General features: G+C 45.8%; 1 protein-coding gene across 1 annotated transcript; it reads right to left on the reverse strand.

The window, feature by feature from the left end:
- Window positions 1–50083: 50083 nt before the first annotated feature.
- SLC25A44 (solute carrier family 25 member 44) lies at window positions 50084–112145 on the reverse strand. Its single transcript, XM_069607116.1, has 5 exons — window positions 112022–112145; window positions 99521–99774; window positions 98036–98670; window positions 84304–84431; window positions 50084–55351 (listed from the first exon to the last, which is right to left on the reverse strand). Exons 3-5 carry the CDS (start codon window positions 98655–98657, stop codon window positions 55160–55162), a joined length of 942 nt encoding a protein of 313 aa, XP_069463217.1. The 5' UTR covers window positions 98658–98670; window positions 99521–99774; window positions 112022–112145; the 3' UTR covers window positions 50084–55159.
- Window positions 112146–144179: the final 32034 nt, after the last annotated feature.

Raw genomic sequence — 144179 nt, forward strand, 5'->3', positions numbered from 1 at the left:
TAAGATATAGGACTGCCGCAGATCAGTGCCGAAGAGCAGGAGGAGCTGGATGCCCCGATTATCTTAGAGGAGTTGGAAGAAGTAGTGAGACAGTTGCCTACTAGCAAGACTCCGGGGACTGACGGACTCCCAAGTGAATTTTATAAAACATATAAGGATGAAGTGCTTCCTCCGCTTTTAGAAATGCTGAACGAAGCGTATGAAGTGGGTAGGCTGCCAGAGTCCCTTAGAGAAGCGACAATTATACCGTTGCCCAAACCCAATAAGCCCGGCCATAACTGTGGATCATACAGACCACTGTCAATGCTCAATCAAGACAGTAAAAATGTGACCGCTGTTTTGGCAAATAGAATGAGGAGAGCTATTGCTAAACTAATACATCTCGACCAGACTGGCTATGTTCCAAACAGGAACATATCCAACAATCTCAGGCGACTCCATCGAGTTGTTGAGCACGCAAATGAGGACGAAGGCGAATTAGCAATTGTATCACTAGACGCAATAAAGGCCATTGATTCGGTCAAATGGCCGTGGCTGATGGCAGTCCTGGCTGGCTATGGAATAGGGCCTGGGTACTTACAGTGGGCCAAAATGCTATATAGCATGCCGCTGGCTAGAGTTAAAACGGGGGCGGTGATATCAGAGAGATGGCAACTTCGTAGAGGTACTAGGCAAAGATGCCCGTGGTCTCCTATGTTGTATATTCTTGCCCTGGAACCCTTGACCATATGCCTGAGGGAACAGTATGACCCGATAGGCACGCTGTAGGAGGGGAACCGCACCTAATCTCTTTGTATGCGGATGACATGTTGTTGTACTTAAGGCACCCAGAAGAAAATCTCTAGTACATTCTGGAAGTGATGGAGAGATATGCAAGGCTGTCTGGCAGAGCTGTAAACCCCCAGAAATCTAGTATATTTCCACTGGGCAGATACAAAGGGATCCCGTCACAACAGCTACCGGTGCTACAGATACCATGGGAGGTGCGCACGTTCCGATATCTTGGAATAGATATATACCACACGGTAGAAGAGGAACACCAGTATAACACAGAGGAGGCGATTAGGAAAATTGGAAATAGCATGAAGTTTTGGGTGAAGCTACCCCTAGCGATGATGGGGCGAGGTGCAATGTTGAAGATGGTGGTCCTACCGAGACTCTTGCATTATTTTGGAAATATCCCACACCTCATAACAAGGCGGACCTTTGCTAAGATAGAAAGCATGTGCAGGGATTTCCTCTGGCATGGGACGAGGAATAGAGTAGTCCTTTGGAAGCTACAAAACTCATATGAAAAAGGGGGCATAAAACTGCCAAACTACGAAATTTACTACATAGCAAGCCAGCTGCAATATGTAGCCAAATGGCTCTCTGAAGAGTCAACCTCGGAGTCCAGGCTGTTCCGACAGGACTGTGCCCCATACTTCCTAAAGGAAATGATGTGGCTGCCCAAGGCAGATATGGAAGGGCGCCCAAGGATGATGATACTAGGGTGGAAGATATGGCGCAGGGCCTGCCAGCTGATGGTGAATTCATACCCGTGCTCCCCGCAGGTACCACTAGTGGCGCTGGCGGGCGAAGACAAGCAGTTAAGGATGATGATTAGGAAACACTGGGAACCGGTGGGGATACCAACCATGGGTGACATATGGCAGGAGGGGAACATAAGGGACTTTGTTGTGTTAGAGGAAGAAACTGGATTACATACGGGTCAGTATATTACATACCACAGGGTGGTGTGGAAAATCAAGGCGACATGGTCCGACCTAGTACTAGAAGAAGAACCGGACACTACAGTAGACACAATATGACATTGCAGAGGGGGGGCACGAGATATCCAGAATATATGAGCTGCTGATGTCCAAGGTGGGGAAGGAGGTGGCACAACTGAGACAGGACTGAGAAGAGGAAGTGGGAGCCCCAATGAGTGATGGGATGTGGGAACGAGCCCAAGGGTACCACAAAAAAGTGTTGAGGAATGCAAGACTGCAACAGATACAACTGTATGTAACCCACAGGGCATATATGACGCCCCAGAAAATAGCCAATTTAAAAATGTAGGACGATAAGCATGCCCCAAATGTGATGAGGCAAATGCTGGAATGGTGCATATGTTCTGGTCATGCCCAGTCATTGAGCGTTTTTGGGGTGAGGTGGCACACAGGTTGGCCGAAAAAGGAATCAAGCTTGTGGTAGATACGGTTTGGGCCTGTTTGATGGGAGGGTTTCTGAGACCACATAAACTCAAGCATGTTAGTAAATTAAAGGATTTAGCGTATGCACTTACAAAGCGGAGAATTGCTATGGGGTGGAAGGCATGCCATAGACCACGAATTGGAAAGATCTACAGAGATGGGCCGAAGTGGAAACTGCTCTATTGCAACATGCAAGTAATGTCGGGGGGGGGAAGGCTGAGACCCTGATAGCCTGGAAACAATTAATAGCAGAGTTATTTGGGTTAGCACGAGACCCAACTGAAAACATGGAGGATGAATCCTTATCACGAGATGCAGAAACAGAATATGGAAAGGAATAGGCTCGTAAGGGGCGGGGGGAAGGGGAGAAGCAGTGGACATGTTGAAGTGATGTGTGTTTATAATATTATTATATGCACTGCAAGTTTGGTTTGTATTGTTTGTTGGAATAAAATTAATTAAATTATTTTAAATTTTTTTTTAAAAAAAACAGCTTCAGTATCTTGACTTTCCTCGATTTACTCCAAGTAGGAATGATTTGGTCTTGCCGCATGTGTCGGACCACACGGTGCACCCATCACAGGCCACGTAACCGATACACCTTGGCACTTCGTAATCTTCAGTGACTTTCCTTGGACTGCTTTGTCAACACAGGTTTCCCTTCTACAACTGTGTCATTAGTCCATGTACACTTTTGTATTACGTCGTTGGCAGTCTTTTGACTCTGCCAACATGTGACTTTTACACACTTTGTGGTATTTCTCCTTGTCACTGTCAGGGTTCCATTAGATTTCTCTTCGTCTGGTCATAGATCGGTCTCGCACAGGAGCAAACATTCCAGAATCCCCAGTAGAGTGAACAGTTTTCATTCCAAGGCGGGATTCTCTTTAGCACCTCGGAACCATGGTTCGTCTTTGTCCACACTCCCTGTCAGAGAATGCTATGGGTTGCCTGACAGGGCGCCCTTTGCATTCACATAGGTGCTCAGGCCTATGGCGCCGTGTTATGCGTGCGGTCAGCTGACCGGTATTTAAGTCCCGCCCCCGCGCACAGCGGTGATTCTGAATTAGAAAATGTTCAAAGCTACGCATCTTGTTACCTTGTCTTCTGGCTCCTTGAATCCCTGGTCTGCCTTGTGACTTTCCTGCCTTGTTCTTGCCATTGCCTTAGTCTTAGTCTTAGTCTTACCTGCTCGTTGCCAGACCCGGAACGGCCACAGACTGTATTTGTCTCATCCCTGCACGTCTTACCTGCTCATTGCTAAACCCGGAATGGCCACGGACTGCATTCACCTCATCCCTGCACGCCTTACCTGCTCAGTGCTAAACCTGGAACGGCCACGGACTGCATTCGCCTCATCCCTTAAGTCTTACCTGATTATTGCCAACCTCAGAACGTCCATGGACTGCCTTCGTCTCATTCCTCACGTCTTAACTGTTTTACCAAGACCGAAGTCTCTTGGATTACTCCAACTACAACCAGTGCTATGTCTTCACTCTCTTACCGCTCAAAGACTCTAAGGAACAGAAAGGGCTTTTGCGCATCGGCGCAAGGATCAAAGGACATTAGCGCAACGGCGCAAGGATCAATAGACTCCTTAGGCGTCCTCGTGCCGGCGGGAATAGAAAACAGAACATTGTGTTTCCAGGACTACCACTTCATTTCCCAAATTTCATCTGCTGTATCTACCCAGACCACTCATTTGGTAAGCACAAACAGTTTGGTTCTTCCTTTCTCTTACTCTTCTGTACTCCTGGTAATAGTTACCCTTCTTGTTTCAGGATACTCACCAATCAGGTTTGGAACTATTCAGTCCCATTCTGATTTTCTTGCTTGCAAGTATCAGTTCATCACCTTGTTTTGAGATTACATTGCCTTTAGCCATATGTTAATACTTGGTTAATTTTTCTTGCAGCCAGCTGTCTGAGTACCAGGGTGTACCATTATTTTCAGGCAATACTCACCTCAATCTGTCCTTTTGTACACTTGAGGGGTATATTGTCAGAAAGACTTAATTGCATCACGACGTGTCAAGCCACCACTACTGGATTTAGCCCTTGGGCCCTAACATATTCAGAAGCCTTTAAAAATGGAAGAAGCCGCTGATCATTTAGCGGCTTTATCCAAAGTGGTGGCTGACCTCAGGGCCGATATGACAGCAGCATATGATGCTACTCCACGTCGTATCAATGAGTTACATGCTGGCTTGCAGTCAGGAGCTGGAGCACCTAGTCCTGGAGCGGATTCAGCTTCAGGAAGGGCTCAATCGAGAACTGAGTCAGGTCCTGTCTCCATGGCAGCACAGTTTCCGTTGGCTCCTCCGGAAAGGTGCTCCTAAGACCTTTCAAACGTTCATTAATCAGTGCCATTTACATTTCTTGTGTAGGCCTGCCTCCTTTCCGGATGCTACTACAAAGGCAGCTTTTGTTTTGTCTAACCTTGGGGGTACTGCTGCAGTATGGGCCAATCCCCTGCTGGAACAGAGTAGTCCGCTACTGTATGATTGTTAGGCACTGATTACGGCTACGACCCGTGTTTTTGATACCAGATATAAATCACAGGCAACAGACCTGGAATTGCTTTCTTTACAACAGAAAGACACTTCTTTTTTGGAATACTTGGCAAAATTTAACCAGCTAGTTGCAAAAACAGATAGGCCAGGTGAAAAGAAAGCTGCTTTGTTCTATAAAGGTTTTTCAGAAAGTTTGAAGGATGTTTCAGCAATGGTACCGGTTGCGCCTAGTGGTTTCCCAGAACTGGTTGACCTTGTGTTGCAAATTGACGCCCGCAAGGCAGAACGAAAGGGTGAACATAGAACCACCCTAGCCGTTCCGCCTGTGTGAACTCCTATTTCAACCTCTGAGCCAATGCAGATTGGTGCCATTCGAGGTCCACTTACTCCCTCAGAAAGGGAGCTTCGAAGGACCAATCATTTATGCTTCTACTGTGGTTCGTCGGGTAATTTCTTGAAACTTTGTCCCAAGAAACCTAAGAAGGCGGGAAAACACCAAAGCTCGACAAAAGACTGGGTCCCTTTATCGAGTCAAGTTGTCATGGACCCTAGATCCTTAGTCCCTTTCTTGGCTATCTTGTCTTCTACATCTGAGACAACCTGGTCTGTTGAACCCATGCTTGATTCAGGTGCAACTGGAAATTATGTGGATGCACAATTTGTACGTGATCATTCCATTCCATTGATTTCCAAGAAAATACCAGAGTTAGTTAATGCAGTGGACGGTACATCTCTGATTTCTGGTTTGTTGACGGAACAAACCATTGACCTTGTGTTATCAATTGGTGACAATCATTCAGAGATCATCCCTTTTGATGTTATTTCAGCTCCCCAACTCAAGCTGATTCTGGGTCTGCCCTGGTTAACTAAACACAATCCTACCATCGATTGGATATCACATTGTTGAATTTACCTCAGACCACTGTCAGACGTTTTGTCATGTATCCACGGTTGAATCCGGAAATCCTAGTTCCTTGCTCCTGGATACTACATTTACGATTGGGGCATCAGTACAGCGCTCCTTCCTAAAGGATATGATTCTTTTAGGGACTTTTTGATAAAAAAAGCGGCAGAAAAACTACCTCTGCATCATCCTTATGATTGCCCGATTGAACTACTGGCAGAGGCCTGTATTCCTTCTAGTTTAATCTATTCACTTACGCAAAAGGAGGATGTAGTGCCAAAAGAGTATTTAGATCAAGCACTCAGGATGAGATTCATCCATCCCTCTAGGTCTCCAGCAGCATCACCTCCTTTCTTCATTCCCAAGAAAGAGGGAGACCTACGTCCCTGTATCGATTACAGAGAACTGAACGCAATCACAGTCCAGAATCAGGATCCAATTCCGTTGATATCAGTCCTGTTGGATCAACTAGGTTCTTCCAAGTTTTTTACCAAATTTGATTTAAGAGGAGCCTATAATCTGGTGAGAATCAGAGGAGACGAATGGAAAACAGCCTTTAAGACAAAGTACGGTCTTTTTGAATACTTGGTTATGCCATTCGGTCTATGTAATGCCCCAGCTACGTTCCAGTATTTCATCAATGATGTGTTCAAGGATTTACTGGCCAGTTCATGGTTGTCTATCTTGATGATATTCTCATTTATTCCTCTACCTACAAAGAACATGTTCAACACGTCTCCACTGTGTTGCAGAGGCTGCGTGAAAACAGTCTCTATGCCAAACTGGAGAAGTGTGTCTTTCATGCTGATCAGGCAGAATTGTTAGGATATGATATTACCAGTGAGGGTGTTAAGATGAGCAATAATAAGGTTAAAGCGATCCTGGACTGGCCTGTCCCAAAACATGCAAAGTCCCTTCAGTCCTTTTTAGGGTTTGCAAACTTTTACAGGCCGTTCATACACTTCTTTTCTGCTATCGCGGCTCCCTTGACTGCGCTAACCAGCTCCAAGTCTCGCTTTGTATGGTCTGATCAAGCCCAAGAAGCTTTTAACACGCTTAAGTCCACGTTTACTTCAGCCCCGGTGCTACAGCATCCGGATCAAAAACATCCATTTGTTGTTGAAAATGATGCCTCTGATCTAACTTTCTACTTATCTACAGACCACCCACACTTGACTCTGGGTTCAGTGATGGACTCATACACCACGCCAACTCACTAATAGGACAGAACAAATCCACAATTATCCTTGGAGATTTGAATCGATGGCGCGGTGATTCAAAAGACAAAGAAGCAATCCATCTTGAAAAAAATCTTCAAAAAATCTAGTTTAATGTTAAAGGACATTTGTACCGCGCACTATCACCACAGGAGTGGTCCCCTGGCGCACTGCCGGCTCTGAAAGAGGAAGGGAGGATGAGTTAGTGGGAGGAAGCAGGAAAAGTGCAAGTAAGCAGTGATGTGCTGTTGGCGACCTCAGCCCGGTGTGTTTGTTGGCTGGGCATGGGAGTTTGCGGCCGGTAGTTGTTGTGTAATATTGTGCAAGTCTGTGCGTTTTTTGTTTTGTTGTTGCAATGTAGTGAAGTTTGTGCGGTTTGTTGTGCTGTAGGTTTGGGGTTGTGTCTGGTCAGCAGTTTGAGAGGTGTATGCAGAGGGCAAAATTGTTAGTGGAATTGGTTAGTTGGCATATCTATCATATCTATCCTGAATTGAGGCGCCTCTGTCCTGGTCTGGGCCCGTCTGGCATTCAAGGTCCCATTCACATCTGGACCCCACCTCCATCCGCCTCCCTCACAACCACCCCACCTCCCCCCCCCTGTCCTCCCATCATACTTCTGTGGCCAGTGCACCTGCCAATGTCCACAACTCAGCTAGTGTGGTGATTTCCAATATCTCGACAATCCCACAACATTGTGGTATCTTGTAGCAACTAAGGGGCGGGTGAGGGTGTTGGGTGGGAATGGCTGGGGTAGTTAACTCTGTCTCCATGCGTGTCACCTGTGTTCGTCTATCCGGTGTCACCTGTCTAGGCGCTGTGGGTGGTTCCCTGTCTGTTCTGGGCTGTCAGTGTCCTTTCCCCGTTCAGTCATCCTTTTTCTTTTTTGTTTCGGTTTTCAGTTTGAGTCTGTGGTGTTGAAGAGCCAGGTTTTAAGTAATTTCCTGAATTTGTGGTGATCTTCAGTGTTTCTTATTTCTTTTGGGATGTTGTTCCAGGTTTTGCGGCCAAGTGGTAGAAGGAGGTGCCTCCAAGTTTTTTCTTAAGGTATGGTTTTAGTTCCAGGCGGATTTCGTTGCTTGATCGGAAGGATCTCGTTGGTTTGTAGATTGATATTTTCTTTTGTAGGAATTCTGCTCCTTGTCCACTGATTGCCCTGTGCGTTATGCACATGGTTTTGAAGGTGATGCGATGTTTAACTGGGAGCCAGTCTAGTGTTTTTAGGGCAGTAGTGATGTGGTTTCTTCTGGATAGTTGTACTAAACCACAACCCTACCATGGATAATGGTCACCAATCGGATTGAGTTATCTCCAATAACATTGATACAAACAATGTTACTACTACCCCATGTATATGGTCTGACCATTACAAAGTAGTTTTCAATCTACTGATACCTCAGTTAGCAAAAAAACCTTCTAACGATGCTAAGAAAGTGCACACGAAATTTTAAAAATATCGAAAGTGCAGATCTACAATCCTGCGTCAACAGTATTCTGGTTGACATTAAGGAAAGGGACTCTTGTGACACCATCATAAGCAAATATGACCATCAAATGCTAAGTTTGATAAACCTAAAAGCACCTAATTGCGAAAAAACAGTCAGGCCTAACTCCAACCATCAAAAATGGTACACACCAGAACTGACTAACCAAAAAAAGGAAAAAAAACTTAGAGAAGCACAATGGCAAAAAAATCCAACAGACGACAATAAGATCAGTTGGAAATCACTAGAAAAATCATATAAGAGCAGCATCAACGAAGCCAAAAGGAACTACTTCAATAGTCTAATTGAAGCATCCTTGAGTTCAGCCAGCAAACTCTTCGACATATTACAATCTATTGACAAACCTCAGGCTCTGGTTCCCAATTTCAATCCTTCCCAACTAGAATGTGAAAACACTCAGATAGCTTTCCCTAATAAAATCAAAGCCAGAGAACGAATTGCATCTGCTCTTGAGACAAAGTCCCAGCCTAACCCCTCAGTCGAACTGACGACTGACAAGGGGAAAGAGAAATTCCAATTTCAACAAATATCTATTGATACCATGAAGAAAACATTAGCATCTATGAAACCATCATCTTGCACGGAAAACAAGCTTCCCCCTAAAATAATACTTGAACACCCTGACATATTCGCTCCTTTATTTACTAAAATTGTAAATTCATCTTTCCGAGACAAAAGTGCTGGAAAATATTTAAAAAGTCACCATTACCCCACTTGTAAAAAAAAACAACTTAGACCAACGCAACCTTAACAACTTGAGGCCTATTACGAATTGCAACTTCACCCTTAAAGTCATGGACAAAATCGCTACAGCTCAACTACAGGAATACATAGATAAAAGCGAGTTACTACATCCACAACAATCTGGTTTTAGAGCCATACATAGCACAGATACAACAATGCTAGATTAACAAACGAAAATGCTGGAAATCATGGACAAGGGCAAAACCGGCTTACTAGTGCTTTTAGACCTAAGTGCCGCATTCAACCTGTTAGACCACCAGCTACTACAAGCACTAGCCAAAACTGCAAATTTCTCCAATGAAGCAATAAACTGGCTCACCTCCTTCGTTGAGAATAGAATATCATGTGTCCATTGGGGAGACAAATTTTCAACCGAACATAACATCTCATGTGGAGTTCAAGGAGCTATCCCGTCACCATTGCTCTTTAATATCTACATACGCCTCCTTAGTGAATTACTAGAACAACTCCAAGTGTTTTTCACAAACTATGCTGACGACACCCAGCTAGTCATGGAATTGAGCGGTGATCATGTTAAGGACAGTATTACACTGAACACCCTCTACAAAAATATTGAAGAGTGGATGAACAACAACTGGATGTGCCTTAACAGCAATAAGACCGAATTAATGGTATTTGGATCCACCCAGGCGCGTGCCAAATTGACATCCGACTACAAGGCATTTCAAATCAAGGAATCTTGCATTGAAGTAGTTGGTAAGGTTAAAACACTTGGCATGACTCTGGAAGCTTCTCTCAACGCAGATGCTCAAGCTATGTATGTCAGCAAAAATTGCAACTACTACATTAGACTCCTCAAAGCAATTAGACCCCTTCTCAATGAAATGAATTGTGCCACTATTGCCAGAGCCACCATTTTATCACGTTTGGACTATGGTAAAACACTCTTTGCTGGTGCCAGCAAGCAAAGCTTACGAAAGTACCAACTAATTCAAAATCAGGCGATAAGAGTTATCAAACAAAAATCAAGGAGAGATCACATTAGCGAAGCCAGACACGACCTACATTGGTTGAAAATGAAAGACTGCGTACAATTCAAGTTCATGTGCCTAACCCATAAATGTCTTTATGGAAAATCACCCGCCTACCTAAAGACCAAACCCACACCCTACAACCCAACCAGAACATTAAGATCTGAAGCCAAGGGCTTGATAACAACCTTAAAATTTAAAAAAGAACTAGGTCTAGGAAGAGCCTTCCCCACCCGTGCGGCAACCTTCTGGAACAAACTACCGACGGGCTCAGACTGAAACCTGAAACAAACCTTTACTCTTTCTGTAAAAAAAAAAACCATGCTCTTTAAACAATCCCAGATAAGATCCCTCATCCACTGCTGGCTTAATCTTTCTATGTTCTGACTTGTCCCGTCTACTGTCTTGTCTTTTTTATTATTTGTCCTTGTCCTCATGTATGCACCCCGATACTTGCGAGCAGTCGGCGCAATACAAATAAACAAATAAAAAAAAAAATCTGGCTGTGGGGGCTGTTCTGTCCCAGAGATGTGAGGATACTGGTCTTCTACATCCCGTGGCCCATCATTCTAGAAAACTTACTAAGTACGACATTAATTATACTATCACTGAACGTGAACTACTGGCAATACGCATTCCTGGTGTGGAGGCACCATCTATTGGGTACTATTACACCAGTACAGGTCTTCATCGACCACCGTAATCTTCTTGCTCTTAAATCAGTACGTTGTACCACCGCACGCCATGCACGTTAGCATGAACTCTTTTCAATGTACAACTTTCAGATCACTTACCGTCCCGGCAGTTTACATTCTAAGGCAGATGCCTTATCCAGATTGAATGAAGGTGGACAGACGCCTCTCCGGGAAGGGACGGTTTTACAGCCGTTGTTTGTCATTTGTTCTTGTACTGTTGATTCTTCTTTGAAGGGTTTGATTAAACCCTGGATGGTGACTAGTCCTTCTGAACTCCATGACCATGAGATGGAAGTCATCAATTCCATGCCATATGTACAAGGACGGCGTCACCTCCCTACACCTGAAACCCATGTGTTGGCTCTCCAGTGGTGTCATGATGCTTTAATGGCCGCACATCCCGGGAGACGCAAGACTCTTGAACTATTAAAACGATGGGCGTTCTGGCCTACGATGTCTAATGATGTGTCGGATTACATCAGGAATTGCGCTATTTGTGCTCAGTGCAAAGGTACGGTTTCCAAGCCAATGGGATTGATTCATCCTATGCCTGTCCCGAGAAAAAACCTTGGCTAATGATCTCAATGGACTTTGTGGTAGAATTACCTCTTGTCGGAGGTTGTGATACCATATGGGTGGTCAGTGACTACTTTTCTAAGATGGCCTTGTTAGTACCTTGCCAGGGCATACCTTCTGCTCGGTCCTAGTGGAATTGTTCTTGCAGAACATTTTCCGTCATTTTGGGCTTCCAGAGATCATCATTACTGATCGTGGTTCACAGTTTACCTCCCGTTTCTGGCATCATCTAGTCACTGCTTTGGGTATAGATGGACGGTATTCCACGACCTATCATCCTGAAACAGATGGGCAAACAGAAAGGGCAAATGCCACTATGGAACAATTCTTACGCTGTCTAATCGCTCAGCACCAAGAGTCATGGTTAAATGTTTTGAGAGTAGCAGAATACAGAATATGCGTACAATAATTCAGTCCATTCATCTACTGGTATCACTCTGTTCTTTGCCCTGTACGGCCTACATCCCAGGTCAATGCCTGAGGATGTGATTCCTACCACTGACAATCCGGCAGCCCAGGGTTGCATTTGTGACTTCATTTCTTTGAGGCCGCTCAACAGCAAGCTAAACTCTATGCTGATAAGCACCGGACTCCTGCTCCCGATTATCAACCCGGAATGCTGGTCTGGTTGGCTTCAAAGAACCTCCATTTGCCTGGTCGTAGATACTCAATACCTCGTTTTGTGGGTCCCTTCCCTATCAAAGAAGTGCTGAATCCATTGGTGGTCCGTTTAGAGTTGCCTTCCCAATGGAAGATACATCCAGTCTTTCACGTTTCCCTTTTGAAGCCATGCCCCACAGGTACCCGCCTACCTTCTCGTCCTGCACCAGGGATGGTCAAGGGTGTGGAGGAGTATGAAGTTAAAGCTATTCTGGATATGAAGAAGATACGTAGGGTTCGTCATTTCCTTATTGATTGGGAAGGTTACGGTCCGGAAGAGCGCACATGGGAACCTGAGTCAAACGTGCATGCTCCTCTCCTCTTGTCCAGATTCTTGGCCACTCACTCCAGGGATTCATCTTTGGGGGAGGAAACGGTCAGGGTTCCATTAGATGTCTCTTCGTCTGATCATAGATTGGTCTCGCACAGGAACAAACATTCTAGAATCCCCAGTAGAGCGAACAGTTTTCATTCCAAAGCGGGATTCTCTTTAGCACCTCAGAACCATGGTTCGTCTTTGTCCACGCTCCCTTTCAGAGAACGCTATGGGTTGCCTTGGAGACGCTGGCGCCCTTTGCATTCACGTAGGTGCTCAGGCCTACGGCGCCGTGTTAGGAGTGCGGTCAGCTGACCAGTATTTAAGTTCCGCCCCACGCACAGCGGTGCTTCTGAATTTGTACATTTTCAAAGCTATGCATCTTGTTACCTTGTCTTCGGGCTCCTTGAATCCCTGGTCTGCCTTGTGACTTTCCTGCCTTTTTCTTGTCATTGCCTTAGTCTTACCTGCTCATTGTCAGACCCGGAACGGCCACAGACTGCATTCGCCTCATCCCTCAAGTCTTACCTGCTCATTGCTAGAACTGGAACGGTCATGGACTGCATTCGTCTCATCCCTGCACGTTTTACCTGCGGATTGCTAAACCCGGAACAGCCACGGACTGCATTCGCCTCATCCCTGCACGTCTGAACTGCTGATTGCTAAACCCGGAACGGCCACGGACTGCATTCGCCTCATCCCTGCACGTCTGACCTGCTGATTGCTAAACCCGGAACGGCCACGGACTGCATTCGCTTCATCCCTGCACGTCTTACCTGATTATTGCCAATCTCGGAACGGCCACGGACTGCATTCGCCTCATCCCTCACGTCTTACCTGTTTTGCCAAGACCAAAGTCTCTTGGATTACTCCAACTACAACCAGTGCTACGTCTTCACTCTCTTACCACTCAAAGACTCTAAGGAACAGAAAGGACTTTCGTGCATCGGCGCAAGGATCAATAGACTCCTTAGGCGTCCTTGTGCTAGCGGGAATAGAAAACGGGATATTCTGTTTCCAGGACTACCACTTCATTTCCCAAATTTCATCTACCCAGACCACTCATTTGGTAAGCACAAACAGTTTGGTTCTTCCTTTCTCCTACTCTTCTGTACTCCTGGTAATAGTTACCCTTCTTATTCCAGGATACTCACCAATCTAGCTTGGAACTATTCAGTCCCATTCTGATTTTGTTGCTTGTGAGTATCAGTTCATCACCTTGTTTTGAGATTACATTGCCTTTAGCCATATGTTAATACTTGGTTAATTTTTCTTGCATCCAGCTGTCTCAGTACCAGGGTGTACCATTATTTTCAGGCAATACTCACCTCAATCCGTCCTTTTGTACTCTTGAGGGGTATATTGTCAGAAAGACTCAATTGCATCACGACGTGTCAAGCCACCACTACTAGATTTAGCCCTTGGGCCCTAACAGTCACCACCTTGCTTTCACATTATCCCATAGTGCTTTTCACTCACCTCCCAGGCTTTCATGAATAGCGTATACTTGATTTGCACTTTCACTCAGTTCAAAAAGGCTTTTCACTTGGTTTTAATGCATTCAGAAATTTACATCACTTTCCTTTCACTTGTGCGGTATTTCATAGACATTGTACATTTCCTTCAGGCATTCAGTAAATGCTTTGCAGCTTGTTCAGGTTTCAATATTTACCCTTTTGGTCTCCAGACCCATTTGTTACACATTTTTGCTTGCCAGCATCTTCCGTTACACACACCATGTCCCTGGAGCGTCACGGCCCGAGTGATCTTTCCCTTTCACTCACCGATGTGCGGCCACTCCTCCAGGTGCTTCGGCTTCTCTCTCCGGTTCTTGGTCGCTCCTTTCTCTCTCTCCAGGAGCTCCAGCATATGGGAGACTTCGTTGTCCCCCACTGCCAACGGGGAACACAGGGCTCTGCAGAGCTCTTGATCCTCTGGCCGCCCGCTCTGGCCTCAGCGTTTTTCTGGCTTCCATGCAGTAAATGGTGCCATTTTCACAGGCCATTCTTCTGCCTGCCCTGCCTCAGGTTGCCGTACACTCCTGCCTAGCTGGATCTTTTTGTGTGCGTCTCTCTCTGGGCTCTCTTTATATGGCCCTGTGTACCATTAATTGGTTGCAGGTGCAAGTCCTATGCCTGACCATAATTACTTCTGTTAATGGGACATGCCTGACCCTCATACTAGTGTCCTCCAGTCCTCTTCCTCATCGCCGTCCCAGTATCAAAGTGGTGTGCACAGAGGGTATTGTGGCTTACTCCTAGTTGTTTCTTCTTCGTCCCAGTCTTAAAGGGATATGCATATGTGACAGACAGTTGGAGTGTAGGACAATGGACAAGACTGACAATACCCTACAAAAGGTAGAGGGAGGGCAGGGTACATTCAGACGAGGGAAAGGGGCATACCATTCCTCACCTAAAGGCACCCTTCCTCCACTCCCCAAGGACCCTCCACCCAGGTGATCCTCCCTCGCATGTCCACCCCCAGGGTCGGGATCCAAGAGCGATGGCCCTTCCCTGGCCACATGAGCGGAAGACCCCGGGGGGGTAGATGGGAGGATTCCCTCAGGTTCCTCATAGTTGTTTGTAGATCATTACGTTCCCCATGTGTTTCATGTGCTCATACCTAATAGCCTTATGTATGCATATATGTTGCCCAGGCTTAATGCATGGATGTATGTTTGGTTAGGTAGGGTAGAGTCAAGTTGGTCAGGAAGCATACAGGAGGTTACGTCACAATTAAGAGTGACTTCAGTGTTACTAGTGTTTTCCCTAAACTCCCCCACCCTATCCAATCAAGTTACCCTAAACCTCCTTCCGGTTTCCCTAAACCCCCCTACCTACCACAACCTCACCTCACCTCACCTCACCTCACCTCACCTCTCCTCTCCTCTCCTCTCCTCTCCTCTCCTCTCCTCTCCTCTCCTCTCCTCTCCTCTCCTCTCCTCTCCTCTCCTCTCCTCTCCTCTCCTCTCCGCTTCCCCGCTTCCCCATTGGCTGCCTCGTGGTTCCCTGGGTGATCTAGAATCAGGATCCCGTGCCACCCAAGGTGGCAGGGTCGTTTCCCATTTGGCTTCTGTGGTTTAGGAGGGGGTGTCGATAATCCATTCTGGGTCTTAACAGTAGGCAATGCGTTGGGTGAAGTTGGAGTTGATGAGGATTCTAGTCAACATGGGGTGGCTGTCTTGGCTGTAACAGAGTTAAAATTGCCACTTTGAAAGAAAAAATTAGCTTCCAAATGATTAAATATTTTGTATTCCACAGTTCAGAACAATACCCGAAAAGGAAACAATCAACAACAAAAATGAAGCAACATCATCAACTGAAAAGGACTGCAACCAAACATTACACAAAATAGAAAATACACTGCATAAATGACATCTGGAAACAAGAGATAAAATTTAAATTGATCAAATTACAGCAGGACATGAACATCTATTTTAAAAGAAAAATGTATTATTATTATTGTGAAAGTTGCACATGGGAACAATGCTCCAAACAACCACCTCCTGTCATTTACAGGGGACATAAGTGAACACATATTTGAAAATACTTCCATCCCAGTATTCTTTTTAAATCTTCTGTTTTTTAACCCACAGTGATCACCCATCTGTGCCTTAGTCATAAATATTAGCTTTTTTAAAATATATTTTAAAATGTTCATGCATTTTGAATAAAGTAGGACTTAAATATTTCTGAATACATTTTTATTTTCATTTTGCCTTCCTTTTCACAATACTAAAAACTATGATAACAGTATGAGTAATGCAAAGTTTGTTGAAATAAGAAGTACATGGTACATTACAACTTTCGATCTACACAGCCCATTTAATAAGATGCATATAGGCATATAAACATCGTTGTGTATATATATATATATATATATATATATATATATATATATATATATATATATATATATATATATATACACACATAAATAGGTTTTGCACAATTGATTTGTTGAGATGACTGAATAAAAATACTTTGATTAGCAATCCAATGTACATGATTAGCAAATTTGTATAGACTTGCCTTCAATCGGGGCTGATTCAAGGCAAGTGCTCCCAGAGCGGCTGCAGAAGGTTTTGGGGCCCCACAGCCTTGCCTCGCTACTAGAGCTATGATGAGAGGATGCCTTTCTTGGACATTTTATCGTACATGCCTACCTGCACAAATTCAACAGGGATTCCCAGTAGGGCCTCCCAAACATTTTCCGCACTATGCTATCGGCAGAACATTGAAATGGGAAGCTTTTTACTAATGATGGTTCATTGAGTAACCATGTTTCTGAAAAGTGTTCACTTCAGTTTTGCTTCACATAAATCAGTAATAGCAACCACGATTGTGTCAAACAATGACTGCAGGAAGGTGACTTTATTATACAGTACCTTTTTGTTGTGTGTGTCTAGGTCTTTCCCAAATGGAGACTTTTTGTTTTAGCCTCATATTACTTTGCATTATAGTTTCTGTTTTCCATTCAAGAATGGGAAAAGAAAGCTACTACCATACATTTTGTACTTAACATATTGGATTTGTATAGCTTTTGTATAGTTTTCAGATTGGCTTATGATGTAATGTAAGTTTCAAGTCATTTCTACAAAACAGAGAATTATTGAAAACCAAACCCCTAGTTCCTCCAACTTGAGCTGGGGAGATATGTGGTTAAATGCAGACCAGTCTCACATTCAGGCTTCACAATCAACTAAAGTGTGCGATTCTGGGCAAATCATTTGATTTCACTGTGTTTTAGCTGCCAACATTATACGTCCCCAAAGCCATTCAGTTGACATGTGTACACTATACAATACAGCCTCACTCATTGCACTGCCTCATATGCCCATATGTAATGATAGTGCAACTAAGTACACTGCATATCAGCAATTTGTCTCTTGGCTTATGTATAGAACCTTCTTGTAATGTAACTTACCATGATCCCATGGAGTATCATAGGCTACATATGATGTCATTTTCTATGATATCACTTCCAGTGACGTCAATACATGTGCAAAATAGGCGAGCCTTCATTCCTTTTGACGTACAGTCATGCAAATAATAAACCTGGTCTCTCTCTTTCAATGGAAAGCAAAGTTCACATGTGGACTAGTGGTCGCATGTCAGCATACAAATGGTCTATTGTGTTTTTATTTATAGGTTATTTATAAAAGCGCCTATACACAAGTGTTTCAAGGCATAACAAGTCAAGAGGGTGGGGGAATAGAGAGGATAAACGGTAAATGATCTTACCAGGCCTTGTGACATTCAGACAGTGCAAGTGCAGTATCTAGGTGTGCACGGGGAGGAGAGGAGAGGGTACAAGAACAGGTTGGAGAGGCCCGAGAGAAAAAGTGCCTAGGGAGGCCAGGTGGACAAGACTGCGGCAAACAGAGTGCAGGGGAAGGGCGTCCGCAAGGTAAGTGCAAGGTAAGGGGCTGAGATGGCACTGCGGGCAGGCTCAGCCAGGGAAGTGCAGGCGGGGGGCCATAGGGGCAAGGGTAGACTTGACAAGGGAGGGGCGTGGTGCCCTGTAAGTCTCTGAAGGAACCAGGCCATCAGCCTAGGCAGACGGGTGCATACGAGGGGGATGGGGGGAAGGAAGAAGAGAAAAGGTAGGTCTTGGGGAGCTTATGGAATTTAAGGGTATTCGGCTCATGTTTGAGAGGGGCAGGGAGACCATTCCAGGGGGAGGCACCTGCAGAGGAGAGAGATCTACCCCCTACTCTCTGCTTGGAAAAACACCTGGTCTCCAGGGAGTTCGGGAAAGATTACCGAAGGGCTCTAGCAGGGAGGTATTTAGGAAGAGAGAGTTGGATGTTGCGTGGTCCCTGGCCCCAGAAATCCTTGTGGATGATGCAGAGGGTCTTGAACTTGATCCTTGCAGCAACCGGGAGCCAGTGGAGAGATTTAAGGGCTGGAGAAATGCGGTTCCTGGGTTTAGGCCAAGTATAAGTCTTGCAGTCCTATTCTGGATTAGCTGAAGGGGTGAAGGGTGGAGTTGTGACGATTGAGGAAGAGGCTGTGGCAGTAGTCCAGCCTGGAGAGAACCAGACCTCTGGAGACATTAAACTTCTGGGGGAATGTGAGGAAAGGGGGAATGCCTCTGAAGAGGTGCAGATGGAAGTGGGCCTTCTTGACAAGATCTAAGATTCGAGGGGAGAAAGAGATGGAGTCAAAGATGACACCAATGTTTTTTGCCTCACAGGAGACTGAGTAGAGGGGCCCACGGAGGGCAGCCAGAGTGTGAGAGGGGAAAGTGGGAGCAAGGTTTCCCAAGCTTCAGCTTATTCACGTTTCAAACATCACAAAAGAAATGTCTGGCAGTTCCCTTTAAAGCTTGTTGGCATTCCCTTCCCCACACGTCAATCCTTTCAAAACCAATACGTCCCCAACTTGGCCGACCCTCTCAGGATTTTCCTCCCCACGCTCAGTCCCCTTCCAGCTTTCAAACACAAAGTCAGTTCTCATTAGGATGTACTTTGATTTCTTAAATGGGCCTCTCTGGGTTCCCTTCCCCAAACACAAACCTCTTCCAACTTTCAACACAAAACAAAATATTTCACGGTTCCTTTTAAGTTTCTCAGGGTGCCCTTCCCCAAGCTTGGGCTCCACTATTTCCAAACAAAAATTCAGCTGATCAGGATATGCCTTTTCCTTATTTATAGTTTTTCTTGCAATCTTCTCATAGGGTAGAATTGGAGACTTTCGAAAAGGCCAGGCTCTTTGCATTTCCTTAGCACGACCACTCTGATCATTTGCCCTTCTCTTTATTCCTTACTTGCCCTTCTCTTTATTCCTTACTTGCACTTTCTTTGGTACCTTTTATTTGCAGGTGTTTATCGTGCACACTAGCATTGTCCTTTATGCCTTCGACTTTGTTGTGCAAACATGACTGTTCTTTTCCACTCTATACTTCTTCTGTGCTTCTTGCACCCTTCTGTTTCACTGACTTCTGTCTTTGACCATGCACGCTTGCACTTATTTTCCTTTGCTCTGCGTCCTTGCACTTTTAAACTGTTACTTTTCCCTGCTCACTCTCAACTTTTCCTTACTTCCCTTTCAGGCCGCTTGGCCTCTCTTGACTTTCAATTTTACATTTGGCCTGCTTGCTCCTTTCTTTTAAATCAATTTACTTTCTGTCCTCTTATTTCTGGGATGCTCCCGTGCACCATTTCTCTTCTGTTACTTTCTTTTGCTTGCTTTCTTTCTACTGTCTGCTTCTTGCTTTCCACTTTGTGCCATTTCAACAAACTTGCTTTTTCCTCCCTTTCCCCCTCCACCCACCCGCATGCTTCTGAGTTTCTCTATAATGCAAAACTCACAGGTAGCGTAGCGCTGGCGAGCGGTCTCTCTGGGTTGCTTTTAGTCGAGGTCAGGGTATCACCAACTGCGCCTCAGTCACCCTTGGGCCCGATACAAAGCCCAAGGGAACAAGCAATTGCATGGACTCTGCCACCAGGGTCCCCGCTGCCTCGCTCCGGCTCTTAAGAGACATGGCTCCCAAACCACGCTGCAGCCCTTCTCACACACCAGGCCAGCGTTTGAGCACACTGCTCTCCTCCGGATCCTCCTTCCTGCAGCTCCCAGCTTTGAGGCTCCCCGGGTCCAAAATGACTCTCCAGCTCGCTCATCCATTTATGTAAAACACCTTTTTATAGAGAGAAAAAAAAAATCAGTCAAGTTGTGTCAGGTGTAAATTGTCACTATTAACTGCCTTACCCTGCCTGACTCTATTGGTGGGACATCTCAAATTCTTTCTAGGGTAGGGGGCCCTTACTGTTCCCATGTTATTCCTATGGGTAATCTTTACTGATCTTAGTTGCCTCTTCCTCCTCTGTATTTGTTGGAAATGGGGAGGGGGGAAATGGGGTGCGATTGGAGATACCGCATTAAGGCTGAGGGACAGAAGGTTTGGGTATTTTTGGGACTGGTGGAATATCATGTCTCGCCCTTGGCTATCTTTCCAATCCCTCCTAACCCTCCACTCAGGTGATCCCCCCCTCGCTGGTCCAGCCCCAGTATATGGTTTCTCATGAGTTTGAGATTTCAGAATTTTTCAATACTAAAATTGCCTCACAGTTTCTGTGGTGTGATACAGTTAGTGAGATACATAGGTTTGGGTTCTGATATGTGATTATTAATGCATCCTTAGGCACTACAGTGTTTTCAAACCCTTTGTCTGCATTTGAGGTCCCATCCTAGTTGCCAAACTGCTCGGAGGGAGAAACTATAGGTTTGCATCAGCAAAGAGAAGTATTTTTGCTTAGGAGGGGAAAGAGAATTGGTTGACCGGATTTGGTATGGTGCAAATATAGTCCTTGCAGCTTAATGTGTGTACAGGGGTGGAGATTAAATGATTGATTGGGTAGATTAGAACATGCAGTAGTGGGGTACAGCTCACCAACACAGATACAAACATTGGTGAGCAACACATCATTCGAACTTTAAGTACTATCGCTAGAGATGTACTAATTCAACTGATCCAAGGAGTGGTGTTCTCAGGAAAGATGCCAGAGTGGGACATTACCTATAAGGCTTCCTGAACAATCAGCTGATAGGCATCTGAGATGATATGCTACACAACAGCTGGCCAAGGATCCTCAGCAACAACTCTGGAGTCCCGGAATACCTGAGGCCCTGGAGAGATCTGTTGAGGTACTCGATGGAAATGTGAAAATAGACCTCTACATAGCTAAAAGGTCAAGTCAGCGGAATATGGGCACTGACAAGTAAAATTATTCTAGGACCTTGGACAGTTAGAAACTGGGAAGGGGTAACCCATTGAGAAGTGCTGGAGACATGCCGCTCTTGCCTCCCCGTAGGTCCTGCTCGCTATCTGACTTCTACCCTAGGAAGAACCCCGGACCTGTGGCTAGAGATCAGTTCCTCACTGAACATTTGGCCCTTGCAGCCTCCACAGCTGAAAAGCCTTAGTAAGTTAGCCTGTGGACGGGTTGTACAAGTGGGTAACAGAATAATGTTGGCAACAGGTTTAACTTTGCAAATTAAGCTAATTCTTCAAAAGAAATACACGTATGTAGAGTTGGTGTCTTTGCTTTGTGTGAATATCCATTTGGTCTTCCAGAAAGGACCACAGCCGTTTAATGTCGTCTGGCCAGCAGAAGAGAGAAGGTTGGTAAACTTACAAATAGAGTTCGGGCAAAGGTGGCCCATATGATACCTCCCAGGCGGTTCGAGAACTTGTTAGATTTGTTAAAGAAGGGATGGATACAAAAGGGACTTTCATGTACTGGAAGTTGTATTTAATAAGAAGGCAGCATTTGAAGTTGCTCACTGTGCAGGCACTATGTGTACTATGATGTTAGTATATACACCTAAAAAAAACAAGTCTACCGAAGGACAGGCGCACAGGTGAATAGCTAACATTACATTTATTCTGCTTGGTTTTGACACGCTATTCAAAAATGCACATATTATTTGGTCATGAGTGAAATTAGTAGTAAGGTGTAGGTGTATAAAAGATTTTAGTGTGTTGCGACCAACACTAAGGTGTATCACAATTATTTTCCATATGAAAATAACATCATTACATTTTACACCATTCATAAAAAGTTAAAATTCAAAAGAGAATAGGAAAAAAGACCAAAGCAGAATTCTTGAATAACAATACATTTCAAAATTAAAAACGTATCACAATCTGCTCTCCTCTGCTCCGCACTTTCCACTCTCCCTCTTCCAAGCACTTTTTCCCTTTCCCATGCACTTGCGCATTCTCAAGGTCACTGGGCAAAGTAAGATAATTGTTGTGTTGTGTTCTCCCCTGTTCCCCTCCCTTGCCTAGTCGCACTCTGAAACACTTGTGTACGAGCACGATACAAATAAAATATCATATCATAATTCCTAATAATTAAATCGACCCAAAAAGAGATTAATAAGGTTTAAAACAATCAACATTGTAAAAATATATATATTTTTTACAAACACCTATTTCATTTAACATTTTAATGGTTTCCGTGGTTAATAATAATTCATGTCCCGCACTCACTTGTTCCCATACATTTTCTGCAAGTGAGCACTTATTGAGCATGTATTCAGACTAAAGAAGTGCCCAATATATCTAGTTCTAACCTCCCATAGCGACGGACACTCAGTTACCAGGTGTCTTAAGTTTTCAACGCATCGTGGGAGTTTACAGTAGTTACAGGGAGATTCCTCAAGGGAGGAATCCTTCATTCAAGAATACACAATTTCTTCTGTGGGCAAACGATTTAGTCTGAACCTCAGGCACTGTTCTCTCAGAAATGGACACAGGTATTGTATAAGGTATCTCTGAAGAGTTCCAATGCTTTGTCAATCTTGGAGAAAGTGGAGTGTAGTTTGTAGCTTCAAGTTTCATTGATCGTGTCAATCCAGTCCCTCTTTCTTAACAAGGTCTTCCCCTTTAACAGACTTACAAACACACCTGTCACCGTTCCATCACATTGCATTATTGTGGTGTTCACATACACATCCATTATGTTTAAAGGGTCAGATGATCTATCCCCAATCGAATTTTTCAACAATTCATAGTGTTTCTGTCAGCTGACTGTATTTTTCCCCATATGGAGATCACTCTCCATTGAAACCATGTTTGCATGGAGGTAGGTCCGAGTTCATATCGCAGGGATGCCATGGGTACAGATGAGGGCATATTCAAGACCTTTTTCAACACTCTGCCCTCCAATCTGTCCCATGGCAAGTCATAGGCCATTTGTACTACCTCTAGGCCATACAGCAACTTCGGATGATTTTCCCCACATAGAACCTCCTAAGTGGCTTTATGGAGAATTTACAGAATTTATTGCACATTGTTTTCATTTGATAGATTAGTTTGTCCAGAATGTTTTCAATTCTGCGCGCCAATAATAATTCTCTCTTGGGATAGGATGTGAAGCAGAAACCAAGGTATACTATATCGTTCCTTCTATCAATTTGTGTAAAATCCATTGACCACTTAAAATGGGATTCTCTGGTCTGGCATTTCCGAAAGGTGGTGACACTGCACTTTCTCTGTTTAATAACCAAGTCAATAGTCTTCACATAATTGCTTATCGTTGATAATAACCGCAGTAGCACAACGCCTTTTACATCCAACAGGGCGATGTCATCAGCGTATGCCAGACAAATGATACATTGCTCACCCACCTTTGGGCTAACCAGACCTACATTGTGTAGTACCCCATCAAAGTCTGCCAAATAATAGAGATTAAAAAGACAGGGGGTCAAAATGCATCCGTTTTAGTCCTCTTGTTACAGTGATGTTATCTGCGAGTTTCCCCGCTAGATCCATACGGATCTTTATCTGGTCTCATCATGTATATGCTCATGTACTAATAGTAAGGCTGCAGGAATGTATAATTTTCTTAGTTTAATCCAAAGAGTTTGGCGATTCTCAGTGACAAGCGCTTTGGAGAAGTGATCATCCCCACAAAAAGGGAGGGTAATGAGGTGTTCCCCTCTGTTCACATTTGATCTATCAACACTGATATAATCATTCCATTACAATTGGTGGCCATCCCCTTCCTTCAATACCAATGTTAGAAGTTTCGATCCCAGTACTTTATTAAGTTTTAATATCTGATTCAATAGCCCATTAGGACCAAGAGCCTTTGAGCTTGAGGCCTTTACAATCACAGCCTTGGCACTGTGCCAGTCCCGATTTTGTTGCTCTCCACCCCCACTTTTCATTTTAGTCCAATGGCCTCTCCATTTAGCATCATTAATCCCAGTGCTTTGCAATTCAACTTCTGGTTTGGTCTGATTATTTATTAAGGTACAGCTATTCCTCAAGTTATTCTGAACAAAGGATTCAAGCATGGTTTCCCCATCCCTATTGACCATTAATTGCTTATGTTGACGGACCCACTGTCTATATTTATTAGATAAGACCGTCTTTTTCTCCTTATAGGTTATGTCCAATACATGGCACAATCTTAGTTGCCTCAATTGATATTTGTACATCTTTTTTTTCTCCTCCATAATTCATTATCGAATATATGGAGGCGATTTGCAAAACTATTATGTCTGTTTTTTGGTAATTGTTTCCCACACTCCCTAACCGAACAAGAATTGTCATCTCCTCTAGTGTGGCATAATTGTGGAATTCCTCATGTTTGTTTACCAATTTTACCCCTCTCTTGGTACATTTTTTTTTTAAATTCTGTTACCACCGTGATTGACCTTCAGATTTGTATATTTATAGGACTGTACCATTAGTGCTAAATCAAAAAACGCTTCTAGAATATTATGGTCACTCAAGGTTGTATCCTTTACCTTAAAGAGGTTACATTTCTAAAAAAATGGTTCAACATACAATCACAGTCAATGTTTGATGATTGAGATCCCCTTTTCCAGGTAACTTCCTTCTGCAAATCTCCCTTCACGTTCCCATTCTCTATCTGCAAGTCTCAGGTTTTAATCAGAGCAATCCACTTTCTTCCATTGGTCATACCTTGGTTTTTAGCCTTGCCATTTTTATTTGCAAGGTTTGTATTTATGTCCCACACTAAGATAACATGTGATTCCACTTTGGCTAGCCAGTTACCTCGAATTTCTGTGATTTTATCTAAAAAAGATATCCAGTTCCACCGATACGGGATTCCAGTAGATATTTATCAAGAGTATTGTTAGGGTCATTTTTTTATAAGTCCCCATTTCAAAGGAGCATGCTACAATGCCAGGGACAGGGTCTATAAGTGTTCATGAGTAATGTATTTTTGAATTTCTTAGTGCCATTAGCACACATCTCTCCCCCTCTCCTCCCCTTCTACTCCCCCACTGCTCCCCCTCCCCGGCCGAGGGCCGTCCCCCATTCAACTCGGTGGCTGTCTGTTGTGTGACACTAAATCCATCAATGTAGATTTTCTTGAAAAGCCGTGTTTCTTGAAATCAAATGATGATGTATGTAGTAAAGATTACATTTTCCTTTTAATTCCTCAAGAAGCTATTAAAACCTCAGTCAATTATGCCAATACCCTCAACTATCAGAGATAATTCCGCCAAAGCTCTTCTTTGGCCAATTCACGTTTGAGTGCATCTAACAACTATGACCAACTCCCCTGTGCTTTCCTCACATTTAGATTTCTCAGTTCTCCTAGAAAGTTGTCCCCCTCTTCTTCATCTCAACTTGTGCCCACTTTTATTTTTGCAGGTTTTGACACATGAGGATGCCGAGTGCCCCGTGATGACACCTCATTCCACTGCAACAGAGATGGTATCTCTCATCTCTCCTGATATACAAGACATCCAAATCTGGCAATCCTCACTAGGCCCCGTCTCCTCCAAATGTTACTCTCAAAGATATTTATGAGAGTCACACCTTAATGGATTTGTTCTCCCATTTTCTAAATTTTTTTATAGCCTTTCTTGATTTTTTTACTATGTATTCCGGAGAGGACTTTTTCCGCTTTCCTCCAATGGTTTTGCATTTTCCTCAGCCATAGGTCTTCCTCTTACTCCCCTTGCTTTTTCTGGGAGCCCCTCCCGATTGTCCTTTTCTGGCTGCTTTTGTGGGCCCTCCTTATTCTGATCATCTTCAATTAAGATGGGGAGCTCACAATTCTCGGTTCCCGCTAGTTGGTGTTGTGCCATGCCTTTATTTTGCTTTTTGGTAATTATCCAATTGCTCAATATGTCAATTTTAACATTCAACTTACTCAACATCAGGGTGTGTGCTTTCGCTTCAAAGTTCTGGTGAGGCACTAAGTATGGCATTTAGAGCAGATATTGACGGTAATAACTTAATTTGCTCATCCGCCTCCCTTTATATATGATGAAGATGGGTAGGGGTTTCAGGACCTTGTGCCAAATTGCTGGCGGTTATTAGTTCCACAAACTGTGATCGAGACCCAGGTGCAAGTTCAGCGTGGATGGACGAGATCTCCCCTATTGCATTAAACGTCTTTTCCACATGGTGGCTTATCCCCTTCAAACCCTCTTTATCATACCCAGTATGGTGAACAATTGGTGGAGCCATACAGCCCATTAATCCTACTCCTTCCAGCAGGCTAATATCTGAAAAATTCCCTGTGCCATTCAAGAGGCACGTTCTAGACGGTTCTCCCAAACTTTTACTTCCGTGCTGGAGCCTGCCCGGGGAAAGAAATCAATGATTTCGTTGCTAACCACTGGCATGGCAATACCCCATGCTAGAGATTTCTCAGACCCTTTTGCCAACCGTATTGATTGATCATTGTTTAACATGTGTTCATCTGGCTTTTGTATAAAGCATTATTATCATAAGCAGTTAACTGTCCCCTTTGCAGCCCTATGTCAATGTTAATTGTCTGCACCAACTCTTCTTCTGTTAGTGCATTCATTGCACCCTGAAGTGGCACTCCATCTATAGCATCATTCGGTAAACTAGACATTAGCATTAGCGGCGGACTGTGCTTTTCTCATTTCAGTGGATACCTGCCTTTGTCTAGTTCGCGCAGGAGACATATTTTGACTAATACCCGGAGGGATGTCAAATATAATACTCTTGTTCAGATTGTCCTAGAATAAATACCTGTATAGTAGCAATTCAATTCCACGTTTTTCCAGCATTCACAATGTTCATATATTCAATGCGTTTTTAAGCAATCAATTCTGTTAAAACATGCAGACTGTATTACACACGATCAAGCTGCAGCAGAGTTGTTGTCACACTTACTCCTGAGGTACTCGATTATCACAATCAGTACAATTCTTAGCATACGTGTTCTTAATGAGAGTTACAAACTCCACAAGAAGAGCTCAAAGGCTATTGCCCACAGTCACTCTTCTGTGAATTATCAAGTAGTCAAGTGGCACAATCCAAGTCACAGACTTTCCAAGCCAATTAGAGACTCCACACAGAGTACAAAGGACGTTTCCCCGATTGTATCCTGCTAGTCAAACCGGAGAGACGGTGTATATGTTCGATCTTTCCCGAAATCTATTATTACTCGAGTCCCAACATCTCTCAGCATTTACCGCTATCACCTTGTAGGTCCTCAGTGAGTATGTTTGCACAAACTCCAGAGCCATCACCCACAGTCAGATAGAATTGTTCTCGTTATTGATCAAGTTTGAAAAGAGTTTCTGTCGTGCATATTTCTCCTCACTCAGATTAATCCTACACCATAACGATTCCAAAGGCTGTTCAATGTACAGGGTGAAGGCCCAGTCCCATGCGTAAAGGAGAGGCTGTAAACCATAATGGGGGTGGAAAGTTACACCCCTTGTTTGGGATCCGCTTCACCACAGGGCATCACCACATGCCATATCCAGTGATGGACAATAATGAAGCACTGAACTGTTTAGGAATATGAGCATTGTTTTGGCGGTAGGGGTATCTTGTTTAGTGACCTTTAGAGGTAAAAGCTCTGGAGGGTAGGTGGGGTCCCATTCTATGAACGATGCGGTTTCCCTTAACTTACAAGCCAACAAATAAGTCACCTTTATACGATCATCCGAAATGGATGTATGAGCCTTGTTTCTCCAACCTCCACCATTTGTTTCTCTGCCTGCTCCGTGGTCACAGCATTAGCCTATGCTATGTCTTTTGTTTGGCCAGCGCTTCAACTTCACTCTATTTGACTTTTCGTTGGCTTGGGCTTCAGCCTTTCCTCTCTCAACTTTCTCATTGGCCAGGGCTTCCACTTTATTTTCTTGCCGTTCTCTTTGGCCGGACCTTCAGCCTTTTCTTTCTCTGCCTACTTGTTCACCAGTCACTTTCATGGGGACAGAGCCTTGGTCTTTCTTCTCGGTGGTTGGGGGGGGAGGGGTTAGGACGGGATAAGGTGGCCAAATAATTTCTCTGCCTTCTTGCCCAGCTCAACTTAATCTTTGGTGTTTTCCTCCATCTACCTTCCTCCACTCATGGTTCTCTTCCCATCACAGAACGGGTTTTGTCTTTTGTTCTGCTTGTCTCCTCCTCGTTACTCTTGAGTTCACCTCCTCCACTCCAATCCTTGCTCTTTAACCAGCACTTCTACAGCACCCCACTATAACAACTTGACCAATCTGCACTCCAAAAAATCCCTTTCATTGCCGTCCTGAGAGCGGATTTTAATACAGGAATTGTAAGGAACAGCTTCTGCCCGAGTAGCTGGAAAGCTCAGGTGTTTGGTTTGACCATGTTCAATGGCAGGGATGTGGTCTACGCTAGAATCTGGGATAGAGGTCTTTAACTAGGTCAGCTGCAGCCTTATATCTCTTTTCTGCTGGGATGGTGCTTCTGTGTTTATGTCTCATGCTCCAGGACTTCCCCGTTCTTGGAAATCCAGTTTGGCCATCCTCTGTACTCAGTGGAGTATTGTGTATAGGATTATAATAGTTTATTTATAATGCGCTTAGTACTGAGAGGTTTCTAAGCACAGACCCAGGGATCGAACCGGTGTTGCTCTGTGTCGCCTTCCAAGGCGAGCATGTTGCCCCTGAGCTATCCTCCTGAGACAAATGCCGTCATCTCCCCCAAATGATGTCAGCAGGTGTACAGGTTGCAAGAGGCTCTTTGTATCAACGTTTGTGGTAAGCCTGAGCAATGACACGTGGCACGTTTTAGATCCGATTCAAGAAACATCTTTTAATTAACTGGCATTTCATGGATGGGTTGTGAAAAATGCCTACAGGATCTCAGGCATAAACTACAAAAGGCAAGACATCTCCAAGGTAAACATTGTCTGGGATGGGTCAACGTAAAGTGGAGACTTTGCTCCAAATGCCCAACATCTTTCAACATCTTCCGTTAAGCCATGTTATAAACTTACTCTTAGAGGTCCGTGCCCCTCCTTGGAACACCCTACTTTACAAAGTATTCTTCAAATGATGTGGCCACCAGAAGGTTCCAAACCTAATCTTAACAAGTCTTTTAGCTAAAACGTTGAAATGTTCAGCCTTCACAAGAGTACTACTCGGAAAATGCCCAGCCCTAAACTAGTAAAGCAAACAAACTATTTCACCTGGGAAAGCTCTTCTAGGGTTTAGTCACAGTCTAGACTATCATCAGTCTTCCTGCCTTCACCATCTCTCCGAAGACCTCTCCCAGGTGTACAGTTCGACAGTTCCTTGCATCAGGCTCCTTTTTGGAGGTTTTCACTCAAACTCAGGATTCTTCAATGTGCAGAGTTCTCCTCAACACCTTTTTGCATGCCTCAGATCTTTCTCCACCCCAAGGGTCATCAACGTTCACAATCGGTCTTTACCTGACTTTGGTTTTCAGTACTTTTCACCTTAGATGTCTCCCAGGCATGTGGGTTTCAGCATTATTTCTTCAAACGGTATTTCCCCCCCTTATTTAGGCAGACAATCGTGTGTCACCATGCTGCCATAGGTCTCTCTGGTGAAGGAATCTCTTCACCACTAGGGCATTTTATTCTTAGCACAGGACCATCAACTATGGCCACCTCTCCTCTAGTAGGTTGGCCAAAGCTTGGGCTAGCACTTCCTGTATAGCTTCGTCCATGTGTATCCAGGGATGGTTTAGAAGTGCATCGGCTTCCCTGCAAACGCCTCTCCCCTTTTTCTTTGCACTTCTTTATAATGCTTCCAGAGATTTGGCAATTAGTTTTGGCTCTTCAGAAGGGCCAGGGCTAACATGGTTATGTTTCAAAGTTTTGGATTCGTTTCTCACTTGATTTCTCCCCCCAACGGGTATTTCAATCTCTCCGACGGTTTTGCTTTACATTGGCTAATTAGGCGATTTCTCTCACCTGGGCCTTCATTTGTAGGAGCAGGAGTATGGAGTGTCACAGACATCTTCAACGTTCTCTAGTTGCTGCAGGGGCATCTGCTCTGTGTGAACTGGCTGGTGCGCTGTGACTCCTGGGTGCAGCTCTACCAAACCATGAGGCCCGCATTCTTCCCGAACTCTTCTATTAGGAAGGTCGGGAACTTCTATATTGCTTCCACGCAAGCTACATGCCGACATTTCCCAACGATATGCGGGTTGGCCTGGGGAACATTTTTTTCACAGTCTGCTGTGGGTCTAGCATTAGCAGTATTATGCTTGCTTTGGAAGTGTGAAGCAAGTTGTTCTAGACTAGGGTTTTACTTCTTGTGCAGAACACACTGCATTCTTTTTTGGGGTCTTTAAAAGGTAGGCATCAGCAAAAGCATTGTGGTTGCGGCACCTCATCTTTTTAGGGTGTAACTTGCAGAATCCCACCTTCCGGGAGGCAGACTGGATAGTGCTCAGACCAACCCAGTCTTCCATTGCTTGCTCTCCTCATCAAAAATAGTAGAGTTCCTCCAACTAACCACAGGTTTGAACTGTAAAGAAAACATGTGTTCACCCTTTCTCAATGCCCTAGGGTGGTAAAGAAGTGCATGTCTGGTTGTTGCAGAGGAAAGAGTTGATCTTCTTGCTACCCTGTGTTAATGTTAAAGGACATGTGTACCGTGCACTATCCCCACCGGAGTAGTCCCTTGGCTCTCTGGCGGCTCTGAAAGAAAAAGGGAGGGGTGGGAGGAGTTAGTGGGATAAGCTGGATGAAGGCAAGAGAGCAGTGATGTTCTGTTGGCGGCCTCGGCCCTGAATTCCGTTGGCTGGGTTTGGGGTATTATACTGTTGGGAGATGTCATGTTCTGGTGTGGTGGTTCATGTGTGCTTTGTATGGTTGCAATGTAGTGAAGTTAGTGTGGATTGTTGTGTTGTAGGTTTGTGGTTGTGTTTGGTTAGAGTTTGAGAGGTGTATGCAGAGGGTGAAGTTGTTAGTGGGTTGGTTAATTGGCATTGCTGTCTAGAAGTGAGGCGCTACATTTTCCCATTTCTAATTTGGTGGGGTGTGGGAGTGTCACCGTGTCTGCATCCAGAACAGGGTTGTGCGACGCTCACGGTCCCTTTTCCATATGGCACCCATTCATATGCATAACCTTGCCCAAGTTGTGTACCGGCCGTCTACGTGGCCCCTGTTTGGGTGCGTCCCCTGCAGTCTAGCCCAGAGAGTATTTCTAGTCTAGTAGGAGGGTGGTATTGGTAAGCCCCGGTTTGCTCCCATGAGTTGGGTCTCCTCTGCTTCAGCCTCTTATTCGGTTGCTCATTCATGTTACCGCTACTACCCCCTTTGGAATGTGGCAATGCTAGCGCTTGCAATTATCTCCATGCGCGGCATCTGTCTTCATTCACAACTCTATTCGTCCATGGCCCTGCCAAGATCCACAGCTTAGTTGGTGTGGCAGGTGCTAACGCTCACCAAACTTTATGAACTATCGTAGCATTTATCGCGTGGGTGATGGTTGTTCGCTGGGAGTTGTCTAGGGATGTTGGGCTCTATCCTCACGGGTGTCATTTGTGTCCTTTTAGACTTAGTGTTGTCTCTCTTTTTGTAGTAATAGTTTCTTTATTCGTTTTTTGGAAAGGTTGGTTACAGCAACATACCTTCACAAGCCACCAGGTGAGTTCTGTAATAGAGTATGCCTCACTGACAAAAGCCATACAAGTTCCTTGTGAATGCCACCTCCCTAATGACACACTGTAACCCATGTGTCAGGTCTATGGCTGCTATAAAAAAAAATAATAATAATAAAAAGAAAAAACCACAAATGTGGTCACCCTTGCAGCCGACAGATAATGCCACTGCTACTGCTACTGCGCCATGAAAACAATCAGCTAAAAACTCACTACTTAGCCTTTACATCATGCCATCCCAAGCAGTAACTGTAGTAGTAAATAACAGCAGGTATGGTTTTGTGTCCCCCACCCGGGACTTGAACCTGGCTCTTCCCGTTGCTACACATTGTGCATGGGGGTGGACGCCTTACAAACCCGCTGTGGTTCCTTTGGCATTTGAGTTATGGCAAGTGCCTTCATACACCATCCTAAGCACAAGGTCGTGCCTGCGTCGCCTCCTGCAAACCTCCTGCCGGTTACTCCCTTATCTAGAAGGTTACCCTGTCCCAAAAAACTAGACTGGCCTTCTGAACCTCTGCCCACCACGCCAAAGTTTAGTCAGAAATCCTACCTTCCCAGCATTGGCTACTGTTCTAGTTTTAATTTAATTTCTGGCGCTCTGCTGGTGCCTAGTCCTATAGCATACCTCCACAAGAGCACTAATGTTATATAAAATTAAAGGCCTAGACCCCGAGTGGTTATAGAATGGCAGCAGTACAACCAACCCCTGCCACCTGCAGCAGCCTCAATCGCACAGAGCAATCCGGCATTTGAAACCTTTAACACCACATTTATGTGCACCAACTACATTACTGGTTGAGGACAGTTGAAATGGGTACTTGCAAGTAGTTATGGAAACAGGCAGCAGCATGACCCCCCCCCCCCCCACGCCTACAATCACACCTAGCGAGCCGGCACTCCTGCATAACCTGGGTACCGAAACATTATTGCTTCAAACATGTCCTCTTCCCCTTAAGCAAGAAATGTGCTTCTTACAGAACGCTCAGGCCCGGTAAACTAGGCCCAACCGATTAGTGGGCAGCTGTGCGGGAAAGCGCTGCAATTCGAAACAGTCACAGCTAATACAACGGCTGCATCCTTCAATACTTCGCGGACACACACACACACACACACACACACACACACACACACACACACACACACACACACACACACACACACACACACACACACACACACGAACACACACACACACGAACACACACACACACACACGAACACACACACACACACACACACACACACACACACACACACACACACACACACACACACACACACACACACACGCACGAACACGAACACGAACACGAACACGAACACGAACACGAACACTGCATTGCTAGCCCCACCAAATGGCTGCACTTGGCAAAATTGTGAGATATCCCTCCAATGTTACTAATGTCTTTTTTCCCCATGACGAAATGGGTCCAGAACAATAACTTATCCCAATAAAATTGCCAGCATTGTAGCACAGTCCCTAAACAAAGCCAACTGCCAACCATGTTGTATGATCATTTCCCTCAGCAAATAAATCTGCCACCCGTGTGCATTTCCAATCAGCCACGCACATTTAACAGACATGATGCAGAAAATGTTTCCAGCCCGCTTCACAGGTCTGGGTAAGCCAAAGGACAAACAGATCAAACTACATATAAACCTGCATGTCCCTCCGACGGCTCAACACTACAGAGGCATTCCCCTCAACATCCAAAAACACGTCGAGGATGAAATTTAGTCATTACTGCGGCAGGACATCATCGAACCAGCCTCAGGTACAACACCCTGGGTATCCCCAATTGAACTCGTACCCAACAAGGACAGCATTCGCATCTGTGTTGACATGAGGGCGCCGAACGTAGCCATAGAACGTGAGCGTTACCTCGCCCCCAGGATGACTGATATGATGCACCTAATCCATGGGGCCAAAGTGTCCTCAAAACTAGACTTAAATAAGGGCTACCACCAGCTCGAATTGCACCCTGCTTCAAGAGATACATCACCACATTTGCAACACACGTTTAGGTCTATTCAGATATAAAAGACTCAGCTTTGGTGTGTCATCAGCAGCGGAAATCTTTCAAAATGAGATCCACCAGGTAATTAAGCATATTCCAAACTGCCTAAATTACAGTGATGACATCTTAATCTTCGGCACCACTCAAGATATCCACAATGACACCCTGAGAAGAGTCTGCATGGCCCTTGAAAACACTCATCTCACACTCAACCCAGACAAATGCAAAATTAGCAAATCCACCTTGAAATTCTTTGGCCACATTTTCTCGAGGGATGGTCTGCAACCTGACCCCGAAAAGGTACAAGCTCTAGTAGAGACCACCACACCCACCTCTATCAGCAATACACTCATTTCTCAGCATGGCAAGCTACTGAACGCGATGCATATAAGATTTTGCGTCAGTAAGTACGCCACTCCTGCTACTCACAGGAAAACACCCAGACTTGCAGTGGTCAAGTGCATGTGAATAAGCTTTTCAAGAAATCAAAAAGCAAATCACATCAGCATCATGCATGGCATACTAAGATCCCAACCTCAACACTGAATTTTCAAAAAAGGTAGCTGGCGCTCCTCTCCAGAAAGAACATGGAATGATAACCTGTTCCGAGGTGAGAGTTTGCAGCACGCGCTTTTGCTCACTGTGCCTTTCACAGATGGGAAATATCCATTTGCATATCAGTCTTTGTCCCGCCCACATGGGCAGTCCAGCACTGAAATGCTATGGCAATTCCTCTCTGAACAAGAGTACCAAAAGCAACCCCATACAAGTGTTTCAGCCTTATTGGGCCTCATCAGTGAGCTGAAGCTTTGCCTCTCTGAGCACAGTGAGTAGGAGTCCACGTCTGGTTGCCCCCAGGTAACTCAGGGTGACCAACCCCAAGTTCCTTGCAAATATTTCAAAAAAGGTAGCTGAATGGTCAGTGGAATGCAAGTCCAGTGGGACTGGGAGCAATACTAGCGCAATCCAAGCCAGGCAAGCCACAGCCTATACACCACAGAATGGGCCTATTTCCAACCTGAAAAGTAAAGTCTGGCAGTAGTATGGACATGCGAACATTACCACTCGTTTCTCTATGGACGACCATTCACCATAATCACTGACTACCAGGCTCTCACCACCATTTACGGGAAGCCAACAGCCAGAATGCTGCCACGCATTGCCAGGTGGGGATTAAGGCTACAAGAGTACTCATAAAAATCATTCACCTCCCGGGAACGGACAAAAACCCAGCGGATTTTGTATCCAGAAACCCACTTCCAGCCCAGGGTGAGTGACAGTCAAACAAGGCAAACCAATACCTAAACTACCTGGTAAGCTCCCCAAATCCATTACTACAGCTCAACTGCTAGAAGCTACACAAAATGAACACCTACTTCAGACAATACAGGAATGTTTGAGATCGAACCAGTGGCACAATAGACAGAAAGGAGGTCAAACTATCAACAGCAAACAAACACTTCCGCACCTTCAAACTCATTCAACACACACTGTCGATGTCACCAGAGGGTCTATTACTAAAAAACAGGATTAACATTCCATCCAGTATGCAAGACCAAGTACTAGACATCGCAAATGCAGGTCACAGGGGCATAGTGTCGACCAAGCGATAGCTTAGGACCAAGGTGTGGTTCCCATCAATGGACGAAAGAGTAGAGCAACTACTAGGAAAGTGCCTCACCTGTCAAGCAGTGGCACCACACACATTCCCCAAGCCCATCAGAACCTCCTCAATGCCTTTGCAGGTGTGGGACGAAGTAGCCATTGACATGCTTTGCACCTCTAACGAATGCCAAATACGCACTGGTGATCATTGACGAAAGGTTGCGCTTCCCTGAAGTGCACCTCATCCACTCCACCAGTGCACAGGAAGTCATACTAGCCCTGGACAAGACTTTTGCAGACTATGGCATCCCATCTGTGGTAAAGTCAGATAATGGACCACCTTTCAATGGGCATGACTTTGCCATGTTCGCAGAACACTAGGCTTCCAGCACTGCAAGATCATGCCGCTGTGGCCACAAGCAAATGGAATGGCAGAGAGAGAGAGAGAGAGAACGAGAGAGTGATGGGAAATCTAAAACGCACCCTCCAGGTAGGTCATTCATGCAAGCCATTTGTACACTACTACGCGAATATAGAAATAAACCCCTTAGCTCGACAGGAGAATGCCCATCTGCCCTGATGTTCGGGCCCATCATAAGAATCACGCTACCAAACAACCTCCAAGCCATATTGAGCCCCACCTATGTTGACCCTGCAAGAACCAAGGACAGAGAAAGCAAGACAAGAATTAAAGAATATGCAGACACCCGAAAACGAGCACGACCAAGCCCCATTCAGATAGGAGACCAAGTCTTGGTGTGACAAAATCAAAATGCCAAAAAGACCCCTGCCTTCAAACCAGAACCGATGACTGTGACACACATTCACGGATCAATGATAACAGCCGCAAGCCCTCAGGGCACAGTCACCCAAAACTCCTCCTTTTTCCGGACCTTCAGAGGTGATCGTAATCAAACAAACACCACAGGGACCAATGCAGGCGATTCATCGGATATAGACTCAGAATACCGAGAGGACAGAGATGCCAACGATGGTGACAGCGACAGCACACATAAGTGCTCTTCCACCAGCTCGCAGTCCATCCAGGAGGACCATACGGAGGCCAGCGAGCTGGATCAAAGAAATTAACTAAATAGCCCACCTTCATGTTAAGCAAAGGGGAGATGTAATGTCCTATTTCCATTATAATCCATTTCATGCGAGAGGCCAAGTCCTCTTTCTATTGTATTAGTTGTGGGCTGAGATCCACGTTATTTAGGGGTAGGGTTACTGCCGAGATGGCAGTTTGCGCTAAAATAAAGACCGAGACAGATGAACATTCCAGTCTGCGCACCTTATGGATTTATTATTGCCCATCTCATTTCACTGCCTGCATGTGCTATCCTAGTGCGCATTCAACACACCGACACCCCCACAATTGCCTCATATTGACCCGTCGCGTAAAAAACATGTTGCACATTCTAAATCAAGCACTTTCGGTTTATAAACAACCAAGAAGTCCCAACAACATGACTTTTGAGCACAAAGAAAACACGCGGTGCGGAGACCGCCTCACAGTTCAGCCAGATATAGAAAAGCAGGGTAGGAAAGGCACCGTGCATACACCAAGATTCACCCGGTACAGAGACCACCCCCAGCCTCCTGCTGCAGCGAGGCGGGATAGGAAATAAGACTCCATCCAAGGGCTCTTGATCAATAAATGAAACCCAGGGTAGGAGACTGCCACCTGCTCCCTGGTTCATACCGTGAATCAGGACAGATGCACCCACCCATAGACCTTTTCCAAAAACGTGCAGCATGTAGATCACATTACTCTGCCCCATCATCCAAAGCACACTGTGGCCCGGCAACCTAACATGCAATAATTTGGCACAGTACCCGCACCTCTGAAGCCGCATCCCCCCAAAAAGGGAACCCCATGCAAAACGGAAACACTGCCCAAACCCAAACGGAAACACTGCCCAAACCCATGGTCATAAGAAGAGAAAAACCGACGTGTCCTAGTAAATATATGTGGCGTGGTGCAGCGGCAACCTTCTCCCTTGCCCAGGGTCCCCCCCCCCCAACATATTTAAACGAGGCAAAGTAATCGCCTTTTCTTTTTTTGACCCTCCACCGTGGCTACTTTCCCCAAGAAGCTATATACGGCCCGGCGACCGTGATAACACGCAATCCCCGTTGCATGTTTAAACACGGTAACAGCAGCATGACTTTTCCCAGTGCTATATGGCAACCCTAGCCGACGTAGAGGAAATGCAGAGGGCTAAAATAAGCCAGCAAAGGTAGACGCAGGCCCCCCAACCCATCAACTCCACTCACCATACCTTTCCAAACCCCTATTTGCATGTCTGCCTCTCAACCGTAACGCTAAGTCTGACTTCGGATCCCCGTCTGCTGCTGCCTGGGCTCGAAAATAGGTTAAATGGGACATAGGTAGGGTCACTGCATAACTGTTCTCTTCAGGTTGGGGAAGGAACGTCTGTAGAGTATGCATGTGGTTCCACTATGGTCTTTCTTACTTGGGTCTGTAGAGGAATTTCCAATATCCACTCTGGAATTCTGGGAGACTCGGCTGTCTAATGTAGGTTGAAGGTGGGTCAAGAATAGCCAGAGGGGTGTGCCTTTGGAGGGGGTCGGGGGCTACGTATAGGAGGGGGTGAAGGCAGAGGGTCTGGTGTTACTGAAGGTGCAGGTATCAGGAGCAACAGCCATAAGCACTGCAGATCGAAGGGCGCTAACGCGGATAGCCTGGGTTGGAGGTGGTGTAGAGCTTGCTGAGGAACTACTCAATCTAATGGAATTTCTTCCCTGATGAAATTGATAAAGAAAGGAACCGAAACCATAATATTAACAGCTCATTTTGTCCACTGCTAGTTGCTGGGAGTGTATGATGGCGTAGGGAGGTAAAAGCCTAAGAAAGGTTGAGGCCACTGTAACCGCACTGGGTTGAACAAAGTGAACTTGATGTCCCTCACTCTGCCCTGGCCTCCAGCCCATAATCTGGGTCTTCTAATCTGGTACCAAGAAAGTATGATAGGGCCCGACACTTTAATTGGAAGGAAGCAGAGCCATCTGAGGAGCTAGTCCCCGTCTCCAGGAGAAGCCACCCTTCTCCTGATGAGAACTTTGAAGGGGCCTTAGAATTGTATCCCATGAATTTTGCGTCAAGCAGGGCCACTATTTTGTGGTAAACTTTTGACAGGCACTGGCACAGGGCAGGGCACAGTGTTACTCAATAGAGGAAGTAGACTTGAAATCATGAAGTGGCGTGTTGGCCTTAGCAAACAACAGGTATCTCTGGAAGGGGATGCGCAGGTATCTCTGCAAGGCCGCATCCATCCAGCAGAGGTGCAATTGGCAAGGAAGTGTCCCTCTGCCTCAGAGTGAAGGTCATTCTGTGGCAGATCCAGTTCAAGGCCACTGAAGTTGCACTATGGCCTATACCCAGTGAAGTACCGAGAAGTCTCCTTGGTGCAGACACCAAACAAAATTCCAGGTGGATCATCATAGGACCAAGCCCTGGAACTGTGGCAATAAAACCCAGGAAAAGGTTACAGGAACCTGTGATAAATGGCCACCTGGCAGGTGTGTGAAAATACCATTAAAAAGAGTTTGATTAAATAATAAAATGATTCAGGTAATCCCATCTCTGAAAAGAGAATCTGCTGGTCATATTCCCCTTTCATGAACTCCATGCCAAAAGCATTATATGCATCCATGTCCTGCTGCATCAGTATGCCAATTTGCAGAGCCTGCTCTACCAGTGGCAAAGAGCAGGTTCAGGGGTGACAGCTAAGTCTCTGCAGCCCCGGGGCTGCATTTAAGATATGCACCCCTGTACGTAAACTATGATTATCATATGTGACTCATGATGGTGGCAGAATAAACTCTAAAATAGCTATGCCCGAGTTGAGGCATGGTGCTAGGCATTACTTATAAGCATTGCAGTCCATTTAATATCACACGTGTCAGTCTTTGGTAACAGTTCAGCTGTGGTAGGGTTATGTGTCTTTGTTCCAGACAAGGCTTTGATTCTATTGGGAAAGGCGCAGGGTTAGTTTAGCCAGAGAGGGATCTGTACAGTTTTCGTAAAATTCTGCCATCTTGGTTCTCTCTGCCCACTTTTCTCTCTCTGGTCCCCTCCACTTCCAGTAGCACAAAGCACTTTGGGTGTGATGTCAGAAGGGCAAAGTCCACTAATTTCAAAAGCAGCGATGTGACCACTAAGGCAGGCTAGCTTTAGTTCAATCACCTGTAAACATTTAACTTTAAAAGAAGGTGTCTCATACCACTTCTTTGAATCATCCTTTGGCCTCCACCACATTCACACCCCTCGTAGGAGTATAGCCTTCCCTCAGCCCACGTTACCACACATGTTGAAAGAGGTATATCTCTTTGATTGGGCCCCGTTTACCTTTATGTGTGTTGGCTCTTGGTTTGTAAATGTGTGAGGAATGAGTGGGCATTTTACCCTCTACTCACCTTTGTACTCATACAGGGCAGAAGTCAAATCATCACAAAATCTCACCTGGATTGGTGGCACCATTATTGGGGAAGCTGGCTAGCACCCAAGGGAAATTTGGCAGGGATCCCAATGGAAGCAGCCTCGCGGTTTGGGTTAGTCCTTGGTGGAATCCTCGGGGAGGAGCCTTGAAGTTCAGGCTATTCCTTGAGGGAAGGAGGGGGCGGTGGTATACTGATGGAAGATGGCATGCGGCTCACTCAGGAGGTCACCAACAACCTTCGTGGCCTGTCAGCAACCTGGAAACATGTTCCAGAAAGGTACCAAACTGAAAAGAGGGCTTGCATTTTTGGAGGTGACAAATTCTTAGATGTGCATTGGTGAAAGACCACGGGATATCCCCGCCTACATCTTTACGAGTTTTCACTGCGTCCTGTTGGAAAAGACATCACAGCAGGAACAGAGTGCCCAAATGTGGTCCACACCCAGGCACTCAAATCCGAGCCTGTGCCGATACATGGTGGGAAAGGATCGGGAGCAAGACACAAAGCGCTTAAATCCACAGTGCGAGGCATACACACTGGAGGTGGAAACGAAAAATAATGTAAGCACAGCCACCATGCAGAGTTCCAGTCCCAACCCAAGCAAAGAAAAGTACTGGAATTTGCAGCTGGCAGCATGCATAAGGAAGGTGCCATGCAAGAGCCAAATGTTCTAGCACCCCGCTTTTATTTGTGCAAATGAATGTGTAGCAGGATCCGTTTTGTGCTCCTACAGGGACAACGCAAGTATGAAGGACATAGGAGTAATGGGCATTCCATGCTGCAAATAATTTAAGGTTGGACTATGTGCCGATACATTATTTATCAGTGGCTTGTATCATGCTTAATCAAGACAGAAAACATCATTTCAAAATGGGAGTGGTAATAAAGGAGGAGGAGGGAGGAAGGGAGGGAGGGAGGGAGGGAGGGAGGGATGGATGGAGGGAGGGATGGATGGGGGGGGAGAGAACGAGAACAAAAGAGTTGAGGGCTGTAAAGTTTAGAATTAATCTTAAACCTGTAGCAATTGCTCTGGGCAACCGCCAAACCACCATTCTTCAGCCTGCCAAGCCATTACAGAAAGGTGGCAAGACCATGTGCAAATCAGGCTTTGTCCCAACCCAAAAAGGGGCAGTCCAACCCAAATTGCTAGGTCATATTCTTCTGCACAAGACCACAAGCAATTCCAGGCACATTTCGGCCTCAAACATCATCAGTGAGGTGTAGCTTGAATCTCCATGCTCTCACTGTTTACAGGCCTCCTCCAAATCCATGATGGTTTTGAAGTAGGTGATGTAAACCGAGCAAACCGGTAACACACGCCTTATGGTTTTAGCAGGGAAAGGAAAGTACAGCTCTTCTAATACAGCTGTAGGGAGCACTGAACTATCACAGATCAGCTACAGAATAGATGTGGTTTGGGGAGCAGCCCCATTTGGGATAACATGGTGCACCAGAACAGATCATTTGCTCCTGTAAACTTTCCACCTCCCCCCTCACTTGTTAATGTTAAAGGACATTTGTACTGCGCACTATCACCACCGAAGTGGTCCCCTGGCGGCTCTGAAAAAAGGGGAACAGAGGGGGTGGGTTAGTGGGAATAAGCTGGAAAAGTGCAAGAGAGCAGTGATGTGCTGTTGTCAACCTCAGCCCGGTGGTTCCGTTGGCTGGGCTTGGGGTGTTTTACGGTCCATAGTCGTCGTGTGCTGTCGTGCAAGTCTATGTGTGGTTTGTTTTGTTGCATTGTTGTGAAGTTTGTGCGGATTGCTGCATTTAAGGCTTGTGGTTGTGTTTGGTTAGAGTTTGAGAGGTGTATGCAGAGGGATGAAATTGTTAGTTGGTTGGTTAGTTGGCATTGCTGTCCTTGCAATTATGGGATTCCATCTAGGTGCGGTACATGCTGACATTCACATTTCTATCTAGATGCGGTGCAAGCAGAAGTTCAGAATTCTAAGTTTGGTGTGTTCTAGACAGTCCTATTTCTATCTAGATGTGACGCAAGCTAAAGTTCAGAATTCTATACGAGTCTGGTACATGCTAACAATCACATTTCTATCTAGATGCGACGCGAGCTAAAGTTCAGAATTCTATACGAGTGTAAAGTTAAGAATCCTGAGTGTGGCACATGCCAACAATCACATTTCTATCTAGATGCGGCACGAGCTAGGGTTCCGAATTTTAAGTGTGGCACATGCTAACAATCACATTTCTATCTAGATGCAACGCGAGGTAAAGTTAAGAATCCTGAGTGTGGCACTTGCTAACAATCACATTTCTCTCTAGATGCGACGCAAGCTAGGGTTAATTTCCCTACATATGTGGCACTAGTATATCCATCACAAGGCAATATTTACAATTACATTTAGAGTGATCACAAGCCCTAAGTATGTGTCTAGATGTGACGCAGGCTGGGGCTAAGACTTCCATCTAAGTGCGGCACATGCTAACATTCACATTTCTGTCTAGATGTGATGCGAGCTAGGTTAAGAATTCCATCTAAGTGTGGCACATGCTAACATTCACATTTCCGTCCAGATGCGACGCAGGCTAATCTTGACCGTTCTCTATAGGGGTAGCACTAGTTAACATTGGGTAGAATGTTAGTGCATGATGCAGAGCAATATTTACAGTCCAGCCAAGGATGGATTTGGGCTAGTGGTCACTAACCTCTCTAGGTATGCATGTTGCAAAACTATGGCAGTCTACGTTATGGAGAGGTAGGTAGAGTGGCGAGGGCTTTCTGGAGTAGAGTAATTGCTCTACACCCGACCCATGCCACACTTACAGTTTTGTTGGTGTATGTTAACTACTGGCTTCCCCTGCGGACACCTGCCTACACATCTTGGAGCTTCCAATGCAGGAGCCGCCCTTTGCCTCAAGGCCCTTAGCCGAGAGGGCTGCCGGGCATTGGGCTGCCCAAGACAGGCCCAGGATGAAATTGTAGTTAGCCAATAGGGCCAGTGGGAGGGCACGGGAGGCAGGAATGAGGGGAAGCAGGTAGGAAGCATCGCGGGCCGCGGGGCCGGCTGGGGTGAAACTATTGCGCACAATGCTATGGAAATAAGGGCTAGGGCATCCGGGCAAAGTGCTTACCTGCAGGCCATGATGGTAAATGACGCAGGAAGCACGTTTGCCGGGGGTTAGGCCCTTGCCGGCAAGCACGGTGGAAATGGCCAATAGGGGCCAGTGGAAGGGCACCCCTCCTGGGGTGAAACTATCACGCACAATGCTATGGAAATAAGGGCTGGGGCATCAGGGCAAAGTGCCAAGGGAGATACCTAGCTATTACCCTAAAGGGGAAGGGCTATACAATTGCCACAATATATGCTCTCAACTCCAAACAGGATGCATTCATTCAAAAAGCTCTGAACAGACTAGATAAATTTGCATAGGCCCCCATTATCCTAACGGGAGATTTCCACATTGCGTCGGACCCCGCAAGGGACAGAAGTAAGAAGGGCTTAACCACACATGGAAAACATAAGGAGAAAATACGAAATCTAGCCCCAATTCACGTACGGAGTGAGAGAGAGGGACAAAGAAGGGTACACTTTCTATTCTCACGCCCACCGCTCACACTCCAGGATAGATTATGTGTGGGCATCTGGGGGTCTTCTGGGCCGGATACAAGGGGTAGGTGTGGGGACAATAATTCTGTCAGATCACTCCCCCATAAAACTAACATTGAAAAGAAACCAAGGTCCTCCGGGCCTATGGAAATGGTGATACCCTGCGTTCCTGTTTAAGGACGATAAGCTGACACAAAAGGTTACGGAAGTGATAGTGTATTTTTTCAAAGATAATAGACCTGCAGATACAACCCCACAGTGGGACGGATTTACAGTGACGATAAGGGGGACATTTATAGCCATTAAGGCACGAAGAGACAGGAAAATGAAATTAGAGGAGAAGTACTTGGGAGGGGAAGCTCAAAGAGATAATGACCCGGATGGGAGCGGGGAGACAAAGAGGGAATATAGGACAATAAGGGGCCAACTAGACCCAAAACAGATTAGGGCAGCGGAGCGTGCCCTACTATCCCTTAAACAGAAGTACAACATAAAAGGCAAATAAGTCAGGCAGGTTACTAGCCAGGATGCAGAGGAGAAGGCAAAAACTATATTAAAAATAAAGGTTGAAGGGAGCAACACGCGCACTAATACGGAGGACATTAAAAGAGAATTTCTCAGATATTACACCGAGCTCTTCAGCTTGGACAACCCGTCGCCACAAGCACAAGACAAATACTTAGAGGATAGTAGCCTCCCAGGTACAAACAAACAGGAGGGAATACCTAGAACACATAACCAGTGAGGAAATCCGGGTGGCAATAAAAGCACTGCCCTCCAATAAAACCCCAGTTCCAGATGGATTCACCTCAGAATTTTACAAGACCCACAGGGGAAAACCCTATCACCATATATAACCGCCCTATTCAACGAACTTGCTTCAATTTACGTAACTTTAAGGTGGAAAAAGAAACCCAGGCACCTCCAGACTTGCCACCTATTTTGCATCCTGAATTGTCAAATGCCTTTATGTTTACTATAAAACATTTACCAGTTGGGTTTCACATTATTCCTCCATGCCAAAGGGGGCAGGTTCTAAGCAAAGGTTTCTATCAGGAATGCTTTACGTCTTCAAAATACTTCCAAATGCTGAGAAAAGACTACTAGGCAAGTGCTCACGGCACCATGATCTTGTGGCGTGGCATGCCCTACCCTAGATCGGTTTGTACCATATGGTGCCCTGTGGGTGCAAGTATCGTGTTGTGCTTGACGTGAAATGAAAATACAAAAGTCATTATTTAGATAGAAAATGAAAGCATTTACTTGCTCTTCTCCCCATTCAGCACCATACTGGCACTTGCTTGGCCTTTTCAAGCTTAACCAACTCGTATGGGTTATATCAATAAACTGAATCAAAAGTGTGCACGACACTAAACAAAAAAACAGGATATGAAAACACTGGTCAAGCCATTTGAGTTTTATCTTTTTGTTAAAAAACATTTTACAAATCCAGGACAAAATAATTTTACCCTTCTCCCACCCCCTCAACATTCACATAACAATCATGATGATATCAAAGAATTTGGGATTCTGTAGCTTTAGTTCCTGGTGTTCTTGCATCAGAAATATGTGGACAGAGAAACATTCAGAAAGTAAACCAACAATAGAATCCTGAAACACATTTTCAAAAAGGGAGGGGAAGACCACCACAGGTAGAATTAAACAGAAATATTTGCAAAGACATTAAAAGTGACAGGAACTGATTCAGATTTTAAGTTCCATTGGCCAGCACACAATTTGTGAGTGTCCTGGGAGAAAACGTGTCTTGATATCAATAATAAAAAACAGACTAAAATAAATAAATTCCAGTGCCTGCCAATGTGGAGAGACCACTTGCTTACCACAGTGCCTTCAGGATTGGCACCTGATCCCAGCAGCAAAATCTAAAAGAGGAACTAGACATATGCGGTTGTCCCCATCAAAACACCATGACTTCCTACAGTGTTCCAGCACATACCACACCCCTCCTCCAGTGTTTTCAGCGACACCCACTTTGCTTACCACAGTGCCTTCAGGGACAGATGCCACATCCCTTTTGGTTCAATTGTGCTTTTGCGGTCAGCGTATTCACAGCCAGAAACCCCACATTATATTCAGAAGCAGAATCAACAACCCATTCATCAAAATTGTGGCAAGCCCGCCCACCCACCCGCATGGTGGATTTAAGGCAGGAAAGGGTACCCATTCATGCTCCAAAATGAAACTGTACTCAATGTTGTGACTACTGTAATCCTCGAGCGTCTCCTTTCCTCTACACTTATGAGATGTTGCAAGATCCATTCTATGGTGGTTGGAAATTAAGCTTTTTTTTTAAACATCACTAAAAACTCAACTACAAAGCCAAGGCACATGCTTTGGAAATAGTGTCCTGCCCAACAACACTACGTCGTCTGGCTTTCCCTAAAAGTCCTTTTCCATTCACCCAAGTCGGAAAAACTGACAGCTAAATATTAGCGGGGCACATGGAGGAAAGGGGCTATGGCTTGTACAGTAGATTACTTTTCCTATGGCCCATCCCCCTTTTGCTCCGTACTTATTAGATTCCAAAGAGAAACCACACTAGGGGGAGGTTGGACCCATTCCCTACACCTAGCGCAACACTTGACCAAATCTAGCATTGGCTCTAAAGCAATCACACATCAAGTAGCGTTTACAAAATGATGACATAGATTCCTAGGTTGCTGACTTGCAGATCTGGTATATTGAAATGTGCATTTGAAAGACCACTCAAGCTGCCCTGGCCCTCACAGCATAAAGACTTTACTGAGACCATTATTTGAGACTTGTATGCAAATACACAACACTCTCCATCAATCTGTAGAGTTTAGTAGCCTGGTCACCCATGTGTTCGCTGTTAAAGGCAAGAACGAGCCAACCCAGAAATCTAAATTTTTGTCGTGTCAAATAATACTTTGTCAAGCCTCTGATGCTGTTAGCGAGTATATCTGGCCCCCAGAATCCTCTGGACCAGGGATAGTTGCCTACTGCTCACTGCACTACCAGGATGAGATAAACTAGAGATTGCATAGAGCCCCTCCTTTTGTCTTTGTGTTTCATGTCACCCAGAGCAGATGCCATTAAAACCTCCCCAACTTGGCTGGAAGTGAGCCTTTTTACCAAAGGCCTATTCAGCTTTCTACTGCACTTCTTGGTGACATACTGGATTATCCCATGGTAGGGCATACTGGAGCCCTGCTGCTGGTGCCTGCTCTGGCGTTCTCATGCAATTTCGCTGCAGTCGGATCTCTGCTGACTTGCAGTGCCTCAGTGCTGGTGTACACAAGCACAGAACCAGCAAAGTGCTGCATCCCCGGGCACCAGAGCAACAAAATCAATGCATCACTTACACCTCATTGCAACAGTGTGGATGGGCATTTACATGCAGAGGCAGAATGACAGGTTGAGGAGGACTAACAGAACAGCGCAAACACATGAGCCTGGTTAAGGAAAAATGAGGAATAACCAATCCTGCAATAAGAGTAAAGATAGACTAAGGAATATCCAATCCAAACCAGTTATTCAAACTAGTCAATAGTACCCCCAACAAATAAAGAATCTCGGGTTGCTGCTTTAGAGATCACAGGCTACAACCAGGAGGCAGATCACAGAAAGGAAGAAGCTCGAAAGCCAGAGCAAGGTTTGTTGTTACACACGAAGGAACTTTTCTCCTAGGATACACATGCTATTCTTCTATCTGTGAATATATTTTTGGCTTTGTGATTTAAGCAGTGTTGCGTGGCGCACAAACAATAATGGCAATGTGATAGGAAGCAAGACATGTGGGCCGCAAGATAGGACACATAAGGAGGGCTCACAACACATAATTGCCTGTATTGTATACAGTACAGAGTAATAATACCATTTGCCCACAGTTTCCAGGATGGGTGCAGCAGAGAGCTAATCGGAGAAAAGTGTTTTTTAAATCAATGAGGGTACACCACGAAAGTCCCCTCTCACTTCCTAGTGGGGAGGGGAGGGGCGGTCTAGGAAAGCCAAAGGATGAACAGTGTAGAAAGGAATGGAGAGACAGCAAAAGAGGAGGCAGGTGGATGGAGGCTGGGGTGTGGCCGACAGGAACTTGAGCAGATATGTATTAAAAGGAGCCAATAGGAAAGTTGCCATATCGTCGGTCATTGCCCAGAAGGTTGCTTTCCCGATTGACCCAGAGAAATTCTAGGTTTTGCTCCAGGTATTGTTAGATGTTGGTGTACCTTTCTCTGTTATGATGTGCATACTATTTATTTTTATTTGGGAATATGCCTGATCGCTTTGTGATCTAATGTACCACCCCTCCCCTTGTATACTCACCTGCTCTTCAAAGCAGCTATTCAGCAACTTGGCAAATTACAAAATGTGTTATTTAAATACAAGTAATAAAGGATTTGCTCAATTGCAATGGACGTCTCCTGCAACAAGTATATCTTTTTTTTGTACTGCACATCAGTGTGGAACTTTATAGCTCTTATCCATGCCAGATTTTCTGTGTTTGCTCGTCTGCAACCACAACAAAGTTGCAGTGTCAGTGTGCCAGCTTCTATGATGTCAGAGGTATTTTATTTGGCTTCACAAAAGCATGACCTAACCGCATTGCTTGTCTAGGGCAATTAATGTTCAAATTCAGTGTTAGCTGCAAGAAACCCGAAGGTGCCTCACGTACAATTCCCAGAGGGTCCGTCATCCAGATAGCCAGGACACGGCTATTGGATCAAGTTCCTGGGGGGGTGGACCAGTGAGGGAGAATCACCTAGAAGGGGGGCAAGGGGGGTAATTACAGAGTGGAACTGGGACACCGACGGGTGAGACACGGTATCCCCCATCTTATAACACCTGTTTCCCCCATCCTACCCCATAGAATATTCAAACACTCTAACCCCCCCCCCCTTTCCAACTTTCACACATCATGAAAGGCGGACAAACGCCAGAGCCATTTTAACACCCCCCCCCCCCCCCCCAAGGGATAAAAGGTGGAGAACGAGAACACCATACGAGCAAGGCAGACCGCATGACAAGACAGCTATCCAGGCAGAGTAGTTCAAGAGGAGGAGAAAGACGGCGCAAACCGAGAGGATGACGAGGAGAGAAGCAACCTTGCCCTTTCCGACCAAGGCCTGTGTAACCTCTGTGGGAGGAATTGTAAGACCGCGAATAGCCCAAGTATGTTGCAGCAGATGTCAACGGTACACGGAGCGCACCTACGCTGATAAACAGGACCGAGGGAGACACCTGCTACCTTGGTACCGGCCTAGACTCCCGATATGAAGACAGCCAAGCAGTTCATCACAGCCGGTGAGTCGAGGGGAGAACGGATAAAGAAACCGAACTGTGTTGAACAAAAGTAGTAAACGGCTGATTGCAGAATGTACCAAAAAATGTTGATGTAAAAAGGGGAAATCCAGCTGCAGATTAGCCAGGCACCACGTAGGTGCTCACTCGCAAAACTGGGCGATTACCAAATTGGTGAAACTACTATTACCAGAAGGGCTTAGGTGAAAGTGGTCATACGGGGGTCTAGTAAAATCCTCTGTACAGTCGAAAGACTTTGACCGGCAGATGATCGTGAAGAAGAGAAGTGAATCCCACAAAGTAGAAGGAACTGTGAGATTGGCAAGAGTAAACCCGAAGGAGGTATGCCAATGAAAAGGAGCAAAGTCTAAAGTCCCAAAGGAACAGTGTGTTGACAAGAGTGAACCCAGCAGACAGTGGTCCACATTGAACCATTTAAAAAGACATTAAGATGTGAGAATATAAGCAGAGGAGATTGTGTTGAAAGCCATAGTGAACCCGACCGAGGGAGGCAAACAGTTGAGAAGGATCTGCGCCCGGAAGAGGAGGATCCAGGGGGTGAGAAACTCGCACCCCAACAACACGTGAATGCAACCAAGAAATAGTTTTTGAATACAAGCAACAGTGAACCCGCGTGAGGGAGGCAGATATTCGGGAGGGGTCTGAGGCTGGGGAGAGGGGGACCCAGGGTGAAGAAGAATCACCTCGAGTGCAACACAAAAGGAACATTTTGTTTGTTGATTTTGTATCCATCAGGCCATCGGAAGCAGGAAAGCTAACCTCTAAAAGGTCTTCATATCGTTTAGAACAATTGGGGAATCTGAGCACGGAAGAGGGGGAATCCCGAGGTGAATACAGCATCACCTAACGTACATAGCGATAGGAAAATTTGTTATTTTGAATACATCAGGCTCTCGAAGTCAAGAGACTTTTCAGGGCAAGAGACTTGGCCATCGACGGTCTTGATAGCTGAGAACTGTCGTCTTGTGCTGGGAAAGCTTGAGCGTGTGACACTCCCACCTTGTCCCATGCTCAAAAAGGGGGCAAAGGGAGACCACGACTACCGCATCCTGACATAGTATATGTGAACACTTCTTTATTCCTTGCGAGCCCAATCTCACACTCTTGTATTTAGTGTAAGGATTGGCAATAGGTTTTTCTTCGTATAGGCATCTTGTCAAATAAAAGATCGGTTGTAGGTCGGTTGTAGCTTGCTCCCATTAGGTTTAGTTTAGGTGTTTTCCAACCCTTTCTATACAGTTTAATAAACACTCTTGAACTGCGATCATTTGTGTCCGTCTATTCTTGATGCGATGCAGTCCTTACATAGCCCACAATAGCTTCTGGTTTTCTGCTGTCATCTATGCATTAGCGTTAGCTTGGCTCAAATGTAAGGCTAAATTCTGGTATTTTCTTTCCCCTACTAAATCCTTTTTTTTCCACCGCTTTTTTGAGAGGACCTGTAGCAATGTCGAGACTTGTCCCAAAGTACAGTCGCAGAATTCACTGGACTGTGCTCGGGATTAAACAACATTTTTGACAACCATAGCATGTACTTTTCATGTATTCTTTTGTGGATAGGCTGGACCAAATATGTTTTTTATACATGTTTCGCACATCACCTTTCAGTATGTTGAACTCATGTGAAAAATGCTTTTCGATGAAAGTAAAGAAGCCAAAAAGCCTTTCTCTGTCGCTAGGCAATCAGGAGCGGAAATGTCCCAAAATTACATCATCCCTCCAACCACTTAGGGAAAGAGTTAGCGGATGATGGGTGTGCACCCAGTTCATTTTATGGCAAGTCATTATCTAGCATAACCAGAGAAGACCTTAGAAGCTCCTGTTGAGGGGTTGGGGTGTTCAGTCTAGTGGTGGGATCTGAGGAGGGTTATTTGGCAATGGAGGCAGCAGCACACCCTGTTGAATAGACAATGGAGTTTCCTGTAGAATAGGCTCCAGCACTGGAGTGTATAGGCACAGGAGTTCTGAGCCGACACATTCACTTTATCAAATCCAAGTAATATGCACTTTATGCCAGGGATTTTCATTAATCATTGAAATTTTGCAAAAAGCGTGCCCTCACCAGAAGGTTTTCAGGGCACAGGCCCTGCCAGATTCTAAGGTTGACTATGGTGAATAGGAGGTCTTTGTTGTGTGGATTAAGGTTCCTTACATAGAGTGCATAAAAATAGATGGCACTGGAGATGCCAATCTTTTAGGTGGTAGAGGTGTTCATCCAATCACTGTTGAAAAAAAAAAAGGTTCCGAAGGAGGAATTATATAAACCACCATTCTCCAAGACATGCCATTTAATTCTGTACTCCAACCCGAATAAATGCCTGCATTTTATTGCGACTAGTAGGAGTACAATTTGTGAGAGGGCCCCTGTGTTTGTTAACTCAGTCACAAGAGCCTTCAAAATTATGTCTAGTTATGCCCCTGTTGCCTCCGCTTTGTCTGCAATCTTGCAAACTACATTTTCTGGGGTTAGTGGTCATAAACATGGACGTTCACCATTGAAGAAGTATGTTGCCACCCACAGTAAAACAAGTTTTAGTGTCCCCCATGAGCTATAAAGATGGTCCGCGGAGTTGAAAACCATTGACGAGGGACTCTGGGAGGTCTGGCGAATAAAAGCCAACTTTCTTACCTGAGAGAAAGAGACAAAACTGCAGTTGATTTGCGAATGCAGTTTGACGAATCGAGGGAAGTCATCCCTTCACCCCAAGGGGAGAGCCCCGTCCTGTGAGGCTAGGGAGGTGAACCCGCTCGCCAATACCATTGCTAGTGGTAGAGGAAAGTTGGACATCACCACTGACAAGGGATGGATGGGACGCCAAAGATACGGCAAACCAATGAGCCAAGAAACTCACTGGGCAGGAGCACAAGCACCAGAATAGGCATGGCAGGATCACAGGCATGAATCTGTGGTGAAAACACAGTCCAACGAACGTTGCCGATACCACCAAGCACAGAGAAACTGAGGGTGTCCATGAAGCCAGCCCCCACACCGGGAAGAGATGCGTGTGATGGAGATAAGAGAGAGACCCTGAGACAGTAACCTTCTGCAGAGGGAAGGTAACCCGGGACACCAAGAGGTGCAGGAACACTCAAGTGAATCGTTCTAATACTACATTAACTCATCACAGTAACAAAGCTGAAATAGAGTTAACTTTGAAGCCAAAAGGATACAAAGATTGCAAAGAAAGGAAAAATCATAGTCACATTAACCAGTTATAGTACAAAATATGAAACAGTGTTAAGTTTGAAACAAGAGGAATACAAAGATTGTGAAAAGAAAAGCCCGTCACAGTGTAAGAAGTAAAACAAGAGTTAACTTGTAGACCAAATAAATACAAAATATACAAATTCAGAGAACAGTCTGAAAAGAAGTTGTACAGAATCAGCTTAAGAAAATACCCTAGGAAAGGGGGGAAAATGAAGTTACATCCTGTACAAGAACCATATAGCATTGAAGCGAAAGAAAGGTACGAACCCGAGCTAAAATACAGAAACCAAATACAAAACCTCAAGTTGGCTAAGGGAGAGCCAAAGGGAATTCGAGAAAGCGAAAAATTCAGCATCCCACATGGAGAATTGAAAATGATACGAGAAGTCACAAGAGTCTATTTCCGGATCATATATTAAAGACTGATATTAGGAGTACCCTCAGGACAAGCGAGTCATTCCTGCCCTATGTTCGTTTCCATTAGTGGTAGGGTCAGTTGGGGCACTTTAGGACAGGACTTGTTTTTTGGGACATTCACAACTGACAAAGGGGCACCTTAGCAAGGTAGGCAGGGATCCCCCCCCCATAGTTTAGGGAAAGTTAGGCCATCTACTTTTATTTTAATAACCGTTCATGTCCTCTGTGAGTCCATGTCCTTCTTCTGACTCGCCACACAAGCCCGCAAAGTGTCAAAACAGTAGCCTGACTTTATGCATTTGTGGAATGTTACCGCTATGAGGAGAGGAAGAGTCTTTCAAGATCAGACGATTGACACTGAATGTTGGGGAACAATAACCCACGGCTACCAGCAATAAGAGGAAGACGGCCAAGTCTTGATATGATATGGCATTTATAACGCGCCTATACACAAGTGTTTCTTGGAGGCGATTGCTATTGAGCAAGAAGATGTACAGAAGTGGCTGTAAGCAGGTGATGTCAAATACACCACAAATTACTCATGTTCTTTTGACTCATGTCACTGACGAGCTGTATACCCAGCTACAGCACACGGCACACACGGAGCTCCGTAGCTAGAACAATGCAGTTGTTCTGAAAGCGTGCATTGTACTGCTGCTTTTCCCTCTGCCCTTGACAACAGAGTGTTCTCCAGCCAACATACGCCTTCTTGCTCCTCTTATCGGACGCAGGCCAGCAGGAGACCACAGCACTGCTCCTCAGTTCAGCATCCCTTGAACTTTTACAACTTAGCCTTTTTTGAGAATTACGGTCCTGAAGAAGATGGCGGCACTTACCCACGCCATTGAAACCGGTCGACCCCTTTCGATCATGAGGGCTCTCATGACCCACTTCTGATCTCTCCCACATCAACAGAGAGACTTTGTTTTCTTCAAAATTGCTTGCTCTAGCATACTCTCCACTATCGAATGTGCTGTTCTTATAAGAACTTTTTACCCCCCCAGCCCTCTGGCTGTTTTTTACTACCTAAACCCACCAGTGGGTTCTCCAGCTGTACTGTTTTGCACCCCATTCATAGTGACCTACGGGCTGTATTAAAATTGAACACTTTGGATGGAAGATAAACAGTTGACCTGCTCCTCAGGTTGTACCAGAGTCTAAAACCACAGCAGTCACAGAATCTAATCCACAGCTCTGTGGTACACTGCTATACCACTCTGGAGAGCACCATTTTTAGAATCCTTTTTGGAAAGTGTTCTGCCCAGTGGACCACTATGTCTGCCTTCAGACACTGTCACTAGTATAGAAGGTTGAGGGATAGTTCTCTCCTCTATATCTGTTAGATAGGCGATAGATCACGTGCCACCCAGGGACAGGCACCCCCGTCAGGGACAGGGTGTTCTTCTCTAGGATGAGATACGCTGAGCCGGTGGCCCCTCTTTATTTGCATTAGAATGTGAGCATAGGCTTTAACTTGTATCCAGTTTTCTCATGTTTGCCATGTCGTCTGAATGACAACCTTCCATGAAAACCGCTGTTTATTGTGCTACTACATGTTTCCTTGTTAACGGTTAACAGGAAGATCACGGCAAGACTGTTTTCAGCTTTCCCAAGCTACCCCGGTTTGTTTCTTTACGAGGTCAAATACACTTTTCTTCTTTTCCAGTTGCTGAACTGCATAGGCAAGCACTTGCCAAGCAGGTTGCAGATACTTCGAGCAGAACACTTGAGCACATAGGTGCCGATTAGGCTAGTTGAGTCCTCATTCAGGGGGATACAGACTAGCCAAGAAGAGAACTTGCCAAATTAGGTTATTAATGGGTGAAACAAGCACTTGCCACAGTGGTGCAAGTTAAGAGGAGCACTTGTAATGCAAGTTGCTGAAAAAGGCACTGGCCACAAGAGGTGTTGAACAGGTGATGAGCACTTGTTAAGAAAGGTGAAGAACATTTGCAATATAGGACATTAAAGAGCCAAGCAGACGCTTTCCCATGAGTTGCTGAGCAGGTAACAAGAGAACTTGAGTCCTCACAAAAATCTACTCAACCACTCACAGTCAAACAATAGGGATTTGTTTCGAAAAAGAAAAACACTCTGGTCTGAGGCCCTAGACTCCCACACTGATCAGTAAAAGAATGTTTTTTTCCCCAGATACACAAATATAAAACCTGCTTCCCTCCCATACCAATCACCAGCATGCCTTATCTCCCATACTGCTGTATCATTGAATCTGAACACAGACTATTTCACTTTGGATGATAGCAGAAAAAAGGATGGGGCTAGGAGAAGCCATTCCAGTTAAATCTACCTCTCAAATCATTCTCATCAGTCAGCTCCACGAATGCCTTCTTGTTTTCAATAAATGCCTCTAGGCACTAGAACTACCACATGATTCTGTTACATGATATGTGCCGGGACAAGCTATCACAACCCACTTATCTAAAGCTGGGTTTTGGCGTTATACAAGAAACTACAAATGTCACATGACACTCATGCTGCTCCAGCTGTTGTTCACTTGATTGCCTCTGCAAAGAGCAGGTCATACATTACCAGCGCAAGAAAGGTGGGCATTGCCAGACAGTCTGAACGCCATACTAGCAAAATCCAATCTTGGAAACCCACCTTAGCAGCAATACTAGTAGTCTCTCAGAAACTCTCTGGGGGGAATCAGAGGGGCAGAGAGCAAGTACATAAAATACTGTACGTCCTAAACACCATCAAATGAATTATTGCATTAAACGGACAAGGTGTTTAGCAGATGCACATTTGGCAATAGTTCCAATCATTTTATAGCAGATCTGCTGGGATGGCCTGAGACTGGTGTTCTAGGATGTGTCCATTAGCTGCCACTGAATGCACTTATAAGAGAACAGATTCCTTTGCTCAAGGTCTGCTACCAGTGTCTTGAATCCACCAGCTCAGGTCGGAGGCTGATTTTCTTCAGGGTCTCGTAGCCAACCACGATGACAATGGTGGAAGGGGTGGCAGCAATGATGCGGGCAGAAAGGCCCTTGGTCAGACCCCATGGGCCTTCTTCTGCCATCAGCTGCGAGAATGTTTTTATGATGGAGCTTTTGCCTTCAACCTGCAGGTGAAACCGAAATAAACAAGTCAGAATCAGCAACATTAATGAACTTGAAGACGGCAAAAGCTGCTAGCATGTTAACTACAACCATTTCCATCTCCATCCACTCGCCTTTATGCCCTATTAGAAACTATCTAGGATTTCCCTATACCCTTTGATATATGCTAGGAGCGGTGTGCTTCATACTTGCCATTTCCGTGAAGTCTCATTTCGTTCAAATCCACTGCTTTCACAGAAAGACTATTGGCATCAAATCTACCCTTTCTTTTAGCAAAAGAGTCTCATGTGTAAAGGCATAAGGACTAAAATAAAGGGATAGAGAAGAGCGAGGGCCATCTCTCTGGACATGAAAGGCACAGACCAACATAAAAACACGAAACATGTTACAATAAAGCAAACAGCCTAACTATTAGGCAGCTCCAAGTCAATTTGCATCATTACACTCCATGTTTTCCCCATTAGGCTCCTATGCAATCATTTTGCAATTTATTTTTTACTACAAATAACGGTCTCCCATCTTAATAATACTTGACGACACCTATAAGAAAGGGAAGTCTCAAAGGATACTCATTAGGTTTTAAATCTGAAGCACCTTTTGTATTCCTGCAATTAGATTCAATTACATTTGTGGGTGGGGGCGGGGGTGTGTGCACAATGATAAACGGCAAGTCTGAATCCTCTGCCAACCACCAACCGTGCCCAAGGTTCATTGGGAATCAGCTTCCAAGGAGGAAGTAATATAGTTACCTGCCTCCACTGGTGCAGGGTGTTTCTGGTCCTTAGTGCTGTCAACCCTTTTTTTCCTGAGCAGGGGGCTGCGGACAACCCAATTGTAAAGAACTCTTTAGAAGTTCCTTGCATTTTTCTAGGCCGAATGCTGGATGAGCATCTGCAGCACTTTCTCCTGGCCTTGCAAAATAATGTACAGATTGTTCTCGATTTTTGCAGATGTTTTTACCATCACTGTCAAGGATTTTTCCATCAGAGGATTCATCTTTTCTTTGGTAAGCCCACCAGTACTGTTGGAAGTGTAGGCACCCTATAGGGAAGAGGACCTATTGAGCCGATTGCAGAACTTTTGGCATCAATTGCCTTAGGTCCTTGAAATAGGATGGCATGGCTGGTGCCATTATAACATTGCAAACAAAAGGTTCCTCCAGGCCGGATTGTGAAGCTGGATTTGTGTTGGCAATATGGATCCAGCATTAAGTGCCTACATGTGTAGAGCAGTCACAAACTTTATGTTGTGGCGGATGGGTCAACAATCTTTACAACATTGCATACGCATTGGCAGTACACATGAAAACTGACTAGCTAGCGATGTGCTCCACCAAAGCTCACTTCCCATGCCTCAGAGGTAACACGCAACACGTGATGTTGGGCACAGCTGTTTTATCAGGATGGCTCCAATCTTGCTGTTGTGCTTGCCTACTCACTACTGCATCAGATACACAAACGTACCTTTGGGTTCCAGCCCAGAGCTGTAGAGTGTTACCAGGGAAACAGCCTAGGGTCTGTAGTTGTGTTACTTTTTCCCCCCACCAAACATCTTCCTCTGTACTCCAATGTGCAGCGGGTTAGGCGTCTGGGGATATTTATTCAGCACAAGGTGTCAAGACACAATGTCAGTCATTTGGGAAGGCGCAGCAAAAAGGGACACCCCATGGGGCATTACCCTTGACTGATAAGTCTCTAAGGCGCAGAGAATGTAGCCGCCTTCTTGGCATTTTCTGTTGGGATATTTACCAATACCCTGCAGTGAGATCAAAGTTGCTAGTGTATTTGGCAGCACCTAGCTCATACACCAACTTTATTTATTGTGAATTGGTTTACACGTTATCCTAGAATTATAAAAACAAATTCACAATTACTACTTTGTTAACTTCGGACATCAATTTTATATATAAAATGCATCTATCTCTTTCACAAATCGTTAACATTTAAATCATTAAAAATCATGCGTATAAATCAAATAGCAGCCAATGGAAGTGCTAAACGGAATACCAGATAAAGATCCGAGCCCAAAATATATCTCCTACCATTCAGGTTGTGTATAAAACTATTATAACACTTGTGTTTTATCTGCAATAGGCACAGAGAACATCGAAGCAAATATTTAAGGGATTCAATTTCACCCATTTCACATAGCCTATTTGCTCTTTCAATTCCTGCTTTGGGCCCAAGAACTGAGAGGTATAAATGAAAGCGCAATTTCATGAAACTGCGCCGCCATAATAGATTTGAAGATTTCAAAAGATATCTGGGTAGAACGCCCAATCTCCTTTCTTCAATGCATTTTTGGTATACCATTCTGAGCCCCTCATTCTCGTTTCTAGTTTGTATCTAATCCGCTAAAAGAATAAAATGCATTGCCAGAGTTGTGTTTTCTATACCTTATTCAATTGGCAACTCCGCTTCTTTCATATCTGCAGACATTCTGAACTCCAAACAATGTTAGAAAAGGGATTGGGAAGTAACTAATTAATATCCTAGGTTGGCACTGCTTTTGGATCTATATTGTGCCCGTTTATATAAGTGTATTACAGTTTACAAGAAACATTTACCCTCGATACAAAGGATAATACAAACTTAATCAAAATCTATCCAAATATTGATGACCGCATCTTTTCGCTCAGAATAAATCAGGTTAAGCGAATAACCTCAAAATTAGTAAATTACGCTAATAATTAAGCCCCGGCTGCTTCACCCTCTGCCATTCAGTTCTTCAAACCCAAGAGAATTTCCTCTAACAAAGATATCAAAATCATTATTAAATTTTGATTTGAAGAGGTCATGAGCCTTGCCCACAAAACAAAAGTCAAAACACAAGCAGTTGAGTTTAAGAGGGGCCCCAGATGGTTGAGTCTCTGCTGTTGGAACTAGAGGCACTCTAATGCTACGTGGAATAATGATTCAGTCCATTCTAAACCACACATTCAGCATCTCCACATGCCTCTGGATAGGCCCATTTTCGGTGCCATGTCTTCTAAAAGGTGGGTAAGACATTTAAATTAAAGGTCCCAATGTTTTTGGGATGGAAACTTCGATAATTTACTTCAGTCTTAATTTACACAATGGAACAAATAAAGGCTGATTATTTTTATACAATGACAGTATTTAGGTCTGTGTGGTCTTGGATTCTATCGCAACTGATGATTTTCCTTTTTTTCACATAATCACTGTCTGAGCCACCAAGCGAAATATCGGTGAAATGTATGCATTTTCTATGAAACCTAGCTAATGACGAGGGGTGAGGCAGTCCACCCATCAAAAGGTTCTTATAGGAACAAAGGGAAGTTACCTCACCCCCCCCCCCCCAGCAGTTTTAAATGCAGAGACAGGCACTTTCTTTTATATATTGGGCCCCGGCTCCCCCCCAAGAGTTCAATCAACGTCAGAAAACAGAAGGCACAAAGCTTAGTCCGAAGGGCCTTCATAAGGGCGATACTGGGCCAGAGTTTTGTGATCATTCTTTCCCTTTGCAGCTGAAATTGTTTTTTTGGGGGGCAATTAGAAACCCAATATAGATTATTGCAAGGACCTGCTCAATTTTGGACTGAAGGTCCAGGAGTAAGACTTGGACCTACACTTTGTGGAATATGATAACACAAATGATTTAATGTGGTTGATTTATCTCCAAGTACCTCCCCATGTATCCCATCCAGGCATCTTTGAAGCCCTCCTGGTGTGTAGTCCATAACAAAAAGGTGGTCCGCATAAGCGATTAGGTTTACTCTTAGATCACCCCATTTGGGCGCAAGTTTCCCCCACCCCCTTCCCCTTAAGAGACTCCCTCCACAAATCTGCCAGAAAGAGATTTAAGAGGATGACTCCAAGTATAACACCCTGGCGGACCCCTCTTGTAACTATGATTGATTTTGATAAATCTCCGAGCATGTTCAGTCTAACACTTACAGTATTGTGACTGTAAAGTAGCGGGATCATTTTCAGGAGGCCTCAACAAATACCCCCACCTCTTCAACTTCCCCCAAAGTAAAGTGAGGTTGATATTGTTAAAGGCTGCCATTAGATCTAAAACCGCTACGTATAGTGTTTTGCCAAAAGCACCGCCTATATCTGAAGTGCAAGTGGATAGAGCCAGAGCACTAATCAAGGTCCCCACCCCTTTCCTGAACCCTGTTTGTAGCAGGCTCAGCAAGTTCTTACTATCCACCCATTTAGTGAGATCTTTCAAAATGAGTTTAGCAAAGACTTTGGCTCCAGAATCAATCAAACCCATCATTGTATTGTTAGCAGGATCCAATCTAGTTCCCGATTTAAAAATAAAGACGTTGTTAGCTCCGTTCCATGAGCTAGGGTATTCCACAGAAGCCACAACCAGGGAGAAAAATCAAAATAGAATATTGGCCCATAATGAGGGAATGTTTTAAATAAAAAAAAAAATAAGTTTGATACCCCATCCGGACAGCTCGCTCTAGAGTTACTTAGCTTCTCAATCACGCTAATGAGGTAATCTTTATCATGTTTAAAGGCCCGGGTGGCACCCTCCAAGGAGTTAGGACACTTAACTGTTTCCACAGTCTCTGAATTAAATGTTTTGAAAACGGTAGGCAGACCAAGCTTTTTCAGACACACAGCATACTTGCAAGGCATATTGTTTAGGTGTACCTTTCAATATTCTCTATAAAGAACCCACATGCTTTTACCAATTTACTAAACATTTTTTTTTTTTCAACCATTTACAGATTCAGTCTGTAGTTCTTAAGCAATCTATAAAAGGCCACATCAATCAAGCCAGGGAGAAAGAATATGCGTTTGGATCCTAGCCCGTCGCACCCAGATGATTAAGTACGTGACTGAAAACACTAGGGGATTGTTAGAGGTGCTTACATTAAAAGTCATGATTTCTGTACATAGTTTATAAGATTTTTGCTGCTGTTGCTACAGTGCACTGACATCAGCCCTGGTGGAATGTAGTGTCTCAGCACCTGGGGGTCTACACTCCACATGGGTCAGTTGAGAAGTCTCTTCCCTGGCTGAAGGTCATTACTGGACTTAACTCAAAGAGTTCTACTTAACGTGTCTGAGCTTATTTGGAGGTAACAACATTTTGGCGACGATGACTCCCCAGCTGTGTACCGACCCACGGCAGTGCTGTGAGCAGCTGTGTGATCGTGAGTGAGCCGACAGATCCCATGAAGAGGTGGTACTGCGCCTGCAAAGCTGAACAGATCTCCTACTGTACCTAGCGGAGAGCTTGTGGTCAAATGATTTTGTGTTACCAAAACAGAGCACCGTCCGGCACTATAGCTGTGTTGGACGTAACACTGAAGCGCACCGTGAATTATGGCACGGTGACAGGCTTGGAGCATATGCTGGCAAATCATCTTTGGCAGTAAAGGTGACTTGTGAGGTGAGAAGCGGAGCAATTTTTTTGGGCAAAATATTATTATGCAGCAGTGCATTTTTTTGATGCCGAAGAGACACGGCTGGTGTCTGCTGGTTGCCATAGAGCAGAGGGACGCACACGCTTCATCCTGGTTACCTAGGCAACCTGGTTGCTCGGATGATTTCCAACGCTGCGTGCCTGAGAGGAAAGAACCTTACGCTGTACACCTACGTGGTGGCCAATTTGGGGCACATCTGCTTGGGCTATCGTTTGGATAGTTAACAGAGCACACCAAGTCTGTTGGATCGACGGGACATTGTTTTTTTCTAACGTGGAGCCTCAGTTAACGCACTCTGAGGTCTGACTTTATATCGGATCACCAGATTGCTGGCGAGTGTACGTACAGTGGGTTGGTTGACTTTGGATGTTTTGCAACAAAGTACTGTTACATTCCACATACTGAGTAAATCCGGGAACAGCCCGTGTGCCGCAGTGATGCGGTAGTGGAGACATTATTGAGATCCATATCGCCAATGTACACAGGAACTGCTCCCAAGGGCAGCACAGTGCAAGGGTGCGAGTAACAGCAAGAAGGCTGTAGTGGATGTAGTGAAGACACAAAATTGGGATCACTGGTGTACACCGGAACTGGTTCCAGGTGCAGTGGTGTAGTGATAGCATCACACAGCTCAAATGGCTAACGTTCCGGCCCCTCTGTTTTTGATGGTTACTCCCGGAGAACCTAGAGTGAGGTGGGCCGACTGGAGGAAGGGCTTTACAAAGTAAGCCCTAGCCATGTTTTGATCAACCTATTCCAATGAGACGAAAGAGGCTCCTTTGTTTCATTGTTTAGGGCCTGCGGGGCAAGACATATTGAGGAAACTACCTGAACCAGTTGGATTAGGAGGCGGCAGACAAATAACTTTGGCTAAGCTTGACAAACATTTCAAAGATGAAGAGAACATTATTCTTGAGATGTAAAGGTTTGCCAGCAGGGAAGCAGAAAGAAGGTGCGAGTATTGAGGAATGTATAACAGCACTGAGGGGATTGGCAGTGACATGCCAATTTACTCATTGTCAGGAACAACATCTGAGGGACCAGTTTATGATAAAATGCAGCAATGACAAGGTCAGGCAAGAAATGTGGAGGGAATGCAACCCCACCTTGGCCAGAGCCATTGAAATTGCAAAGAATGTGGAGAAACCGAAATGTTTATCAAGACCCTCCAAGCAAATAAGAGTGGGGAGAATGACAAGGTCAATTTGGAGAAAAGTGTAGTACACAAAGTAGCACAGTCGGTATAGAGACAATCTACGAGTGGTTTTGTGAGGCGCAAGTATAAATTTGACAGAAGGACAAGGGAATTTTCCAATTAAATCAATCCTAGCATCAACAGGAATAGCAGCAGTGGGGGCCGTCGAAAGAATTCAAAGCTGTGACTGGGAAAAGATGTTTCGGGTGTGGAAGCGGATCGCATTTAGCATATGACAGAGTGTATTGCGATTCACATTGTGTGCCGTGAATGTGACAAGATGGGCATGTCGCCCGATGTTGCAGGAATTTCAATTTTGGAGGTCAAATCCAAGAAGTTAGTGTGAGCAATGAGGAAGAAGAACATATGAACGCTGGGAGAGAAATTGTCAACTCAGTACATGCAGTGTTTGGGAAAGTGAAGAAACCAAAGCCATATGCAGTGATAACTATTCAAGGGGTTCCAGTTTCCATGTTGAGTGACAGTGGTGCAGACTATACCTTGATTAGTGTGGAGGTTTGAAAGAACAAGTTTGTGGGAAGCAGGCATCAGAGCAAACGCCTATGGTGATATGCCAAGAAAGTTTTTAGGGAATTTTGAAGGTGAACTCCAATTTAAAGGGCAGAAGGCACAATCAACCATCTATGTTACAAACAAAAGGCGGTGAGCTCCTGCCATGGAGTGATCAGGCAGAACTGAAGATTAGGTTGGATGCAAGTCATCCCGAGTAGGTTCTTGCAGTGGAATGAGTTTAATCCAAAAGGGAATTGTGTGCAGGTGATGGACAACGACTGTTTATCACCAAACTATGATGTTTAAAGGGTTTTGTACATAAGCTTCGACTAAAGAAGGGCGCTTTTCCCAAAGTGGCAAAGTTGCACACGGTGCCGTTGGCAATACGCAAAGAAGTTGAGGAGGAGTTAACGAGGATGGAGAATGAAGGTGTCATAGAAAAAGAGCAATCGTTTGAATGGATCAGTCCCATTGCTAGGAAGTCTAATGAGTCGATTAGGTTGTGTATGGACCGAAGACATTTGAATAGCATGGTAATCGCAGACAAATTTCCTTTGCCAAGGATTGATGACCTGCTGGTGGAAGTGGCAGGAGCAAAATGGTTTTCCATACTGGATCTCAAGTCAGAGTGAACTACATGATGACTCAACAAATGTAATGGCATTCATTACTCCAATAGGCTTTTTCAGGTGTAGAAGGATGCTTTTTGGACTAGTGTCTGCAGCAAGTGTTTTTTCAACGTGTTATGCATAAGTTATTGGGGAGAGAATCAGGAGTTTTATGCTACCAGGATGATGTGCTGATCTGTGGTAGTAATCAGTGTGAGCATGATGAAAGATTGAAAAGAGTTTTAGAACTATTGGGGGGGGGGAGCTGCCCGAACGATTGCTAAGGAGAAATGTACATTCAAAGCCGACAAGGTAGTTTACCCGGGCCATGAAATTTCGTGTGAAGCCTAAAGAGGATGCAGTTGGAATCACCCAAGTGTAAAAGTGTTGTGCTATCATTTCTAGGTTTGGTTGAGTTTTATGGCAAGTTCATTAGAGTTCTGTCTGACCGAAATAGAAACATGAGGATGTACACTCGCAAGTGGGTGTCTCATTTGGCAAGAGAGTTGTGCGAAGGAATTTGCTGACATCAAGCAAGCTGTTATTAATGCGCCTGTTCTGGCCAGTTTCATAGAGTTAAGGAAAACGTTGATATTTGTCGATGCAAGCAACTATGGGTTGGTGGCACTTCTTATGCAGGATTATGATTCGGAGCTGTACAGCTTTTGCGTCAAGGACTCTTAAGGAGGTTGAATCTAGGTATTCCGTCATTGAGAAGGAAGCATTCGCATGTGTCTGGGGTGTGGAGAAGTTTAAAAGATACTTATGGGGTCTAGAATGTATCATTTGCACTGATCAAAAACCCTTAGTCAGTATTTTTTCCAAAGGTGGTCTGGAAAGTGTATCCAGGCGCATAGAGAAGTGGGTTAGCAGCTTGCAAGGATTGCAGTTTGTCATGGTGCATGTGCAGGGAAAAGGTAATGTTGTTGCAGATGCACTATCGAGGTCTGTGGTGCAGTCAGCAGAGAGTGTGGAGAATGTACAGCACATGATGAAGAATCAGGTGAGATTTGTCAGGTACATAGTAAGAAGAAGTCAGAGTGGGACCTAGCGTGTACGGAGGATACATTGCATCAGGATTTTGTCACATTGATAATGCCATCAATGGAAAAGGTGAAATTGGAAGGTTATGGCAAAGTGAAAAATGAACTTTGTGTCAAGGGTCATTATTTGTACAGAGGTCATAAATTAGTTGTTCCGAGGTCAATGAAAAGTGCTGTAGTGGAGTAAGCCTGGGTGTGGATAAAGATGTTGAGGAAGCGTGTGCAGAAGGTGACAAAGGACTCAAGAGTGCAGAAGGTTCCCATGATTGTAAGGGAGAGTGACAAAGTTCCATGGGACGAAGTGGCTTTGGATCTTTTGGGTCCATTCAATATCATATTGTCAAAAAGGCCAGAAGTGTGTGTTCGTAAAGATATTTCCAGTAATAGTATAATATATTTTTTGGAAAATTTGTTCTGGAGAGAGGATTTTTCCAGGAAATGTCTTTCTGATAATGGATCACAATTGGTGCCCAGAGAGTTTAGAGAGTTCTTGGAGACATAGGGTTGAGCAGGTCACCACATCACTATATCATCACCGGGGTAATGATTGTGTGGAACGGTTTAATCTGACCTTAATGGAGGCCATTAGGATTGCGGTTGCCACTGTGGGTGACTGGGTACGTACCATAATGGAGCGGACTTTTCAGTACAGGTTAGCTCCCCATAGGATCACTGGTGTTTCGCCGTTTGAACTATTGGGTGGCAGAAAACCCAATTCCGTTTGGGTCATGGGTGGATGGAGGGATCGCGTTATGTGGAGGTGGATGTTGAGGGGGTGAGAGAGAAGTTATTGATTAGTGGTTAGACGTCTAAGGTGAGGTATGATGAAAAGAACTGTTGCACAGTTGGCAGTGAAACCAGGCGAGTGGATTAAGATGAAGTTGCCCACCAAGGTGAAGAAACGGTGCTTGTTGTATTCAGAACCTAAGGAGGCAATTAAAGATCTCGGATCCTCCATTATGGTTAGAGGAGGTGCTGTGTGAAATAAAGAAAGAGTTGCAGTGTTGAGAAGAAAGGTGTCAGGTTGATAAGTGTGAGAAGTGCTTACATTAAAAGTAATGATTTCAGTACATAGTTTATAGGATGTTTGCTGCTGCCATGCGATGCTGTTGCTATAGTGCACTGACATCAGCCCTGGTGGAAAGCAGAGTCTCAGCACATGGGTAGTCTACATTCCACCTGGGTCAGTTGAGAAGCCTCTTCCCTGGCTGTGGGTCGTTACTGGACTTTTATCTTCTACATAACATGTGTGAGCTTATTTGGAGGTAGCACAACAGGGATATATTCACCTCTTTCTCAAGATCGGAGAGCCCAGCCCACCATGCATTAAGTCTACTGTTGTCACTAGCCAGGTCCCCCCGAAACCCACACCGCATCCCGCTCTTGAACCTCGGCTTGGTACCAGATGCAGACAGGTTTACAGGTCCCGTTCCATTTATCACAGGAGGAACACCCAATAATAAGGGTTAATGAGAGCATGGAGTGATCACTACGACTGCTCTTAATAATCTCAAACGAAATTAATGCTCCCATGATCTATGTTGGAGAAAAATAAATAATTGACTTCGCCCCAAGGTTACGCCAAGTAGGTGTTTTCGTCCAGCGTCCATCAAAGAGCAGGTTTGTTTGAGTAAACCACCCCCCCCCCCCATCCTCCCAATCATGGAAGAAAAAGATGTCCAGGCCCTACCATTCGAGGCTGGAGGCCCCCTGTGTCTAGGGTGGGGAATTAGGATCTTCGAGGGATTCATATTTGCCTCATGGATGTTGACGGCACAGGAAAGTTGAAGCCAGCCCCTACCATGATTGGTGCCAAGGGGTGAAGCTTTCCCCCATTTTATTATTAAGGGGTCTAATTCCTCCAAGCCCACAATACAATGAAGCATAGATAGGATTAAAGTAGACATTGAAGATCAACAAATGCATATGGGCTGAATCAGATTTATCGATCAATTCGTTACTAATTAAGCCTCAGATTTACAGCACCAATTTTTGGACGAAGGACCACAACTAGATCTGATAGCGGTCAACAGCCCTCCTTTGGGGCACCCTCGTGTTCCTTTTGTAGCCGACTTACAATTCACCATTCTGCCATCTAACCCCGGTTTTTCTAAAAGCCAGGTTTCTTGGGACATCATAATGTCACTATTGGACATAAAAAGGAGGAAAACTAGGTTGCAAGAAAGAATTATGACCGAGCGAATTCTAGCATAGAATAGAAGTATCGGAAACCAGGCCGGGCAGTTGATAAGGGTGGCAATGTATTGGCAAGCCAATCCCACCCAGCGTCTGGCTGGGAGCAATGCGAGTGTCACCAACAGTCATACAAGGGCATTTTGACAGATTAGGTTTGTGAGCCGTGTCCTTAACAAACCCTTTATCATTATAATAGCAGTCAAAACAGTTTATCAGGAAGTCTTCTTGATGCTGGTATACTAGAGTTCCAATCAATTTAGAATATAAATAGGCTGTACATCTACCCACGTGACTTCTATCAAAAAGATTAACACATTTTATATCAGATGATGAAATTGAAGATAGTTCAGGGATAGAAGTCTTGGACGATTCAATAGCATGATCAAGTCATCTTCAAGCACCGAGTCAAAATACAAGGGGGTCAAGGAGCCATCCAAGGACAGAACATTGCCAGAATCTGCACACCTAACTGGTGTAAGCTCTTGCCGCCCCTTTTATGGGATGGATCCGTTTTGGAACATCTCTGGTACCTAGTGTTGTTTGTATGAACGGGGCTTTGGAGGAAGAGGCCGTGGTCAAATGAGCATGTGATATTTTTATTTCTAAGGCCATTTCCGAGACCTCTACCATATTGAATTTCACAGTTGGCCAAACAGAGGACTTACTTTGACAGTCCTGATTCAGGATCATGCTCGAATTTTCCCTCATGGCGGCAGAGGTGTCAGACCCCCTCCTTGGGTAGTGAAGCGTGCTGACGGATACCCTTCCGTTTTACCACAAGTTCCCGACTGTTAGGGTCCTGTCTTACTACCCGTAGACGAACAAAGATTACTCACAATTTCTGAGCTTCCAAAGTCACGGACTAGCGGTATCAGACATGTACAAGAAGTACTAGGTAAGGAATCACTTTGCGTTAATGCTCATGGGTAAGGCGAGAACCAGACGTACGGAGGAAAGGTCTCAAGGCTTTCCTTGACCCGCGATTCCGCGAGCGAGTAACCACTTTGAAATTTTTGGATTTTTTCACCGGGTTCACAGTCTGAAGTTTTGGCGGGTCAGTAGATTCAGAATCCACCATGATGACAGAAGGTTGGTCACCAAGACTGCACAACTGTGAATTCTTTTGCGTATAAGTAGCCGTAGAGGTTGAGGCCTGGGCAGCTCCCTTTGTGCCACACCCCGTAAGTGAACAGACCTGAGGATCAGGTGCATGTGTTTTAGGTGTAAGAGGTTTCAAATTTCTTTCAAGGCCACAGAGTTTGCCCTGACCTCATACACCAGTGTCAAACAGGCAAATAAATGATTGGAGGACGATGTTTAATGCAGACAGAGAAGTCCCATTCAGTTCAGAGATATTCAACTGGCCTTGACTCAGTGCCCTGAAAGGGTAGGGAGCTACGGTCAACCCGACTCAAATCTTCGGAGTCATCCCTGCTCATATCATCCAGCTCCTCGTCTGGTCGGAGATTGCCGAGTCTTGGGTCACACTATGACCCAAGGTCTCAAACAAGCAGGTTGACATGCTTAGCCTTTCTTCTAAAGTGTCACCGACACCGAGCTCGGCCTCAAGGCTAGTTCCAATGGCGGTATGAGATTATACTCAACCGACGCTCAATGTCTGTAGGAACAAGGCCGGAGATCCCACAAGATGTTCACTGTATGGGCATGTCCTCTGGTGGGACAACTGCTGTGGTCGGAGAGGATAGTTGAATCACTTTGTTGTACAGTTTGTTAGCCTCAGCAGGGAAAAAGCTGGAGATGTTCCCCTTATCTGTGCTTGCGGAGTAATGTTCCGTGCCATAGCAGGATACCGGAGATTAGGGACACAACACCCCCACTTTACAGATGGTAGTGCTCTTTTTTTTTTAAATCCCTTCATAGGCCATTACCCCAAAAAGCAGTACACAATTGTTTTGTGGCTTCACAGGAGAAGCCGGGCGAATCAGATCAGCCACTTTAATAAGCAGTCAGAGTTGCTCACCAGTCACTGTGGACTGCAATCGGCACTTTCTGGCTGCTTCGCAGGCTGCGCAAAGTTTAATGGTTACAGGTGGAGGGGCTCCTCAACAGGAGCAGGGTCACACAGTTCGCCTGTACCAATGGTGAAAAGCACAGCAGTCACTGCAGACTGCAATCACCACTGTCCTCTCATAATTTTTGATTTCTCCTCATTTATGATCATATCATTTACCGCCACACATTCTTTCACAACCAGCATCAAGCAGGTTAAACCTATTGGGATGTAGTCGAAGAGGACAAGATCATCCACATATAACCTTTGAATTTGTGCATTGCCCAATTTTGGTGGAAATGCTCTCACCTTATTTAAGGTGTCTGTTGTGGCTGAATAGAAGGTGGAATGTTTGCGAGTAGAACATGGGAGGTAATGGAATGGAATGGTGATGGGTTAGTGCAGATATGGGAATAAATGAGTTCAAATATGCACGCTGTCTCCTGTCATCATTTTATGGAGATATTGCAATTATGGTTGTGTAAATGAGAAACACAACAATTGGCAACGAGAAGAAGACATGACCCACAATGTTGGAAAGAGGCAGACGAAACTGAGGAAAGAGTTACAAAAAGTGAGAAAGCCCTTGAATCGACTCTCTCCCCCAGCTGCTGCAAAATCAAAGACTTGGGATACTGCCCCTGAGAGAAGATGAGAGGCAGTGAGTGGCGTGGTGGTGTCGTGCTCTCTCTCAAACATTTTGTGCAAGAATGAAGTGAGCAAGAGTTTGACCATGCAAGCTCACCTGTTTTAATGTAAGGATGAGCTCTCCGTCCTGCTTTCTCTCAGCAGGGGCACCCTGGATGGACCTAGTTGCATCACTGGTCCTTAGCGTGGAGGTCCAGACCGGCTGCGACTTATTCCGCCTTGAAGGTAGGGGTTTATAACAATGATTATTGTCTGTATCCTTTGTGGTGATTTTTGCCAATGATTACTGTCCTTAATGCTAGTTGTCCTTTCCTCTCACTACAGGTATGAAGATGGCCCACGAGTGCGTGGAGATGGATTAGAGTCCAATCCAGAAAATCTACATGTGGTAAATTGACTTTCCGGATGATGCGCCAAGTTAGCAAGTTGCACTGACCAGCGTTTAAAGTTTATGCAATTGCTAACCTTGTGCTCTCGGTCTCCTTTGCCGGTGATGGCAAGCTGTTCTCCGGACTTCTGCCGGCTGCAAGATGAAAAGATCCGCGAGGATGCTGCGCCGGAAGATGACCCTGTGTTGATTGTGAGTTTGGGACAGGTAAGGGCAAGGCTCTGCCCGAAAAGGATTCGAGGAGACAGGTAAGAGGCATGCGGCCGCTGCTGGGTTGGAAGAGAGTAGAAGTGCTCCAAGCGATGGCGAGGCTGATCTCAGGTAAGATGCGCACAGTAGCTAGAGTCGGAAGCGGACAGCGGTGCTTCCAGCGATGGCGTGGCTCATTCCAGGTAAGATTCTGGATGGGTTCCGTAGACTGAAGATGCTCGTGCTGAGCAGGTATGGATCTGTAGACAACGGTAAGTGTTATGCTGCACAGGCAGACTAACGCGAAGCGCCAGCATGCAGGTGGGGCTGGCTTATATAGCCTGGCCCCAGCCACTCCCTTTAGGCCCCGTCTTGTGGCCCCACCTTGCCACTCCCTCCTGTCTTCTGCACGTGCCTTCCATGCATTTGTATGGCCACGCCCGACCCAGATGCACATGCCCTGAGCATACTGTGCACAGAGCACACTTTGAAAAGAGCTTTGCGCCAGAGTTGCCAAGACTGGGACCATTGGGACCCTGCAGGATATAAAGTGGATGGCCCTTGACCAGTGGCCATGACACAGTTAGATTTCCTGATGCGAGATTGTACTGGGAGAGAGGGATCATACAACCTGGAGCAAGTAGCTATGTGAAAGTGTGTCAGGCCCAGCTGGGATGTGTCAAAGCAGGAACACCAAACCAAAGAAAATATCTAGCCACAAAGCATTTTGAAAATGGGGGATGGGGGAGGAACATGGAAGGGGGGGGGGGGACAAGGCTGCAGACCAGTGTAGATTGTATAACTCAAAAGAGGAGAATTGAAAATCAGATGCCAGTGAGCGAAAGTGAATCTGTACTAAGCAGGCAGAAACAACGAAGGAATATGGGATCCAGTTATGATGCAGTCACCAGTAGTCATGGCTGTCAAAAGGCCCATGGTGACTGTTGTGAAAGATGATGGCATAGTAACATTGGATGCTTCACTCTTCCATGCAATGTTCCAGGATGAGTTGGAAGGAGAAACATCGGAGGGGGGGAGAAATGAGGAACCTGTTGGTCTCATGTCACAGGATGTCTCAAATAGAGAACTGGGGAAAGGAGGAATGAAGAACCTGTTGGTCTCCTGTCACTAAGAGACTCCGACATTCCCCACCTTGTTGGCTCGCCAGTGGTCGCCCTCAAAGGACTATACGCAAGCCCTTTCGTCTTATTGAAGAAATGTAGAGGTGATCCTGTTAGGCTGATGGAGGGAGTGAACTTGTATGCTAAGCAAGGGGGAGGTCTTGTGGCTGAATAGAAGGTGGAATGTTTGTGAGTAGAACTTGGGAGGGAATGGAATGGTGAGGAGTTCGTTCAGATATGGGAATAAAGGAGTTCAGATATGCAGGCTGTCTCCCATCATCATTTTATGGAGATATTGTAATGATGGTTGTTTAAATGAGAAACAACAGTGTCTTCAATATTTGAGATATACAAAGTGCAACATGCTCTCGGCTTGCTCTTCCCCAAACTTTGGATCCTGCCATGGTCCGAGTTATAGTCCCCATCTAACGAACAATGCTTTTCTCCTTCCAGTAGTCACAGGCTTCAGCCAAGATCTGGACTATACCCACCAGCACCCTTTTCGTAAATATTTGCCGCTTTTGGCCCTTGCCAAATTTGGGACTGATCCCATATCAGATTCTCTGCAGCATGCTCCCTTGAGGTCTGACTAGGCACTGTGCTAGTGGTCTCAACAAACATTGGCTTCTTGTTATATCATCTCCCCTTCCACTTTACCTCTGTGGATCACCGTTCCAACTCCCCTCAAGGTCAGTTTCCTATTGCCTCTTTTTATACTCCTGTTCAACCCTAAAGTGCCTGGTACGATGGGAGATAAATCAGGCAATCTAACCATTAGTGCTGCGCCACTTGATCAGAAGATATTTCTCATTTGCACTCCCCCTTCTCCTACTCATCCTTCAAAATATGCCCTTTAATGCAGACAGGAGGCTTAAACTCCATCTGCCATCTCTGAAGTCAGGCAGAGGTTCTAGTATTGTTGTGCATGTCCACACACTGACTCGGTTCAAGCTGGTGTATTCCTTGCTCCCCACTCTTATTACGTAGGTGGGCTTATAGTTACCCGCGCCACCTCCTTGTAGTAGTCTGAAGAGCCCTACTATATTCTGTCGTAGATCGCAAAGCTGCTTGCAACTGCAGTACTGACAAGTACAACACAGGGTGTGCCTCCCGGCTAACAGTGCTGGTCACTTCAGACTGCCTATGATCGTTGCCTCCTTTAAGCAGCAGAGACCCAGGCAAGGAGGGATCTGCGTTTTCTGCAAAATAATACATTAAGCGATTGCTCACATCAAAATGACCTTTAAGGGTAATGTTCATGTCCCTGCTGCTGAGCTTTGGATCCAGACCTTCATCAACAAGTTAACATCCGATCGTTGTCTCCAAGCCTTACATGACGTGCCCTATGCTTCTAAGCCCACTCATCTCTGTCCCCATTTCTTGGATCCTGTGCCTTCCCCCCTCTAACTTTTGGTTCGGGAACTATGAAGATTAAACGGAAGTCTCAAAAATTGCTTTATGTGCGACTTCGCTTCTTATGAACCGATCAGACTGCAGGGTGTATGCTATGGATGGTGTGCGCTGCAGGTGCTTGCAGGCAGAAGCGCAGTGCAGAAAAATGCATGGTCACCACTTGGGTTCCCAATGCTTAAGCAACGGAACAACTCATTTGTAGAGCAGTGACAAATAAGCACCACTGCTCACAGCTGTTTACGTACATAAGCGCCTTTGTCGCTCCAATGGGAGCGGGGCATAGCCAAAGGGAGGACTAGAACACACCAGGGGGCATCTTAGAGTGAGGCAGGAATGTTGCATTGTTCTGTGGTGAGCGGAGCAATTCCTTCTGACCTGCATTATACTTGTATTCCAACAGGGGAGTCCACAAGAAGCAGTATCAGAAACACATGAAAACAATTGCACTTAATGTATTATCACTTTATCGAAGAAACGGCACATTTGGAGTTGTCAAATGTGTGGATCAATTGACCAATGGGGCCAAGTAATAGTCGATCTGTTCCTTCCCTAATCAGCAAGTAAGATAGGTTAGCGCGTTAAGCCCCAGGCATCAGTTCTCATTCTCCAAATGCAGTGCCCCGCCGAAGGTCCACCAGTCATTTGCTCAAGGTCTACACATGGAGTACCAATCAGATAACAGGACCAATCATAGCAGCACTCGTACGCAGGAGGAATCTAGCATGAAGCGATATATATTAAAATGCTACATTACTACAAGTAGCTCCCTTTCACGCAGCGGTTGTTCAATGGCATTTTATTTTAAGCCTTTTGAATAATGTCAGTTATTATTGAAGGCCAGGCCTTACCACGGGGGTTGGGGTCTTTAGTTGAAGACATTCAGAGCCTTACATTCTATGAAGTTATTCAGACAAAGCTATTTCTGTTAAAGCAGTTTTGTGGGTATTTAGCACAAACTGCAATAAGTTCCTTTGAAAGCTGTAGGCTGCGCGAAGGGGGTTACGTTTCCTGACTGTCTGGGCCTGTGCTGGCACATCAGTGGAGTTTCATTGGACAGTCCACCTGGACTACAGTGACACTCACCTTGGCGGGCAGAGGGAATCCCCCTGGTATTCCATAACAGGCGAGGGCCCACTGCAAGGCAACGTTGAGTGACTGGAGAGGACCAATCACAGGATTTGGCAGTAGGGACTGACAGCTGGTTCCAGTCAGTGACACAAGTGGACTGAAGTCCATGAAGAGCAGTGGATTTCTGAATGAGTCCAGTGCTGTAGGAGATTGGCATTGAAAAAGCTCCTTGTGGCTGGGAAGCACTCCACATGCAATGCAGTCTATTCTGGATTGGACCCCTGTCCCTACACAATGCCAATTAAAGACATCTTTGGAATTATCCCAGTAATAGCCATAAGAAGGTTTTCATGCCAGAGAGCAAATTGGTGGCTGCACAAACTGACCAGAAAAAGAGTTCACAGTGAAACGTGGGGACTTTCAGCCCGCCTAAACAGTCCAACATGTACACATCACATCTAGATAAACACACAGAAGCCCACACATATACCTTTAGCCCTCATCGTCCACATTCCATACGATGCACATTCTCACCGTCCATCAACAGACCACATGCACAACTCCTCGCACACAGGCACAGAACCCTTATCCAGGGGTCTGTAACCTTTGGATCTTCAGATGTTTTGGACTCAACTCTTAGCAGCCAGCAAAGTAACAGAGAGGTGATGGGATTTGTAGTAAAAAACAAAAAAGCTGCACATATTGTAGCCCAAAACTAAAGACATATCCCTAGCCTACCACTAACATGCATTCTTAATTCTCCCTTAAGGCACTCCGCCCCCCCCCCCCATCACTCAACTAGACCCCAATCTGCTCAGACACAATACGAACATTCACCCGTACTCCCAAGGAAATAAAGCACATCATCCCAACATCCACAGGGGAGAAATGCAAATTACAAGGCGATGGAGGTGAAAGGTAAATTGAATAAGCTGCAAACTTAGAAATCAGAAGGCAAAGTCCTTTTCCCAGCTTCCCCACTTGACAAAAATGCTCTTGGTTGAAAGTGCCAAAATTACAGTTCAAACTAGCCAGGGGGTGGGGGGGTGGGGGGGGGGGGGTTAATGCCTCCCTTTCCCCGTCTGAAAGGCCATTGTATAGTGCACCACAGTAACCAGGGGAATGACTCCATTGTTTCTTAACAATTGTACCTGGTTGGTGAGTCGAGTACCAGGAGAATGACTTCTTTCTCCTGGTATGACTTGCCATTCCCACCAAATCCAGCGGGAATAACGCACTTCCCCCGATCTTCCTTTTCTTCTGCTCTTCTTTGCATTGAGCTGCCTGGCTCACTCATCTGCCCAGTACTCCAAGGAGAGGTCCTCTCGCAATGTAGATTTAGTGTTGGGTACACGACCCTTGATTCTCTTTTATCAGGCCCCCTTGGTTCACTCTCCTGCCAAGGACTGCAAAAGGGAAGATGACTCGTAATAAGACTTCTCCGAGTCTTTCTGACCCTTCCCTGGTGGTCAGTGGAGTTCACCACCTCAATGAGGAAACGTTCCTCTTAATTTTATTGTTCGTTTCTCAGGGTCCCAGACCTTCTTGGTCTTCTTCACAGCGTTGTGGCGTGCTTCAGACACCCTCCTACACTCCCTGTGTCACTGCCGGCCTGCTCATACCTCCAGTTTCCATCGGTACCTCTGTGTACAGCGTCAGAACCCACTGGGACTGGACCTGATCCCCGCCCCCCCGCCAGGTTCCTCCAGTAGTCTGCTTCACAGGGCTGCCTGCTCCGCATGGGGTGGCTCGCTGCAGTATCAGTACTAGGGTGGAACGGCATGGTCCTGGAGAGCAGTCTGCTTCCCGGCAGCGTTCTCTGCTCTCTGGTCTTCTCCGTGTAACTGCTCATGCTTCCACGCCTGCTGCTACTCCGGAGCTGGCTTGACAACATAAATCCATTGTTGCTTTTTATACAATATTGCCAGCCTGGATTGGACCCATTGTATAAGTCCTTCCTCTCTTTCACAGGACACATGTTCATAGCTCTGCTGGGCCAACTCGTCCCAGTACCTACTTTACATAGGTTCCGGTAGCTCGTCTTAGTGCATTCATGATCACTCAGGTTTTCTACCTTGCAACAATACATTGATCTGCTGTCTAGCAAGAGGTTAGTAGAAGAGGGGCCAGAGTGCGGGATTTGTGACTTTTCTATAAAGACTGCAGCCTAGATGTTCGTCCGTGTCACCAGAGAGTCCATCCCCATGAGATCCTCCTGCCTTTCGTCACTGGAGGTATGGGACTTCTTAGAATAGCTAAACTGCAGACCTTGGGAACAAGAACATGGATTCTATTCTCGCTTTCCTATCCTGACCAAAATGGTGTCCTCTTGGGCAGGTCACCTTAGCTGTATGTACTGTGGTTTCCATAATTGCTAAATGTGAGAGTCCTTAGATCTAATTGGAACTCCAGTAAAATGTGCTACATCATTTTTTTACTCCAAAATAGATGGGAGAGGAAGGGGAGCTGAATGGAGCTCTGACTTTATAACTAGAAGGATCAGATTCTAATTCAGACTTCCCCCTTTAACCTAAACCGGGGAACATTGGGCAACTCAAAGCACACCGGTATGAAGTGAATATTACACCAAAAGGTAATGAGGAGGATAGGCATGGACCCATCATAACGGCTAAATTATTGACATTGGAAACAGGGGATGGATCATTTGGGTGCAGAAAATTGCTTCTTAAGGTTCTGCTTGCAGCCTGTATGGGCAGATTTGAAACATCCCCAATTTAACCACGTGAATAATGATCTATTAAACATCAATACCCCTTTAGCAGCTTTCATTGAAGCTGCTTATCAACATCAGATTATCAAGAAGATGCAGTCTGAAGTGTTTCAATAAATATGGTTAAAAAAAAGTATAATGATTGGGGTGCAGAATAATTTGAGGTCCCTTGGTTTGTGGTCATTGAGGGGTCAATGGTTGTGGTAAGTCTCTTCTACAGCTTATGATTTTTGGTAAAGTAATGTGACACAAATTGTTAGATGTCATCCCTTCTCCCATGGGGTGGGGGACCCTTCCCATGGGGCCAGGGCGGTGCGCCCAGTCCCCCTGTGGGTGGTGCATCGTTGGAAAATCATATGGGAGAACTCCCCCGCTCCCCTTATTAGATAAGGGAGAACACCTTAGGGAGAACTTGGCATCAACCCACCCCTTTGCCACCTCCCTCACCCCATGAAGGGTAATACAGTCCTTCATCCCTCTTATACATCTGTGTAGGGTAGAACATTCCACCCTGCTGCCCTAGACTGAGAGGAGGATAAGTAGGGAGTACCCATGTGAATTCCATTGCATACAGGGATGAAGAAGGCCTCACCACGACAAACAGTTAAGGACTCACCAATAAGAGACCCTCCCTAGAAGAGCCGAGAGATTTGAATCCCGTACCAAGAAGGAAGCAGCAGAAGCATCCCTGGAAGGTCTGCCATGGAAAGGCTGGAGTCAGAGACGGGAGGCAGAGCAAACACCCTGGCGAGAAGGCTGGAGCAAGGGAACCGCCTGGGATATGTAGTCCAACAGCAAGGAGCCACAGTGGAGCCACTGCAGTCCCTGGCACGATCGAGACACACTGGTAAGTGCACAGAAGAGGGTGGGAAGACCGGAACGGTTGTAGGGGAACCCGAAAGGCAGAGGAACCACGCAACACAGGTCTGGTTCCTGCGCCAACTGAAAGCTTCAGTTATCTTCTTCATGGCAGTCACTGGGAGGATAGTACACCAGGACTCGGGGGATCAATAAAAGTCTTTGCCCAAAAGCATACAACCTGTGTGGAAGATCTTTAAAGGGAATACTCTGCAAACTCAGTCACCTGTAGTGTGCAAAATACAAACTATTAGACTCTGGTGGGAAAGCCATTCAGCAACAAAGAAGCGGAGAGAGAAGCCGTCTTGTCCCCAGCCAGCTGCAAACACACACTGAAAAGCAATCAAAGATGGTGGCATGCTCAAACCAGTCACATGACCCCCTCAACAGGGTTCAGAATAAAGATTCAATGAGCTGAAGTTAAAAACAGTTCTTGGGTGTCATCATCCAGTGGGCAGGAGCTACCGCTGGGGAACCAGGAGCAAGTACCCATTGCATCACAAATCTAAATTCCACATGAGATGCACGCTAGCACTTTGCCCATTATATTTAAATGTGTACTAGATGTGCACCAATTCTTCTCATTAACATTCACATACTCAAAAGTTAATGTCCTGCATGACTAAAGTGGAGAAAAGATGCAGCAGATGACTCCTGTTGCAGTGCAGATCTGTTCCTGGGCCTCAGTCGTGGGGACAAGAGGGAGGACATTGGTGGGACTCCTGCACTGCACTTGGATGGTCATAACTTGCAACCGGCAAACTTCACTTTCAGTGGCTGTTCAGTGTTTCAGCTCCTCGCGTCTACCGCAAATATTAACACCACGGTTCCTGGCCGTCAAGATGGACTTTCCTTGCCTCTGGTGTCCTGAACCATTGAGGGGGACTGGAGGAGGGTGGGGCTCAGGCTCGTCAGCCCTGCTTCATGGGAGTCCAGAGGATCTTCCTGGAGCTCTTGGCCAACTCAAAAGCAATGCACACAAACTGGTGTTCCTCTCCCTGGCTCTACGGTTTACAGCAGCAACTCTGGAAATTCAACCAGGTCCGAGATGGATGTCCAGGTGGCTTAATTTGGAGTGGATTGGTCCCACCAACTCAAGGGGATAAGTTGTCCTTGCACGGTCTTCTCGGTCGATGCGAAACTTGGCATTTCTGCACTGCAGCAGGGCTTCACCTGGCAAACCAACGGTCCAGGAGTTGCAGCAGGCGTCCTCTTCAAGTAATTCTTCAGTTCCTTCATCCAGTGGTCGACTCTGCCTTCCAAGCCAAAAGACTCACCTTTTATACAGTTCTCTACCTTTCATTCCAGCCTAGAGGTCACTCAACCAGCAGGGTGGATGCCTTTGCCGGACAGTCAGCCAGCCAATCACACAGTGCATTTGGGTCTCCTAGGAGACTAAGCACAGGGAGTTTTGGGCACCTCCCTCACTTCCCGCCTACCCCAGAAACCCTGGAGCCAGAGGCGGGCTTCACTCGTGAAGCCTGCCAAAGGCAAAACAAACAAAGGGATCAAACCTGGTTTGGCACGCAGAGTAAATCTCAAGAAGGAAATGGCAAAAAACCAGGGCCATTTTGACAAAAACGGCACCCTTGAGTGCTTTACTGCAGCTGTGAACGCAGCCCATGGTAAATGCACACCACGGTGGTAAAAACGAAACCACGGCAACCAGACATTCAGTGAGAAAAGGGCAACATAAAAATGTTACTTTAGAAGTTAGACAAAAGGGGATACTAGCTAACCCCTACAGCACCCTATTGTAAGATAGTGTGCTGGGTCTAGAAAGTTACAAATGTAAGTAAAGTCAATTTCACTTTACTGCTCTGGGAAACTAGTTCATCCCAGAGAAGGTAGTTAAACCATGGGAAATCTAAGAGACTTCCCTGTGCCACTGCACTAAAGGTGCTGTGTGACACAATGTAAAAGATGATGCCTACATACACACACACATACAGGTTTCGCCCTCACTGGAGATCAGCAGTGCGGTATAGCCTGACAATCTTGAGATCAGTGGGGTAGGTTAAGCAATCACCACCAATATTATGGCGAGTTTAACAAAAATAATAATAAAAAAAAGAAAAAAAATAATAATAAAGTACGGAAAAAACCCTTTCTACGTGCATCTTCCTTAAGAGCAACGCTGTCAAAACCATTTGGCAAATAAAGCTACTATGCACAAACTGCAAATCGTCCAAAACTATGCAGCAATAGCTAACCTTGCATGCTCTAAACAGAACTACATCCACCCGAGTTTGGAGTACCGTATTCCTTGGTTGACTAGAAGAGAACGTTTGCAATTCAAACTGCTATATAGGACCTCGAAATGAAATTGCCAATTTGCCCCCACCTTGTAATCTCAGATCATCTTCACTAAACCAGACCTCCTCCTGCTCATCTCTTCTTGCAGCACCTTCCTCCTCTCATCTCATATCTTCCCTCTGGAGGTGTCTGCCGTCCAACTTACGCTTCACGTTCAGTCACCAAAAATAAAAAGCATCTTTTCTCCATTGGTTACGGTCTGCCAAGCACCTTGTAGCTGTATCAGAGGCGTGCTTGGCTTCATACCAAAAAAAACAAATAAAAGTTGGAATTTGTAGATTTGTCCATCTAACAGCTCATTGCTAGATACTTTCACAGACACGGAACACTGTGGCTAGGGAAAGATCCGTCTTCTCTAGGTTTTGCCTCACATGCAAAGCCAGAATATGACTTCACCAAATCGAAGCGGCACACCAGGATGTTTGACTCCATAAAGTATGCCTAATGAATGCCTTTCAATGTATTAACTGAATCCATTAATTGAATACTCCCGAGACAGATTCGAGGCAATCTGTCTCGGGAGGATAGCTCAGCAGCAACGTGCTCGCCTTGGAAGCAAGATGACACGGAGCAACACCAGTTCGATCCCCGGGTCCGTGCCTTGAAACCTCTGGGTATTAAGCGCATTATAAATAACATATCATGACCCTTCCCTTGCTTACACAGACAACTGTTTGCACTCGAGTGATGAACACAATTTGCTTTTCTATAAACGGCTCTGCGGACAACGCTGCCACGAACAAAGTAACGGTCCCCACTGAGTGCACAAACAAAAAGAGCACCCAATGGGTTAAGGCTGGATAATAAGTAACAGCAGTTAAGTAAGGACAAGAAAGAACCTTTGTACTGGTCCAATGCTGGGTGGTGCCAACAGAGCAGCAGCTCTTTGTTCATGCAAAGCTTCTCAATACATGCTGAGAATGTGAATTAGCAGTTCAGCCAGGCGAAAGAGTGAGGCCATTATAGGAAAAACGGCCAGTTAGGTTGCTCCTTGCAGAACCCGCTATATCATATCACTCTTAAGTACATATGAATAAAAGTAAATATCTTCTAAATGAGTACAGAGTACAGCCTAGTAGGAAATAAAATACGGTTATTAAATGCTGAAATGCAAACGTTATAGAATGTCAAACATAATTCCTTTGTTCGCATTGATCTTCTTGGCCCAAGAGAAACGTACTCTAGCCCTGTACTAGATGGGAAAATATTTTCTATTAACATGGTGAGGCGTGAAGACATATTAACGGCACCACTAAGTCCCACACAAGTGTTCCCAGATGTGCGTATTAGAAATAAAGATGCTCTTGGAAGGTACGTGGCTGTGGAGCTCGAGGGGGCAATGTTCATCGCAATTGAAGATGGTAGCGCTCTCTCGAGTTTGACCGAATTCATCATAAATCCTTGTTGATGCCAGAGGAGTTAATCTGAAAATGGAAATATCGTTGAAGATTGTGTGTCAGGGTGGAGTCGAGACGAGCCCTGCTCCATGCTGTACGGGCCGATTGTGGCCATTCACGACTTGGTGGTTAAGTGTTCAGCAATCTTCCAGGTGCGTCTACCTGCCTGCTCAGAGTCCCACAGGTGCCAGTGCCTGCACGGGGGTGGTTCACTGGGGAGGACGACTAAAGGTTGATAGTCCCACATGCCAGAACCCCTGGCACCAACCCTGTGAACCATCACATGGTTTGTGACTAAAAGCCTTGTTGTAAGCGTCTATGTACTTGGGAGAGCATTGACAAATAACTAAAGGGAGCTGGGCCTCTCCTTCCTCTGGCGTTCTTAGAAATATCTTAGCCTTGTGAAATATAACCTGTCCCCCCAATAAATTAAACGAAAATGTCACTGGGGAAGCATGTCGAACTGGAAGCGAGTTGTGAACTGTGTCAATCAAAACTTACCATTTTGGTAATGTGTGACACGGTCTAAAATTACTAACGCACCATGTAGTCTAAATATCACCCACGAAAATGTGGGTCATTTTACAGTAATGGCAAAGGGCAGCAAATCACATGCCTGCCCGATCTCTATGGCGAGTATGAGCTAGTGTTTTTGAGACCAATTACCATCATGCACAAAATCAACGCGTGGACTTGTGTGGCACCTAAAAATGGCCATTTCACGGCTTAGCACCCAGATGGATTGACGCTCATGCAAAGTGGCTCTAACACAAACGTGTCTAGATAATCATGGCACTCACTTGACAGCAGCAGAATCTAGGATATCAGGCATAAGGATCACTGAAACACCATCTCACCAATGATAGAACTGATACAATCTTCTGTCAAACCCATTCAGCAGAAAAATGAGAATCTTCAGGGGCACATGGGACAACTAACATTACAACTGTTGGTGTGCCAAAGTCAATTGGAGAAACCACCACTGCTGACTTTGTGGAGAGCATGATAACCGATTTCTTTAGCAAAGAGTAAGTCCACCATGCCGGACCATAGCCACATTCTTAAACAATAGGGGCACAAATTCAATACACCAGGATCATGACAGGATGGATGGGCCAAAAAAACTATTGTGTGTTCTACAGAATTGTGCTCTTAATTAGGTGCACATAATTATTGAATTAATTACGGTTTTATTAAAGATTTAATTAAGAGAAAACAAAAAGGACCACATCTATACAGCTTTCCGACACAAGTGAAGGGGAAGGCAACACATCCGCTTTCACTTATCAATACAGGGAAATAGGGCTCGGACTGTGCACACATTCCTTAAATTGCATTTTAATTCAGAAATTGGAACCGATTTAAAATGTGTGAAAAGTGAAAGCATCCACTGCCTAGAACTGGCACACAGGATGTGCAAGGAACGAGTCATTTCTAATCCTTCTATGCATCTTGTATTGGGGTAATGACTGGTATGAACCACTTACGTCCACTTTCTTTAAAAAAAGAAAAAAAAAAAAAACACTTTGTCTATGGTTTGAGGCTTTACAGACCACATTTTGATTATCACGGTAGAAGAAAGCAAGTGCATGTTTTCATATCTTTACAGGCTCTGGAATCCACGATCCCACAGTAGAAGCCCATATTTCACACTTGTCCTCGAACCTTCCAGCTCTCTAGTTACTCTGCAAACTTGGAATGTAGGCTCAAAATGCATGTACAGGTTGAATTGAACTCCTTTTTTGTGTACACACCACGCACTGGTCAAGAAGAGATGGACAAGCTAGATCACAGGAAGCCCTGTGTGAGGCTCTGCCTCACCCATCACAAGCTCTAATAACATTAGAGCCCTTACCGTCAGTGTAATTTAAGTGCTAGATGATCTTTGCCCTCATCGGAGGCCTTCTCTTTGGCTTGGGGCCACTAACTTGGGCTGTGGTAACCTAACCCACAATACAACCCTTTGGTGTGGGCTCCAACTCTTCAGTAAACCGAGCCACTAGACATTTACCTACGATCAAAAGGGAAACCAATCCCGCCTGATAGACCACAAAACCAAACATCACAACCACCCCTCAATATGGTTTCTATAAATGCGAAGGTTGTACATTTGCAGTTGACATATAAAAAGTATGTTTTTTGCACACAGACTCCCACCCTCCATCATCTGCTTAAGCGGCCATGGAAGCACACTCTAGCATGCACATGTGAAAAATAGGATACAATCACCTAAAGAAATGCTAATTGCATGCATTCAAGCGATCGAAAACAAAGATGAAACACTGATCAAATGAAAAAAGAAAATCCTAAACCTTCAACGTCTTTGGAACTGAACCTATTCCCGTCCCCGTTCCATGTCTCTATACCGGTGTATGACTGTTACTGCACAAATAAACCACTGGCAGCCTTCCCTTTTATCTAGCGGGGGTAAGAGACCAGGGAGTTGAATGGTTGTTGAAGGTAAACAAATGCGACAGTGGTCCTATCCATTAGGTCACCCATTCAGGCATTTGCTGGGAGTCTCCTCTCTTTATGCAAAGTATTAATTTGCCATTTCTCTATGTATGCAATTGACTTGATTTAGGAAATTCTATCCCCGATTTTGGACTGACAGTTTTTCTTTAGATAAGCAGCTTAATAATATTAACATGATTCTCATATTCTACTTCCTAGTCTCATCTTGATATGCCCGCTGTAAAACACTCGTAGAAATGCGGCGAGTTTCCATTTTTCTTTTTGAGCACCGTACATGATTTGAAAAAGCGTTTGATGAGAATAAAAAGCATACAGGCTGAATAAAATGTTTCCACACATCTCTAATGTGTATTTTGCTTACATTTACACCAAGGCAAAAAGGTTGTTGCATATCTCAAATAAATGGTTTTTTGTGTGGTTTTAAATTCCGGCATCCCTACCATCACCGTGCATTTACTACTGGTGAGTGGCGGCTCTCACTTTTCCTGAGATTGTAATCGTCTGAGCTCAATAGCTTGCGGTGCTTAGATGAAACGACATTCTGCGTCAGGCATGAGACTTAAAAGAATCCTAGACTCCATGCAATGACAACGGAGGACCATCAGGATTAGCAGAATGTGGTCGTATATTCTTTTCTGGACATTAACCAGGCTACCATATGCAGCACAGCCATCGGGTGAGAGAGACGAGATTTGGATGGGTGGCAATGAAGTTGCTCAAGTACACTCTAGACAGTATTCTAAACTCAGCCTGTAGTCGAAAACATGTTATGGTCCCCATCAATTTATACTGGCAACAAAAGCAAGGTCATGCGTTTGGACAGGATTGGGTCCAGTAAATGGCAAAAAACAGAGCCAGAATGCCATCAATTGAGGTTTCTTACATCCAGAGATCAATAGGAATTTAATATGGCTACTGTAATGGCGCAGAACTCCAGTCTTAAATGGGATCTGCAGTCACAAAAAGTGTCTAGCTATAGCACTTAATTTACTGATCTCCATATGAAGCAGACCACTGACTGGCCAGGATGTCTAATCATGAAGATCATTTTCTGTAAATAAATAAGGCGAATGACCAGATGGAGCCTTGAGGCACTCCCAAATGCACTATGGTCAGGACTAACTCAAGAGCCTGTACCTTTTCCTCTTTAAGGAATGGAGCATTCTGTGACCGATGTCCTTCGAGGAACCCAGGTCAGAAAGAGCCAATCATCTCATCCAATCTGGGATGACTAGAAAGTCAGATTCTGTGCTGCTGCCGGTTCAATGCTAAGAATTGGGGAAACATGCTTATCCGACATGCTCTGAAGTGAGGAACATTGCCATTCAAGATTGGCTACCATGCACAGAAGAAAGTACAACATGTAAGGCTTACCTGCACCCGGGCCCTGATCACATCCATAGGATTGGTGAGAGTGGAGGCAGTGGCTGCAGCTAGGGGACCAGAGATGGCTTGAAGCACCAGGTGAGGACAGTCAGAAGGTGCCAGCCTAGAAAGCTTTTCTGTGTGAGAAAAGGAAAAAATGTCATTTACAGAGCATAGTGAACCAGGACCAGATCCTGTGCGTCGCAAATCACCCGCAAACTGAGGCAGGAGGTGTTCAGACTTTGAAATCAATATTTATGTAAACAACCACTCAATGTCTCCCATGTATTTGTTATACAAGTCTTCCCGAACACGTACCATTGCTGACATACTTACAGGATGTCTGCTCCAAATTGAACAGGACATCAGAAGTCTTTTTGCTCCCTGCTCTAGCTTTACTCGCCTGTATTTCTGCACGGCAGGACCAGACCCATTTTCAGCATGGCAGCAAGTTTTCTCGCTTTTACTTTTTTCAATTCTTTCTTTCTTCAATTAATGCGATTCATTCCCAACATCTGTACTGCGCCTCAAGGTCAGAGATTTTGCTATGACACCCTTTTAGGGTGCAGACCATACATGGTGTAACAACATCTTTTGAGCATCTGAAGAGGCACCATAAAAGCCATTTGTAGTCCTGAAGGAGACTCGTTTGTTAACCATTTTTCAGTTTGGCGACATGGCACGTGGTTTTGCCTGCATCTTTGCGAGAGGGGGCCAGTAATAGCCCTCAGTGGCTGCCCGCTACACTACCAAAGGCAACATGAAGACATTCCTTTCAGTGGGTAATACCGGTGATGTGGACACCAAGGTTTTTCTTCGACTTGCTTCTGAGGGAAACCCAGAGGCAGCAGTCAAGCACTCGAAAATCTTGTGATGAAGTCCATGCCTGACTCTTAGGGTCAATGATTGGGTCGCTAAGGGGGGGGATAATGCGCCCGGGGATGATATAGGGGATTCAGCTTATTATTTTGGGCGCTTTGAAACAGTATATTTTTTTGTACAAGCGCCTAACAAGCAAACAAATGCCCGACCGTGCAGTGATAGTTTGCCATGGGATTCATACATGGGGTGAGCTAGGATTCAAGACTAAAATGTACCCAGAGTAGTGACGCAAGATGTGTCACTGGAATACCATTTGCCAGCCCTCCGGACTCCGTTTCTCAATTGGCTGCTATTACATCAGCGTGTTGGCACAGAGAGAGCAGGCAAACATACACGGGAGACACGCACTGTGGTTCAGAAACTGTTCAGCAAGAACCCATAATGGCGGCTGAGCCTGAAACAAGCTCAGTCCGCCCACTTTACAAGCCAGTCCTTTGGCAATGAAAAGAGATGATCTGACTAAAGCACAGTAAACAATGGGCAAAAAGTACCCCCCCCCCCCCCCCCCAAGGACAAAACTGAGCCACTATAAAAAAGAATGAACATTCTGGGAAGGAAGTGGGTGGTTAAGAGTTCATTTGTGGATGTTTGGAGACTAAAAAGGAGCAACTTTGGAGGAAGCTTCGGTGGCTAAAGAAAGTGAAGTTCAATTGAAGGAATGTGAGAAGTGAAGAGCGGGAGAAGAGATTGGAGGAGATATCCAGATAAAAGGAAAGCAATGAGGAAGGGTGTGTTGAAGAGGCGGCTACAGAGAAGTAAATGGAGCATAAACAAGGACAAAGAGGGTGGAAGGAACAAGAGCGTGGTGTGAAGGCGGTGTAAAAGCTGTCGGAAGAGGGGAATCGGAAAGAAGAGATCCAAAATGGACCATAAGAGTGAGAATGGAAAGAACCAGAGCATGGTGTGAAGCCAACAGTGGGTAGACTGTCAAAGAGGTGAGAATGTTTTAAGATGGGGGAAATGACTACTGCAGCAGGAGTAGGCGAATGAGTTACAATTTTGTGAAAGTTAAGGAGTGGAGATTTGATAAGACGTATGAAGCACGCCCCTCTGGAGCGGAGAGCCTGTAATAAGCTCCCAAAACATCTAGAAAGATTTCCTTGTAATAACAAAAGGAAAAAATTCCTTATGTTCCGATTGAACCTGTAGCGAACAAAAGAAGTACTAAATCTTTGGAAAAAGGAGGCAACAGACGATCTATGTCGGTTCTGTGCGAATGCCAAGGAATCCCTGTAACGTCCGATTCTAAATTGTACACACTTCAAACAGCTATGAACTATCCACCTAGAGAAAGTGAAGATCCTAAAGGTGTGCAGAGACACACAGAAGCCATCCCAGATCAGCTGTAGAAATCTGGTAAGCGTGGTCACATTGCGCTATTTTGATTGCCACCTAAGTTCGAAATTCCTAAATCGCTGCACGAATGCATACAAGCATTCCTAGATGCCCTACTAAGAGCCTAGGCAGCCCTGCACCCTCCCTGCATCAATAAGAGCACGTTTTTGCCTCGATTCCAGTATTGTGGTACACAAGGTACCCCCTTCTAAGATGGCCGCCGCATTTTAGGCTAGTTCCGATCGGTGCCTGACCAGGCACACAGCAGCAGTCTTGGCCCAACTTGATTGGCCATTGGAATTGCAACTACAACTCCTGCCATTGGTCGCCAGCAGGCGAAGCCGGTCCTCTCCATCCAAGGCCCTCGAGGACAAGGCTGGTGCCTATTCTCAGCCTGTTCACTGCCGACTATGCAGTCTGCCAGACCCCCTGGACCTCCAGACTCACCCGTTAAGGTAACATTGCGCCAGCAACATCAACGTTCCGCTGAGCCCACAACCCATCTGCCCCTCACATATCACACCGGAACGTTACCTCTTCTGACATTTGCAGTGCATCATCATCCTGCCTCTAACCTAAAGATACACTACTCTCCTAACCTATTGGCAGGCTCTATACAGGACCTCGGACCCTGTGCCTCGATGCACCCCACTCAATGTGTGAGCTCAGTACATATTGGCCCTGTACTGTGATCTCAAACTTAGGCGCCCTGATGCACCCTTTTCAGTACATGTGTGCCCCCCCATTGCGATTTCATACTCGGGTGCTTTGATGTACTCCAGTCTATGTGTGATCTTAGTGCATGCGAGATGTGCTGTGCCCTATGGTCACCTCCAGACCACATTTGAATTGTGTTGTGCCCTATGGTCGCTTCCTGTCCACATCTGAATAGTATTGTACCTTATGTCACCAATGTCCCTTATTCGCCATTCCTCTGCATGTCATCCCAGCCTTAGCATGCTACTCTGCCTTACCGCGATCATGTACCCTTTTGTGTTATGCAAAGCAACATACTCTGCACTGGCAATAGTTACATAGCCCACAAAAATGGTCTAGCCAGACTTGCCTGCCCAAGACATTACCCTATCACTTGCCCCACACCATTCCTGCCTACCACACCGGCCTTCCTCCCGGTATCACAATCCGCCTATCCTATCTATGGCCACGCACACTCTTCTGATGTCCCAGTCAATATATACTCAGATATCTCCAAGTGGAACCCTACCGACATGAGAGCATCATGCCCCACCCTCGACTACAGCACCTCCTTAACCGCTAACCTAACCGTCTCTCGAACCACTACCTTCATCCCTACCGATTGGAACATTAGACTTGGTGCCAGAACCCACCACAGAACTAGCAAACGCCCAGCCAAACTACCCAATAAGACCAACAATCACACTGTAACACCTATCAATTCCACCCCTCCTATTCCTAAAGGATCTCTTCTAAATGTTAGATCACTAGTCGCCCATTCCATAGAAGTCGCCGACATTATTCTAACTAATAACCTGGACTTCCTTGCTGTAACCGAAACTTGGTTGCATGATGATGCAGGACCATCTCTCACCCTAGCTATACCTGATAACTAGACCATCCTCAGAGCAGATAGACCTAACGCTCGAGGAGGTGGTGTAGCCATCATCTTTAAGTCTTCGCTTGATATTAGACTAGCCTCCTCTCCTCCACTTAAATCATGTGAGCATCTCACAGTCAAATTACAAACTTCCCCCAAGAGCACTATCGCGCTGCATTTAATTTACAGACCCCCGGGCCCACCTGGCTCATTTGAGGAAGACATCACCTCACTAGTTGCCGAAAGTTCCAAACCGTCAGCACAAATGATTATACTTGGAGACTTCAATCTTGGGTTTAATGACCCTCTCGACACCCTAGCCATTGCCCTGGCCACGGCATTAGAGGAGCATGGCCTCCAACAACTCTGCTCCAAACCCACCCACTCGAAGGGCAGAATCCATGACTGGGAAACCGCCCTTAACTGCAACATTACCATGAAATATCCCGTACAGCTCATCTGGACTGATCACCACTTCCTCCCATTTGACATTAATACTAGCAATTTAGAGCATAAAAGGCCAGTTATTGCACCTGCCTGTCCAACTAAGAAAAAGAGTAACATCACAGCGGAAGCCTTAATACCCTTGGTGACCCATACTCTGAACGCAGCAGCAGCTACAACTGACTTGAACCAACTGGTCAACGTCTATAATGATTCCATGGCCCAAGCCATCGACATCATTGCCCCACTAAAAATGCGCAAAGGGAAACCAAAAGCGCACCTGAATACATGGTACACCCTGGAGCTCAAACTTCTCTGTCAACAAAATCGAAGCACTACGGAAATCAGTGCCTTCAGTAAATAACAGAACCAATCTCACCAATATCTCCACTCTCAACAGAAATGAGATTACACGCGCAAAGAGAGAATCTCTCAACTCCAGGATCGCTCAGGCAAGCTCTAGCACAAAGGAGCTTTTTAACATCCTAAAGGAAGTAGAAAACCCAACTCCTCCCACAGATTCTTGCACCAAGGATAAACCTTGGTGCACAGGGATCCAGAATGCTCTTGCTAACAAAATTTCAGGGCTCCAAACCAAAATTGACAACAACTCACTCATGGCCCTACTTCCAGTTCCACCCCTCCTCCACCTACCGCCACTAGCTCAGGCTTTACTTTCAAAAAGGTATCCATACCGGAGGTACAAAAAAATTATAGCATCTTTGAAACCCTCGAATTGCAAGGGGGACAGTTGCCCCGCACAGGTCGTAAAAGATGAAGCCAGGGATCTCTCCCCCTTCATTACCAAATTAATAAACCTGTCATTCTCCAATAACTCGGTCCCTAGTAATCTGAAACAATCCTGGGTCCTACCACTAATCTGAAACAATCCTGGGTCCAACCACTACTAAAAAAAAAACCTCTACCCAGACATACCCACGAATTATAGACCCATTACCACTGTCCCATTCTTACTAAAAATTCTCGACAGAGTGGCCTATCTACAAATCCAGGATCAACTCGAGACAAACCATTTATTAGGAACTCGCCAATCTGGCTTTCGACCACAACACGGGACAGAACCGGCCCTTGTTGATCTCAAGTGCCAGATAGATGAACTCAAAGATAAAAGGTAAGGCTGCCATTCTTCTCCTCGACCTCTCCGCTACCTTTGACCTGGTTGACCATAAAATCCTGTGCAACCATTTGTCATCGGCAGCACACTTCTCCCACTCTGCGGTCACATAGATCCAATCCTTCCTGGACAATAGGACCATGCGGGTCTTCTCACCTCTAGCAGCGGCCGACCCTATCCCCATTACTTGCGGTGTCCCACAAGGATCTTGTGTCTCACCTACTTTGTATAATATATTTACAAAGCCCCTATTCGACAAGCTGGACCATCTGGGTGTCACCTAGACGAATTATGCAGATGACACCCAGATACTCCTCACCCTATCCGGTAATTACAACTTGGACGCCATCTGGATCAATGAAGTCTTCTCCATCATTCAGGCATGGATGGCCACACATGGCCTTTGCCTGAATGATGACAAGACCAAACTGCTCCTTGTCGGCTCACCCAACACCATCCGGAAACTCTGTCCCAGCTACACCAGCTTCACCATTGACGGCAACACCATCCCCAAGAGTGTAAAAACCCTTGGTTTCTACCTAGACACGAATACCAACCTAGCCAAACAAATCAATACGACTGCCTCAGCCACTGCCTACACTGGTTAACTGATTTAGGGCCTGCAAACCGCTGATCTCCCCCAACAACTGCCTCACTCTAGCCAGAGCACTCATTCAATCCAAACTGGATTACTGTAATAGCCTTTATGTAGGCGCCAACAAAACGGTAATCAATAAATTGCAAATTCTACAAAATAACGCACTCCGTGCCGCCCTAAATATTCCCAGAAGAGAACATCTCTCAGCTACAAGAATTTCATGCAAATGGCTTTCCATCCAACAAAAAATAGACCTAAAAACCATATGCCTCACCTACAAAGCTCTTAACCACCTAGCCCCGCCCTCTCACTAACAAATTTACATTAAGACAGAATACCAGAACCACTAGATCCTCCAATGCATTACAACCGACGGTGCCCAAATACTCCCTCAAAAGAGCTGGTGGATCCAGCTTCCCAGCTCTAACCTCACAACTATGGAATACCATTCCACTGGATATCAAATCCACACCCACCTTCCAACCCTTCAGAACTAAGGTCATCACCTGGTTACTCAACAAATAACCAACCATGTATGTATGCATACCTAATGTACAAATGTATCCTTTATTATGTTTGCCTATTATTATCTATGTATTAACTGCTTTCTTGTCAACTATACATATGCCTCACTACTGTACTATTGTTCCCTAACGTTGCCTGTAACTTGATGTTCAAAGCGCACATATACCCCTGGGTCAGGAGCGCTATACAAATAAATAAACAAACACTGAAGAAGCATGGGGTCTAATGAACAAAGGGGAGAATGACCAGCTAATCATTGCCTTAACAGGCTACTTGGAGACAGTAGAAAAGTGCTTAGTTGGCACTGGTGAAAGGCCGAAGATGCGAGACCAATAGGAAGGGAACTCTGAGGATTGATGCTAAAAAATAAAATAATTCTATTTTTATTTAGACAGTTAAATGGACACAAGTTTCGAAGTTGATGTAACAGATGGATTGATAATGTATTTTTAAAAGTTTGTAACGAACTAATAAAAAAGATACGCTGATGGAGGACGAAATAAGCAGAGTGAAGAAAGCTATAACAATCAGGAGAGAGAAAGCGCCCAAGAAAGTGGTCAAGTTGAATGCTGTTTGAAGAAAGGTGGTCTGGGGCAGACAATTCGGAAACAGGAAGAATCAGGGAGTGATGTGACAAGAGGAGGAAACAAGCAAAGAAATTAAGGAGATTGAGGAGGAATATTACGAGGACGTTGTTTGATGAATGCAGAGCATTTTGGGGTTGGATTTTGTGCAGAAACCTTTGTTGGGGAAGCTGTAATGGGGAAAGAAAACCGGAGAAAGGCCCAATATTGAAGAGAAACTATCCCGACCTTTTGGTTTTGCCATTTTACATTCCCTTTTTTTGATTTTGGCTAAAATTGTACTCCTATCTACATGAACGGATAACTCACTCTAGAGTTTGATTATTGAGCAAGGTCCACATCGTCACCGTCTTCAGGACAATGTTTTAAACCAGGACTCAGACTGTGAGCCTTTCTGGGCCCATCACTCGGAAATCACCTGAGGGTTTTGGTATTCTGGTTACGAGTTCACAACCTAAGCATTTGAGGAAACCAAAATTCCAAAAGGAGACATGATCTACTCCCCGACCACAAGAATATTCAGTTACCTCAAACATAAAGAGTAGTTTTGAATACCGGGCCAGACCAGATGATGGGTCTCGGGTTCCTCTATAGGAAGTCATCCCTTCCACATCTAGACACTGTGACCAGATGCCCATTACAAGACCCCCTCTCTGGATTCATTCTTTGAACATAAAAAATAAGGGGAGCACAAATGTCCATTGCCAGGGTGATGCACTGTTAAGGATTCCAACTGCTACCCAATGGCAGCCTTTCTATGTGAGTCTCCCTCAAATTAGATTGGATTCTGGCAACTTCAGTGCTCTTACTGACCTCCCAGCCTTACCAGTCGTCTCTACTGGGGGTTAGAAACTTGGCAGACATCGTGTTACCCACATCCAGAGCTGGAATCTGAGCAGGTTCTTCTTTTGGGCCCCAAAAGGAGGCAATGATGAACTAGTCTTAGTCTGAGGAGGGTGTCTTCATCAAATTGTAAACCTTTATGCACACTTCATCCAAGGAAGTATACTTCAGTGAGGTACACCCGCTGGTCCCATCCATTTACGCCTGGTGAGCAGACTCCAGCTACGTCTACCGAAGCGCTATAAAAAGCATTACAATGGCACCCACTCTGCTTTGCCCCGCCCTCTTCTCCAACTTCCACTGCCCAAGACATCACCTTTGGTACTTCTACTGGATCCTACATCTCCCAAAACAGGACACAGGCACCCGTCCAACTCCCCCAATCCCCATCTTGGATCTAGATTAGAACAGTGATCTAAAGGAGGGGGAAGCAAATGGCTTGCTCATGAAATGCATGCAAAACTTCAGCTGCCCCAGCGGTGGAAACAGGCTTGCTAGGCCAGGTCCTATGGAAGATGGGTTAGACAGGACAGGTATCCAGTCATTTAAAAGTACTTTTTTATTTTTAAAGTTTTCAATTTGGTTACAAATTTGCTCAAGCAGAATTCAACCATTTTTAATTGGTGGGGGGAGGGGGGGGGGGGGAAATTAGGGAGTTGTAGGGTGATGCGATAAATCCCCCTCCCCCATAATACCAAAAAACAAAAGTCCATGACCAAAATGAAGTTCTTTCAAAACACATACTCCTAGAAGCTCCTACTATCAAGCAGAAGCCTCATTTACCAGTTACAGACCTGTGCAGGTGGGAGCAACACGCTTTATCTTTAATAAGGGTTAGTAAGTGTTTCAAAGCACTCAAGGAGGGAGGGAACAAGGGGGGGGGGGGGGGAACAGTCATTCCGAGCCCCTAGAATTTCTGAATGATGCAAGTCTGCGCGGGCAGAGTGGGTTCATGGAACAAGTGCATATAATACAATTAACAGTGATGAAAACAGCAAATAGGACTGACGACGATTCTGCAGTTTTTCCAAGTGCATTGAGGCGCCACCATGCAAGGAGGGAAAAACAGATAGACAATCTTCAAGGCATGGTGCATCCAGATCACGCAAGAGCACATACAGGTGCAGGAGGGGGTGGAACATCTATGGGGGTTCAGATGGAGAGAATTACAGTTTAATCCTGGGATTCGTATGATGCTCTGCAGAGTAGAGTCTTCAGGTCCTTCCTGAAGTGTAGGACAGTGGGGGCCCAATATTGTCTGCATTGGTGACCTTTTCAAAAGACCAGATGCGTAATCGGAAAAGGCTGGCTTCCTCGTACTCGTGTGGGAAGGGAGGATTTCTCCTCATGTGGAACCCATTCTCCAACCCATGGGTAATGGATAAAGGCTACGGCATCCACATCCCATGTTCGCCTCCCTTTCACCATCCTCTCTCTCAGGGCATTTTTGATGTGGTTCAAAAGCTTCTGAATATACATGTACCCTCAGACTGGCTAATCAGAGCCTCTATACTGAGCTGCCCTGCTGCAGTTCCTCTTTATCTGCTCAATCCACTCTTTGATTCAAGCTTCTTGATTAAAGAGAAAAAGTCGAAAAGAGTTTTCAGCATTTACCTACATTGGCGGCACCTGGAAAACGTCTACAGGCAGAGTCTTCCCTGCAGAGGACCACATCAAAGATAGTCAGCCACCCCTACAGATAAGGGGTGTATCAGCTACATGTACTCCCTAAAAATAGGCAAATACTCCCACTCCCAAAACAAATAGGAAACAGATACCTTGCAGCTGGTCCTCCTGCTTTCATTCATTTTTTCACTTAACACAAACATCTTTTATCCCCTAATCGTGGAGAGGTGAAGTCCATTATCCGGTTTTGCCATTTAGTATCCCAGACCTTAAACTTCACAGAATCCATATTTTGTGGACCAGAGTAAAAGCATTATGCTTTTTTTAACATAACTAGAGAGTCCAACAAATGGACAGACTACAGGGGGGGCCATGTCTTACTCCCATGTCCCCTTTCCTGTATATTCATGTCATTTCATTCAGTGGAAAAGGACAGGACCAGAACATATGGAAGCATTGTAGAAGCACTTAACTCAGAAGACAAACGATTCCATTTGAGCCCGCATTTTGGGCTCAAACGCTAGACATTTTCTTCTCATGGATGGGACACGTGTACCAAGCAGGGGTGCAGGGCGGTGGGTGCAGCTTGCCCCCACAGAGGCTCTTTGAAGAAAAACCCTGACATTTGGCAGAGGGACACCTCTCCCGTTCGGCACCCTCATGAGTGTGTCAAACAGGAAAAGTGGTCCGCTGGCATACAATGAGGGTGCCAGGCAGGAGCACAGTGATCCTGCTCAGCACCCTCATGGTCCTGGCAGAAGGACACCTTTCCCGTTCGGCTCCCTTAATGTCAATGAGGCTGACGAACAGAAGAGGTGTTCCTCTGCCAGGACAATGTTCCGAAATGACAGGTCGGTCCCGCATTCTGCAGACTCCCTCTCGGGAAGCCAAAGTCCTGCTTTTGCTTCAGACGGCCTGTGAGGGGGGGTCAGTAGGACATGGGACCCGCCCAGTCCATTTGACCTTTCCAGGGCTCACACTTCGTAATGTACGTTCAAACTCCAGGCAGCAGAACGGCTCTACCTGGGACCAGACACGTTGCTCTGTAACAGAGCATTGCAATGGGAGTCATTAGGTACTGATGGAGGTTTTGGGGCGGGGGTCCATTAAGAAATATGAATGGGTCGATCAGAAGTGATAAGGGTGCGATACTCTTGCGATGCTGGATATTCCCCCCGATTTGGACAGAAGTGTCCGCAAATAGATGTGTGCTCATTACTAACAATTAATACAAACCAGCCTTTCATTTAGGCTTGTGGTTTAAAAGCTGTCCTTCGAACTGCAGAATGTTATCTGATGCAGACCATCGAGGATTGTGCCAAGAACATCTGGACAGAATGGCTCGCGTTTCTCTGGCCAATTTTTCATGCAACCTGTAAAGTGGTCTTCAAATCAAACACACAAGCCATTATTTCTTGTCAAATGAGCTGGAAAATGCATGCTTTTTTCACAAAACTTGGCAAACCCTTCTTTGTAGGAGAAGCCCCAACCGCCTTCCCTCACTACGGTGAAGTGGCTTTTCAATCACATATGTTACGGGACAAACAGGAGTTCAAGTGCACCACTTGCCACTAGTATTCAAAAGATGTTATGTCAAAATCTCCAAACCCCACCTGTTAATATTACAGACCCAATGAGGCCAGCTCTACGATGTTTACGGTCTGTACATCGTTTAGAGCGCATTGTACATTAGTCACTGCAGTGAATGACTTGTATCATCATACAAAGTACACAATGTCGTGATTTGGATCGTTGCCTCAATGTCCGAAGCGTTACCAAGACACAAACATTCAGAGGAAGGAAGGTTTATGGCCCGTGAATCAACAAAACTGACAATAAATTATCCACGGATGCTTCTGCCACAAAATAACATGACACTTGACTGTCAATGACAGAGGGAAGTGCCCTTTTCAATTTGATGACATTACTTATTGAGTGCAAGAGGGCTCAATGTAAACACAAAACAGTGTTCTTTCACAAGTAGCGAGACAACACCACTAATATATTAATAGTCCATGGAGGGCGATCTCAAAATATTACTGCTGAACCATACTGCACCAAAAACAAAATTGCCATCAAGCAGATACAGGATAGTGGGGTGGGAGTAGTGAGAGGTATTCTTTGGAAACCCCTTTCCTTTTTAGACCCAGAATTACCAGGAACATAAATGTGCATTCTCTATGTCGGGTTGCCAGGTTAATCACATGATTGCAGTTTGAAAAAGAAAAACCGACAAAAAACCCCCAATAAAAACACCCTAATTCCAGAGCTCAGCGAGAACCTCACACATACTCATTCATTGCAGACGGCCTGACCAGCTTGCCAACAGCTGAAATAATGAAACCTGGGTTCCAGTCCCCACTCGACCAAATGCTGCGATCGTGGGTATATCACCATTTGTTTTACTTTGAGGAATAAGCATAATGGAAACATGCATTTGCATCCAACACAAACCAAAATATTACGATGTGAGGAATAAAGTTTTGATGTTGGAAACTCATTTTGAACATGAATTACAAGTTCACAAAAGGATGGTAGAGTTTCATGAATAAAGTACATGCATTTCCAAAGATGAACACTTACCTGTTTTTGGATTTGATTTAATCCTATTCCAAACGTACATTAAAAATCTAGACAACGCAAAATCCAAGGTCATTTGTCTCTCATACAATGTATTAGGATGCAAGAAGTTAAGAGTTGTATACTAATCTAAATAACTACTCCTGCTCCAATGACAATCACCCAATTTTTTATTGTTTCAATCATCTCTTCTTTCTGACATAACTGACAATTTCGGCTGCGGCTTCAACCTTTTCCCCATGATCCCATTACTTCCATAGTTTGCACTAATTGAAAATAAAGTTCGTGTATACCCCTCAGTGCTTTTTCCTGGAAATTCTTGGATTAATAAACTTGTTTCAGAGAAACATTTTTAAATTCTTGTGCTCGTTTTTTCATTAGCGAAGATCTGCAAGGTGTAATTGCAATCCGATAAGGTCCTTTAAAAAAAAAAAAAAAAAAAAAAAAAAAAAGTATATCGATATTAACTGTTGGGTGGATACAATGTTTGGAACATCTCCCTGTATCCCAGAAGAAAAAAAAAATAAAAAAACAAAACAAAACAAAAATATATATATATATATATATATATATATATATATATATATATATATATGATCTTGATCTTAAAGATCATTCCTACAATTTACTAAACTTAGTGCTTTACTTACATAGAACAATTCATCCCTACCTGCCATTACTCTTAAAAAGAATATTGCCATATTGCCATTTACACTCAATAGTGGTTTTCAAAGACATCATCCACAACTCTAAACACACTTTAGCCTTGAGAAACTTAGAGGAACAGGTACTGCTTTCCAATACTAAGATTTCAGAGTTCCTATCCAATTTGGTAAATTGGTTAATTCCATGGCCAATCCATAACTAACTATTAGAGCAACATTGTGTTACAAGTGAGGTTCATGGAAAACCCACCATATTTCATGTTTTTTATTAGGTGTCCTATGCACAAAGGGAAAAATATCAATTTTAGTTTTGCACCGAGACTCCAGTTTCTAAACTCCAACACGACTTCCTTTAAAGCACAAAAACGTGAAAACCTCATGCATTAGCAACGCCCCTCAGTGTCACTTTAAGTCTCCAACAGCGTTGCATCAGGTTATACCTACTAAAGTTGGCAGGGCAGCATATTGGTCAAAGGGAACAGCCTCACAACCATAATAGAAAGATGGGGAGGTCTATTAGTTTTGATGTAGCGCTCATCACACCACTCACGAGCTGACACTGCACAAGTGTGGCTGAAATAAAACAGGCCTTACTCCTCAGCCTTAGTCCAAACACTTAAGCAATTGCTGGACCAGAATTCTGATATTTGTAGCAGTGGATTTATTAAGAAGCAAGAGGGTAAGGCGTGGGCTTCTGCTGCCACCAAGTCCTTCCTGAACAGCAGGGTCTTTTCTTTCTTGTGACATTGGGAAAGTGCATGGACATTTGAGGAATTAAGGGACTGCCTCACTTAGCTCCTACTGGGAATGCTTGCGGATCTAGCTGTATTAAACTTCACTGTTCAAGGTTAACCTACCGAAAAACAAACAAAATCTTACTCAAGACTATGTAATCTTCAGGAACAAGCACTGCAACCCTCATGGATCCCAATTAGTTTCCCCACTCACCTGCATAGAAATGATAGAAGGGCCACCAGACTGCACTGTTCGGAATATAAGTGAGCAAAGAAGCCACATAGCCACGGTAAAAACCCTTTAGTCCATCGACCTTTAAGATCTGCACAATGATGTCCTTGGTCTGCCCCAGAGCCACCGAATGTTTCCCATCCCTCATGTGCACTCGAAAGCGCCCTAGCGTATCCCCATGCCGCTGCATCATAAGGTGCTGTGAGATCACATCTATGGGCACAGTAATGCTCTGTGCCACCAGAGAGGCAGAGCCGCCAGCCACCAGTGACTTCACCACATTGCTGCTGCTGTACTCCGACACGTACTTGCGGGTAAGCTCGTAGGTTGTCACATAACACTGGCCAGAGATCAGGGTGAAGGTGTTGACCAGGAAGCCCCGGTAGAAACCAGGCACCCCTTCAGTACGGAGGATCTTCAGAAAGGCATCAAAAGTGCCATTGTATAGGCTTTTCCCCTTCTGAACCTGCAAACGGGTCCGGATGAGTGTAAAAGGGTACACACTGACCCGGATCATCATAGTCATGCAAACCCCAAAAACATAAAATTTCTTCTTGTCCAGGTGCTCCCACTCAATTATTTGGATATTCCGTTTGTCCTCCATAGCATACAATGTACTGAAAAACAAAGAAAAAGCATTGTCAAAAGGAATTTAAAAGAAGAACCAGTTAAAACAAACATTCAACTGAAGCCTTGATGCCAGAAATCACTGGGCCTCCTTCATGGTTTACAGAAGTGTTCTCCCTTATGAGGCCCCAAATAATAGAATAAGTATGTGCAGTCCACCAGTTAGTTAACAGTGGCATTCTCTTGCCCACGAGCTTGCAAAAAAAAAAAAAAAATACTGCTATACATATTGTGTGCCCTCCTAACCAGAGGCTGTTTTGTGTTTGTTAATGCCCAGAGAGTATTAGTGTGTCACCCAAGCAATGTGTTTTGGTTTAGGCCACATGCAACTCCGTTATTCCAATAAAAGTACATGCAAACAACTCCAGGGACTAAGCTCAAAAGTAACATTTTCCTGCATCCAAAAATCGGCCTTGTGATTTGTGAAAGGGCAAGATGAAGTATGTAATGTAATGTGGCATTCGTATAGCGCCTTTTTTGCCACTGGTATGGCCTCAAAGTGCTGTAGGTGAACACCCTTGCAGGACCCAAGTATGAGAGATTGGTTTGGGTGTGCATTTTAGCTCGTACGAAGGTAGGTAGGGGTGGCTAAGTCTCTGCTAGCGACCCAAGGCTTGTGGTTTGGTGCTGTGAATGCTGTTGGAGAACATGCAAGTCAAGGAGACTGATTATGTGTCCAGCTAGACTGAATTTTTATCGTGGGACTTAGCTGCATTCTAGTGGCTGAGGTGGTAGGTGATATGAGATCAGGTAGCGGTTGATTGCAGAGGTGTGAGGGTGGATGGCCATACCTTGGAAGGGATATGGCTATCCTCCATCGAGATGGAGTGGAATACGTACCCGTGATGGGGTGCAGGTCCTTTCGTGCAGGACTACAGGGATCCTTTCTGTGCGTGCTCGGCACTTTCTTGGAGTCTCCTCATGTAAGCACTTTCTTCGAGTCTCCTTATGTGATTCATCGATGCCCCCGCATACTGATCTGGCAGTCACATTTCCACGAGTGGCGGATTAGGTCAGTCAAGACGCGGAAGGCGAGGTGATACTCAACGCAGTGGATGCTTCTTATTTGGTCTGCTCTCTGCCCAACTCTCAACCTGTGAGACAACAGAACTTAATTTGTTGATGAAAGAAATCATCATTTGGTACAATCGACTTATGAAATAAGAACATATAGGCTCGATGAGGGGGGGGGGGGGAAATGAACATCCCCAACTCAGCAGCCCAATACGCCTACCAGCTAAGAGACGGGAGGGGGAGAATGGACATGGCATGTGACAAAGAAATCGATTTACTGGGCATTGCACAACTTCCTTTCCCTTTGCTTTCCTAGTCCCGCTGTGGTTAAGACCCTCACTCCCATGTACCCATGCTCCCCCAACCTTATTATTACTAACCCTTGGATTTGAAAGTGTTCTGTTGCTTCGCAAAGCTAGCTCTGCGCTCAATACAATAATAATATTTTTTTAAAGGATATAAACAGACTTCAGACAAACGAGATGCCATATGTTTCTACATATCAATCAATGTTATGCTATTGGGCATTTGTATAGCGCCTTTCACCATTGGTATGATCTCAGTGTGCTCGGGGTTGAACGGCCTCTGTGACCCAGAAAGTAGGGTGGTAAGTAGTGCGTGTACGACTTAGCATTAGACAAATTTGGTCTAGCTGCACGCATACTAGGAGTGATGTGGAGGTTGTGAGAGACCATTAGTATGTGTGCAGCTAGGCCGAATTGTCTTGGCCAGCTGCATTCTAGCGGAGGTGGTGCTTGTATATGAGATTATGTGTGCAGCTATGCAGATTTTTTTTCATGGGGGATAGCAGCCCTCTAAAGATCGTGGAGGTGCGCATGGTGGTGTATAATTACGTGTGCAGCTAGGCTGAAAATTAATCATGGGAAATAGCTGCATTCTATTGTTTGTTGGTGTCGAGGATAGACAGCATATTGGTGGGTATGTGCGAGTATCCGTGCAGTTGGAAGATGTCCCCTTTTCCCGGATTACCTTCATGTGCCTGCCGAATTCACTTTTGCTCCCCTTTATAGGAGGTGTGGTGCTTAGTTCTCCAGAAAAAAAAAAAAACAATTGTTCCGCTAGGAAATGACCTCTCTACAGAAACAAATTCCTCTCTGCTCCCATGTCTAGGAGCGGGCAGAGCGCTAAATGTAGCTCCGCTCAAACCTCACAGCATGAATCAAAGCCAGGCAAACCCAAACTCTTAAGTCAGCGAGGCAACCAATATTTGTATGCCATGCACATTACAAGCCATCCACCTTGCAAAAAACAAATCAAACAATAAAACACGATCATACAGGCAAAAAAAAAAAAAAAAACACACACAACACTTATAACCTGCGCATCTCTCAAGCTGAATCCAACACAAAAAGAAGCTATTCAAAATTCTCAAAGAATTAGAATCCCCTTGGCCCATATCAGATACCTGTAACAAAGACAGCTCCTGGTGCAATAGCATCCAAAATGCTCTCCTTTCTAAAATAACCACCTTACAAGCCAAAGTCAAAGCCAAACAAAACTCTCTCCTCTCCAAACCTCTTGCACCTAAAACCTCTACCACTTTCACCCAGCCCCCATTTAGCTTCCTTCCTCTTACCATCTCGGAGGTTGAAAAAATTATCCGCAACCTTAAACCTTCCAACTGCCAAGGGGAATCCTGCCTGGCACCCATCATTAAGGAATCTGCCCATGACCTTACTCCCTTCATCAATTCCTCTTTTCACTCTGGAATTGTTCCCAACAATCTGAAGGACGCCTGGGTCATCCCTCTGCTGAAAAAGCCTACACTTGATACGTCCATACCCACTAATTTCAGACCGATCACCACGGTCCCGTTCCTCCTAAAAATCTTCGATAGAGCGGCCTACCTCCAGATACAGAGTTATTTGGAGACTAACAACTTACTTGGCACAAGACAATCTGGCTTCAGACCCAGGCATGGGACAGAAACAGCCTCAACAGATCTGAAAACTCAAATAGAGGACTTAAAAAATAATGTCAAACTAGCCCTACTACTACTCTTGGACCTCTCTGCGGCCTTCGATCTGGTCAATCGCCAAATCCTATGCCAACAGCCCACTGTTCGGAAAATGCCACTAACTGGATCAGATCCTTCCTGGACAATAGACTCATGAGAGTATTCTCACCCACTGCATCATCTCCGGTCCCATGTGGAGTTCCTCAAGGATCGTGCGCATCTCCTACGCTTTACAATGTTTTCACCAAACCATTGTTCGATGTGCTTGACTATCTGGGTGTTACCTACACCAACTACACGGATGACACCCAGCTACTCATCCCCATCACTGGTGACTACACCGCAGACACCAAAGCTTTGAACGACATATACCAAGTCGTCCAAGCATGGATGGCACATCACAAGCTCTGTCTCAACGATGACAAGACAGAGCTCCTCATCCTTGGCACCCAACAAAGACTTAGCAAGCTTCACCCATCCTTCAGCACCTTCAACATTGATGGTAACTCCATCAAAGTGGCTAAAGAGACCAAGACTTTAGGTATCTACCTTGATTCCACACTGTCCCTAAACCGACCAACGAATGCAGTCGCCGCTGCCTCGGCCTACACTTGTAAGCTGATTACAGCATGCCGCCCATTCCTCTCTACCCAGAACTGCATTACTCTCACCAGGACGTTGGTTATGTCTAAACTTGATTACTGCAACGCACTTTATCAAGGCACCAACCAACGCAACCTCAACAACCTGCAGATCGCCCAAAACAATGCCATCAGAGCAGCCCTCTCCATTCCTAGGTCGGCGCACATCTCTGACAATATGAAGAGCTTACATTGGCTCTCTGTTGCCCAAAGAATTTCGCTCAAATCACTGACTCTGATCACAAATGTGTCAACAACCAGGACCCTACCTAATTAATTTCCCGCTTCTCTCAGTACATTCCCTCACAGACTCTAAGATCTGCCCAAGCACAATTGCTTACTATTCCTAAATACAACCTGCAGACTGCCGGAGGCGTCAGCTTCCCAGTCCTCGCGTCCAAACTCTGGAACTCCTTGCCATTGTCCATCAGAACCCTCCCTTCCGCTACGCTTTTCAAACACAAAGCCAAGCTCTGGCTATCCTCTACACCCCACTTACTACCAGCCTAAGCCACCTGCTCCACTACTCCAGTACTACTGGCACTTTTTGCTTGAGAATTTTAAATGGTTTGCCTGTACCTGTATCTATGCCACTTTTGCACCGATGTGCCTTAAGATACGCACCTGTTAATTTAATCTTTGCCTGCAACTGTATCAATGCCTTTTTTTGTACCCTGTGCCTTAAGATATGCGCCTGGTTGCCCTCGGGCCTAGCGCGCTATACAAATACAAAAACGTCCTCAGACATACAAACAACAAATGAACCAAACAGAAGACAGACATACACCAAAACACACAGCACCAAGACACGCGAGCCAGGCAGCAGACGGGAGAACAAACAACCTGTTCAAAGCTTGCAGTCTGAAATTCCAGCAAAATCCTTGCTACCCGACCAGACCCATTACTCAACCACCAAAAAGGCCACCAAAAAGCACCTGGGCTAGGTTTGAGTAATAAAACCCATCAATTGGATGATACAACAAAAAGCAACATGAGCAGCATCACCTATGTAGCAGCCATACAAATAACTAACAGACACGCCCCAAATCTGAGCCCATGAAGGTGCCTTAGATGTAGTTGAATGCAGCTGGGTAACTTATGGCAGGGAACCTAATGTTGCTCAAAAGCCAGCACCCATGTTTCTTGCCTTCACGGCAAGCACAAAGAAAATATTTAAATACTAGATGTTCGACCTCAACAAAGGAGAAACATTTCAAAGAAACCTCCTGACAAGGAGCAAAGTGCTGTTAAGCGGAGGAAAAGAGACATGATACTGCCAAAGCCAACTCTAGAAACCATTGGAGAAGAGTGGAGGCAATCGCTCCATGAGAAAGACGGGGGGGGGCTTTAAATCAGCGACAAGTAGTTGCCCCGATGTCAAAGGGTCTCCGCCAGGGATGCGTTTTCGCACCTTGCCTTTATAACCTATATATGGCAGACCTCAAAGCAGGGAAAGGCAGCTCTGATTAGACCAAAGGTGAGCAGAAACCCTATTAGCTGGCTGTCTTATGCTATGCTGATGATATAGCCCTTATGGATGGCTCTCCCAGAGATTACTGACAGCACTATCGGAATATGCAGAGGTCAATAATGGAATTAGTAATCAGGAGAAAAGCAACGTTATTATGTTTGGAAACATCAGAAGGAAACAAACAAGGCACAAAACGGGTGATGGATGGAATTCCAATCAAGAGCAAGGAGGCATCGACCTACATGGGATTCAACTTGCATTGGCTCAAAAGAACATTGCCTGTTATTGAGCACAATAAAAAGAATAGAGCAATAGGCCACCTAAATGGAAATGAGTGGAAGATGTGTAGATTCACAATAAGACCTTTAATTTGCTTCTATGTGGGTAAAGCGATACAATATGTCATGGCATGGAAATAGAACAGAAGGCTTACAGCATGTTACTGGAGAGATTGGAGGGTAGAGTTTGGAAACATGTGCCGAGACTGCCACAATGGACTCACTACGATTTGAATTAGGCCTCTTGTCATTGGAACACTGGTTTCAGTGGCAGGTCCTAACCCTGCCGAGGAATATCCTGGCACCTACGAGAAACATGAGAATCTATTGAATCATCTGATGACAGAACATCACCATTCCTGAAAGAGATTCTATGTGTGGCGGACAGCCTCATGAAGGAAATAAATAACGCTCAGATTCCTTCAGATGTAAAGAAAAGGCTTAGAGAGATGGATTGGATTAATACCATCACACGTACAAGAGAATATAAACTGCACTCCACCTTCTCAATTGACCAACCACTCAGTAATCTGCCAAAGTACCTTAACCAATTTCAGTGCCCCATAACAAGATCATACTTCTTAACCCTTTAAATGCCAGCGACGAGCCGGCTCGTCGGTAAAAACCGCTCCAGGTTGCCACCGACGAGCCGGCTCGTCGGTGGCACTTAAGGGGTTAATGAGGGGGGGGGGGGAAATGCTGGCGGGTTTGGGCGGTGAATACCGCGATTTAAAAAAAAAAACCATTGGCACTGGGGGGGGAGGGGGGGGGAACCTCAATGGCACTTAAGAGGTTAAGATTCAAATTAAACCGCTTACAGTCGGGGGAAATTAACAGGGTGCAGAAAAAAGAAAAAAAAAGAAAAAAAAAAAAAAAAAAAAAAAAAAAAAAGAAGGAGGGTGATGGCATTTGCCAATGTTGTATGCCGGATGGGGAAAACAGAAACCCTCTGGCACTTACTTGTATATTGCCCCCGGCACTAAAGAGACCAAAACACTTGGGGAGATGTTTTAGTCTGGTAAATAACTATATGGATCCAAATTCTCTGTGGAATTCTAGGTCTACAGGGACGGACACCCTTTTAACATATGCACTTGTGAAAACGTTGGAAGAATTGGGTGCAATTGTAAAATCAGGAGCCGGCATGATTGACGGTAATAGGATTTGTTGACAATCCCAAGTAATTCGGAAACTCCTTTTTATATGTAAAAATGTTTTCCCGTTTATATGACATGTAATGTAATATGTGATTAATTGAGTTTTTTTTTTATATTTGAAGTAAATGTGTGCAAGATCATAATTTGATCAAATTCACAATAAAATTTAAAACAAAAAATAAGGCGCATTGTAACTCATCATGAATATATCTAGCCAGTTACTCTGAACCCGAGGGTCTACTGGAGGATAACTTCCTTTGTGGGGATGGGGACGTCGTGAAAACTATGCCAACTGTCAGTCCAACCCTTTCTTAGCTCTTGAGCTACAGGAGGCTGACAAACACAAGCCGTGATTTTGCGTTCTCCAAGGACTTGCACCAACTTCCCACTTGACATTCAGATACACAGTTGCTATATGGTTGTCAGTTTTTTTTGTTGAAAACATTTTCCATTAAAACATATAACAGGATCAACAATAGGTAACAATTCTCAAAATCTCTAACATTAGTATTTACAGAAAGTCCAAACTATCAATGAGATAAGAGTAATTCCTAAAAGATTGGATAATGAGCATATTAACAAACATACCACTACCCTATTGTCACCAACCCTCTATACACAATTAGTAAATGTGTATAAGATCTAAAAGCAAGAAAAAAAAAAAAAAAAAAAAAAAAAAAAAAAAGGGAGAAACAGAGAAAGAAAGGGAGGAGAAAAAAAAGAAGCTAAGCACCCCACATAAAACAGACACATCCCACACGCCTTATATTTGTCATAACCCACACGAACATGCAGCTATCAGATGCAATTCACTAAACCCACTTCTATGCACCATAAAGGGCGACCAGATATCCAAACAAATCTCTTCCCGATTTCTCCTATAATACATATACTTTTCAAAATCTGATAACTGCATATCATTGACCCAATCTTCCACCTGCGACTTTGTCCTAGTTTTCCACAATTGCAAAATGTGTTTCACTGCCACTATTAAAGCCATATTAATTCAACACCTATAACTTCTAGCAGTCATACATCTTCCTCTAGCTGATAAAATAATTGTTGACAAAGGTGTCCTCGAAAACTTAAGAACAATGCCGTATCCAACCAATCTAACACATCCCCCCAGAAACTCATTGATCTCGAACGATTCCACATCATGTGAACCATAGTCCCTCTCTCTTTCCCACATCCCCAACATACCTCATTATCTAGGAGACCAAATCCATGCATACGCACAGGTGTCCAATACAGACCACCCAGAATTTTCTGATGAACTAGGCGTAAGTTCAAATCCAATTTACTCCTATAACCCGCCTTTACTATCTTCCCCCATTCGTCTTCCGAAATTGGCCACTGCAACTCTTTATCCCAATTGAATCTTTCAGTCTATCCCATGACTTAACATGAGTATCTTCTGGAGGCATTAGGTTGACGCAAGTAGATAATTTCCACGCGCAGTATCTTCAGTACTTTACATAAGAAAGGTTCAGTTCCAAGTGAACCAGACAACATTCCTAGCCTTTGACAGAAGTATCTTAACTTTGTTATACCTAGCCAACTCCCTCATTCCCAAACCAAACTTCCTCTGCAACGCTAAAAGGGAACCATCCGTCTGTCCTGTATAATGTCCCCTATCCTTAAAATACAAACTACTCCAATATAGTTTTGTTTGCCAGCTGAAGACTAGGATTACCCCAAATTGAAGCCTTCGAATGCAGATAAATATTCTGATCATTATCTATCAACCAAGAAACTAGAGTTATACGTGTTGCATTTATGATTTGCAATCTAACTTGTCTTGATGAAATTCTCCCCAATCTCCCCCCCCCCCCCCCCCCCCAAGTTAATATTGTCCAATTACAATGGGCGAAATACCTCCCTCTCCATTGTAAGCCAAATTGTCTCATAACTATCCGTGGATACCATATAATGAGCAGCCTTTTTAAAATAAAGCCCCTATGGTACTTAACCAGATCCAGGTAACAGAATCCACCCTCCTTTACTTTACGCAACATAATATATTTAGAAATGTTGGCTTTCCCCTTCTCACCCCATAGAAATCTCTGAAATGTATTATCAATCCTTTTTAATAATTTCTTAGTAAAAGGCAAGGGAAGTGACTGGATTATATATAACTCTTTTGGCAATAAAGTCATTTAATGGCATTAACCTTAGCCCAAATTCCCAGATTCAAACTCTCCCATTTTCTGATATATCTAAATAGGTCACTAATCAAAAGATCAACATTTAACCCAGCCATTCCTTTCAAGTCCCTGACGAGGTATACCCCCAAATACTTTAAAAAAAAAAAAATCAGACCATTTACAGTTCAAATCCTCAAAAATCACCACTCATACATCTCTCTAAAAGTGGAATCCCGATATATCAATAAAGGTCCTGATATGATCATACCCAGACCCATTCTTCATAAATCGTACTTGCGATTTGTGTATTAGGTCCCCAATATATTTATCCAACCTATTAGCTAATACTTTAGAGAACATGTTCATATCCACATTAAGTAAAGAGATGGCTCTATAAATTACCACACTTCTCATGCTCCTTTCCTGATATCGCAATCAGTGTTAGAAGGGCTTCCCGCATTGATAGGCATATGGTCCCTTTCCAGGTGAAAATCATTGAACAGATCACACATAATGGGAGCTAGCGTATCCACAAATTATCTATAAAACTCTTAAGGCAAACCATCCAATCCTGGTGTCTTGACAACATTAAGTTATTTGGTGGCGTTTAAGATCTCTCCTATTTCAAATTCTGCATCCAATGCCCCTACAGCTTTAGTTTTTAATTTGGGAAGCTCCAATTCGCTAAAAAAGGTCTATTTCTGACTCTAATGGAAAGGTATCTTCCGTGTAAATAGCTTTGTAATATGAACGGACACATTGGCAAATGTCTGCATTCTTAATAACAATTTCACTCTGTGCATCCTCAATATTTTGTATAAATGATGATTCCATCATCCCTTTCAGTATATTAGCCAGTAATCTACCGCTCTTATCCCCACTCTCCCAGTACTTTTGCTTCATAAACAAAAATAAAAAAAAATAAAGGATACCCTTTTCAGCCATCATATTTGTTTTGTGTTTCAGTTCTTCCTGTGTATGAGACATCTTTAGGCGATCTTCCGTATTTTTTGTTTGTGCATATTTCCTGTGAAAAGCAGCTAACTCCCCCTCTAACTTACCCATCTCATGTAACCCTGTTTTCCTAGAGTATGAGCTGCTGTTAATTAATTCACCCCTTATGGCAGCCTTAAAACTAGCCCACACAGTTTGAATATCCGTAGAACCCATGTTTTCCTTGAAACACATCTCAATATATGCTTTGAGGTGATTTCTTAATTGTCATTTCTTAATATACCTGCTTTCATGCGCCATCTTAAGAAGTTTGATTTTTCTCCACCAACTGCCAACCTTAAATCCACCAAAGCGTGATCAGAAATTTCACATTCCCCAATGTTTGCACTCAGCAACTTATCAACCAATCTCTCTGATATCAGTATACAATCAATCCGGGAAATGGAATCATGCATTGGCGAATAGAAGGAGTATTCTCTACTAGAGGAATTGATAATCCTCCATGCATCTACCAGATTGAATCTCTCAAGGAACAAACCAAACTCTCCACTGATCCCATAATTCGTGAATCTGCACACTGCTGATCGATCCGCAGCATGATCAAGAACACAAAGTCTCCACCAATTATAATTGTGTCACCCTGCATATCACGTAGCAACCGCGTAATAGTGTCAAAGAATAATTTATTTGGGGGACATGGACCATAAACACATCCAGTTGTAATAACCTTACAACTATAAAAAATGTCAACTAAAAGTATCCTACCTCCTCCACCCATCATCACTTTCTCAATCTTAAGAATAAGTCCCTTCTTAAGGAGGACAAACTCCCCTTGATTTTGAAACATAACAATTCGATATCTCACGAGGATACTTATTGTTGCTCAGATATTTCCTAGATTCATCCAATAAGCGAGTTTCTTGTAAAAGCACTACATCCACCTTTGTTTTCCATAATCTAGCCAACACGTGTTTCCTTTTTTTGGGGTAATTTATACCCTTAACCTTCCAAGACACAAACGTTCAGTCACCCATTATATCACAAACACCTTACATATTTGCAACCCAACACGAGCTAAGTAAATATCTCTGTTCACACATCGGTCAGTGAATGATCTCGTTAATATGTGAAATCCACATGTGCATCCCATTTACACTGCTCTTCATTAAACATTATTCTACCTTACGACGAACCACCAACACATAAAACAGAGAGAGACAGAACATTGGTTGTCAGTTTTAAACAGTACCGGATGACCTTCCAGAAGAGATGCCATGAATTTGAGGACTAAGAAAATCAACAGTGTCCCCGTGTTCAAAGGCCTCCAACCATCAACATGACACCAGGTGCCATGCACAGATCTTGTTACTCAACCACTCCTCTTGCATGCATCTGTTAACACCAGGGAAGAAGAAGGGTCCCTGTATATGCCATGGAAACGTTTTTAACATTAGTCAGGTCATTGGAACCCATCGCTCAAGATAGGATTTTGAAGTGGAGTATTGATGTTAGTCAAAAACTTCTCGGACGCTTTAACTATTATCATTTTTTCAGTCTTACTCTGCGTTTGAAAGGAACAATAACCTCCATCATAAACAACAACCACCTATTTATCAGCACCAAAGCATTGCCCACCACCAGTGCCTGTACTGCCTGCTCCTTAGAAACATCAGGAGTAGGTAAGAGCCCACTATGAGCTTGACAATCCTACCTAACACGATCCTCCCCGGCAGCTTGCATCCATGCAACTGCCTCAGAGGAAATCAAATGCGAGACACTCACTGATTGCACTTGGGCCTCATGCACATACACAGGGTCCTTATTATACATAAGGCTACCCCTTTGCCATTCATTTGACCCAACCACCGCCCTCCTGCAACATAATCTTAAGTTCATATATTAAAAGTTCAAAATCTGTACTGGTTGGCACTCCATAGATCACCCTCCATAACTCTTTCCAAAATGTGAAGGTGGCACAGTACAGTACAGCCGACAGGAATCCTCCCCACTTTGCGCAAGTGCAACACCTCCTTTTGTTCAAAACTCTTGCAGCAAACCAAAAGCAAACCCTCATCCACTTGACGTACAAACCAAAGAAAAGGAAACCTCCCCTGAACTGCTTCCGCTGTTTCAATGTGGCACACCTTCCTGAAATCCGGATCTTCCACAACACTCACTGCGATGACCAGAAATCCCTAGGGCTACCAACATTACCCAAGACCCATTGCCACCCACAGCTTCCTGCACCTTTCACCCTCTCTGGTCGAAGAGGCACTACCCCCTCCTGCTCCATCATCGCATGCTTCGAAAGCACAACAACGGGTCACCATCTGCCACACTATCCACGAGACCCGCTCCTATTATCATCCTGTCTCTTATAATAAGGGCTGCAAGTGGGCTGGGGCTAGCCATGGCAGGTTCGGAAATATGATTTTGCAGCAGGGCCCTAACGGGGCACCCTAATGTCCCCTGGCAGCCCCGGCCATTAGAGAATTTGTATTTGTTCTAAAGCTTGACTCTGACACTCAGTCCTTTAAAAAAAATTAAAAAAAACACGCACCTTTCCCCCATAACGGTGACGCCAGCACCTACGAGGCATCCCTTAAATCAAGATGCTTGTGGGGTGGTGCCACAATTTTGGAATCAAGGTAAGGCTGCAGGAAGCCGAGTCATTTTTTTTTTTAGCTCACGCTCATTCGCATGAGCTTCAGCAAAAAAAAAAAAAGCATTTGCTTCCAGCAGCCTCACCTTTTCAGCCTTGATGGAGTTGCTGCCCCTCGCCAGGCATCCCTTTGGCCAAGAGATGCAGCGACCACATGATCTTGCTGCATCTTTTAGCTAAAGGGATGCCTGGCAAGGGGCAGCAGCACCATTAACGCTGAAGCGGTCCCCGTCAGGCATCGCTTTACTTAATATGGAGAGATCAGCACTCTCTCCCCCAGACGGGAGAGGTTGCTTATCTTTGTAAAGGGCTGCCTGTAGCCCATTAAGCCGGGCTCGCCTAATGAGCTGGTAGGCGACCTAGGCACACCCCCTTGATGAGCACCAGCTCGTTTCCCCATTCAACTTAGTTAAGACACTGTTTATACTTATTCTTGAAAAGAACAGATTGCCAGAGTCACTAGAACCTTTGGAGTCCTCCACTGAGAAACGTTCCCCCTAAAGCCAAAGAACTGTTTCCCACAGTCCCCACCCACTGAGGAGACACCCGCACCACACCCCCCACCCATCTCTCCCTCACATTGCTGCATGCTCGCCAACATCGTCTCCTACAAATGCAACCCCGATAACCCAGTAAAGAGTCATGAAAGCTCAGTCCCGGTCAGCCAGCCCACTGCATGCCAAGACTGAACCCTTTCCCGTATCAGAACTGGGTGTGTAACTGTATATGCCTGCTCAGAGAAGAGACTCAATAGGAACTGCCCAGCGCCTGAGACGCTGATCACAGCTCTTTGGTCAGAATTCGATAAAGTAATTACACATCGTTTATGGAAGAAGAGCCCTTTCAGTACATCAGACACCGACCCGATGGTGGAAGCCTCTTGCACGGGCCTTATTACACAAAGGTCCGGTTCAAACATCTCACTGTCACGTGGGGACGATCCCTTGCGAGCTTTCACAAGGGGGCGTTGTCACGTGGGGACGATCCCTTGCGAGCTTTCACAAGGGGGCGTCCGAAAACACACTAGCATCAAACCTACCTGCTCTTGCCCTGTGTGGTCTCCTGTTCCGAGTCGCCGATTGCCTTGGGCTTGGACTCTGCCTAGATAGGCAAGGTTGTGTCTAGTTCTCGTTCGAGAAACGGACCTTAGTAACGACCTTTTCATCACGTGATTTGTAAGTTCGGGCGTGTCCGAGAGTCACGTGCCTTAGTCTTTGGAAGGCATGGCAGCAGAGCGGCCGTCTCTAGTTCACATGCGAGAAACGGACATTAGCAAACGTGACTTCATACGTCATCATTTTGATTTTTCCGTAGCAATTTTAGTGAGTGGGATTCGGGAAGCCTCTGCCTCGAGTTGGACTTGGAACTCGGAAAGCCTCTGCCTGTCAGGCTGCAAGAGCAGCAGGAATCTCGAGAAGGCTTTGGCTGCCGGTGTTATGTAATATTCGGTATCCCACACCTATCCGATTTCTTTTGGTCTTCGGATCATCGGTGATTGACTTCATTAACCCTTAGCGCTGCCCCCGTGAGCCTGAACACCGGCTCCTCTTCCGAGCTGGCACAGACAAAAACAGCAGAGAGCCGTTGCTGTAATAGATAAACGCTGTTCATTCTGAAAGAAAACTGTGTATTAATTTCGAGGGTTAATGCTTTACAACTATACTTGATTTGGCCTTGAATCGGGGAGGTGAACAGTGGATGTATTTGCATCAAACCCTCCTGCTTGGCGTCCTCTCATCCATGGTTGTGTGGATGTTAGCTATAGCAGCTGATTCAGTGCTGTAATAGTGGGTATCTCGTTGATTTCAAAGGTTAACATTTAACAAAATGCTGCTTGAACCTTCCTTGTATTTGGGGATGGAGGCAGTATGTGCCTGCACAATATTCTTCTTTCGAGTCCTTGCATCATTTTGTTGTTGGGATGCCAAATGTAGCCAATATAGTGCCTTAATTAAGCTGACAATACAGAATTTAGCGGTACTGTTAGAGAGTATGCAGCATGCATTGCAAAAACATGGTTCCATGTGATAAAAACAAATGAAAAAATTACGATTTAGCAATTAAAAATAACAAAATCCCATCCCAAACCCCCCGTTTCCCTAGCCTTATTACCCCACCCCAAAACCCTCCACACCGATTTTAATCCCTTACCCAACCCACCATATATACTTTTAAACAAATATTCAAAATGGTTACATTATTTCTTTTGTTGTTAATTATTTTAATTTGTCATATTCACTGTATAACCAAAAACATTTTTGCTGATTGACTCCTTACTAAGTCAAGGCCCAAGCCCCATGGAAGCTTCGAGTACTCCCAGCCATTTTACATGGGGTTGCTAACATAATAAAGAATTCAGTGCAGCAATATTTAGTATCCCTTTGATTTTGAGGGTTAAAATTGAACAAAACACCAGATTATATGGTCTTGTATTGAAGAGGCAAGTAGAGTAAGCGCCTTTATGATATTTTCATTCTTAGAGTCCTACCATCTAGGTTTATTGGGGATGCAAACTATAACGGCAAATTCAGCGCTGTAATATTTGCTATTCACTTGATGTTGACGGCAAACATTCAACAAAAATGCTGCTTGAACAGCCATAGTATTTGGAAGGGAATACAGAATTAATCTGCACTCAGTTCTCCTTGTTGGGATCCTCTTATCCTTTCCTCTTTTGTGGGGATGCCAAATATAATTGCTAATGTCCGAACACCCACCATCTGGAACTCATTTCCACTAACTAGCTGTTGCATAGAGGACCACCTCGCCTTCAGGAAGGCTCTCAAGACCTGGCTCTTCCAATCAATCCCTAACAGTCTTAGTCGGATCACTCGGGCACAAACCATTCACCCACTCCTTTCCAGGAAACTGGAAGCACAGGCGAAGCAAATAGGAACGACATAGCACTTCCTAATCGGACCTATATGATATGCTTTGCAAGGAAACATCCATCTAGGTTTGAAGTCTACCACAACCAGACCCACATGCACTGCACCCCAGGGAATAAAGCTGTGCCCCTGCGGGGGATCGGCCCGCACAGCCACAAGCAACTGCAATACACATAGCTTAAACACACATCACACTCAGAGGCGTAGACAGGGTAGGGCTTGAGCATTGTTAATGTCACTGCGATGGGTCCAACTACATTAGCTTCAAGCCCCAATTGTTAGACAATCCTGGCTACGCCTATGATCACCCTTGGCTGAAGTGGCTTTTCCAAGTTGAATACAGCTGAGTCCCATGCAAAACTTGGTCCAGCCATCTCACATAGCTTAACTCGCAGTGACTCTCATGACTCCTCTTACTCCTTCAATACTTTCATAGCACCAGCCCCACCTACTGATAATAACAGGCTGCTGTTAGGGACCCAGCCACTGCCAACCTAAGCTACCTTTGTCATCGATATAAATACACACACGCATTTTACAACTCATCACTTCTCAATCATCAGACTATGGTCTTCCAAGGGCATTTAACCTCACAGCGCTTCTAGGCCATATTGAAGGCAGTAAGCGCTATCCAACTGCCATATAATATAACATGTAATATTTGGTGCCACCTTCATTTCATGGGTTAATGTTTAAAAAAGGGCCACTTAAATTGGTATTGCATTGGGGAGCTGAGTACATCATAATTCTACACTGTAACGCCTGCTGGAAGTCATCCCATCCTTTTTTCTGGGGATATCAAATATAACGGCTGATATGGCATTGTAATATTTGGTATCCCCTTGATTTTGAGGGTTAGGATTTAACAAAACACTGCTTTAACTATCCCTAGCTTTGAGGAGGGGAGTACATCATAAGCCTACACTGTGGCTGCTTCTGGAAGCCACTCCATCCTTTTTTTTTAAGGGCATAGCAAAAATAATAGCTTATATAGCGTTGTAATATTTGGTATCCCCTTGATTGTGAGGGGTAACATTTAACAAAGCACCACTTGAACTATCCCTTGCATCTGGATGGTGAGTACATTGTTTGTCTACATGATGACTCCTTCCTTAAGGCCTCACATTATTTTTTTCTGGGGATACCAAATATAATAGCTGATTTAGTGCTGTAATGTAATATTTAGTATCCAGTTCTTTTTGAAGGTTGACATTTAACAAAAACACTTCTTGAACTATCCCTTGTATTGGGGATGGGAGTAGATCATAAGCCTGCATTGTGACTCCTTCTGGAAGCAATCCCATCCTTTTTTCAAGGGGATACCAAATATAACCACTGATGTCGCCTTGTAATATTGGGTATCCCCTTGTTTTTGAGGGTTAACATTTGACAAAACACTGCTTATACTATCCCTTGTAACTGTCATGCCTGCTCCATGGGCACATACATTGGCGATCAATATGGACTAATTGTTATTCATTTATCTGCAGAAAACTCTTGGATCAACCACTATTCACTTCTTGGACCTTATTTCCCATTTGCGAGACTTTGGTGCTTTTCTATTTTTCCCAACAAACTACACTTACCACAATGCACTTGGCTATAACTATCTATTCCTGGCTATTCCTATTTGTCATCATCGGAACTACAATCCCCAGAAGCCCTAGGGATCAGCTCTGCTTCCACCAGCTCAGGAACAGAGAGGGAGGAGGCAGATTGTATGCAGGTGCGCTGATCCAGGTGCGACTAATTAGCCTGCCTCTGTGCTGGGCAGGGCGGTATATAAGCTGCTGCCTGCAGGGGCTCAGTCTCTTGTATTAAGAGTCCTTCCTGCACCTTTTTGCTTCGAGCTACGGATCTTGTATGCGGTTCCTCCTTACTCCTGCTTTGGATCCAGTGCCCTGCTTGGCTCTCTGCATTGCAGCCGATCACGCTCTGCTGCTTTCCAGCCTCCGCCTTTGCCCTTCCGTGCTCCTGCCTTGCAGCTGATCACGCTCTGCTGCTACCTTCCGCCCTTGTCTTCCAGGCTCCTGCCTTGCAGCCGATCACGCTCCGCTGCTACCTTCCGCCCTTGTCTTCCAGGCTCCTGCCTTGCAGCCGATCACGCTCCGCTGCCTTCAATCTACAGCCTTCGTCCGCTGGGCTTCCAGCCTAGCAGCCCTCTACAGTCCTCTGCAGCCTTCAACAGTCAGCGGCCCTGCTCCTCTGGGCTCACTCCTTGCTGCCCGGCCCTTCTGGCTCCTTGCCGCACAGCCTGCTTCACTCCGCTGTCGACAGCCCTTGTCCTCGGGGCTTCCTGCCTTGCAGCCGATCACGCTCCGCAGCTTTCTACCTACAGCCTTTGTCAGCTGGGCTTCCAGCCTAGCAGCCCTCTACAGTCCTCTGCAGCCCTCTACAGTCAGTGGCCCTGCTCTTCTGGGCTTACTCCTTGCGGCCTGGCCCTTCTGGGCTCCTTGCCGTACAGCCTGCTTCACTCCGCAACCCTAAGCCCTTTCCCTCTGGGCTCCCTTCCTTTCAGCCCTGCTCCTTTGGGCTTGCTCTTTGCTGTCCTGCTCATCTGAGCTCTCTACCTTGCACCCTACAGTCCTCTGCAGTCCCTCTGTTTCCTGACTGCTGCTCCCTTGCTTTCTTCCTTGTTTTCAACCCTCGACTGCTTTCCCTTCATTTCCTTCTACTAATTTACTCATCGACTTCCTTTTTCCTGGATTGTCTGTTATTGTCTTCTCTTGTATCGTTTGTAGACTCCTTTTATACAGAGCTTGTCTGTTGGTTTCCGGCAGACCACCTTTGCCACTTCCCTTGTCTCGTTTCTGTGTTACAGACACCCACAGCTGTTGTTCCCAGCCATGAGCAAACAGCATGGGCCTCTGTTATAACAAACTGTGGAGAAGGTTGGAGTTTTTCCTAAGGTCCGTGGAACACTCTTTCCCTATTTCTGCATACACCCCAAGAGGGAATCCCCTACTACACTTGCCTAGTCTTTGTTCTCCTTTACTTTCAGCTGTGTGTGTACTTATCTGTCCATCTTACTCCGGCACATCCACCCAAACCCTTCCTGGGTGTCCTGTGCCACTCTTAAGAGAGTGCCATACGTGACAGTATCGGGCGATGAGAATATTGTTTGTGTACTGTTGGAACTCATGGTGGCAACAGTAAAGACAGACACAAGTGATCACAGTTCAAGGGTGTTTATTAAACTGTAAATGCAGGGTAGAAAAACGACCAAGCTACACCTAAATCTAAGATGGGAGCAAGCATCGACCATCAAATGAAAAATATTGCAGTCCTTGTGGCGTTGTGTCAAAATAGAAAGGCTTATACAAAACAAAAACTTATTGGCAGTTCCTTACAGATAATTACAAAAAGAGTTTGGGATAAGGGTTCAATAATTAAAGAAGTGTTCACAAATAAAAAGTCAGGATGCGATTGCCAGGGGTCTTCCTTCCCCACGTTTTTATTTAGCACGGGAAAATGCGGATTTCCCGAGCACAGCACACACTCAAGCCTTCCCAGCACGAGTTGACAGTTCTGCATCAGCTATCAGGCTCTTCAATGGTTAAGTTTCTTTTCAGCAAAAGTCTCTTGCCCTCTAGGCCCAGATATTCTTAACAAGCAAACAAACAAAGTTCAGTTCCACAAATACTTCTGGTAATGGCTTCACCCGTGTCCCCCTCTTGAGGACACAGACACTTCACAAATCCTGGATCTCCCTCGGCCGGGCTCGGACCCTATCAAAGTTGCTTAATGATTAAGTTCAGTTCCACTAAACAGTTCCTTTCTCAATGTACTTTGGGTAATAACTTTTCACCCCTGGCTCTCCCTTGGTCGGGCTCGAACCCCAAATGACAAGCGGGACAGTTTGCTTCTCCTCGACTTATAATGTTTCCTGTTTCACAAATCTTAATGTCTTTTCAGACAATCCAGTGTGAGAATCCTTCGATTTGGTTACCCCTTTCCAATCTTTGCAACATACTGCTCACACGCTCAGTTCACCAAGCGGGACTCATTTCCTTACCTTTGCAAACATCGGTCGGTCAAAGACTTTCTACGGTATAGAGGATTTTACAAGAGTCCTGAATGACCACTTTGACCTTCTCCGCCTTTTGCCAAGGTCTTCTGGTTACAGTAGTTTTCTATCATTGAGTAATCGTCCAGAGATTCCTGCGTGAGCACCCACTTGGTGCCGTACTCCTCTGTTGCTGGTTTCCCCCCTCATTCCTCAATAATATCATTATGCTTTCACAGTTCAGATTTAGCCGTTGGCTACATTTCATATAACACAGTTCGGTTTCTTATCGGCTCTTTCTTTAAGAACTACCATTCTTTTTTTCAAGCGGATACCAAATATAACAGCTAATATAGCCTTGTAATATTTGGTATCGCCTTCTTTTTGAAGGTTGACATTTAACAAAGCACTGCTTGAACTATCCCTTGTCTTGGGGATGGGAGTACATGATAAGCCTACATGGTTAGTCCTTCTAGAATCCATCCCATCCCATATATATAACAGCTGATATAGCCTTGTAATATTTGGTATTCCCTTGTTTTTCAGGGTTAGCATTTAACACAACAATGCTTAAACTATCCTTTGTATTATGGAGGGGAGTACATCATAAGTCTACACTGTGACTCCTTCTGGACATCATCCCATCCTTTTTTTCTTGGGCTACCAAATATAACAGCTGATATAGCGTTGTTATATTTGGTATCCCCTTCATTTTGAGGTCTATTGTGTAATATAATATCACTTGATTTGACACTGAATTAGGAAGGGCAGTAGAGTATGTATTTGTATTCTGTTGTCCTTCTTGGAGTCCTATTGTCCATTTTTGTTGGGATACCAAATACAATAACTGATATAGTGTTGGAATATTTGGTATCCCCTTAATTTCGAGGGTTAACATTTAACAAAACACTGCTTGAACTATCCCTTGAATTGGGGAGGGGAGTACATAATTTGTGTCCACTGTGACTCTGGGCCAGGCAAAGGGGTGCTCGGGGCACCCAACACACAATTAATGTGGCAGAGATCACCCTGATAGGGTCGTCACACGACAAGACCGGAGCTGCCGTGGGCTCCCGGACAAGCAGCGCTCTGCGATTACACAGAGGGCCAGTGGCCTGGAGGCACCCAGGTTTCACATACCGGTCTGGGGGCACCCAGACCACACCCAGACTAGCAGGGCTGCAGGCCTGTGATCACATGGGGTAGGCCTGCAGGCCCAACACAATGAGACACGGAGACAGAGTGCCATTACATTTAGTCTGCCGCTGTTGTATTGCACGTGCGTGTGGAGGCTCCTTCTTTTTCCAGTCAGTCATGAGGTTGTCATGACACATCCTTAAAGGGGCAATACATGTTCTTAAAAGGGAAATGCCACAAATACTCCCACTGGGCTGTACTTTTCACCACTGAGCAGCAGAGCACTCAGATTGTGTAGCTCTCAGAGAGACAACACTCAAACTCAACAGAATTTGATTTGATTTGATTTTGAGTATTTATACCGCGCTCCAAGACAGACTTAACTGTATCCGGGCGCAAATGGAACAGAACACCTCAAATTGTGGTGCTTAATGAGAACATGTACTTAAGTTATCTCTGGATTGAACAGATGGGATTTTAGCGCCTTCCTAAACTGTGCCAATGGCTGAGAGGCTTTAATCTCCAATGGGAGATGATGCCAAAGCGTTGGTCAAATAATTCCAAATCTCCTATCTCCTCTGGAGACAAATTTGGAACGTGGGACAACCAGCAGAAGCTTGTCTCCTGAACGCAATGCTCTAGCCAAATGGTAGCGACAAACTTGCGCACTGAGGCACTCAGGGGTAAGCCCGTTGACACACTTGTATATCAAACAGGCTACTTTGAACTTCATTCAGTCCTCAACCGCCAACCAGTGCAACGATCTACGAAACGATGAAACCTGATCTCTTTTTCCCAGTTGCCCCACCAGTCTGATGGCTGCTTTCTGGGCCTTTTGGAATCTATATCACTGGTTGGCTGGGATGCCTGCCATCAGGCTGTTGCAATAGTCCAGGTGAGTGTTCGTCATTGCACCTGCAACCACTGCGTGATCTTCTGCTGGTATAAAGGGAAGTATATTCCTGAGCCGCCACAGGGAGTAATACACTGACGTTACCTTAGCCCCCACCTGGGCTTAACTCCAGAGGTTCTCTTGCCAAACACAGTCCGAATGTTTGATTTTTTTGGCAAATTGAAGTTTCTCACCTAAAATACGAGGCAAGGCTAATTGCTTCTCCTCCGCAATTCTCCCCTTGGGCCCAAACAGGATGATCTCAGTCTTGGCTGCATTCAATTGTATCTGGTTCCTAGCCATCCATGTATCTATATCCACCATACACTGGTTGATTCTCCTAAATGAGTCCTCGATGTTATTTGTCTCAATATAGATTTGAGTGTCGTCAGCATATGAGTGAACACTCAGCCCGTGAATACTCACTATATTTAAGACCGGCCGCATGTAGATATTGAAAATCAGCTGGGTAATGACGATCCCTGGGGGACACCACATCCGAGTACAATAGCCTCCTTGGTGAAGCTCCCCATTAACACCCGCGGGACTCTGTGTCCATCAGGAAGGACCTAAACCACAATGACACTTGTTCTGAAGTCCTTCCCATTCCTCCAAGATGCTCCAGCAGGATCCGATGATCCACTGTGTCGAAAGGCCGCGGATAGATCCAGCATCAACAAAACAGTTGATCCAGCATCAACAAAACAGTTGATCCACCACCATCCGCAGCCTCCAACAGGTCATCATGTACCACCAACAGTGCCATCTCGGTCCCATGTTTAGGTCGGAAGCCGGACTGGAATTCATCCAACAACCCCTCTTTATCCACAAATGCTTGATATTGGGAACATATCACCCTCTCCAGAATTTTCTCTGGCAAGATCAAATCCGTCACTGGTTGGTATTTCTTTAGCATAGCTGGATCTAAATTAGGTTTTTTCAACAGGGGTTTCACTATTGCATTTTTAGGGCATCCGGTACCTGACTTTCAACCAGGGATTTATTCACAACCATAGTCATAAATTATGTAATATTTGCAGCAAGCCGCCTGGCTACGCAAGCGGGAGGACTAATGCAAAATTATGTGTTGGCTTGAGTTGAAGAATAAGAGAATATATTAGTTCCTCAGTCACAGGCTGGAATCTAAAGTCTTCCTCCTGACCCCCCTTCCCTCAGATTGAATCCTCGACTAGGAGTTCAGGCATTCCCCCCTCACTTCTCGCAACCCCAAAAGCTCTTCTGTAATCTCTAATCTTCTCCTAATCTTCTCCTCAAAGAAGTTATTGAAATCATTAGCTTGTTCCTGCAAAGGGATAAGGGATGCCACAATGCAGGTTGGTTTACAAAACTTAGACACTACTGCAAAAACTGCCCTTGCCTGGTTCCCGGCCTGCTCGATCTACCCATGGAGAAAGTCCCTTTTTGCTTCCTTGTATATTTTTAATACTTTCTTTGCCCTATCGGCATCAGCGCCCAGCTTGGTTCTCCTGCAACACTTATTGGTTTGGCGCACTTGTTTACGACGCAGGGCCAGAGAGGACCAAAACCAGGGCATTGAGGTCTTCATTCTCTTAGTTTTCAGGGACGCATAATTGTCACACAGCTCTTCCAATATAGCGGCACCTGCCTTAAAAAATTCCTCGCATGGGAGTGTAGTATCAATATTTGCCAAATCTCGCCTGCAGTTCCTCCACTGGGATTTTGGCGAGATCGCTTGCTTTACGAGTCAGGCATGGGGTACTCTTCCTATCCTCTCTAGTCTTCATCCCTTCCATGTTCAGACCAAACAGTTGAACATGGGGGTCTGACCACAGAATGGGGAGGGTCTCATAAAACACTACAGACTTCCCCCTGGCTGCTAGTAGGTCCAAACAGTGACCTCTAACATGTGAGGCTGCAGTGGACAGCATGGATAACCCATGATTTCCCAGCAGTTCAACTAGCTCGGTAGCCTCAAGTCGTATACTGCTTTCCAACCTGATGTTCCAATCTCCTACACATAGGAGTTCTTTATATCTATTCCCGACCAGGGTCAGATGAATATCTAGCTTCTCCAGAAATTGTCCTGCTGGTCCAGGAGGTCTGTATCCCAGTATAACCTTTACTGATCACGAGGGGGAGAGCGTAATGGTGACCTGTCCCATCTGGGAATCGTCGGGCCAATCTTAGGCCTCCAGATGGGAGACCTGAAGAGAGGATCTACAAACTATTGCGGTCCACCCCTCTCTTATCCACGCGGTTAATGGTCTGTATACAATAATTCTCAGGGACTAATTGATGAAACACTGTCTGTGAGCCTTCGGTGAACAAGGGTTCATTTACCAACAATAAATGAAATTTGTTATCGTTGATAAATTCCCCCAACTCTACCGCATGAGCCACCACTGAGCGAGCATTGAGTAGGGCCGCAATAATCACTGGGGGCTCCTCCTCAATGCCTCCCTCCACCCCTATATCCCCCTTGGTTGCCCTCCAAATTTCCAAAAGGCGGTTCCTGTCCAGGGTTCTCAGGGAGATATGGCCCATCCTGTTGTCAAGCTCATTTAAGACCTGGTTGGAATATTTATACTCCTCTGGCCATTCACCCCCATCTGGGGGCATAGCTTACCTCTTTAGGGCACCAAGTTAACTGCGGGCGGGCAGAGTAACCCGCTGACTGCCGCTCTCAGGCCGCAACCAGGCCTAAACAGGCCTTGCGTCAGTGCTTTACACTGATGCAAGTCAGTTATTGCCCGTGTCGCCTCGCGTGACGTGCTGTAGAGTGTGTCGCGCATTGCACTATGGGACTTGAAGTCCCAACAGTACACGGAAGCAGCAATCAGATGTCGGCTTCCCCAGGGTTTGCTGCTGTGCTTCTTATTAACACACTAAAATAGGCAAGGAGGCAGAACTCGCACTGAGCAGCATCTAGAGGCAGCACACACACTGAGTAGCACTCACAAGCAGCACTACAATGGGAATCACTCACATTAAGCAACACTGACAGGCAATATACCCACTGGGCTGTACTCTCACCAGAGCACTCACAATGAATAGCTATCAGAGAGACAGAACTCACACTAAGCAGCACCCAGAGAAAGCACTATCATTAAACAGCACACATAATTAGCAGCAATAAAACTGAACATATCTCACTTGGAGAAATCACTCCCACTGAAGAGCACTACAAAAGGAAGCTTGCACAGCAACACAAAGCAGAAACTGCACTGACATTGGCCGGCATTCACAAAGGGCAGGGATCAGACAACTTTAAGAGCAGCACTCAGTAAATACTCACACAGAGACACCCCAAAGGGGGGACAGGGAGTACTAAAACACAGAGCAGCACAAATCAGTCCCTCTGAGATAGGACTCTGAAGTAACATAATTCGGAGCTTACGCAGCCCAATGCTTACTGGAAAGAGACGCCTCCATCTTTTTGCCCAAAACAAAGTGCTTTATTCTCCACATGCAGATTTGGAAAACAAAGCGCTTTATTGTGCACATGCATATTTCGAAAACAAAGCTTCATTGTCCACATGCATGTTTTGGAAAGTGGTTGGTGTTTTTCAGTGGAAAAAAAGGCAAATACAAGACTTATGAAGCATTTCACCAACTCCTTTTTATTAAAATATGGACTTGCCACAGCATTCCACACTGCAGCATGTTTTTAAGACTTGCCTCAGGTTTTCATGAAGTCTTATAAACACACTGCAGTTTGACATGCTTCATAAGGCTCCATTGCATTAATATAAAAGCTTGTATATACACGCATTCGGAGGATCATTTGGAAACAAATCGGTGCAAAGTTTGTATATGCTCAAAGTAATTATTTCAATGTGAGCCTGCCAATGCTTGCATATACAAGCTTTTATATTAACGCAACAGAGCCAGTGTGAAATGCTTCATAACGCTCCATTGCATTGATATAAAAGCTTGATATATACAATCTTGTATATAAAAGCTTGTATATGCTTAAAGTAATTTGTACAATGTGAGCCTGCCAATGCATGCATATACAAGCTTTTATATTAACGCAACAGAGCCTGTTTTAAATAGAGTTTACCAGAGCAGGTCTTGCGCAACCTGGTCAGGGGACATGCCCGTTAACCCTGCTCCCTCCTTCCACAGCCCCGCCCCTCCAAAGAGTTGACAGTTCCCCCAATATATTTTTTTCCATTTCCAGCACTGATAGTAGTACAGATAGGTATTTCAAAATAAAAGAAATAAAGCTTGAAATAAACCAGGAAGCTATTAGTAGTAGATGGCTGCACACCCATCAGTGAGAGTGTAATTGGGGTGACTAATGTTCTGTGCAAAACAATGACAACAAAAAGGTGACTTTATTACATATTTTCTTGCACTGTGCGTAGGTCTTGATAGTATAGTTGTAAAACTCTGAGGAGATGGTTTCGTTTCATGTTACTTTGCTGGTAGTTGTAATCTTCCATTCAGGATGGGGAAAATAAAGCCTCAATCATACAATTTTTACTCAAACTTTTGCTATGACGATGTATAATATATATATATGTATATATATATATATATTGTCAGCCTGGTTTATTGTGTGATTTGTCTGCGTTTCATGTCAACCCTGTAAAATGAAATATTATTTGTGTGTGTTTTACACTTTTTACAAGCCTGTGATGTGTCTGCCATGATGACTGCACCGGTAGGCCACACCCTCTACAGTGAACCCATCTATCAGGTCAATTTTCCTATGGATGTAGTATTGCAGAGTATTTTTTCAATTTCCAGGCGTATTTTGTGTACCCATTTCCATCACTGTTGGCAGCTCTGATTTTTTAAACTACAAATAACAATATAACCCAATAAGTTTCATTCAGCTCAATGCAGTTCAGCTGACCGATCAAGTAGCTCATCAGGAGTTTAGAGGCTTCTCAAAACGACATTAACAAATTGAGCCTTATGCCGGTGTTCTGTAATATTTGGTACCCTATACCGAGGCTCGGGACTCTCCTACTTTGGTCTGCGATCTACGAAGACAGCGAAGACAGGGGATACCGGATCGGTATAGGATAACAAATATATAACACTGGTGCAAGTTCAACCAGACACTGCGTGTCTTAGTTTGAGCTGGAATTCAGGGGGGCTCTGGCTGCCAGGCTGCAAGAGCAGCAGGAATCACAGGAAGGCTTTGGCCGCTGGTGGAAGTGCAACCGGACTCTGCGTGTCTTTGGCGTGCAGTGGTTCAGGATGGGCATTTTCTTTGGGATACCAGGAATGTTTCTGAAAGACCCTGGAGCGTCCGACTTCGTCTTGTCCCTCATCGTAATTTTTCTGAGCGGCATTTTCTTCGGGATACCGGGAACGTTTCTGCAATACCCTGGAGCGTCCGACTTTGTCTTGTCCCTCATCATCATTTTTCTGAGCGGGAACTGGGAAGGGTCTGGCTGCCAGGCTGCAAGAGAAGCAGCAATCTGTGTGCTTTTGGCTGGCTGAGAATACAATTAGCATTTTCTTCGGGATATCGTGAACGTTCCTGCAAGACACAAGATTGAGACAGGGGAGAGAAAAATTACATTTACTTTAAAAATCATGTTCAGCTGTTCAACAGAAAAGGTATAGAGGGCTAAGAAAAGGAACAGGGACTGTGGATGGTAGTGTTTAACTGACCAAAGGGGCTAATGGAGTAATTTAATGTTTCATGAGGGTGTGTTTAGGATGGGTGGTTTTAGAGGGGGTCGGCTGGGGCTATCTGCGTGTGGTTCGGGAGAGCCACATGGACATCTTGGTGTGGCTCTGCAAGGGGGAAGGGGAATCTTTGTGGAGGGAGGATGGGGCATTATGGTATTGGTCTAGAGGGAGGGATGGGTCATCTTGGTGGGTCTGAATGGTTGGATAGGGGTATGCTTGTGTGGGTCTGGTGGGATGGGGCACATTGGTGTGGGTCCGCAGGGATGGGGCACATTGGTGTGGGTCTGGAGGGAGGGATAGTGACATAGTGGTGTGGGTCTGGATGGAGGGATAGGGACACAGTGGTGTGGGTCTGGGGACAGGGATGGTGCACATTGGTGTGGGTCTGGGGACAGGGATGGGCCACATTGGTGTGGGTCTGAGGAGAGGGATGGGAGCACATGGATGTGGGTCTGGAGGGAGAGGTGGGGCACAGTGGGTCTGGAGGGTGGCATGGGACATCTAGGTGTGGGTTAGGATGGGGCATCTTCGTGCAGCTCTGGAGGGAGGGGATGGGGGCACATTGTTGTGGGTTTGATGGAAGGGTTGGAGTACATTGGTTTGGGTCTGGGGACAGGGATGGGGAACATTGGTGTGGGTCTGAAGGGAGGGATGGGGCACATGGGTGTGAGTCTGGAGGGAGAGGTGGGGCACAGTGGGTCTGGAGGGGTGGCATGGGTCATCTAGGTGTGGGTTGGGAGGGTGGGATGGGGCATCTTGGTGTGGCTCTGGATGGAGGGGATGGGGGCACACTGGTGTGGGTTTGATGGTGGGGTCTGCAATGGATGGGGGCACATTGCTGTCTGTCTGGATAGGGCACATTGGCGTGGGTCCGCAGGGATGGGGCATACTGCTTTGGGTCTGGAGGGAGGGATAGGGACATAGTGGTGAGGGTCTGGATGGAGGGATAGGGACACAGTGGTGTGGGTCTGGAGGGAGGGTTGGGGTGAATTGGTGTGGGTCTGGGGACAGGGATGTGGCACATTGGTGTGGGGCTGGGGACAGGGATGATGCACATTGGTGTGGGTCTGGGGACAGGGATGGGCCACATTGGTGTGGGTCTGGTGGGAGGGATGGGGGCACATGGATGTGGGTCTGGAGGGAGAGATGGGGCACATTGGGTCTGGAGGGTGGCATGGGACATCTATGTGTGGGTTAGGATGGGGCATCCTGGTGTGGCTCTGGAGGGAGGGGATGGGGGCACATTGTTGTGGGTTTGATGGAAGGGTTGGGGCACATGGGTGTGAGTCTGGAGGGAGAGGCGGGGCACAGTGGGTCTGGAGGGGTGGGGTGGGCCATCTTGGTGTGGGTTGGGAGGGTGGGATCGGGCATCTTAATGTGGCTCTGGAGGGAGGGGATGGGGCACATTGGTGTGGGTTTGATGGAAGGGATGGGGGACATTGGTCTGTGTCTGGGGGAGGGATGGGGCACATTTTGGGTCTGGGCGGATGCATGGTTCATCTAGGTGTGGGTCTGGAGGGCAGGGTGGGGGCATCTTGCTGTGTGGATGGAGGGATGGTGGGATCTTAGTGGGGTCTGCAATGGATGGGGGCACATTGTTGTCTGTCTGGAACAGGCAGGGGCATCTGTTGTTCTGGAGGGTTTGATGGGGCATCCTGGTGTTGGTGGGATGGGGACATCTGTGTGCATTTGGAGAGTGGGATAGGGACTTCTTGGTGTGGCTCTGGAAGGAGTGGATGTAGGCACCTTGGTGTTTGTTTGTTTGTTTGTTTGTGTATTAATTTGTATGGCACACCAAACCCAAGGGTAACTGGGTGCAACAGAGAACAAAATACATGGATACTTTAAGCTAAGTTACAGAGTTAGGGTATAATGATGAATGAAAAACATTGCAAAATAATTAAACAGATCTAGAAAAGGAATATATATATGTACAAGTGGAGACGGTTGGAGTCAGGACCGAGTTAAAATGCTGGGTTAGTTCACAGTTCGTCCTGAAGGTCATTGGAATGTAGCCATATGAGGATATTACGTCTGAAGCTGTAATATGATTGGTCTGTTCTAATGTCGAGTGGGAGAGCGTTCCAAAATTGGGCCACCTTAACCGGGAAACTGCTGCCGCCTGTTTTTTTTTTAGCCTGAATCTCGGTATCTCCAAGCAATAGGAGTTGGCAGCTCTGGTAGGGCAGGTTGATGTTCTTTTCACTATTCTCTCTGCAAGGTAGGGGGGAGCTGCATTATTGAGGCATTTGTAGTCTAGTGAGGCTGTTTTAAGTGCAATTCTGTCGCAGATTAGCCATTGTTGTTCTCTTCTTATGTTAGAGATGTGTTCTTTGGTGGGTAAATTGAGGGCAGTTCTCAGGGCATTATTTTGTAAAATTTGCATTTTGTCAATGATGTATTTGTTGGCTCCCAAATACAAGGCATTTCAGTAGTCAAGTTTGGAGAGTATTAGGGCGTTGGCGAGGATGATGCAGCTAGCCTGGGTTAGGAAAGCTCGGCATGCTCTGATGAGCTTGCATGTATAGGATGTGGAGGATGCTAGGGTGTTAACCTGTTTCTTTAGCATCAAGATGGAGTCAAGGTGAAAGCCTAGTGTTTTCACTGCTTTGGCTACTGTAATGATGTTGCCATCAATGTTAAATGCAGAGTAGTTGGGGCTAAGTTTATTTAGGTTGGCAGCAGAGCCAAGGAGCAGGATTTCAGTTTTGTCATCATTCAGGCAGAGGCCGTGAGTGGCCATCCATGCCTGAATGATGAGGTATATTTCATTTACCATGTGGGATCAGCGACAAAATTGCCCGAAAGGGGAATGAGGATCTGAGTGTCATCTGCATAGTTAGTGTAGGTGACACCCAGTCTGTCCAACTTGTCAAATAGGGGCTTGGTAAATATATTGTACACAGTTGGCGAGACTCAAGAACCTTGGGGTACACCGCAGGCTATTTTGATGGGGTCAGCTGATGCCGATGTAGAGAAAATTCTCATAGTTCGGTTGTCCAAGAATGATTGGACCCAGGCTGTAGCCTGCCTTGAGAAGTGGGCCGCCGATGCCAAGTGTTCACACAAGACTGTGATCCACCAGGTCAAAGGCCGCCAGCAGGTCAAGGAGGAGTAGATTGGCGGTATTTCCCTTGTCGTTGAGCTCGTCAATTTGGGATTTGAGGTCAATTAAGGCTGTCTCTGTACCGTGTTGTGGTCTAAACCCAGATTGGCAGACACCTAGCCGGTGGCTGGATTCAAGATAGCGCTGAATTTGTAAGTAAGCTACTCTGTCTATTATCTTAAGAAGGAAGGGGACCGTGGTAATAGGCCTCTAGTTGGTGGGGAAAGAGGGGTCTAGGGTTTGCTTCTTGATGAGAGATAGAACCCATAATTCTTTTAAATTGCTTAGTATGGTGTTGGTGGAGAAGGTCTACAAAAAAGAAGAAATGGACAGTTTCCATCTCAGGATGAGCTCTCTCACACTCCCCTATCCGGGTTTCCAACTGTGTTCGAAGTAGTATAAAATTGTATTCAGTTGTTTCTTTTATGATTATACATGAAATCATTGAAATCATTGATCCACATTTCCAATTATGATTATCAGTCTCCTTATTTATTCCTGACCACTCAGTGTTTCAAAATTATAGCCTATGCATTTCGGACTTCCGTCCATCATCAGGGCTTTAAACACTATTAATAATCATGAAATCAGTGACAATCCCATTGTTGTAACACATTCCCAATCGTCCACCATATAGTGAAATCTGTAACAAAATAGTATCATCACATACCCAATTGTAGTTGTCATCCAAAATGGAATGCCACGAGAAGATGCAGAAAGAATGGAGAAATAAAACCAAATCTACATTATGGAACATTGTTATCATTATTCATGAAAATTTAAATTGCATAATTGTATGGGTCACTACCTGTGGGTCTTCTGCTTTTAAAAGATCTCTGCTCTGTAGATGACTGAGCAGCACTCGTACGCAGTTCCTATTCAATAAATACATATAGAACCCTATGTTATAATCCTTCGAATCTGATCTCTCTCCCAAGGTTTTAGTATAACGTCACTCTCGTTCGGTATTCTTACCTTTCTCAGGTGCCGCTGTATTGACAAGCCGGCTGCTCACAAAGAGCCGCCGCTGTCCGTTGTGGCGTACTTGTGTACTAATCTCTTGCGCGCATGCGCGCAATGTTCCACTCGGAATTTCGTTCTCCTCTCCATTCATTAATCTTTAACAAAACAACTTTCTCCCTGGCTTCACCGTGTCACCGTGACCATCGTTTAATTTAAAAAAAAACATTCTTTTCAGAAAGATATGAATTTATATGTCTCAAACGTGTACTGCTCTGTCGCGCCTGCGCGCGTGTTGGCCACTATACCGCGGGGTCCCGCGCATGCGTCTGGACACTGTGGGTAGTGTTCTCTCAGCGTCCGTGTGGTCGCAAATCCCTATAATCTAGTGTCATACTCTGATCTTTCTTGTCCTATGGACCTGAACGGAATCATATTTATTGGAAAAATAATGTGCCATTTCTCGAACCCCCTCTTCCAATCTAAGAGTAGGTTATTCAAAAATTGCCAGTTGTTGTTGGAGTGTATCCATATTGATACCATTTTCTAACTTGCTCATCATATTCAATTTCACGTCTACTAGAGTTTACATATATTTCCTTAACTTACATGTGCTCAGTCATAAAACCATTTCTTATCAGTAAGAACCAATTCATACTCTGTGACACTTTATACATTTTTGTCCATTCACATTCATATTATGATGTCCACTGGATCCATATGTATCTATATTGATACCATTTTCTAGCTTGCTCATCATATTCAATTTCATGTCTACTGGAGTTTACATATATTTCCTTAACTTATGTGTGCTCAGTTGTAAAACCATTTCTTACCAGTAAGAACCAATTAATATTCTATGTCACTGTGTACATTTTTGTCCATTCGTATTATGATGTCCACTGGAGGGTCTTCATATATGGCAGTGAAATCACTGCCTTACGTCCCACAGGGAGCACCCTGCGGGACGCGACGTGTACCCTCTCGTGTTATCCAATGTTCTATAAAAGAATTCACAAAAAGCACATAAAGTTCACTTCCTCATTTATACCCCCCGGTCTCAGGGAATCTAGTCGATCGATCCAAAATGTTTCTCGTTGGTTCAGCCTTTTCCTACATCTTCATGTGTGTTACGTTGTTGAATAGCCTCGAGAATCTGTATCCTCATCTGGCTAATATTGTGCTTCATCGAATTCCAATGCCTTGCCACTGCCGAGTTCACATTATTGTTCCGAATGCATGATCTGTGTTCATTCCATCGTAGCTTTCCAGCCCTTTTCGATTGCCCTACATAGTAAATGCCGCATGGGCATTTAATCGCATAAATTATATTTGGTGTATCACATGTTGCGTATCCACTTAATTTGATCTTCTCACCCGTGCAGGGATGGTCTACTACACCTCCCTTTGTTATGAAATTGCAGTTACTGCAGTGTAAGCATGGATATGTCCCTTTCCTTATGGTCTCGATCCTTTTCTTCCCCGGTCTCGTTTTCACCAATCTGTCTCTTAGATTCGCGCTTCTTCTGTATCCGAAAGTAGGCAAATCTCTGAACAGATGTTCAACTCTCATGTCGCTTGTCAATGTACTCCAGTTTTTCTTAATCACACTCTTGATCTTATTGCTCTGTGTTGAATAACACGAAACATAAACCATATTTGGTTCTTTCTTCTCTTTCCTAGTATCAGTGTTTGTGGGTTTCTGCAAACGCTCTTTTGCCACCTTTATTTCTGAAGATTTATATCCTCTAGCTTCAAATCTTTCTCCCATTTTTTCAATCTCTATTTCACAAGCCATTCGATCGTTCACAATCCTCTTCACTCGCATCATCTGACTAAAAGGTAGATTCCTGATAAGACTCGGTTGATGGAAACTTAGTCGATGGAGAAGGTTGTTGCGGCCCATCTCTTTCCTGTAAATGTTGGTTTGAAAACTGTTGTTCTGAATTTGTAGCGATACATCCAAAAAGTGTATTTGAGTTTTTGAAGTTTCTTGTGTTGGTGGAGAAGGTGACATTAATCCATTTAGTTATAAAAGGGGCTAGGCCCCTTGCTGCATCCTTAATTAGTTGGGCTGGGCAATTGTTACCCTTGCAATTGGAGGGTTTAAGGGATGCAATGATTTTTTCACTTTCCTGGATAGAGGCTTTTGCAAATTTGAAAGGGGCTAGGCTGGGTGTGTTTGCGGTGGGGATAGTGAGTGGTGTCTCGTTGGTAGGCAAGGACTTTTTTGGGGGGATATTTCAGTTTGAAGTGTTATAATTTTGTTAACTAGGGCATGTTGGATGCTAGTGCACCATTGTTTATCTTTGGGTATATTGTCGGTTGGGGGTACAGTGGATTCCAGTTCCCTTAAGATAGCAAATAGTTCCTTGGTGTTGGAACTTGCGTTGTAGATCCTTTCGTTGAAGAGGGATTTTTATGTGAGTAGGATTTCTTTTTTGTATTTGTTAGCGAATTGTTTAAGTTGCAGTTTGTTTTCTTCAGAAGGGGTGTGTCGCCATTGAGCTTCTAATTTCCTTTTTTGCAATCTTAGATCTTTAAGGTGAGGGGTGAACCAGGCATTGAGATGAGCTTGTTGATTGCTTTTGCGTGACTTCAGGGGTGCAATGGTATCTAGGGCTATATTCATAGCATTATTGTAACTCTCCACAAGGAATTCAGGGTCTGAGTTATTAGGGAGTGCATTTATGGTTGGGAGAAGGAGTGGCAGAAGGCTGTCTGGTGTGATGTTTTTTTTAGATCTGGTGGGTAGTGGAGGTGCCATAGCTTTAACTTTGGTGATCTGTTTGTCTAGAGTTAAGGAAAAGTCGATTAGGTGGTGATCTGTCCATTGTTGAGAGGTAATTTTATTGATAGTGGTGTCGCAGTTTAAGGTGGCAACCCAGTCCAGGGTCCTTCCTTTGTCATGCGTTGAGGTGAGAACTATTTGGGCTAGGCCATGTTCAGCTAGCATGGTAGCTACAGATTGGGCTGGTTTGTCATCAGGGTCGTTGAATCCTAAGTTAAGATCTCCTAGTAGTAGGATTTGTGATGAGTCTTCAGTGTTATTAGCTACGAGGCTTGATAGGTCCTCCTTGAAAGTACCGATAGGGCCAGGTGGCCTGTATATTAAATAAATAGTGCGGGTGCGACAATTGGAGATGGGCAATTTGGCTGTGAGCAGTTCACATGATTTAAGGGGGGGTTGGGTAAGTAGTCTTAAGGCAAGGTTCGTTTTTGCTACAATGGCAAGACCGCCTCCTTTGCTGTTAGGTCTATCCATTCTAATTAGTTGTTAGTTTTCTGGAATGGCTAGGGAGAGCGCTGGGCCTGCTGTTTCGGGCAGCCAGGTTTCTGTGACTGCCAGGTCAAGGTTATCGGATGATAAGATATCAGCTATTTCTGCGGCATGGGACAATAAGGATCTGGCGTTAATAAGGGCTCCTGATACTATAGTTAGATTAAGCATATTCTGGAGTTTGATAGGAATACGTTTTGGAGTAGGGATTGGCTCAGGGTGTGGCATGATGGATTTATGCTGAGCATTAGAGACCTTGTTACTGTGAGCTGCGGGCTCATAGAGAAGGGGTAGTCTAGCTCGAAGTCTGGTGTTTCTATCCAGGGTGGGACATGGTGCATATTTAGAGAAGGACCTGGTTAAGCAGATTAGTGGTAAGGTGAGGCACAACAGAAAAGTTGCCTGGGTCTTTCTAGGGCACATAATTATGAATATGTGAGGAGATAATAGCCACTTCGAACAGCGGGGCTGGTGAGTATTAGGCTTTCAGAATTAATTTGGCGACTAGGCAGTAAGGTCATTCCAAGCAAGGCGAGGCTAATAGAAGTTAGGCTATTTCAATATCCATTTGGCAGGTGAGAATAGGCTAATTCAAACAAGCAAAGGCTAATAGAAGTTAGGCTATTTCAGTATGCATTTGGCAGGTGAAAATAGGCTAAATCAAACAAGCAAAGGCTATTGCAGGATTTAGGCTATTTCAGATTATAATGGGCAAGAGAACGTTTGACTGAATAGTTGTCCTGATCATACTGATAAAGGCTGGATAAACATTGTGACAGTTATGCATTAGTGTTGTAGGTTTGTTACCATGCTAATAGGCAAAGCAGGCAAACTTTGGGTGGCACAGTAGCCCCTAAAGCGTGTAGTACGATATAGTGTGCTAATACGTTTTGTATAGTATACTATAACAGCGAGACACTTTGCCATGGTAAAGCTGAACACATTAGGCATATAGTGAGTATTGTGGTTTTGGCCAATTATTGGATCATAGGAGTCTATGAGCGCTCAAGCTACAGGTTACAGCTCAGTCAATACATACATTGGGTGGTACGTAGAAGGCAGCGCATGCAGGTAAGGTAACGAAGTATAGACAAGTTACATACATATTAAGAAAGCGCAGAGTTCAACAGAAGGCAGTTGCAGGTGCCGGTAGGGCGGATGTATGGGTAGTGTCTTAGGGGTGAGGGGTGGAGAGAGGGATCAGGTCTGATGATACCAAGGTTCGGGGCACTTACCGAGTGTTCAGGTAGAGGATATGTAGTCAGGTGGATGCGGCGTGGCTATCCTGGAGACAGGGGAGCAGCGTTCTGTGCCCTGGGCTCTGACGGCTCCGGACAGGTGTACGACAGGCAATGTGCCTTGGAAAGTGTTCCTTTGCAGGTGGGCCGGCGTTCGCCTGCCGGCGAGGGATAGGCTCACAAGTATGGCTGATTGCCCAATCACGTTGTGTTGTTGTTCAAAATGAGGAAGTTAGGACGACGTTTGGTGAGCGTTGCAGGGAGCGGCCATTTTGGAGTGCCATAGCTTCATGGCTAGCAATGGAGGCCAGCACAGAAGTGGCAAATAAGGGTAAAATTCTGGATTATGGGAACGAGGTGAAGACTGCTTGTGGCATCGGGCGCATGTAGGATAATAGTGCAGTGGATTCTCGATTTTCACAGAGGTCCGTGAGATAAAGCTGCAAATTAGTAAGAAGCAGCCTAGTAAGCCCCAAGGCCTACCTTTGGGCTGGATGTCGCCCAGGGACTCCGCTGAGGCGGCAGACACTGCTCCTGCAGTGTGGGAGGGCTCCTGCTCCTCCTGCTGTCAGTTTGATGAGAGGGATGGTGCACATTGGTCTGGGGAGGGATGGGGGCACATTGGTGTGGGTCTGGGGAGGGATGGGGCCACATTGGTGGGGTCTGCAATGGATAGGGGCACATTGGTGTCTATGTGAAATAGATATGGGGCGTCTGTTGGTCTAGAAGGTGGCTTGTGTCATCTGAGGGTGGGATGGGGCATCTTGGTGTGAGTCTGGTGGGAGGGGATGAGGCACGTTGGTGTGAGTTGAATGGGAGGGATGGGGGACATTGGTCTGTGTTTGGGGAGGGATGGTTCATCTAGGTGTGAGTCTGGATGGCAGGATGGGGCATCTTGCTGTGTGGATGGAGGGATGGTGGGATCTTGGAGGGGTCTGCAATGGATGGGGGCACATTGGTGTCGGTCTGGAACAGGTATGGGGCATCTTTTATTCTGTTTATGTTTATGTTTATGTTTATGAATTTTAATTGCGCAACCTGGTACCCTAAGGCTTAAGGGTGCAGACTGAAAGACAAACATGACAGGAAAACAGACCTATAGAGCCTGAGGGGCTGATGAAATCGTCACGAATATTGTGTCAGTAGGCAGAATAAACTAGTGGAATAGTAGAGATTTCCATTTTTTCTTGAAAACTTCTGTGGATTCGATAATTCTGATATCTGGTGACAGGGCATTCCAGGCTGCCGCGGCTGCCACATTAAATGCTCCATTGCAAGTTTTGGCTAACTTGCATCGAGGATTATTTAGGAAATTCGTATTATTAGATCTTAAAAATCTAATATTTTGTTTCTTTTCGATTGCTTCCATTAAATATAGTGGCATTTGACCTTTGAAGCACTTGTGGGTGATGAGCATCATCCTAAAGTGCACTCTTGCCTGCACTGGCAACCAATGAAGGCTCCGTCTTGCATCTGAGACCTGGTCCCTGCGCCAAAGTTCTTTCACCAATCACCACTCCTTTCTGAATTACCTGGAGCCGGTGGAGGTCCGTTTGTACAGTGCCTACAAAGAGGCAGCAACCATAATCCAATTTAGAGCCAATGATGGCTCTGGCTAAGGTCTCTGCATTCTTCTCAGATATAAGTGGGCGAAAATGCCTTAGCATTTTGATGAAATATGAAGAAAGGTGAGACCAGGCTGTTAAACTGAGCCTTCATGGTCAAATTCGTGTCCAGGTAGATGCCTAAGGTCTTAACGTTCGTCATGACCTCAATTGTGCAATTATCTATACTGAATTCTTTATATAATGGGTCAAGTGTGCCAGCCTTGTGTCAGCCCCGACCAACAAGAGCTCAGTTTTTGAGCAGTTCAAAGCCATGCCATTCATAACCATCCACCTTTGAATGGCTTGATAAACCCTATTGATGTTTAGTTCATGTTGCTTATATGAGCCTGTGATAGGGTTGACACCTTGTGTGTCATCCGCGTAGTTAACAAAGAAGATTCTGGAGGGTGGGATGGAGCATCCTGGTGTGGGTGGGATGGGGACATCTGAGTGCATCTGGAGGGTGGGATGGGGACCTCTTGGTGTGGCTCTGGAAGGAGTGGATGTAGGCACATTGGTGTCAGTTTGATGGGGGAGGTGGGGCACATTGGTGTGTGTTTGATGTGAGGGGCGGGGCACATTGGTGTGGGTTTGTTGGGAGGGACGGGACATTTGTCTGGGGAGGGATGATGGCATATTGGTGTGGGTGTGGAGAGGGGCTGGAGGCACATTGGTGTGGGTTTGATGGGAGGTATGGGGGATATTGGTCTGTGTCTGGGGGAAGGATGTTTCATCCAGGTGTGGGTCTGGAGGGCAGGATGGGGGCATCTTGCTGTGTGGATGGAGGGATGGTGGCATCTTGGTGGGGTCTGCAATGGATGGGGGCACATTGGTGTCAGTCTGGAACAGATATGAGGCATCTGTTGGTCTGGAGGGTGGGATGGGGCATCCTGGTGTGGGTGGGATGGGATGGGGACATCTATGTGCAGCTGGAGGTTGGGATGGGGCACCTTGGTGTGGCTCTGGAGGGAGGGGATGCGGGCACATTGGTGTGGGTTTGATGGGAGGGATGGGGCACATTGGTGTGGGTCTGGGGAGGGAAGGGCACATTGGTGTGAGTCTGCAGGCAGGGATGGGCATTCTGGTTTGGGTTGGATGGGGACATCGGTGTGGGTCTGGAGGGAGGGGATGGGGCACATAGGGATGGGGGCACATTGGTATGGGTCTGGGGAGGGATGGGGCACATTGGTGTGGGTCTGCAGGGAGGGATGAGGCATCCTGGTTTGGGGTGGATGGGGATATCAGTGTGGGTCTGGAGTGAGGGTATGTGGGCACATTGGTGTGGGTTTGATGGGGGGATGGGGGCATATTGGTGTTGGCCTGGAGGTAGGGATGGGGGCATATTGGTGTGGGTCTGGAGGGAGGGATGGTGGCATCTTGGGGTCTGCAATGGATTGGGGCACATTGGTGTCGGTCTGAAACGGGTATGGGGCATCTGTTGGTCTGGAGGGGGGCGTGGGTCATCTCGAGGGTGGGATGGGGCAAATTAGTGTGGGTTTGATGGGAGGGATGGGGGACATTGGTCTGTGTCTGGGGGAGGGATGGTTCATCTAGGTGTGGATCTGGATGGCGGGATGGGGTATCTTGCTGTGTGGATGGAGTGTTATTGGGATCTGCAATGGATGGGGTCACATTGGTGTTGGTCTGGAACAGGTATGGGGCATCTGTTGTTCTGGAGGGTGGGATGGGGCATCCTGGTGTGGGTGGGATGGGGACATCTTGGTGTGGCTCTGGAGTGAGTGGATGTTAGCACATTGGTTTCAGTTTGATGGGAGGGATGGGGCACATTGGTGTGGGTTTGATGTGAGGGGCGGGGCACATTGGTGTGGGTCTGCGGGGAGCGATATGAACCCATTGGTGTGTGTTTGCTCGGAGGTACAGGCGACATTGGTCTGGAGAGAGATAGGGGCATCTTGATGTGGGTCTGGAGGGGGGCATTGGTCTGTGTCTGGGGGAGGGATGGTTTATCTAGGTGTGGGTCTGGAGGGCAGGATGGGGGCACCTTACTGTGTGGATGGGAGAATGGTGGCATCTTGGTGGGGTCTGCAATGGATGGGGGCACATTGGCGTTGGCCTGCAGGGAGGGATGGGTCATCCGGGTTTGGGTTGATTGGGGACATCAGTGTGGGTCTGGAGGGAGGGGATGGGGCACATTGGTGTGGGCTTGATGGGAGGGACAGGCATATTGATCTGGGGGAGGAATGGGGCACATTGGTGTGGGTCTGGTGAGGTATGAGGGCATATTGGTGTGCATCTGGAGGGAGGGATGCTGGGGTCTGCAATGGATGGGGGAACATTGGTGTCAGTCTGGAACAGGTATGGGGCATCTGTTGGCCTGGAGGGTGGGATGGGGACATCTGTGTGCATCTGGAGGGTGGGACGGGGCATCTTGGTGTGGCTCTGGTGGACGTGGATGGGGGCACATTGGTGTGGGTCTGGGGAGGGATGGAGCACATTAGTGTGGGTCTGTAGGGAGGGATGGGTCATCCTGGCTTGGGTTGGATGGGGACATCAGTGTGGGTCTGGAGGGAGCCAATGGGGGACATTGGTATGTGTCTAGAGGAGGGATGGGGGCACATTGCGGATCTGGGGGAGGGATGGGTTCATCTAGGTGTGGGTCTGGAGGGCAGGATGGGGGCATCTTGCTGTGTGGAGGGACTGATGGTGGCATCTTGGGGGAGTCTGCAATGGACGAGGGCACATTAGTCTCGGTTTGGAACAGGTATGGGGCATCTGTTCTGGAGGTTGGTATGGGTCATCTAGGTGTTGGTTGGGAGGGTGGGATGGGGCATCTTAGTGTGGGTGGGATGGGGAAATCTGTGTGCATCTGGAGAGTGGGATAGGGCATCCTTGTGTGAGTCTGGAGGGAGGGATGGCGGCATCTTGGTGTGAGTCTGGAGGGAGGGATGGGGCACATTGGTCTGGAGGGAGGTATGGGGAAAATTTGTCCTGGTCTGAAGGGTGGGATAGAGCGTATTGGTGTGGGTCTGGAGGGAGGGATGGTGGCATATGGGTGGGGTCTGCAATGGATGGGGGCACGTTGGTGTTGGTCTAGAACAATTATGGGCCATCTGTTGGCCTGGAGGGTGGGATGGGGCATCCTGGTGTGGGTGGAATGGGGACATCTGTGTGCATCTGGAGGGTGGGATGGGGCATCTTGGTGTGGCTCTGGAGGGAGTGGTTGGAGGCACATTGGTGTCGGTTTGATGGGAGGGATGGGGCACATTGGTTTGGGTCTGCAAGGAGGGATGGGGCATCCTGGTTTGGGTTGGATGGGGACATTGGTGTGGATCTGGAGGGAGGGGATGAGGCACATTGGTCTGGGGGAGATGGATGGGGGCACATTGGTGTGGGCCTAGGGAGGGGCAGGGGAAATTGGTGTGGGTCTGTAGGGAGTGATGGGGCATCCTCGGTTGGGTTGGATGGGGATATCAGTGTGGGTCTGGAGTGGGGCATGGGGACACATTGGTGTGGGTTTGATGGGAGGGATGGGGCATATTGGTGTGGGACTGGAGGACGGGATGGTGGCATCTTGGTGGGGTCTGCAATGGATGGGGGCACATTGATGTCGGTCTGAAGTGGGTATGGGGCATCTGTTGGTCTGGAGGATGGTATGGGTCATCTGGTGGGAGCTATGGGAGCATATTGTGGGTCTGAAGGGATAGATTGTCTAGGTGTGGGTCTCGAGGGCAGGATGGGGGCATCTTGCTGTTTGGAGGGACTGATGGTGGCATCTTGGGGGGAACTACAATGGACGAGGGCACATTAGTGTCAGTTTGGAACAGGTATGGGTTATATGTTCTGGAGGCTGGCAAGGGTCATCTAGGTGTTGGGTGGGAGGGTGGGATGGGGCATCTTAGTGTGGGTGGGATGGGGACATCTGTGTGCATCTGGAGAGTGGGATGGGGCATCTTTGTGTGGGTCTGGAGCGAGGGATGGCAGCATCTTGGTGTGAGTCTGGAGGGAGGGACCGTGCAAATATGCCTGGGTCTGAAGGGTGGGATAGGGCATATTGGTGTGGGTTTGGAGGGAGGGATGGTTGCATCTTGGTGGGGTCTGCAATGGATGGTGGCACATGGTATGGGACATCTGTTGGTCTGGAGGGTAGGATGGGGCACCCTGCTGTGGGTGGGATGGGGACATTTGTTTGCATGTGGAGGATGGGATAGGGCATCTTGGTGTGGCTTTGGAGGGAGTGGATGGAGGCACATTGGTGTCAGTTTGATGGGAGAGATGGGGCACATTGGTGTTGGTTTGATGGGAGGCATGGGGCACATTGGTGTGCTTCTGCAGGGAAGGATGGGGCATCCTGGTTTGGGTTGGATGGGGACATCTGTTTGCATCTGGAGGGTGGGATGGGGACATCTTGGTGTGGCTCTGGAGGGAATGGATGTAGGAACATTGGTGTCAATTTGATGGGAGGGATGGGGCACATTGGTGTGGATTTGATGTGAGGGGCGGGGCACATTGGTGTGTGTCTGCTGGGAGGGGTTGGGGCACATTGATTGGTGTGAATTTGATGGGAGGAACGGGGAACATTGGTCTGGGCAGAGATCGGAGCATATTGGTGTGGGTCTGGAGTGAGGGATGGGGCCACATTGGTGTGGGTTTGATTGGAGGGATGGGGGACTTTGGTTTGTGTCTGGGGGAGGGATGGTTCATCCAGGTGTGGGTCTGGAGGGCAGGATGGGGGCATCTTGCTCTGTGGATGGAGGGATGGTGGCATCTCGGTGGGGTCTGCAATGGATGGGGGCACATTGGTGTTGGTCTGGAACAGGTATGAGGAAGCTGGAGGGTGGGATGGGGCATCCTGGTGTGGGTGGGATGGGATGGGGACATCTGTGTGCATCTGGAGGTTGGGATAGGTCACCTTGGTGTGGCTCTGGAGGGAGGGGATGGGGACATTGGTGTGGGGTTTGATGGGAGGGATGGGGCACATTGGTGTGGCTCTGGGGAGGGACGGGCACATTGGTGTGGGTCTGCAGGGAGGGATGTGCATTTTGTTTTCGGTTGGATGGGGACATCAGTGTGGGTCTGTAGGGAGGGGATGGGGCACATAGGTCTGAGGGAGGGATGGGGCACATTGGTATGGGTCTGGGAGCACATTGGTATGGGTCTGGGGAGGGATGGGGCACATTGGTGTGGGTCTGCAGGGAGGGATGAGGCATCCTGGCTTGGGTTGGATGGGGACATCAGTGTGGGTCTGGAGGGAGCCAATGGGGGACATTGGTATGTGTCTAGAGGAGGGATGGGGGCACATTGCGGATCTGGGGGAGGGATGGGTTCATCTAGGTGTGGGTCTGGAGGGCAGGATGGGGGCATCTTGCTGTGTGGAGGGACTGATGGTGGCATCTTGGGGGAGTCTGCAATGGACGAGGGCACATTAGTCTCGGTTTGGAACAGGTATGGGGCATCTGTTCTGGAGGTTGGTATGGGTCATCTAGGTGTTGGTTGGGAGGGTGGGATGGGGCATCTTAGTGTGGGTGGGATGGGGAAATCTGTGTGCATCTGGAGAGTGGGATAGGGCATCCTTGTGTGAGTCTGGAGGGAGGGATGGCGGCATCTTGGTGTGAGTCTGGAGGGAGGGATGGGGCACATTGGTCTGGAGGGAGGTATGGGGAAAATTTGTCCTGGTCTGAAGGGTGGGATAGGGCGTATTGGTGTGGGTCTGGAGGGAGGGATGGTGGCATATGGGTGGGGTCTGCAATGGATGGGGGCACGTTGGTGTTGGTCTAGAACAATTATGGGCCATCTGTTGGCCTGGAGGGTGGGATGGGGCATCCTGGTGTGGGTGGAATGGGGACATCTGTGTGCATCTGGAGGGTGGGATGGGGCATCTTGGTGTGGCTCTGGAGGGAGTGGTTGGAGGCACATTGGTGTCGGTTTGATGGGAGGGATGGGGCACATTGGTTTGGGTCTGCAAGGAGGGATGGGGCATCCTGGTTTGGGTTGGATGGGGACATTGGTGTGGATCTGGAGGGAGGGGATGAGGCACATTGGTCTGGGGGAGATGGATGGGGGCACATTGGTGTGGGCCTAGGGAGGGGCAGGGGAAATTGGTGTGGGTCTGTAGGGAGTGATGGGGCATCCTCGGTTGGGTTGGATGGGGATATCAGTGTGGGTCTGGAGTGGGGCATGGGGACACATTGGTGTGGGTTTGATGGGAGGGATGGGGCATATTGGTGTGGGACTGGAGGACGGGATGGTGGCATCTTGGTGGGGTCTGCAATGGATGGGGGCACATTGATGTCGGTCTGAAGTGGGTATGGGGCATCTGTTGGTCTGGAGGATGGTATGGGTCATCTGGTGGGAGCTATGGGAGCATATTGTGGGTCTGAAGGGATAGATTGTCTAGGTGTGGGTCTCGAGGGCAGGATGGGGGCATCTTGCTGTTTGGAGGGACTGATGGTGGCATCTTGGGCGGAACTACAATGGATGAGGGCACATTAGTGTCAGTTTGGAACAGGTATGGGGCATATGTTCTGGAGGCTGGCAAGGGTCATCTATGTGTTTATGGGGCATCTTAGTGTGGGTGGGATGGGGAGATCTGTGTGCATCTGGAGAGTGGGATGGGGCATCTTTGTGTGGGTCTGGAGCGAGGGATGGCAGCATCTTGGTGTGAGTCTGGAGGGAGGGATGGGGCACATTGGTCTGGAGGGAGGGACCGTGCAAATATGCCTGGGTCTGAAGGGTGGGATAGGGCATATTGGTGTGGGTTTGGAGGGAGGGATGGTTGCATCTTGGTGGGGTCTGCAATGGATGGCGGCACATGGTATGGGACATCTGTTGGTCTGGAGGGTAGGATGGGGCACCCTGCTGTGGGTGGGATGGGGATATCTGTTTGCATGTGGAGGATGGGATGGGGCATCTTGGTGTGGCTTTGGAGGGAGTGGATGGAGGCACATTGGTGTCAGTTTGATGGGAGAGATGGGGCACATTGGTGTTGGTTTGATGGGAGGCATGGGGCACATTGGTGTGGTTCTGCAGGGAAGGATGGGGCATCCTGGTTTGGGTTGGATGGGGACATCTGTTTGCATCTGGAGGGTGGGATGGGGACATCTTGGTGTGGCTCTGGAGGGAATGGATGTAGGAACATTGGTGTCAATTTGATGGGAGGGATGGGGCACATTGGTGTGGATTTGATGTGAGGGTCGGGGCACATTCGTGTGTGTCTGCTGGGAGGGGTTGGGGCACATTGATTGGTGTGAATTTGATGGGAGGAACGGGGGACATTGGTCTGGGCAGAGATCGGAGCATATTGGTGTGGGTCTGGAGTGAGGGATGGGGCCACATTGGTGTGGGTTTGATTGGAGGGATGGGGGACTTTGGTTTGTGTCTGGGGGAGGGATGGTTCATCCAGGTGTGGGTCTGGAGGGCAGGATGGGGGCATCTTGCTGTGTGGATGGAGGGATGGTGGCATCTCGGTGGGGTCTGCAATGGATGGGGGCACATTGGTGTTGGTCTGGAACAGGTATGAGGAAGCTGGAGGGTGGGATGGGGCATCCTGGTGTGGATGGGATGGGGACATCTGTGTGCATCTGGAGGTTGGGATAGGTCACCTTGGTGTGGCTCTGGAGGGAGGGGATGGGGACATTGGTGTGGGGTTTGATGGGAGGGATGGGGCACATTGGTGTGGCTCTGGGGAGGGACGGGCACATTGGTGTGGGTCTGCAGGGAGGGATGTGCATTTTGTTTTCGGTTGGATGGGGACATCAGTGTGGGTCTGTAGGGAGGGGATGGGGCACATAGGTCTGAGGGAGGGATGGGGCACATTGGTATGGGTCTGGGGAGGGATGGGGCACATTGGTGTGGGTCTGCAGGGAGGGATGAGGCATCCTGGTTTGGGGTGGATGGGGAAATCAGTGTGGGTCTGGAGTGAGAGCATGGGAGCACATTGGTGTGGGTTTGATGGGAGGGATGGGAACATTGGTTTGGGAAGGGTTGGGGCATATTGGGGTTTGTCTGGAGGGAGGGATGGGGGCATATTGGTGTGGGTCTGGAGGGAGGGATGGTGGCATCTTGGGGTCTGCAATGGATGGGGCACATTGGTGTTGGTCTGAAACAGGTATGGGGCATCTATTAGTCTGGAGGGTGGCGTGGATCATCTGAGGGTAGGATGGAGGCACATTGGTGTGGGTTTGATGGGAGGGATGGGGACATTGGTCTGTGTCTGGGGGAGGGATGGGGCACATTGGTGTGGGTATGGGGAGGGATGAGGGCATATTGGTGTGGGTCTGGAGGAAGGGATGGTGGGGTCTGCAATGGATGGGGGAACATTGGTGTTGGTCTGGAGTGAGGGAATGGGGGCACATTGGTGTAGGTGTGATGTGAGGGATGGGCACATTTGTCTGGGAAGGGATGGCGGCATCTTGGTGTGAGTCTGGAGAGAGGGATGGGGCACATTGGTCTGGAGGGAGGGATGGGGAAAATGTGTCTGGTCTGAAGG

Source organism: Ambystoma mexicanum, chromosome 1p, assembly GCF_040938575.1.
Source record: "Ambystoma mexicanum isolate Mex_15411 chromosome 1p, UKY_AmexF1_1, whole genome shotgun sequence".
In the NCBI taxonomy this organism is placed as follows: domain Eukaryota; kingdom Metazoa; phylum Chordata; class Amphibia; order Caudata; family Ambystomatidae; genus Ambystoma; species Ambystoma mexicanum.

Bases quoted from the DNA above. Each gene is read 5' to 3' on its own strand.
- SLC25A44 (XM_069607116.1), bottom strand. From the start codon at position 98,657: ATGGAGGACAAACGGAATATCCAAATAATTGAGTGGGAGCACCTGGAC. The intron at 84,432-98,035 runs GTGAGTGGGGAA...TTTCTCACACAG, and splicing joins CTTCTATCATTTCTATGCAG to AAAAGCTTTCTAGGCTGGCA. The intron at 55,352-84,303 runs GTAAGCCTTACA...TTTCACCTGCAG, and splicing joins TGATCAGGGCCCGGGTGCAG to GTTGAAGGCAAAAGCTCCAT.